This window comes from Salvelinus alpinus, chromosome 27 (genome assembly GCF_045679555.1).
Source record: "Salvelinus alpinus chromosome 27, SLU_Salpinus.1, whole genome shotgun sequence".
In the NCBI taxonomy this organism is placed as follows: Eukaryota; Metazoa; Chordata; class Actinopteri; order Salmoniformes; family Salmonidae; genus Salvelinus; species Salvelinus alpinus.
This window is the reverse complement of record NC_092112.1, coordinates 42664073-42808251: the sequence shown is the minus strand read 5'-3', so window position 1 is coordinate 42808251 and position 144179 is coordinate 42664073. Positions and strand designations below refer to the sequence as shown.

Sequence of the window (144179 nt, the reverse complement as noted above, 5' to 3'; positions counted from 1 at the left end):
GACTGACGAGACAAGAGCACTAGCGCCCATGACAACCTAGCTTGGTTGCTAACCATAAGAGCCACTGTAATCATCACTTCTAGGAACCATTACCTATTTACAAAACAGACACACACACACGTACGCACGCACAGACACACACACACACAAACAGACACACACACTCACACAAATGCGGTCGGTCCACTTATGCAGATGGTAAATTACAAAGCAGTACGTGGTGACACATATATCAGGAAAGGGGAAATGAGGTGGCTCACAGGGATAATAGGAAGACATAGTAATAAGCCTCCACAGTGGAATCATTCAAAACACTGCATATTACAACACACACACACACAGACACAGACGGCCTTTTTTCATAATGCACTGCAGACCTGGGTTCAAATACTATTTGAAATCTTTCCATACTTTTAGTGTTTGGTTTAGTCAGACGGACGTGCCAGACGGGTGGGTTTTGCAGCTTTGCGGCTGTTCTATTGGTTCCACTGCGCCAGGCGAGCTCAATCAAGCCCAGCTAAAGTGAGTGAAATGATTTCAAATAGTATTTGAACCCAGATCATGTATGCTTATGGGGTTTCATATCGGTTATTGGGGGATTGCAAACAGGAATGGAAGTGTTCCTCAGCATCAGAGTTATATTCTGGGTTATCCATGGCAATAGATATGACTATTGGGAGATCTGAGTGCAGATCGAATTCACTCTTCTTACCAGTCATGGTTTTTGTTGACATGACTACACCACTGTGTTAGACTCATTTGCCGGTGCTAACGTTTGTAGAACAGTAGCGTTTTTGGTAGACAACCTTTCCTACCTCTCGATATGTTGGGTTCTACAATCTTAAAGGCCTCTTGAAGAGGGTAGAACATGGGATGCGCAGAGGAAGGCGCTGAGTACCCGTCAAACGTTTGGACACACCTATTCAGTCAAGGGTTTTTCTTTATTTTGACTATTTTCTACATTGTAGAATAATAGTGAAGACATCAAAACTATGAAATAACACATGTGGAATCATGTAGTAACCAAACAAGTGTTAAACGAATCAAAATATATTTTATAGTTGAGATACTTCAAAGTAGCCACCCTTTGCCTTGATGGCAGGTTTGTACACTCTTGGCATTCTGTCAACCAGCTTCATGAGGTAGTCACCTGGAATGCATTTCAATTAACAGGTGTGCCTGGTTAAAAGTTAATTTGTGGAATTTCTTTCCTTCCATATTATGGCAAGAACAGCTCAAATAAGCAAAGAACAAAGAAAAATTACAGTCTATCATTACCTTAAGACATGAAGGTCAGTCAATCCGGGAACTTTCAAAGTTTCTTCAAGTGCAGTCACTAATACCATCAAGCGCTATTATGAAACTGGCTCTCATGAGGACCGCCACAGGAAAGGAAGACCCAGAGTTACCTCTGCTGCAGAGGATGAGTTCATTACAGTTAACTACACCACAGAGTTCAGCTCAAATAAATGCTTCACAGAGTTCAAGTAACAGACACATCTCAACATTAACTGTTCAGAGGAGACTGTGTGAATCAGGCCTTCATGGTCTAATTTCTGCAAAGAAACCACTACTAAAGGACACCAATAAGAATAAGATACATGCTTGGGCCAAAAAACACGAGCAATGGACATTAGACCGGTGGAAATATGTCCTTCGGTCTGATGAGTCCAAATTTGAGATTTTTGTTCCAACCGCCGTGTCTATGGGAGACGCAGAGTAGGTGAATGGATGATCTCCGCATGTGTGGTTCCCACCGTGAAGCATGGAGGAGGATTCTGCAGCGATACACCATCCCATCTGGTTTGCTCTTAGTGGGACTATCATTTGTTTTTCAACAGGACAATGACCCAACACACCTCCAGGCTGTGTTGGGCTGTTTCACCAACAAGGAGAGTGATGGAGTGCTGCATCAGATGACCTGGCCTCCAAAATCACCCGACCTCAACCGAATTGAGATGGTTTGGGATGAGTTGGACCGCAGAGTGAAGGAAAAGCAACCAACAAGTGCTCAGCATATGTGGGAACTCCTTCAAGACTGTTGGAAAAGCATTCCAGGTGAAGCTGGTTGAGAGAATGCCAAGAGTGTGCAAAGCTGTCATCAAGGCAAAGGGTGGCTACTTTGAAGAATCTAAAATAAAAACATATTTTGATTTATTTAACACTTTTTTGGTTACTACATGATTCCATATGTGTTATTTCATAGTTTTGATGTCTTCACTATTATTCTACAATGTAGACAATAGTAAAAATAAAGAAAAACCCTTGAATGAGTAGGTGTGTTCAAACTTTTGACTAGTACTGTATATTCAAACATCCGAAATCGACGGCTGTTTCTAGTGACCAGGCTGAGAAAAATAGTGCACCAGAAATATGCTTCCTGATCCTGCAGGAAAACGAATAAAGTGATTATGTATTTTGTTTCTTAAAACAATAGAGCTTACTGTGTATAACAAGCCCAAAAGATTATTGCCTTTATCAAAAGGATTACAATTTTATGCCACATAACGTTTCTGTACATGAAAATCCACCATTTTGTTTTGCCATTTGTCATTGCTTTCACAACAAAGGAAGCATTCACAATGCACATCCATATTTTAGCATCCTCCTGTTTTCCATAGCACTGTAGGATGTTGCCTTTAATCCTACACACACTCACACACACACACTCACACACACACACACACACACACACACACACACACACACACACACACACACACACACACACACACACACACACACACACACACACACACACACACACACACACACACACACACACACACACACACACATACACACACACGGAGAGAAGTGCGCGCACACAGAGACGCACACTCACACACCTACAGGTTAAATTAGCTTTAATTAGGACTGTGGAGCTGTATACTCTCAGTCCTGTGGATTCTGCTACTGCATATAGCTGAGAGAGAGACAGACAGAGAGAGAGGGAGAGAGAGAGAGAGAGGCTGGAGGTTTGGAGCCCCTCCAAAAATACCCTAACCCTACATCACTATACCAGTGGTATACATACAGCAAGGCAATCTATATGCAAAACATTTAGCGCGGCTAAGAGTTAAGTCTATAGAGCAGCCGAGATTCATAGGTTGCACAGTGATATAGAGACGGAGCAACTTATAACATTACTTTATAAACACGTTATAGAGCACAATACATTATGGTGGGGAGAAGGGAAGGATTAGCATCTAGTGGCAACTTCCCCTGAAATAGTGGCATCATCAACTAGGGACATTAGGTCTGAATTACAGCATCGATCTACAGTAACAAGGCAGATGACAGTGTACTCTGGTCTGGAGGTCCGGAGCAACAGGGAACCTGACATGATTTGTGGCATGGCCGTCCCATCCCCATCCATCCCTTCACACCAGGCAGCCATGGCAATAAAAGCGCTGCATTTACAGCACTACTCTAATAACCAATTGCTTTGGCCTTTGGCAAATAGCTGCGAAGTAAATTTGAACACACTGCTCTGTGGCTGTGGGTTCATGCCTTGCTTTACACATGCATCGGTAAGTCCAAGTCCTCTGCACAGCAGTCGCATTGTAAGCAAAAGTGGGATAAAGTAACACACACACACACATGCGCACGCGCATGCACGCACATGCACACACACACACACACATGCGCACGTGCACACACACACACACACACACTCTAAAGACTCACTCTAAAGACTCAGCTTCCCTCTTTCGTAGTAATTTCATGCAGGTTCATGACTTTGCTTCAAAGAGTGCACAGCTGTGTCATTGGATGAAGTCTTTAATCTATTCAGTCAGCGCATCTGTACTCTCAGCCATACACCACGTCATTAGAGGCCTGCCAGTGTGTGTGTGTGTGTGTGTGTGGGTGTGTGTGTGTGTGTGTGTGTGTGTGTGTGTGTGCGTGCGTGCGTGCGTGCGTGTGTGTTTCTGAGCAGCTCAGAATAAACTGACTTACTGGCACGTACAGTGGGGAGAACAAGTATTTGATACACTGCCGATTTTGCAGGTTTTCCTACTTACAAAGCATGTAGAGGTCTGTAATTTTTATCATAGGTACACTTCAACTATGAGAGACGGAATCTAAAACAAAAATCCAGAAAATCACATTGTATGATTTTTAAGTAATTAATTTGCATTTTATTGCATGACATAAGTATTTGATACATCAGAAAAGCAGAACTTAATATTTGGTACAGAAACCTTTGTTTGCAATTACAGAGATCATACGTTTCCTGTAGTTCTTGACTAGGTTTGCACACACTGCAGCAGGGATTTTGGCCCACTCCTCCCTACAGATCTTCTCCAGATCCTTCAGGTTTCGGGGCTGTCGCTGGGCAATACGGAGTTTCAGCTCCCTCCAAAGATTTTCTATTGGGTTCAGGTCTGGAGACTGGCTAGGCCACTCCAGGACCTTGAGATGCTTCTTACGGAGCCACTCCTTAGTTGCCATGGCTGTGTGCTTTGTGTCGTTGTCATGCTGGAAGACCCAGCCACGACCCATCTTCAATGCTCTTACTGAGGGAAGGAGGTTGTTGGCCAAGATCTCGCGATACATGGCCCCATCCATCCTCCCCTCAATACGGTGCAGTCGTCCTGTCCCCTTTGCAGAAAAGCATCCCCAAAGAATGATGTTTCCACCTCCATGCTTCACGGTTGGGATGGTGTTCTTGGGGTTGTACTCATACTTCTTCTTCCTCCAAACACGGCGAGTGGAGTTAGACCAAAAAGCTCTATTTTTGTCTCATCAGACCACATGACCTTCTCCCATTCCTCCTCTGGATCATCCAGATGGTCATTGGCAAACTTCAGACAGGCCTGGACATGCACTGGCTTAAGCAGGGGGACCTTGCGTGCGCTGCAGGATTTTAATCCATGACGGCGTAGTGTGTTACTAATGGTTTTCTTTGAGACTGTGGTCCCAGCTCTCTTCAGGTCATTGACCAGGTCCTGCCGTGTAGTTCTGGGCTGATCCCTCACCTTCCTCATGATCATTGATGCCCCACGAGGTGAAATCTTGCATGGAGCCCCAGACCGAGGGTGATTGACCGTCATCTTGAACTTCTTCCATTTTCTAATAATTGCGCCAACAGTTGTTTCCTTCTCACCAAGCTGCTTGCCTATTGTCCTGTAGCCCATCCCAGCCTTGTGCAGGTCTACAATTTTATCCCTGATGTCCTTACACAGCTCTCTGGTCTTGGCCATTGTGGAGAGGTTGGAATCTGTTTGATTGAGTGTGTGGACAGGTGTCTTTTATACAGGTAACGAGTTCAAACAGGTGCAGTTAATACAGGTAATGAGTGGAGAACAGGAGGGCTTCTTAAAGAAAAACTAACAGGTCTGTGAGAGCCGGAATTCTTACTGGTTGGTAGGTGATCAAATACTTATGTCATGCAATAAAATGCAAATTAATTATTTAAAAATCATACAATGTGATTTTCTGGATTTTTGTTTTAGATTCCGTCTCTCACAGTTGAAGTGTACCTATGATAAAAATTACAGACCTCTACATGCTTTGTAAGTAGGAAAACTTGCAAAATCGGCAGTGTATCAAATACTTGTTCTCCCCACTGTATGCACAGTAGTGGTGCTTGTTTTGCAAAATCGACTGTTTTGCTCGTACATGCATCTCTAGAGTACCAGGGTGGATGTATCTCTGTGTGTGCTAGGCAAATAAATATGTTAGCTACAGTACAGCTCCCTTCCCATGTGTCTTCAGTAGCTATTGACTGCATTTTAAATGTCCATCATTAACTAATTAACCATCTTCTCTCCTGTCCATCTAAAGACCCCCGTCCACACACACACACACACACACACACACACACACACACACACACACACACACACACACACACACACACACACACACACACACACACACACACACACACACACACACACACACACGCAAACACAGAAGGTCATGTATGTGATGGTTAGGAGGACAGAACACCCTACATTTAGACTAGCTAGAGCTCCATGTGAGGGATGCTGTAGCTGAAACAGAGGATGCAGCATCTCTCATACCCTCAGAGCACAGAGAGAGAGGGGAGAGAGGGAGGGAGAGAGAGAGAGGGAGGGGAGAGAGAGAGGGAGAGAGAGAGAGGGAGGGGAGAGAGAGAGAGGGAGGGGAGAGAGAGAGAGAGAGAGAGGGGAGAAAGAGAGGGAGAGAGAGAGAGGGAGGGGAGAGAGAGAGAGAGAGGGAGGGGAGAGAGAGAGGGAGAGAGAGAGAGAGAGGGAGAGGAGAGAGAGAGGGAGAGCGAGCGACAGCGAGAGAGCGCACGGGAAGAGGAGAGACAAAAGGATAGAGGGCAGAGAGCGAGCAGCGGAAGGAGAAAGAGGAAAGAGAGAGCAGGGAGTGTTTATAGGGGAAGAATTCCTTGGTCTCAATGAAGTGTTGTGAGAGACAGTGTCATTGGTATGCTAACAAATGCAAGTCATCCTATCTTCATGCCTTGAGTCCACTGACACTAGTAGCGACATACTTGGAGTGATAACCTTCAGCTAACCTAATGCTATGATGACACAGCTAGCACTAAACACTGATGTCTCCAAACATCACCAGCGACTAAGCCTAAATAGGACCCTATAAACCAGCGGTCTACAAATCTTAGGATATATATCAGGAGACCCACAAGAACAGTAGCCAATGACCTGAAACCAGAGAGGCCAGATAGAGGGACCCAAACCTTTCTCATAACCAGGAGATCCCAACACCAGACACCAAACCTAGAACTAAGAGATCCCAACACCAGCCAATTTCATTTAAAAAATCTGCCAAACAACCAGTAGGCTTACATGAAGGAAAACCAATGAATTAAACATTTTGACACGGCGGCCAGGGCCATAAAGGTTGTAGCTTACCAGTTAGACGAGTTGCAGCCTCCTCCATGCTGTGTTGAACCTCATGAGAAGTTTATTTTCTCATTCTCCTTCCTGGCTAAATTTACTTGTCAGGTCCCTCTCAAATGCCAGCTGGACAAGCTGGGCTTTTTGTTGATGTAACATGCTGCGTCTGTGGTCACTGAATACGTGGAGAAGGAATTTTCGCCCATTGCTGTAGATGTCCCAAATGTTAATCCAAATCAATTTTTTCAGCAGAGTTGGCATTGCTGACAAAGGCCCGCCATATCTTTAAGACCACTGAGTGGAAGTCCATTTGTTGTTGCTGGCTGTGGTTGCGATTTCATTTAGCAAGAACCAATCAACTCTGCTTCCACTGATTCAGTTTTGGTTAGATCCAACAGGTCATCAGGTGCTAGTTACTGGGGTAACGAAGGTGCAGGTGCTTGTTGTGATATTGCCCTTGTGCTTCTCGATCTTGTTGATCAGCAGGCAGTATGGGGATGGGTGGGTATTACATTTGGTGCTAGGCTCCTCAACCTTGGTGGTCGAGACAACAGGCTACTCGGTGAGCCCGGCGTCGCACCAAACATGGTGGTCTGCCATTTTTTTGCTCTTGGCAGTGCCCAGACATTTTCGGATATCCATGCTGATTAGCCAGCTATAATTATTCAGCTCGTCGCTATCAAAATGTAACGATGCTAGTAGCTACTAGCTAGCTCATAATTAGCTCTAGCTGTTTGGAAAAGGGAATAACTTTTTTCCCTCTCTGTGAGAAAAAGAATTGTCAATTTGGGATCCTATGAGCTTTTCTAACCAAGGTAATGAAGGCGGTACCTTATGACACTGCATGGCTAGGTGCCAAATCAGAATGCATTTTAGGATTGTAACTACTAAATATTACATTATTACATCCCCCCTTCCTCCCCCTCCTCAGATCATGAGTGCACACCTGGCATAGCCTCTGTCCCAGTCTGCGCCACTGGCAGGCCAGACAATGCTACATTGGCAAAACCGGGCATTGTAATTCATATACCATTTATTATGGGGAAACAAAGCTGGGGGGGCACAAATTATATCTGGGGGGTCCATGTCCCATAGAGCTGTCTCTGACACTCCATAGAGCTGTCTCTGGATCCCAACACCAGCCAACAACAACCCCAAACCTAGAACCAAGAGATCCCAACACCAGACAACAACAGATCCAAACCTAGAACCAAGAGATCAGACAACACCAGACCCCAAACCTAGAACCAAGAGATCCCAACACCACCAAAACCAAACCTCATACCTAGAACCAAGAGACCCCAACACCACCAACACCAGACCTCCTACCTAGAACCAAGAGATCCCAACACCACCAACACCAGACCTCATACCTAGAACCAAGAGACCCCAACACCACCAACACCAGACTCCAAACCTAGAACCAAGAGATCCCAACACCACCAACACCAGACCTCATACCTAGAACCAATAGATCCCAACATCAGTCAAAACCAGACCTCAAACCTAGAACAATTTTCAGAAGTTGCTTTCATTTCAGCTAATCTAATTTTTAAACATTTCAACTGTATTAAAATATTAATTTTGTCAACAACAAAAAATAAACACCATCCCAAAAAAATGGGCTTTCTTTTTTTTCTTGTAATGTACAGTACAAGTCAAAAGTTTGGACACACCTACTCATTCAAGGGTTTTTCTTTATTTTTACTATTTTCTACATTGTAGAATAAAAGTGAAGACATCACAACTATGAAATAACATATATGGAATCATGTAGTAACCAAAAAAGAGTTAAACAAATATTTTAGATATTAGATTCTTCAAAGTAGCCACCCTTTGCCTTGATGACAGATTTGCACACTCTTGGCATTCTCTCAACCAGTTTCACCTGCAATGCTTTTCCAACAGTCTTGAAGGAGTTCCCACATATGCTGAGCACTTGTTGGCTGCTTTTCCTTCACTCTGCGGTCCAACTCATCCCTAACCATCTCAATTGGGTTGAGGTCGGGTGATTATGGAGGCCAGGTCATCTGATGCAGCACTCCATCACTCTCCCTCTTGGTCAAATAGCCCATACACAGCCTGAAGGTGTGTTGCGTCATTGTCCTGTTGAAAAATCAATGATAGTCCCACATGCGCAAACCAGATGGGATGGCGTATCGCTGCAGAATGCTGTGGTAGCCATGCTGGTTAAGTGTACCTTGAATTCTAAATAAATCACTGACAGTGTCACCGGCAAAACACACCCCACACCATCACACCTCCTCCTCCATGCTTCAACGTTGGGAACCACACATACAGAGATCATCCGTTCGCCAACTCTGTATCTCACAAAGACACGGCGGTTGGAACCAAAAATCTCAAATTTGGACTGGTCTAATGTCCCACTGGTCTAATGTCATTAGACCCACTGGTCTAATGTCCATTGCTCGTGTTTCTTGTCCCAAGCAATTCTCTTATTCTTATTGGTGTCATTTAGTAGTGGTTTCTTTGCAGCAATTCGACCATGAAGCCCTGATTCACACAGTCTCCTCTGAACAGTTGATGTTGAGATGTGTCAGTTACTTGAACTCTGTGAAGCATTTATTTGGGCTGCAATCTAGCTTTAATGGACTCATGCCCTGCAGCAGAGGTAACTCTGGGTCTTCCTTTCCTGTGGAGGTCCTCATGAGAGCCAGTTTCATCATAGTGCTTGATGGTTATTGTGACTGCATTTGAAGAAACTTTGAAAATTCTTGAAATTCTCCAGGATTGACTGACCTACATGACTTAAAGTAATAATTGACTGTAGTTTCTCTTTGCTTATTTGAGTTGTTATTGCCATAATATGGACTTATAATATGGACAAATAGGGCTATCTGCTGTATACCACCCCTACCTTGTCCCAACACAACTGATTGGCTCAAATGCATTAAGAAGGAAAGAAATTCCACAAATTAACTTTTAACAAGGCACACCTGTTAATTGAAATGTATTCCAGGTGACTACCTCATGAAGCTGGTTGAGAGAATTCCAAGAGTGTGCAAAGCTGTCGTCAAGGCAAAGGGTGGCTACTTTGAAGAATCTCAAATATAAAATATATTTTGATTTGTTTTACATGATTCCATATGTGTTATTTCATAGTTTTGATGTGTTCACTATTATTCTACAATGTATAACTTTTAAATAAAGAAAACCCCTGTAATGAGTAGGTGTGTCCATACTTTTGACTGGTACTGTAAGTGTTGAGATGATGCGTTAAATCCCAAAGCTACTAGCTAGCTTGTATTCCTTTGAGCCCATTTCAGCCATTACCGAGGTGTGTTTGACAGGTCATTTCAAACACTTCCGGAAAAAACGTCAGGCAAAAGCAAGAGTATGAAATTGTTGCTGGAGTCAAATGAAAGCAATCGATTCAGCCAGATTTAAATGACAAGTTGATTTTGAACCCTTCAAACACAGGAAATAAATGGCTCAATAAGACAGATCCTCAGGTGGGCGGGGCATGCGAGTTGCTAAATCCACAGCAAACTGTCGTCAAGGTTGACGTGGGAAGGATCTCTAGGATTGTCATGCTGGCTCCTGGTATCAGGGTCTGTCTGCTAAAGCCTCTCTAATCTCTGTGTATTGTTCTTTGTTAACAATCGTCGTTTGTGATCGCATGTCAGCTGACATTTGAACAGCATCCCTGTTTTGCTGGTGATTGCAGAATGATTATAGAAGAGAATACCATCTATTCCATTCAGACTCGGAATTAAGACCCTGTTGAAAATAACATATTGCATGTTAATCGTAGCATGCATGAATCAACGTATGTAACATTGTATAACTAACTATATCAAACCAGAAAGCCATCCATTCCATTCAGTATAATTAGCTTAGCATGCTGAAGGCTATCTGTCTTGTGTCATGCTGACCAGATCGATTTTTAACTAATGAATGACTCATATATGACTGGAATTCTAGACTCTTGCATATGTCGGCCGACACGTAGCCAACTAGCCTGTCCTTTTGAGATGCCGCCAATGTTTGGGATGCTATTTTGAACAAATGTGTGGCTTTTCATGAAGCCTCGTGTTTCCGTAAACATTAGCACCAAACCAGATGTTTCCTAAGAGGATGAGTGCAGTGTGACAGGGGCTGTGGGGTTGTCAGTGAGGTCAGGGTAAGGGATATGGTTGGCTTTGAATACTACTGTCACAGCCTGGGTCATATAAGGTCAGTATCCACTGGGCACGTTGGTTGACTCAACATTGTCTTCACGTAATTTCAATGAAATGATGTTGAGCCAACGTGGAATAGATGTCGAATTAACGACTGTGCCCACTGCTTAGTAGTGCGTAGTAGGTTTGTTGCAAAGCCCACATCCTCATTTGGACCATGGTGTAAAGATGAGGCATTGGTGACGTTACGGTATTACAGAGTGGTAGTAGACTGCATCTTCAGCCTCTTCCAAGTATCTCTTCATGTCAAGAACAGGGAGAGATCAACACAACTGAGCTGTAGGGACACAACAAATATTTCACTTCGCTGGCCTCAAATTGGATCTCAGATCAGTGTAAAATACAACACAAGACTTTATTGACCAGACAAGCCAACTGTGTGCCTGCCGCGTGTATACTGATCGGAGAGTTTTAGACCTTTTTATCCTACAATGTTCTCTATCATGGTATGGGGAGAGGAGGAGAGGATGGAGGAGGAGGAGGAAGAGGAGGAGGAGGAGGAGGAGGAGAAGGGGATGACTGAATGTTCTAGGGCGCTGATGTCAACCTCCGTCTCTCCAGAGAATTGCATGCTGCTTTTCAGTCCAACTCATTTCCCCTACTTAATTGGCCGATTGGGCTATTTATTCCATTTCTCCAATATACACCATTATTTGGGGATTTTTCTTGGAACTAGTACAATGTGAAACGGAACATAAAATGTTTGTTCAAATGTATTCGCTTTGAGTTAAGCTGACTCAATGATGGCATTGCAACGATACAAGTGGTCACCCATGCCATACGTCACTTCTCTAATTCATGAGTCACTTTAACTCTTCAAGATCGCAGGACATTTTTGTTTTATTTTGTTGTAAAACGCTCATGGAGTTCAGTTTGTACAGACAGCTATGTGGGTGTAATACATCTTGACCTGGAATTGTTCTGATGTTACAGGCAATATTATATAAAATAGCTGTTTGTCTTTAGAGCTTACTCTGCTATGTTCAGACACGATACATTGTGTGAAACAGGTAGGCCCAGACAAGTAACAGGGTGCAAAACGGGATTGTGCATCGCAACAACCTGCATTTGTTATGCACGACCTTGTTGCATCTTGTAAAACATTATCGGAACTTCTATTCCGTAAGCAGGGCCTACAACACAGTGCATATCAAACAACAACATCGCACTGTATTAAACTAGACTAGGTGATAATTCACTCAGTGTTAATGTATTCATTAAAAAAATCTATGGAGAAAGAGAGAGAGAGAAAAAGAGAGAGAGAGACAGAGCGAGAGAGAGAAAGAGGTGGGTAAAAGAGAGATAGACGGGGAGAAAGAATGAGAGAGAATAAGAGAGACGTGTTCTGTGGCAAAGCAATATCGCCATCATGGAACGCTAAATATTACAGCTATTCACCCAGGATGGTGTTTAGCGGCAGCAGATATAGCATGTCAAGAAGTCAATGGTACCATCTGCTTGCCTGAGGTATATTAGGTATGGAGAGGAAAGGTAGAAAAGTCTCCCAGAGGTGAACAATAGAAACCTCTAATTACGCAGTCAGAATGCCCAGGCATATCTTACAATAGCCTTGTGCAGACCTCCTGGCATTGAGATGTGCATAAGGCTCGGCGTACGATCCTATAGGATCCCTAATCTAATGCTACGCGAGGAGTACGCTCGAAGCTAATTTAAAGAACAGACTTAAATGGGAAATGTATCATATGTATAATAAGGCCTTTATGACCAGAGTGTAGTCAAGATGTGCCTTGACTGTGTAGCGAAGTTGGTTCAGGGATCTATTGTACGCTTGTGCATGGCCGGTTCCAGGCATAAGCGACACAATCGGTCGCTTAGGGCACCCGGACACTAGGGGGCTCCCGACAAAAAGTAATATATATATATTATACTGTATATACAGTACCAGTTAAAAGTTGACACATCTATTCAGTCAAGGGTTTATCTTTAATTTTGACTATTTTCTACATTGTAGAATAATAGTGAAGACATCAATAATATGAAATAACACATATGGAATCATGTAGTAACCAAAAAAGAGTTAAACAAATCAAAATATATTTTAGATTCTTGAAAGTAGCCATTCTTTGCCTTGATGACAGCTTTACACACTCTTGGTATTCTCTCAACCAGCTTCATGAGGTAGTCACCTGGAATGCTTCTCCAACAGTCTTGAAGGAGTTCCCACATACGCTGAGCACTTGTTGGCTGCTTTTTTCTCTCTGCGGTCCAACTCATCCCAAACCATCTCAACTGGGTTGAGATTGGGTGATTGCGGAGGCCAGGTCATCTGATGCAGCACTCCATCACTCTCCTTCTTGGTCAAACAGAACTTACACAGCCTGGAGGTCTGTTTGGGTTCATTGTTCTGTTGAAAAACAAATGATAGTCCCACTAAGCGCAAACCAGGTGGGATACCGTATCACTACAGAATGCTGTGATGCTGGGTGTGCCTTGAATTCTAAATAAATCACAGACAGTGTCACCAGCAAAGCACACCCACACCATCACACGTCCTCCTCCATGCTTCACGGTGGGAACCACACATGCTGAGATCATCCATTCACCTACTCTGCATCTCACAAAGACACGGCGGTTGGAAACAAAAATCTCAAATTTGGACTCATCAGACCAAAGGACATATTTCCACCGGTCTACTGCCTATTGCTCGTGTTTCTTGGCCCAAGCAAGTCTCTTCTTATTATTGGTGTCCTTAGTAGTGGTTTCCTTGCAGCAATTAAACCATGACAGGCTGATTCATGCTGTCCCCTCTGAACAGTTGATGTTGAGATGTGTCTGTTGCTTGAACTCTGTGAAATATTTATTTGGGCTAGATTCTGAGGTGCAGTTAATGGCAGATTTCTGAGGCTGGTAACTCTAATGAACTTATCCTCTGCAGCAGATGTAACTCTGTGTCTTCCTTTCCTGTGGCGGTCCTCATTAGAGTTAGTTTCATCATAGCGCTTGATGGGTTTTCCCGACTACACTTGAAGAAACTTTAAAAGTTCTTGAAATGTTCCGGATTGACTGACCTTCATGTCTTAAAGTAATGATGGACTGCTGTTTCTCTTTGCTTATTTGAGTTGTTCTTGCCATAATATGGACTTGGTCTTTTACCAAATAGGGTTATCTTCTGTATACCACCCCTACCTTGTCACAACACAACTGATTGACTCAAACGCATTAAGATGGAAAGAAATTCTACAAATGAACTTTTAACAAGGCACACCTGTTAATTGAAATGCATTCCAGGTGACTACCTCATGAAGCTGGTTGAGAGAATGTCAAGAATGTGCAAAGCTGTCATCAAGGCAAAGGGTGGCTACTTTGAAGAATCTCAACTATAAAATATATTTTGATTTGTTTAACACTTTTTTGGTTACTACATGATTCCATATGTGTTATTTCATAGTTTTGATGTGTTCACTACTATTTTACAATGTATAAAATAGTTAAAATAAAGAAAAACCCTTGAATGAGTAGGTGTGTCCAAACTTTTGACTGGTACTGTATATACATATATACACACACACACACACTACATGACCAAAAGTATGTGGACACCTGCTCGTCAAACATCTCAACTCAAAATCATGGGCATTAATATGGAGTTGGTCCCCCCTTTGCTCCTATAACAGCCTCCACTCTTCTGGGAAGGCTTTCCACTAAATGTTGGAACATTGATGCCGGGACTTGCTTCTATTCAGCCACAAGAGCATTAATGAGGTTGGGTACTGATGTTAGGTGATTAGGCCTGGCTCGCAGTCGGTGTTCGAATTCATCCCAAAGGTGTTTGATGGGGTTGAGGTCAGGGCTCTGTGCACGCCAGTTATGTTCTACTTTGAAGAATCTAAACTATATAACATATATTTTGATTTGTTTCACACTTTTTTCTACAATGTAGAAAATAGTAAAAATAAAGAAAAACTCATGAATCAGTAGGTGTGTCCAAACTTTTGACTGGTACTCTATATATATATATATATATATATATATATATATATATATATATATATATATATATATATATATATACACTGAGTATACAAAACATTAAGGACACCTGCCCATTCCATAACAAAGATTGACCAGGTGAATCCAGGTGAAAGCAATGTTGCCTTATTGATGTCACTTGTTAAATCCACTTCAATCAGTGTAGATGAAGGGGAGGAGACAGGTTAAAGAAGGATTTTGAAGCCTTGAGACAATTAAGACATGGATTGTGTATGTGTGCCATTCAGAGGATGAATGGAAAGGCAAAATGTTTAAGTGCCTTTGAACAGGGTATTGTATTAGGCGCTGGTTTGTGTCAAGAACTGCAGCGCTGCTGGGTTTTTCATACTCAATAGTTTCCTGTCTGTATCAAGAATGTTCCACCACCCAAAGGACATCCAGTCAACTTCACACAACTGTGGGAAGCATTGGAGTCAACACGGGCCAGCATCCCTGTGGAACACTTTTGACACCTTGTAAAGTCCATGCCCTGATGAATTAAGGCTGTTCTGAGGGCAAAAGGGGGGGGGGGTTCCTAATGTTTGGTGTATATATTAACCTTTTTTGTTAACGCTTTACTTGACACCACTAACATGTTATGACAGGGTTATAACCATGTCATAATATGTCATAACAGCTGGCATAAATTGTCATAACCTGGAATAATATAGTCATAATCATGTCATGACCCATGTATTTACACCTGTATATTGAGTTATGTTTTATCAAAACCCTCATTTATTCCCAAGAAGTTGATTTTTGTTTGAAAGTTTGTTTCTTTAGTCCTTTGTTGTTGAAATGAATTATGTTTACAGTCATGTTTCTGTTTTCTCATCATATTTTAGATAACTTGCAGAACATACACTTTACGACACTGTCATGAAGCGTTATGACATCATAGTCAAATAAGCCAGGCCTATCACGTACATGCCCTTATGTCAGTCATCAGTCAAAAAAAGGGTATCTTGTCCTGCTCCTGAAATCTGCTCCTGCATTCATCCCAGTCATCAGCAACAGAGCATTGGGGCAGGTGCATGTCTGACATCAATTTGTGTATAATTACAATGACAATTGAATATGGTCAATTTCAGAAAATGTTATATAACATAAACATACTGGTGACATGTAGGCTATGGTGTAATAATGGAATGTTTTGCCTTGTGTGGTAGGTTTTGTGAATACGCTTTGTGAATACGCTACTCCTACGCTTTGTGAATACTGGCCTGGACTTTTTTAAATCCTCTGGTTGGCTTTCCCACCCTGTTCTTACTGTAGATGGCAAAAAAAAAAGGTGTTTTGATTGATGAAAACACGAGGCGGCGGTCAGTTTAGTTCTTCACTGGATTTCCTATGTAACTGCTATGGAGTACTGCAGAGGCGAGACACAACATCCAGACCAATTGTCTTTTTAAACCTGCCCCTTCTAATCGGCTATCGCTTTAATAGCGATTACACTGGAATTACGCTCACACTTACTCACTCGCACGTTACCAGACGGTTTAGTGATTGAGTAGACTTGAGTGAGGCCTACACCACACATACAAACACATGTACACGCAAACACACTCTATCGCTCTCTTTCTCCCTCTCTCTCTCTCACACGCACGCACACACGCACACACACACACAGTCACACACACACACACACACACTCTGAAACAGTAATTCCCTAGGACAGGGAGTGAGTGGCAGAGCAGTAATGCCAGTTCAGGGCAGCAGCAGCATAGCCTGAGGGCATCGCTTGGTATTCAGGCTCCAATAGCCCTCTCATCACTGCCCTCTGATGCTAAGCCCCCAACGCCCAGCCCACTGGCACACACACACACACACACACACACACACACACACACACACACACACACACACACACACACACACACACACACACACACACACACACACACACACACACACACACACACACACACACACACACACACACACACACTTTCTCTTTCTCTCTCCAGCTTTTATCTTGCTCTCAAACACATAAACACACACACTTCCCCTCATCAGTGCACTCTGATCCCAATACAACCCCCCCACGACTGAATCATTGGAGCTACAAAGACAGTAGTCTTCTCTGCCACAAATACAGTAGTGTTGAATCAAAGTAGAAGTTGTCTGTCTGCACAGATATAGGATCAGTTTACCCTCCCCCAATTATAATCTTACCCGTGGGGGGGTGCAAATTTGACCGTAAATTGATGTCTAGAGGGAGAGGGAATAACTAGGTTATTGTTAAGTGGAGCTCTCCTCCGGCTGGCTGGCTGGGTAGACAGACATGGTCCAACCCCACGTGACATTTGCATTGCGACAGCCCCCTGAGTCATGCAGAACACACACACCGAGTCATGGCACACACACAGAGTCATGCAACACACCCACACACCGAATCATGCCATGCACCCACATACCGAGTCATGACACACACACACACACACACACACACACACACACACACACACACACACACACACACACACACACACACACACACACACACACACACACACACACTCACAGAGGGTCATGCTGAAAAAGCACAAGCACAGTGAAACACAGATATGCAAATCTGTGACCTATGAAGACGTGTCTGTCGCACTCACTCTGTCCTCTCTCATCACCAGACAGGCCTCTCTGCTCATCTTCTCATCCTTCTGTCCTCCTCCTCTCTACTCCTCGGTGTTACCCTTGTCTCCTCTCTTCTTCCTCTCTCTCCCTCTCCTTTCCGCCTCCTCTCCTCTATCTGGGTCTAGTTCATTTACATGCACCTCCAATCTTTCCCTCCATCATCAGAATCGATCTCTGTAAGTCTCCCAGACACACTGGGTTCAAACTTCCAGTCTTACAGAGGCGTACACACACACACACACACACACACACACACACACACACACACACACACATTTAACCATTCAAACAATATTCCCACGATTACTACATATGAAACAACACTGTATCAACAGTGATAGAGATGCTACAGACACACAAAGTCATTGTGAAAGAAGCGACTAGATGAGTGGTCTTTCACAACGTGAAGTCCATGAATATATCAGAGACACATCCTGAAGGCATGCATACACCATGATAGCCTAGTATAGCCACAGGGCAAACGTAGCAATTAATGTGTCATGCGTTCCTTACCAATGTCATTCATCCTCCAAGCCCCTATACTACCACTGCAATACACACATAAACAGGTCTATACTATCGGCCTCTGCCTACTCTATTGTAGTATTAGAGTGTAATATTAGTGGAATGAATGTTCTGATAGCTTCAAAGGTTATTATTAGGGCTACTGCATGCGGAGCACCCTCTAGCTTTGATCATTATGCAAAGCTGTTGTGCTCGCTGCTGAATACATTAGCGACCGGATAACCAGCGACTGTGCGCGTGTTTGTGTGTACGTTATATTACACTACATGGGCAAAAGTGCTTATCGAACATCCCATTTCAAAATCATGGGCATTAATATGGAGTTGCTGCTATAACAGCCTCTGCTCTTCTGGGAAGGCTTTCCACTAGATGTTGGAACATTGCTGTGGGCTCTGATGTTGGGCGATTAGGCCTGGCTCGCAGTCGGCGTTGCATTTCATCCCAAAAGTGCTCGATGGGGTTGAAGTCAGGCCTCTGTGCAGGCTAGTCAAGTTCTTCCACACCGATCTCGACAAACCATTTCGGTATGGACCCCGCTTTGTGCACGTGGGCATTGTCATGCTGAAACAGGAAAGGGCCTTCCCCAAACTGTTGCCAAAAAGTTGGAAGCACAGAATCGTCTAGAATATCATTGTATGCTGTAGCGTTAAGTTTTCCTTTACTGGAACTAAGGGGCCCGAACCATGAAAAACAGCCCCAGACCATTATTCCTCCTCCACCAAACTTTATAGTTTGCACTATGAATTTGGGCAGGTAGCGTTCTCCTGGAATCCAACAAACCAAGATTTGTCCAACGGACTGCAAGATGGTGAAGTAGGATTCATCACTCCAGAGAACATGTTTCCACTGCTCCAGAGTCTAATGACACTCCAGCCGACGCTTGGCATTGCGCGTGGTGATCTTAGGCTTGTGTGCGGCTGCTCGGCCATGGAAACCCATTTCATGAAGCTTCCGGCGAACAGTTCTTGTACTGACGTTGCTTCCAGAGGCCCTTTGGAACTCGGTAGTGAGAGTTGCAACCAAAGAAGGACCATTTTTACGCGTTATGCACTTCAGCAGTCGACGGTCCTGTTCTGTGAGCTTATGTGGCCTACCACTTCGCGGCTGAGCCGTTGTTGCTCCTAGACATTTCCACTTCACAATAACAGCACTTACTGTTGACCGGGTCAGCTCTAGCAGGGCAGAAAAGTGATGAACTGACTTGTTGGAAAGGTGGCATCCTATGATGGTGGCACGTTGAAAGTCACTGAGCTCTTCAGTAAGGCAATTATTTTATTTATTTATTTTTGTGTTTTACCCCCGCTTGTCTCATCGCTGCAGCTCCCCAACGGACTCGGGAGAGGCGAAGGTCGAGTCATGCTTTCTCCGAAACATGACACGCCAAACCGCGCTTCTTAACACCCGCCTGCTTAACCCGTAAGCCAGCTGCACCAATGTGTCGGAGGAAACACAGTTCAACTGATGACCGAAGTCAGCCTGCAAGCACCCGGCCCACCACAAGGAGTCGCTTCAGCGCCCTCCCCTTCCCTAACCCGGACGACGCGGGGCCAACTTTGCGCCGCCCTATGGGACTCCCCGTCACGGCCGGTTGTGACACAGCCTGGGATCGAACCCAGGTCTGTAGCGATGCAGTGCCTTAGACCGCTGGCCCACTCGGGGGGCCCTCAGTAAGGCCATTCTACTGCCAATGTTTGTCTATGGAGATTGCATGGCTGTGTGCTCGATTTTACACACCTGTCAGCAACGGGTGTGGCAGAAATAGCCGAATCCACTAACTTGAAGGGTTGTCAACATATTTTTGTATATATAGTGTATTACCGCGAGGCGCGAGTGGCCTAGCCTGGGGTCTCTGCTCCAGCTAATCTGAAGGCGAAAGAAACGCACACCTGTTCAGGCGAGGTGCTGGCTAACGGAGTAGAACACTTGAAAAATAAAGGAGAGACGCACACTCTAGGAGCTCAGATGCTTCTGCCACCGGCTTGCCATAGGGATCCTTGTCTGAGTGTTGGGGACAGTTGGACAGGGACAGGGATGGGTACAGAGAGAGAGAATGGTGCCACTGTGGTAGTAGTGTTATTGAATCAAGGCCTTCTCCTGAAGATGAGCACATGACATCCGTTTAAAACAGTCACACCAAAATAGCTGCATGAACACATAAATATCTACACACTAAAACGCAAGAGGTAAAATATATAAAAAGGACTATTACAATGTAAGTATATTATTATTATTTAGACCTACCTGTCAATGATTTGCAACATTACTATGTGCCAATGACACTCAAGAGGAATAGGCTACATTCTGTTCCTATGTAAATTAGCCTTCTATCCAGTTCTTTATAGCAGGATTAGGCTAAGAGCTAGACCCCAGCAGCATACCACTTTTAATTCCCCTCTATTCACCTTCTAATCCTGGAGAAACATTGAACTCACCATCTGTTCAATCAAACCGCCTACTGTAGCCTACTGTACTAGCCTACTGAACTCTCATCTCCATCACCACAATCATCATACATAGCCTACACGGTCCGTCTGGTGAAATAACATCCTTAATGGCACCAAGGATAAGGTCGAACGCTGCTTATGAATATGACCCCCTGACAACAAACAAACATCCGTGTTCTTAAGACTCCATTGGTTGAATGCTTCACCACAAATGCAGCCACTGACTATCGTCTTATTTAGGCTACAAAATGCAGAGAGCATTTCGCAGCGAGGTACGCACCCCGTTTCAACACCAAGGACAGCGGTTGTAGCACGTATTCAACCCCACAGACTGTAGCCATGATACAGTAACATACGCTCGCTCCCAACGACATACGTAGACTATTCCCGACTGGCTTGTAGAGAAGAACAAACGGCTATCAGTGCCCGTGGTGTTTAACTGTAGAACTATCAGCCTAGGTTACTAAATGGGAGGGACGGAGCTAACCCATATTTCGCTATTACAGAGAGCGGTTTTCTGCATACCATATTTCACAAAATGGCACGCCGCAGAGCGTTTATCGAATACTAGAACTGCACTTACCTGCTGTCTTGAGGTTGACCCGCTCACATGTCCCGCCGCTGTATTTGGTCTGGTTATTATGATTATTATGGTGGGTACCGTTATGTGGCTGTCAGCGCCATGTTAATGTCTCTCGGTGGTGCTACTGAGCTGCGCCGTACAATACTGTATGGAGCAACCGCTGTGTGCAAGCTTACATCCGGGGTGTTGTGGAGAGGAGAGGAGTGGGGCTTGGAGCGATCGTCAGAAATTAGAGCACCTGTATTTCTAGAGTGGCCCGCGGTTGAACGTTGGAAGAGGATTCGGCAGGGAAGTATTATGGGGGTGGTACAAATTGAATTTAAAATAAATAATGTCGCCTAGGTAATTATTTCGTTTTCAGTGTAACAGTAAGACGTGGTCGCAATATAGTCAATGCAACGCCCTCTTTGAGATTTGAGATGATTGAATGACAGTGAAGGGCTGTAGGTGAAACGTGCAGCAACAGTGACACAGATTATTATAGGCCTCTAGGCTAACGAAGCCGACGTTTTTGTTTGTTTATTTATTGAGAGCTATAATCGGTAACATGATTATGCAACGTTGCAGCTGTGCATGGCATTCACGTGCAATTCCAAAAGACTTCTATGATAAATAGGCTCAAATGGGAATAAGCGACAGCCAGTGAGTGGGATAATCAAAATGTGCAACATCACCGGAAATAAAATAGAAAAAATGATGACGTATGTGGGTTTGAGCGTGAACAGTGACGACACTAATGGGGTTTGGCTTTGATGTGGCGCGGCTGGCAACGTGCACGCTCGCGCATCACTGGGGCAACGCCAGCGATGTTCAAGGAGTTGGCTTTACATCGAGATGTTATAAATCTGAGGATGAGCACAAAATATATGATATAACCTGATATAACCCTTGCTGAATAACAGGACTGGATGAAATAATTCTTATGTCAAGATAGTATGATGATAGGGACTTTGGAAGTCGTCAACAGTGGTCACATTATAAATATGTTTATAACTCAACTTGTTATCATAATATCAGTGAGGTGGAGGGATTTTAGGACTCAATTTTAGCCAGTTGTCTGTCATTGGAGGTCTGTTTGAGTGATTGATTATTTGTCCAGATAGGCACTGCTTAACCGGACTGATAATTGGGCTATATATAATATATATTGATCATATTCTAACTGTGGGACTCAGTAAGCTGAACAATTCCTCCTATGTTCACTCCGCTACTTTAAAGTATGAAATCCCTGCTAGTTGACAGTGTCAGGCCCCACATTGATCTCAGCCTGTGTTGGCATGCAGTTAGGGGCTGTCCCAGTGTCTGAGGGGACAAGTGTAGGCCACCCACTTTGGAGGCACCTCAGGCCTTTGACTGGGGGAGGGGGGGGGGGGGGTTGTGCATGCAGGTGTGCGTGTGTGAGACAGCATCATCCTCCCACTTTCCTCCAAATTAGCCAAATTGATTCTTCAAAGTAGCCACCCTTTGCCTTGATGACAGCTTTGCACACTCTTGGCATTCTCTCAACCAGCTCCATGAGGTAGTCACCTGGAATGCATTTAAATTAACAGGTGTGCCTTGTTAAAAGTCAATTTGTGGAATTCTTTCCTTAATGCGTTTGAGCCAATCAGTTATGTTGTGACAAGGTAGGGGTGTTATACAGAAGATAGTCCTATTTGGTAAAATACCAATTCCATTTTATGGCAAGAGCAGCTCAAATAAGCAAAGAGAAATGACAGTCCATCATTACTTTAAGACATGTAGGTCAGTCAATCCTGGAGAATTTCAAGAACTTTCAAAGTTTCTTCAAGTGCAGTCACAAAAACCATCAAGCGCTATGATGAAACTGACTCTCGTGAGGACCTCCACAGGAAAGGAAGACACAGAGTTACCTCTGGTACAGAGGATAAGTTCATTAGAGTTACCAGCCTCAGAAATTGCAGTACAAAATAAATGCTTCACAGATTTCAAGTAACTGACACATCTCAACATCAACTGTTCAGAGGAGACTGTTTGAATCAGGCCTTCATGGTCGAATTGCTGCAAAGAAACCACTAGTAAAGGACACCAATAAGAAGAAGAGACTTGCTTGGGCCAAGAAACACAAGCAATAGACATTAGACCGGTGTAAATTTGTCCTTTGGTCTGAGATTTTTGGTACCAACCACCGTGCCTTTGTGAGATGCAGAGTAGGTGAACAGATGATCTGTGCATGTGTGGTTCCCACCGTGAAGCATGGAGGAGGAGGTGTGATGGTGTGGGGGTGTTTTGCTGGTGACACTGTCTGTGGTTTATTTACAATTCAAGGCACACTTAACCAGTATGGCTACCATAGCATTCTGCAGCGATACCTCATCCCATCTGGTTTGCGCTTAGTGGGACTATCATTTGTTTTTCAGCAGGACAATGACCCAACCCACCTCCAGGCTGTGCAAGGGCTGTTTGACCAAGAAGGAGAGTGATGGAGTACTGCATCAGATGACCTGGCATCCACAATCACCCAACCTCAACCCAATTGAGATGGTTTGGGATTAGTTGAACCACAGAGTGAAGGAAAAGCAGCCAACAAAGTGCTCAACATATGTGGGAACTCCTTCAAGACTGGGAGGCTACTTTGAAGAATCTCAAATATAAAATACACTTTGTTGGTTACTACATGATTCCATATGTGTTATTTCATAGTTTTGATGTCTTCATTATTATTCTACAATGTAGAAAATAGTAAAAATAAAGAAAAACCCATGAATGTGTAGGTGTGTCCAAACCTTTGACTGGTACTAAATATACTGTATCCCTGGAAGGCCAATACAGGTTCTTTCAACAATAGAAGTTCGTTTCAAAGTTGTCCTTTCATTCAAAGGGACATATGTAAATAAAGAGGCTTAAGAGAGAAAGAACAGTACATTTCATGGCCACCAGGGGGCCAGCCACACATATGAAATAGAGACTACATATTGCATATCGAAACTGGACAGGTGAATCCAACATTACTTCTTGTAATAAAGTTTGGATTAAAATAGTTCATTTAGTCATGAATTGGCAAAGAAGCGTGGAATTATATACAGTCTCATTTAGCATCTCTTTATGGAGGAAAAGTATGCTTTGTCGAAAAAAGACGAGAAATGTCATCAAATCCTCTGATTGAGCTCTTGATCATTTCTATGTAAGTAATGAGTCAGTAAGTGGATCAGAGGCTAATGCACATCAACTAAATCCAACATAAACTTAGCAAGCATGTTTCAAATAACTCTTTCCATGTCAGTAAAAGAAACAGAGTCCATCAAAGGGGTCTTAAAATCCCCAGGTCAGTGTGCCTGGCTTGCTTCCTGTCCCTATGGCAACCGCAGACAGTCCTTCTATCCCCTCTCTCTCCAAGTTAAACCATCTCTCTCTGGGAGAGCTCTGGGCAGAATCTGCCTGGGTTGTAGGCACAGATTTAGGATCAATTTACCCACCCCTAATCCTAACCCTAATCATTAGGAGTAAAAAAGCAAAACCGACCCACATTCACGGCAGTAACAGTACATGCAGCTACAATTTGATTGATTTATTGATTGATTGATTGATTTAGGTTTTCAGATTAGCTTTCCCTGCAATGATTTTCTTTCACTAATCTAGTCATGTCTGACGAGGGTCGAGGGATTACGTCTAGGGAGGATGAAGGCAGAATGAAATTGAGGAGGGCGTATGCAGTTTAAGAGTATTAGAACAAGGCCCAGGGCTTATCAGGGCGTAATGCCGCCGCAGCCGCTTTGGAGTTGACACACACAATATAGACACACACATACACAAACATACAACCCTTTGGAGCTGGCAGACCCCGGATGCTCTCTTCTGCCTAACAGCCTCACGCTACCTTTTTTTTAGCCCTGTCATGGGTTGACATCACAGGTCACAGGATCCCTCTTTAATGGCCATTTAGGTACACTAAACACTTGCATACACGCACACACACACACACACACACCATACAGTTGCAAGATGGACCAAGGACATTGTTCTGAGCCTTGATATTTGGGGAGGCTGTTTTATTCTGTTTTATTCTGCCCTGCTAAACAATATCCCATGATCACGCAGGGCCTTGGCTCTCCATCCTCTGGCTGGCCATAACAAGGTCACCACCATCGAGAACACAACACAACGTCTCTACACCACACACGTGCAACCTCACACTATGGGATAGGATAGGAAAGAATAGGATTGGGATATGATAAGATAGAGACATCGGGAGATGCCTTCAATACCGTCCACTAGGGGCAACGTGAGCACATATTACGCTCAATTAGGCTCAATGCTTGCTAGGACATTGTGGATGGGGATAGACAAAGTGCTTAAACCATGTGCTTCAGATCCAAGGATTGCAAGTTTGAACCCAGTGCTAGGCACTTGTTTAATTTTTCTCCTTATCCCAAACCTTAACCCTTTACCTTAACAAGTCATAATCAATGCCTAAACTTAACAGTCAAGTCTTTTCTGTTTTACCAATCTTAACCCTTGCCTACACTGTCAAGGAGTTGATGTGAATTTGACATTAGCTTAAATGCAGTTCATGGCAAGTACATTTCTCTATTTCATATAGTAGTACAACTACTGTAATATAAATACAGTATCAAAGCAAAGTACTGTGTTATGAAGCACAGTACAATACCGTAAAAGGTGATTCTATTATACTGTAAAAAGTTAATGCTACCGTAATCGTGATGAATAAATGAATGAATGAATGAATGGATGGAAGAATCAAAATCATTGAGGAGTGATGTTTGTATTTTACAGTATTCACAAGGGATTGGTGCAAGCAGGTTGGCTGTTAGTGTCACGATTCTCTAAAGTAGAACCCAGAAGCAGACCAGGACAAGGAGAGTAAGACGAAGGTGAGTATTTATTTACAAGTGTAAATGTAGTGATAGAAAATTCCAAGTAGCGGAGCGGGCAGCGGAGGTGAGTTGATGGAATTGAGTAAGCAGATCCAAGGAAGTAACTGAAGTCACCGACGACCAGGTAGGGATGGGATGAGTGTTCCGGGTGAATGACTGTAGACAGAAAAAACGAAGGTAAGTTCAAGGCAAGCAAGACGTACAAAACAAACTCTATCAAACTGGAGGCTGATACGCTGGCACAACATACTGTTCATGGCTAAGGATCCGGCAGGGAATGGATGTCAGGTCAGAGCTTATGAAGTGAAGGGGTGATGATCAGGACCAGGTGTGCAGATAGCTGATGGGATACAGGTGCGGTTAATCAGAGATCTCCCAACTAGCTACGTCGCCCGGCAACCAGACAGGGTGCGTTCCAGGACACCGGAAAAACACTCCAGGACAGAACACAGGCAAAAACAGACTCAGGAAGCGGGATTCGTGACAGTACCCCCCCCTCCGACGAACGCCACCGGGCGGACTACCCGGAGCGCCAGGGTGGAGGCGGTAGAAGTCACGAAGCAGGTCTGCATCAAGGATCTGACGCAGAGGAATCCAACTCCTCTCCTCTGGGCCATATCCTTCCCAATCCACGAGATACTGGAACCCTCGACCCCGCCGTCTGGAGTCCATGATTTGGCGCACCGTGTAGGCAGGACCACCTCCGATCATCCGAGGAGGAGGAGGACGAGGAGGAGGGGGCAACAGAGGACTGAGGAGAACCGGCTTGAGGCAGGAGACATGAAAGGTGGGGTGTACTCTAAGCGTTGCAGGCAACTTGAGTCGGACCACAACAGGATTAATGATTCTCTCCACCACAAACGGACCAATGAACCTCTGTGACAGTTTCCTCGACTCAGTCCGTAGAGGAAGATCCCGTGTAGCCAACCAAACCTTATCTCCGACGGTATAAGCGGGGGCAGGAATACGGCGACGATTCGCCTGGATCTGATACCGGTCAGAAACTCTAAGGAGGGCCTTCCTGGCCCGATGCCAGGTCCGGTGGCAACGACGAATGTGGGCCTGGACAGAGGGAACCGAGAGATCCCTCTCCTGAGAAGGAAACAAGGGAGGTTGGTAACCGTACAGGCACTGGAAGGGAGACATCCCAGTGGCAGATGAAGGGAGAGTATTATGGGCATACTCGACCCAGGGTAACTGAGAGGACCAAGAGGTGGGATCAGAGGAGACAAGGCAGCGCAGCGTGGACTCCATCTTCTGGTTGGCTCTCTCCGCCTGACCATTAGATTAGGGGTGAAATCCAGATGTGAGACTGACTGTAGCTCCAATGGCCAAACAGAAGGATCTCCAGACAGCAGAGGTAAACTGAGGACCACGGTCAGAAACAATGTCACTGGGCAACCCGTGGACCCTGAAAACCTCCCTAACAAGGATCTCGGACGTCTCAGTGGCAGATGGAAGCTTGGAGATGGTGACAAAGTGAGCAAACTTGCTGAATCTGTCCACAATGGTCAGAATGACCGTGTTCCCAACAGAAGAGGGCAACCCCGTGACAAAGTCCAGGGCCAGATGCGACCAAGGTCGCCGGGGAATAGGTAGGGGGTGAAGAAGCCCAGAACTGGGCCGATTGGTACTCTTATTCTGCGCACAAACAGGACAAGCGGCAACAAACCTCCGGGTATCTTCTCCCATGGCAGGCCACCAAAATCGTCTGCGCAGTAGCGCCATAGTCCGAGCAACGCCAGGGTGACAAGCTATCTTGCTGGCGTGGGACCACTGAAGGACAGCAGAACGGACCGACTCAGGCACGAACAACCGACCGGGTGGACCGTTACCGGGGCCGGGCTGCGTCCGAAGGGCCGCCATCACATCCTCCTCAATCCTCCATGTAACGGCTCCCACGACAAAGTTCTGGGGAAGAATCGTCTCAGTCTTGACCCCACTCTCCTCCGTCTTGGAGAACATCCGGGACAAGGCGTCCGCCTTGCCGTTCTTCGACCCAGGTCGGAACGTCAGGGAAAAATTGAAGCGTCCAAAAAACAAAGCCCACCTGGCCTGACGGGAGTTGAGACGTTTAGCCGATTGCACGTAAGCCAGATTCTTGTGGTCAGTCCAGACCACAAACGGTTGCTCCGCTCCCTCCAACCAGTGGCGCCACTCCTCCAAGGCAAGCTTCACAGCGAGAAGCTCCCGGTTACCCACATCGTAGTTTCTCTCTGCTGGTGAAAGACGACAAGAGTAGAAGGCGCAGGGATGGAGTTTACCGTCAGTGGAGCTACGCTGGGACAGGATGGCGCCCACCCCCACATCAGACGCGTCCACCTCAACAACAAACTGACGGGAAGTGTCAGGTTGAGAGAGAATCGGGGCGTTGGTGAATCGGCTCTTCAAGTCCAGAAATGCTCGGTCTGCCTCAGGAGTCCAACAGAAATTTCTGGTGCAAGACGTCAGGGCAGTTAAAGGGGCGGCCACCCTGCTGTAATCACGGATAAACCTCCGATAGAAGTTCGCAAACCCCAGGAATCTCTGGAGCTGCAATCTCGTACCGGGCTGGGCCCAATCCCGAACCACCCGAACCTTCTCTTGGTCCATCTTGATCTCTCCCCTGGAGATGATGTACCCGAGGAAGGACGTAGTGTGGACGTGAAAATCACACTTTTCAGCCTTCACGAACAGGCGGTTCTCCAATAACCGCTGCAGGACCTGCTTGACATGCTGGACGTGGCTAGAAAGCTCCCTCGAGAAGATGAGGATATCATCCAGGTAAACGAACACAAAAATACCAATCATATCTCTCAGCACGTCATTCACCATACTTTGGAACACAGCAGGAGCGTTGGTCAGTCCAAACGGCATCACCTGGTACTCGAAATGTCCCATAGGTGTATTGAACCCAGTCAACCACTCGTCTCCCTCTCTGATCCGAACCAAATGATAAGCATTGCGTAGGTCAAGCTTCGTAAACACCGTAGCACCCTGTAAAGAGTCGAAAGCAGAGCTCATCAAGGGCAGGGGATACTTGTTTTTGACCGTAATATCATTCAACCCCCGATAATCAATACACGGTCGAAGAGAGCCATCCTTCTTGCTCACAAAAAAGAATCCTGCTCCCAGGGGTGATGACGAGGGGCGAATGAGACCTGCAGCTAGAGACTCCTTGATGTAGGTCTCCAAGGCTTCACGCTCAGGTCGAGAGATACTGTATAACCGTCCCTTGGGAAAGGCAGCTCCAGGGAACAGATTAATCGCACAGTCATAAGGTCGGTGGGGAAGATGTGACAGAGCCTTCTGCTTACTGAATACTTCACCCAAATCGTGATATGTTTCTGGAACCAGGGACAAATCAGGGGGAGCAGACTCACTGACCTGACTGGGAACAGCATGAGAACAGGCAGTCCTAAGGCAGTTAGCATGACACTCAATGCTCCAACTAGTTACCTTACCCATCACCCAATCAAACGAGGGATTGTGTTCTCTCAGCCAGGGGTAACCAAGAACCAGAGGAACATGGGGCGAAGGCAGAATGAAGAAAGAGATAACCTCTGAATGATTCCCTGACAACAACGTCTTAACAGGTTGAGTCCTCATAGTGATCCGTGCCAGACTACTGCCGTTCAGAGTGGTTGCTTCAATGGCTTCCGGCAATTGCTCCTTGGAAAGCCCCAGCTGTTCCACCAAGTCGGCATCAATAAAGCTGCCATCGGCACCTGAATCGATAAAAGCGTTCATCGCTAAACTCTGATTCTTATTCATGAGGGTCGCAGGAAAACGGGGTCTGACAGGGTTCTTGGGAGGTTGAAACTGGCTCGCTAAAAGTCCTCCCAAAACTAGCGAGCCGGGCAGTTTAACGGGCGCTGAGGACAAGCGGAGATGTAATGTCCCGAGCTACCACAGTAGAGGCAGCTGTTGGTCTCACGTCTACGTTGGCGCTCCTCCTTAGTTAACCCGTGTCGCCCCACTTGCATGGGTTCAGGATCTGGTGACAAGACACCTCCACTAATCCCGTGTGGGGAATAATGATCAACACGTTCTGGTCCACTTCCTGACCCGAATGGTAACCGAGTTGCTGATTGATTGGACGGGCCCCACTGCTTCTCCCTCCTTCTCTCTCGGACTCTATTATCCACCCGAATAGATAATGTGACCAAACTGTCTAGGTCACTAGGCTCTGGATAGGAGATCAGCTCGTCCTTGAGTTGCTCCGACAACCCCTGGTAAAAAGCCGCTTGTAGTGACTCCTCATTCCAACCACTCTCCACAGCCAATGTCCTGAATTCGATCACAAAGTCTGCCACACTGCGAGCTCCTTGGCGAAGAGAGAACAAACGTTTAGCTGCGTCCTTACCTCGGACTGGATGGTCAAAAAGCTTTCTCATCTCTGCCGTGAACTCCTGGTATGACGCCATGCAGGTGTCCTGTCGTTCCCAAACGGCTGAAGCCCATTCCAGAGCTCTACCACGCAGCAGTTCAATAACAAAAGCTATCCTAGTCTTCTCTGTGGCGTAAGAGTATGGCTGCAGATCAAAAACTAAACCACACTGCATAAGAAATGAACGGCATCTTCCCAAATCCCCTTCGTACTTATCAGGCGTACTCACGGAAGGAAACCGCTCCAGAAGCGGCAGGTGAGAGGGGTGAAACAGGTAGTGGATGACCCGCCGGCAAACTGAGCTGATCCTGGATACTCGTCAAGCTAGCAGAGAAGTTCCGGACTGAAAACGCTATCTCCTGTAGCGCCGTGTTGTGTTGTCCCAATATCTTCTCCTGCTGGGTAATGGCATGGCAAACGGAGTCCAGGTCCGCTGGGTTCAACCTTGGCCGGATCGTTCTGTCACGATTCTCCAAAGTAGAACCCAGAAGCAGACCAGGACAAGGAGAGTAAGACGAAGGTGAGTATTTATTTACAAGTGTAAATGTAGTGATAGAAAATTCCAAGTAGCGGAGCGGGCAGCGGAGGTGAGTTGATGGAATTGAGTAAGCAGATCCAAGGAAGTAACTGAAGTCACCGACGACCAGGTAGGGATGGGATGAGTGTTCCGGGTGAATGACTGTAGACAGAAAAAACGAAGGTAAGTTCAAGGCAAGCAAGACGTACAAAACAAACTCTATCAAACTGGAGGCTGATACGCTGGCACAACATACTGTTCATGGCTAAGGATCCGGCAGGGAATGGATGTCAGGTCAGAGCTTATGAAGTGGAGGGGTGATGATCAGGACCAGTTGTGCAGATAGCTGATGGGATACAGGTGCGGGTAATCAGAGATCTCCCAACTAGCTACGTCGCCCGGCAACCAGACAGGGTGCGGTCCAGGACACCGGAAAAACACTCCAGGACAGAACACAGGCAAAAACAGACTCAGGAAGCGGGATTCGTGACAGTTAGGTCATGTGTTTACACATTACAGCATATGAATAAATATTTGGTGTTTTAAATCACTTACAAAGGCTTCCAAACTAGCAGCGACTACTGGGCAAAACAGACAGGCAAATACTCAACCATTTAAGGTTCAAGACTTGCTGCCACTCAAATGTATCCCCAATATGTTTTAAATTGATGGAGCACTACTACTACATAGGAGATAAATAGGTACAGCATTCTCACTCACGGGTGCAACAAATATAGCCTCTTTACAAGGCATGCCTCAAAATATGTTAATGAGCCTCTACCAAAAATACCATCCACCCTCTAGTGGTCAAAAGGTTTTTGGTACTCCAAAAATACAATACGGATACTGTATTCTGCGGGGTGGAATTATAGTGCCATTCAAAATACCACAATTCTTTCCACGCCCACAAACTTTTGCCACAATGCACCATACTTTACAGTATGCTGCAGTAAAATGTTTCACAGTATTTTACTGTTGACAATACCCAAAATAACCATATAAATGAGTTTTTTGTTACAGTGTACTTTCAAGCCATCCATAGACGTTTATCCTACCCTGGACAAACGTTGAATACTGAAGTGAGACCGTGAGATCTTGTTGTGTCTTCTTACCTCCAGGTACACCCAGCAGGGTGGCCGGGGGCTTGAGGAGGGTGAGAAGGATAGAGAGCTGGGGGGAAATAGGGGGTGAGATAGGGAGCGATGGTTGCTTGAGAGGCTTTGAGGGGTTGGGGCTGATGAGGTTGGTGATGTGTGCTGAGGCAGAGAAGGACAGGAATAGAGCCTCTCCTCTTTCAGCTGCTTGAACTCAATATCACTCAGTCACAGCTTACGACCATCTATGGGTCATCATGCCTGGCTTTGTGTCATCATTCTCATTGTGACATCAGAACTGTTCTGATAATGACACTATTCTCATTGACATGAGATCCCTTATCATTATGACATGGGAACGCTTCTCATTATGACATCAGAAGCTTTATCATTATGATATCAGAAACCTTATCATTGTGACATCAGACACCTTTTCATTTTGTTATCAGAACAACTGATTGTAATAGAATCCATACTCCGAGTCCATATTCACGTCATAAGAAATAATTCCCCTCGACCACGCCCACAAATTGGGGAGAGCAAACATTCTTTCCCATTGACCCCCACGGGGCCAACTTCGTTGTTGATTTTAAGAATGAACTAAATACGCTGATTAGCTGCTTTGTTGTTCAATTAATGTATACTGTATGTACCCAGGTCAAAAATCCCAACCTAAAGTTCGCAATGCTCCCACGTAGGGAAATAGAGCCTGCAAGAAGAGCTCTGTGGCTTCAGGCTATTCGCCATGGGAGAGTGGGAAATGTGGGGACCCAATGTCCAAGTAATTCAGGAAAGTCTTATTTCTGGTCTAAATGCTGGCGAGTTACCGTCACTCTAATATCCAAAAGTTATTTCCGGCTGTATGTAATAATGCCAAAGGTGTTCTGAGCTAATAATGTCAGAAATATCACAAAAATATATATATACTGTAAAGCTGCTTAGGAGCCATGAAGAGGGTGACCATGTCTATTGGCACCGTCTTGCTACAGGTAGCTATGTGTGTGAAAATTATTTCAACACAGGCAAGACATCTAACTTGTTTAGTATAGTCAGTTTGTAACTATTTGTAACTGTATAGTCCGTTTGTTTTTGGTCTTGGCTAGCTTCATGTTCTGGTTGGTAGCTAGCTAGCACTCACTCATGTGGTTGCTAGCACCGTCATGACAAAGGGCATGAGGGAATACAATATGACATTTTTCTAAGTAGTGAGGAACGCTAGCGAGCAGGCAATGTTGAAATGTAATCTTTAGACATGTTGTACTTTTCTTAAATGTAGTTTTGTAATGAATTAAAACAAGCAGACAACAAGAAAATTGTGTTTGAAAAAGATGATGTTTTTGTTGTGAGCCAAGGGGATAAACTAGGAAACCACAGTTTTTTTTGGGGGGGGGGGGGGGGCTGCGACCTTCTATCTAATACCAACTGAGACTATAGAATGGGCCTCCCCATTCGGGTGGCATAATGGATGGACTGGCAGTCATTTTGAGTGTACCCATAGGAAGTACAAGCAGGGCGTAAAAGCAGGACGTGTACCATTCAATCTGTTCTGTGATTTGGTAAGTCAAAGCACCTTTGGCAGCGATTACAGCCTTGAGTCTTCTTGGGTGTGATGCTACAAGCTTGGCACATCTGTATTTGGGGAGATTCTCCCATTTTTCTCTGTAGATCCTCTCAAGCTCTGTCAGGTTGGATGGGGAGCGTCGCTGCACAGCTATTTTCAGGTCTCTCTAGAGATGTTCGATCGGGTTCAAGTCCGGTCTCTGGCTGGGCCACTCAGAGACTTGTCCCAAAGCCACTCCTGCGTTGTCTTGGCTGTGTGCTTAGGGTCGTTGTCCTGTTGGAAGGTAAACCTTCATCCCAGTCTGAGGTCCTGAGCTCTCTGAAGCAGGTTTTCATCAAGGATCTCTCTGTACTTTGTTCTGTTAATTTTTCCCTCGATCCTGACAAGTCTCCCAGTCCATGCCGCTGAAACACATCCCCACAGCATGAAGCTGTGACCACCATGCTTCACCTACGGGATGATGCCAGGTTTCCTCCAGGTGTGACACTTGGCATTCAGGCCAAATATTTCAATATTGGTTTCATCAGACAAGATAATCTTGTTTCTCATGGTCTGAGAGTCCTTTAGTTGCCTTTTACTGAGGAGTGGCTTCCGTCTGGCCACTCTACCATAAAGGCCTGGTTGGTGGAATGCTGCAGAGATGGTTGTCTTTCTGGAAGGTTCTCCTCCCCCTCCCTGAACAAGGTACTTCCCCACCGATTGCTCAGTTTGGCCTGGAGGCCAGCTCTAAGATGCGTTGATGGTTCCAAACTTCTTCAATTTAAAAATGATGGAGGCCACTGTGTTCTTGGGGACCTTCAACGCTGCAGAAATGTTTTCTGTTTTTAATAAATTAGCAAACATTTCTAAATACCCTTGTCATTATGGGGTATTTTGTGAAGATTGATGAAGAAATTATTTTAATTAAACCATTTGTAACGATGTACGCTGAGAGTCGGGAAGCAAGTTCAGGGAGTGAAAACATTGAATTAATAAATGAAACCAACACGTAACACAAACAGCGCACTGACATGAAACAGAGACAGAAACAATGACGACTGGGGAAGGAACCAAAGGGAGTGACATATATAGGGCAGGTAAACAAGGAGGTGATGGAGTCCAGGTGAATGTCATTATGCGCCTAATGCTGGTGACAGGTGCGCCCTAACGAGCAGCCTGGTGACCTAGAGGCCGAAGAGGGAGCACACGTGACACCATTTTAGAATAAGGCTGTATCATATCAAAATGTTTAAAAATAGAAGGGGTCTGAATACTTTTTGAATGCACTGTAACCCTTCTTATCGTGACATCACAACTCTCCTCGTTATGATATCGCAACCCTTCTCATCATAACATCACAACCCTTCCCGTTATGATATCATGACCTCACATCCCTTCTCATTATGACATCACAACCCTTCTGTTTATGGCATCAGAAGCTTTCTCTGACTCCAGAATGTAACTGTGATGAACCAGATGGTTCTGTATAGTACAAAGTCTTACTTCAAGTTTCACTGCTCACAGTTTGAGTCCCAGTCCGGGGGCTCATGGGAAAGTGAGTCATCATGGCAACATCAGATGCTACACTTAGCACACACACACAACGCCTGTGGCCCTCAAATGCCCTGCAACCCTCAGCCACCCAATGCACGGCATTGTGGGTCACAGCTGGCGAGTTGAGGTCCTCCTGCGGGGTGTTCTCTTGCGTTCACGCAGCCATGCTGGATGTGTGTGTCGTGTGTGTGTGTGTGTGTGTGTGTGTGTCTATATGTTATCATGTTGAGCCTTGACGGCCGATGATTACACTTGAGAGGATGGAACATCGCCTGCCAGACGCAGGTTGACATGAAGTGTATTCAACTTTGTTCTACTGTATTATCAAACCATTGAAAGGCAAGCTGCGTAATGGTTGTCCACGCGTTCCAATGATATCCTGACTCTGAGTCGTGAGTCATATCAGTCCAATGTACATGGAAATAGACAGTAATGTGGGCAACGTAACACCAAGGAGTGAGCTGGGTAAGCTGATCCTAGATCTGTGCCTAAGGGCAACTTAAACCCAAAACGCAACTACAGTATATGCTGTGAATGTGCCAGTGTCATCAAGTGGTTTAGTGGATGTACTACAAGCTCTCTTCCATGCAGAAACGTTGCTATTGCTTAATTCATGAAGATCGCCTAAGCGGATGTGAGTTATCCATTCCATGCTTGAATGTCTTGACCCAGTTTGCCACAGGCTCACTGTGCAGTCAGTCAGGATTCCAGGGGCTAGCAGAGCCGTGTCAATAGTGTGACTATAACAGAATGACTTCTGTCTACTGATCAAAGCACAGGTGAAACAGCATACATAGGAGTTGAGGTAGCCATAGAAATAAAAACAATACAGCTAGAAAGACCAAGTCCATGGCTCTTCCAATTCCCAGTCTGTCTACTCATACCCCATTTAAATGTCCTACATTTCTCAACTCAAATTACAGCTAGTCTAATGAAAGAGAACTGACACAGTGAGTGTGCCATGTTGGGAATGTTTGTTTGTTGTGTTGTTGTTACCGTGGACACCATTGATCTGTTTACCACAGAGTTCGTTTGACCATGACTCTCCACCTCAGCGCCATACTACCTACAGAATTAGGAATGTAATTAGAAAGGCACATTTTAGTTGCCAGAGGTTAGGTGCATGGGGATTCATGGGGATTTCCATGAGCCTGATTCCAGATCTGTTTGTGATGTCTTTACAAGGCCTATGGTCATTGTTGGGTGTGACTACATACGAGTGGCAAGACAGCATGACCAGTTCTAATACTGGCTGAATTTTTACATACCTACAGACCGATTACAGGGATCATAATCTGATCATGGATGGAGAGAGGGATTAGGGTTGACAATCTGGGAGATTATAAAATTCCTTTGACATTGTTTATGCTTCAGTTATCACTTTCCTCCAGCTTTACTGCTCTCTGGGAGGGTTAGGCTACACTTTACTCTAACAATATGTCATACGGGCTTCATAACACTGTCATAACGACGACATAGCTTTTCCTTTGAGAGCTACATACACAGAGTTGATTATGTTCATCACCGTTACCAGCTGTTAGACTGGCCACTCTTCTGTTGAGATACAGGGAGTGTCCCAAATGGCACCCTATTCCCTATGGGCCCTGGTCAAAAGTAGTGGACTATAAAGGGAATTTGGATGCAGCCACAGACTCAATGCAGTGAGACATACTTTCCACCAGCACAGGGAACCAACCAGAGGCCTGACTTCACTCTAAAGCTCCTCTCAGGTTTGCAACACAGTGGAGGTATCTGTCTGTTGTAATGCCATTACTGTCCCTGGCACAGAGACCATGTCAGGGCATGTCAGGGAGTTGGTTAGTGTCTGTGAGACATAGTCTCATGACTGGCTGCTGAGCAATGAAGTCAACCATGTTACCCACAGCAGACTCAGAGCCCATCAGTGTGTTTGTGAGATTCCTTTCCTGTGGCAGTCCTCATGAGAACCACTTTCATCATAGCGCTTAATGGTTTTTTCGACTGCACTTGAAGAGACATGACTGACCTTCATGTCTTAAAGTAATGATGGACTGTCATTTCTCTTCGCTTATTTGAGCTGTTCTTGCCATAATATGGACTTGGTCTTTTACCAAATAGGGCTATCTTCTTTATACTACCACTAACTTGTCACAACACAACTGGCTGGCTCAAACACATTAAGAGGAAATTCCAAAAAACCTTGTGTCATGTGTTGTTTGCACTCTCCCCCTCTCTCTCTAAATGTGTTCTGGTGTCTCTGTTGATTGTTTCATTCCAGCCACCCCATCATTAGTTAAATTATGTCAATTTAAATGCATTAATCAACCAACAGTTCGACAAAAGTGCGTCAGTCCACTGCACTACCACATTATTTAGCGAAAGCACATTTCCAAAACTAGTCACCAGTCACGCCTTATATCCTACCTCCGATTGATGGATTTTCACGAGACCCAAGCATTTTTTGCTAATCTGCTTTTGCAGCACTTTACAAAAGTACATCTTCCTCTGGAATGTTTGTTTGTCAAGAGAAAAATGTATACATAATCACCACGCCTTAGAGAAGACAGGACACACAACAAATGCTACTGAAAGATACATCTTAGTCTATGGACATTTACTACGTGGTGTTTGACATGAGTTTAGGACCTGTTGCAGTTTTACAACCCGGGGGCTTCACAGGGCTAAGACAGCCTACTTCATCATAAAGAAATGCATAGATCTACTCTTGATATTGTGCACCGTATTTTGATAAGGTGAAAGTTGTGACCGGGAATCTTTCCCCCTGGGTGTTTCTCCCAGAAAAGTTGGGAATGAAGGAGTGACCTAATGAAAAAGGGGAGGTATAAAGGAGGTCATAAATATGCGTGGATTCCTGCTATAGCTGTCTAGCTGTCACCTCAACAACCCAGCAACAACCTGGTTCTACCGTGTTACACCTGAGGAGCGCAGTGAATAACAGGTAACTAAGATTTGACTGATTATCCAGGTTAGTCACCTTTGAGACTGAGATCCAGAAAAGCTGTATTGTCCCATTGGTGACATCTGACCAGGCAGCTCTTACCTTATTTCATCGATTTAGTATGAAGTGTGATGCAATTTTAAATGAACTTTTATTTGATTTGATTTACTTATTCAAGCTCAAGCTGTGTGAAATCCTATTTGATGAGACATACAGTAGAAGTGATGGCTGACCTCTGTGATGGGCTTGTCCCCCCCAAAAAGTTGGCGATAACGTTTATATTTAAACTTGACGAAGAAATATACAGAGCCAAAGACTGATTTGTTGCTTCTTATAGTAGCTGCTGAGAAAAGGTAATCAACTTATTTGGGCATGACTGCAGTTACGGTTTGGAGGTCTATTATGGGATGGTAGCCCCTTATACTACGCATCCATATCATAATTGCGGTCATGTTATAGTCTATAAGACAATGCACAGCAAATACTAGACTAGTCTGAGGGCGGGTAATCAGGTTATGATGTAATTGGTGAGTAGCTATCTGTGGAATCTGCTGTGCTAAGAGGGTAGGATAACAGCAGGCTTGTGAGACTGGTGCAGAATGATTACAGTCTAAGACACTGCATCTCAGTGCAAGAGGCGTCACTGCAGTGCCTGGTTCGAATCCATGCTGCATCACATCCAGCCGTGATTGGGAGTCCCATAGGGCGGCGCACAATTGGCCCAGCGTCGTCCGGGTTTGGCCGGGGTAGGCCGTCATTGTAAATAAGAATTTGTTCTTAACTGACTTTCCTGGTGAAATAAAGGTGAAATTAAAAAAATGAAAATTACAGACAACATTTCCACTGTTTCGTATACATTCTTCACTGAGGACTTTATGGTGCATCATGTGCCAAATGAGGATTTGCTCCAAGTGTTACAATTGACTTCATACTCAGTGTATGAGTAGTGTATGAGTAGTGTGGGACTTGGTCTTCGATATACCCGAGGCAATGAGTTTATGCGCCTATTTGAATTTACTAACGAGTGTTTCCAAAACGCCTGCACATTTGTGTTGTCAGTTGGTACTTCAGGGACTGGTGACTGGGGCCATCTAGTGGTCATATATATATAGAATAGCTGTCCCTCTATGTAATGTCAATTATTGATCAGGTTTGAACATGTGGCAAATGTGTAAGATCTCAAGTGGGAGTTTTGTCATATCAATACTTTATTGGAACTTAATGACTGGTTATCCGACAGTGGTGAGTTCCTAGTGATTATGTTCAATTATAGCCTTATCTACATGTACATACTACCTCAATCAGCCCGACTAACCGGTGCCTGTATATAGCCTCGCTGCCGTATATAGCCTCGCTACTTTTATAGCCTCGCTACTGTTATTTTTCACTGTCTTTTTACTGTTGTTTTTATTTCTTTACTTACCTATTGTTCACCTAATACCTTTTTTGCACTGTTGGTTAGAGCCTGTAAGTAAGCATTTCACTGTATGGTCTACACCTGTTGTATTCGGCGCACGTAACAAATAAACTTTGATTTGATTCGATTTGAATAATGCTTCCATTTGTGATGGAGAGGAAAAGTGGTAGTGATGCTGTTCTCTCTTTACTTACAGATACTATGGAAGTAGGTACCTCACCTCCTCCAACCTCTACACTGACAACTAACGACTGAGAACACAGCTCTCACTGTCTCAGTGTTCTTGAAGTATTCAACCGTTGTTATTCAAGTATTCTGAGATATTTCTTGAATTCTTGAATGTCATGTCTGAATAGGCCTCTCTATCTGTGCGCACTGTATGTGTGCATGAGTGTGTGTGTGTGTGTGTGTGCATGCATGAGGATTTTAGCGTGCATGTGTGCATGTCTGCATGTGTGTGTGTCTCTGACTGTGTATGTGTGTACCCTTCTTGTCCCACCAGCTCTCTGATGCTCTGTGTGGCTGTCCGTCCTCTGGTTCTACCCCCCAGGGAAGCAACAGCATCTGGCCCAGCCAGAACCAAACAGGGGGTCCTGCCTGGCCCGGCCAACAGCCCACCCAGCCCCCATCTTGCTGGCCTGGGCAACCCAACACCCCCTGCTGGCCTGGGCCACAACCATCCCAACCAGCCCCAGCTTCAGCCCAAAACTGGCCTGGTCCCCAACCACAACCACCCCAACCAACCCCATCCCATCCCTGCCAGCCATGCTGGCCTGGATCCCAGCCTCCCCAATTCCAGCCCCACACTCCCCAACCGCAGCCCCAACCTCAGCCTGCACCCCAGCCTTTTGAACCTACAGCTTCAGCCCCGGCTTCATCCCAAGTCCCCAGCCAGCCTAGTGCCCCAAGGTGGCCGGTTACCCAAGGCCTTATCCCAGGCGTTAACCCAGGGTCTGGATGGCCTTTCAGCCCTGGTCAGTCTGGTTGGCCTGGTCAGAATCCAGGTGGCTTTACACCTGCTCCACAGTGGACTCCAACGCCAGCTGGACATCTGGTGAGAGACAAGAAGTAGGATCTAGAGAAGCTGTAATGTAGCTTTAGTTGAGGGAAGGAGAGAGCTGGGGATGGAGGGAGGGAGGGAACTGGCAAAGACATTGTGTTGGTGTGAAGACAGAGCCATATCCTAAATGTCAGTGTGTTGTGTTGGTGTGTAGAGCGTTCCCTACAACCAGAACCTACAAAGAGGCATCTACGACAAGATGATGATCACCATCATGGGCCGGGTCAAACCAAATGCTAAGCAGTGAGTTCATCAACTTCCATAGTCTACTATGGTCTTTGTTGTTTACTAGGATTATTACGATCCCTGACTTATCCCTTAGATGTACACAACATACCAGTATGTTATTTGAACACAACTGATGGAATAAGTCAATCTGTACTGTTGACTGTCCTGGAAGAGTGGGCCTATCAACCTGATGACTGTGGCTTGTTTTCACTATCTAATGTCTTGGCCCATGCTTTTATCAATCTGATCAATAAAACTGTTTTAATTTATCGTATCCCCCTCCAGGTTCACAGTGAACTTTGTGCGAGGTAATGACATCGCCTTCCACCTCAACCCTCGGTTCAACGACGGGGGCAAGCAGGCAGTGGTGAGGAACACCATGGTGGGAGAGCACTGGGGGAAGGAGGAGAGGCACACACAGGGAGGCTTCCCCTTCATGGCAGGACAGTCCTTCGAGGTCAGTGGGAACTTCCACGGAAGCAGTGCTCCTGTAGTCTGTACTGTACTGACGAACAAATCAACTGAGTTCCACTTTCGATAATGTCTGCGGCTAAATGACACTATATTTAACTCCTCTCTCCCTTTCTCCACCTGTGTTTCAGATGAAGATTCTGGTTACGTTTGAGGAGTTCAAGGTGGCTGTGAACGGAGCTCAGCTGTTTGAGTTCAAACACCGCGTCAGAGAACTCAACCAGATCGATCGCATCAACATCCTCCATGATGTCACCCTCACCTACGTCACCGTAGACACAATACCATGACACCCACACCCATGACATCACCATACAGCATATAACACCCAGCATGTGCTAAATACAATAAATTATTTGCACCTGTTTCATGATGATGATGATGATGACGATGATGAGCTGTGTTCATTCTGTGGCGCACACACAGTACTGCATTAATGCCCACTAACTCTGTCCATGTGCAAATATACTTGATCTTATGACAAAAAAAACTTCTGCAATGTTCTTTACTGTAACACATTGCTTTCATCAAGAGAAAAGTGAACTGTTTCCAGCAATCAGCAAATATAAGCGCACAAAATTGTAAACGCCTCCATCTGTTCCAAATCATGCACAATATAAGGAAAGAGCTAAGCAATGGGGACCGTCTATTTTAAAATGTTTTTTTTAACTCATCATCTCCAACGTTGTGAGCATCCATTACAGAGCTTTGCTTTGGTGTAGTGTGAGGCCTGTCCATTCACATCAGTTGTGTTCTTCTACCGAATTCCCTTTTCCTGATGTCTGCTGGGGATTCTTTTTCCGCTTGCCAATGCAAAGTCAACAAACCTACCGTGTAAGAGCAGACCAACTGCATGGAAAGATTCCTGCACAACGTGCACATTTCACATTTCATTTTTGATCATGAACAAGTATTTGATTTGATGTGTATGAAAATGATTGGTGACATATGCATAAAAGGTGAGTCATTTACCATAATTTGTCACCTTTTGATAGTTGATTTTCCAATTTTGATAGTTTAGTGGCCGCAAAGACGTTCATGAAATTATTAAGTGGGATTTCTTTCAAGGCATACCTCTAGTCAGCTTGACTCTAGAGATATCCATGTATGTTTTTTACTCTTTATGCAGGCAGTTACTGTTCTTTTGATTTATTTGATGTTTTGAGAAGGCAACTACATTTTCAAAATGCATTTACTGTTTTGAAAAAGGCCACAGAGTTCTGAGTCTTGTGTACACTGAATATTTTCCCGATAAAATACAGCTGGCAATATATAGTTTTTCTCAATTTCTGGAACAATGTTGTCAATTTTTGAGATATATGGCCATACATAAAAAGGACATTTAATTGATCAGCAATTTCAGCCACTTATTTTGTACACTGTACGGTACTTCAGTGACTTTTTCACTTTGAACATCTCTTCTCTGTTTCATATTTGAAATTAGTTTCAATATTACTGGATGTTGTTTTTGCAGAGGCCCAATCATACTTTAGGAGGGCTTTGTCAGCAAAGTATATTATTGCAGACAGTACCCAATAGGCCTTACTATCTATGCTTGGTTTGTAATACCATAACTACCTGCTTGGTTCTGAGTACTTTTGATGGACTTGATTTGATTTAATTAATGCTGTATTATAAACATTTTAAATATACAGCATGGAGCATGTTAGCAATTCCAAACACTATCAAATGTCATTTTTCACACCTTCCTGCTTTAGCATTTGATCCTATAAAATGTATCATTACCATCTCATACCATTTACTATTTTTCATAGAAAAGGATGGTCTACTTAAGCAATAAGGCCTGAGTGTCGCACTTCCGCATCTACGGTGAAAGGTGGCGGAGCTAGAGCGGTGTTTGTCAGACCATGAGACATCCCGAAAATAGGTCTTCCCATGAAAACGTCTGTAGCATCCAAAGTATCATGACCACTCTATGGAAAGGGGAGACACTCATGGTGTACACGTGGTGTATGGCCAATACCACATATTCATACACTACAAAAAAGGCAGTCAAAAAATGTATCATAAGAAACAAGGTTTTGAAGTGTCTTTCCTAAATCTAGGAGATATTTTTTTTTTTAAGAAGAAAATATTTTGGTTTTTTAACACATATTTTGGTTTTTTAACACATGTTTAACCCCTTTTTTCATACTTCCATTAGTTTTTAAAAACCTGTACCGGTTACCTTCAGACGAGTCCCGTGAAACTTGTGGGGGATGTCGAGCAAAACCGAGAACACCATCGTGTTTGTGAGAATATCCCCTTTCCACAGCGGGGTCCCATTAGTTTGTAGCCCAAACGGTTCGGACGCTACCAAACAGAGGTTGGCTCATCGACGGTACTGACTTCAAACAAGTCTCCTGACACTTATGTAGGTCATAGTCAAACACCATCGTGTTTGTGAGTGTCTCCCCTTTCCATAGAGTGGTCATGATACTTTGGATGCTACAGACGTTTTCATGGGAAGACCTATTTTCGGGATGTCTCATGGTCTGACAAACACCGCTCTAGCTCCGCCACCTTTCACCGTAGATGCGGAAGTGCGACACTGGCACTTCCAGTGCGACACTGGCACTTCCAGTTAGGGTTAAGCACTTGATAATAAAACATAAAAACAAAGAAGAAGAACATCTATCTCATCATTGCAGTTACATCATAGAGGTTATTCATATGGGCACAGAAGACATCAAACATATTTTTACTTTATTTTTAAAGCTGCCCAGAGAGGAAGTCGTTTTTATGGGCAGACTCATTCTGGGCATACTCATTCCATTTTGAGTTCTCCAGTATACAAGTAAGTACCTTTCCCAGCATTACTCCTGAACCTGTATAAGCACACATCAGCAACACCTGATCTGGTGCTGTGATTGTGTGCATCCCTAACATGGGGAAAGTAATTAGTTAGATATCTGGGTGCAGAACCATAAATACTCCTGTAAACCAAACCTAGTCTAATCTGGGACAGCCTAGCCTCAACAGGCAGAACCATAAATACTCCTGTAAACCAAACCTAGTCTAATCTGGGACAGCCTAGCCTCAACAGGCAGAACCATAAATACTCCTGTAAACCAAACCCAGTCTAATCTGGGACAGCCTAGCCTCAACAGGCAGAACCATAAATACTCCTGTAAACCAAACCTAGTCTAATCTGGGACAGCCTAGCCTCAACAGGCAGAACCATAAATACTCCTGTAAACCAAACCCAGTCTAATCTGGGACAGCCTAGCCTCAACAGGCAGAACCATAAATACTCCTGTAAACCAAACCCAGTCTAATCTGGGACAGCCTAGCCTCAACAGGCAGAACCATAAATACTCCTGTAAACCAAACCCAGTCTAATCTGGGACAGCCTAGCCTCAACAGGCAGAACCATAAATACTCCTGTAAACCAAACCCAGTCTAATCTGGGACAGCCTAGCCTCAACAGGCAGAACCATAAATACTCCTGTAAACCAAACCCAGTCTAATCTGGGACAGCCTAGCCTCAACAGCCAGAACCATAAATACTCCTGTAAACCAAACCCAGTCTAATCTGGGACAGCCTAGCCTCAACAGGCAGAACCATAAATACTCCTGTAAACCAAACCCAGTCTAATCTGGGACAGCCTAGCCTCAACAGGCAGAACCATAAATACTCCTGTAAACCAAACCCAGTCTAATCTGGGACAGCCTAGCCTCAACAGGCAGAACCATAAATACTCCTGTAAACCAAACCCAGTCTAATCTGGGACAGCCTAGCCTCAACAGGCAGAACCATACATACTCCTGTAAACCAAACCCAGTCTAATCTGGGACAGCCTAGCCTCAACAGGCAGAACCATAAATACTCCTGTAAACCAAACCCAGTCTAATCTGGGACAGCCTAGCCTCAACAGGCAGAACCATAAATACTCCTGTAAACAAAACCTAGTCTAATCTGGGACAGCCTAGCCTCAACAGGCAGAACCATAAATACTCCTGTAAACCAAACCTAGTCTAATCTGGGACAGCCTAGCCTCAACAGGCAGAACCATAAATACTCCTGTAAACCAAACCTAGTCTAATCTGGGACAGCCTAGCCTCAACAGGCAGAACCATAAATACTCCTGTAAACCAAACCCAGTCTAATCTGGGACAGCCTAGCCTCAACAGGCAGAACCATAAATACTCCTGTAAACCAAACCCAGTCTAATCTGGGACAGCCTCAACAGGCAGAACCATAAATACTCCTGTAAACCAAACCCAGTCTAATCTGGGACAGCCTAGCCTCAACAGGCAGAACCATAAATACTCCTGTAAACCAAACCTAGTCTAATCTGGGACAGCCTAGCCTCAACAGGCAGAACCATAAATACTCCTGTAAACCAAACCTAGTCTAATCTGGGACAGCCTCAACAGGCAGAACCATAAATACTCCTGTAAACCAAACCTAGTCTAATCTGGGACAGCCTAGCCTCAACAGGCAGAACCATAAATACTCCTGTAAACCAAACCCAGTCTAATCTGGGACAGCCTAGCCTCAACAGGCAGAACCATAAATACTCCTGTAAACCAAACCCAGTCTAATCTGGGACAGCCTAGCCTCAACAGGCAGAACCATAAATACTCCTGTAAACCAAACCTAGTCTAATCTGGGACAGCGTAGCCTCAACAGGCAGAACCATAAATACTCCTGTAAACAAAACCTAGTCTAATCTGGGACAGCCTAGCCTCAACAGGCAGAACCATAAATACTCCTGTAAACCAAACCTAGTCTAATCTGGGACAGCCTAGCCTCAACAGGCAGAACCATAAATACTCCTGTAAACCAAACCTAGTCTAATCTGGGACACCCTAGCCTCAACAGGCAGCCAGTTTAGTTCCTGAAAGCAGCTCCTGCCTATGTGAGTACGTGGACTCACCTTCAATACTACCCTGATCAGCTTATTCTGGGCTATCTGGAGCTTCCCTTTCATAAACTTAGATAAGCCCCCAAACCAAAAAGTACTAGCGTAGTCAAAATGGCATTGAATGAGGGCAGTAGCTAGCACTTTCATGGAGTCCTTATCAAGCAGCTTGGACTTTCTTGCCAAAAACTTAGTCCTGGCATTAACCTTCCCTAGCACTTTATTGGCCATGCTCACACCTCCCAAGCTTCCATCAAAGATACATCCCAGGTGGCTAACAGAGGTAAGGATTTGTTGTTTTACTGTTGTTACCGCGGACACCGTTAATTTAGCTGTGAGTTAGTTTGACCATGAATCTCCACTCTCCACCATAATGATCTACAGGAATTAGGGATAAAACTGGATTAGATAAACAAATATTAGCGTCACAGAGTAGGGCTGTGGCGGGCACAAAATATTTGGGTAGAATTCTGTGGCATTATTTTAAATTATTTCATAGAATGAAGAATACAACTGAACAAAGCTGAATAAAATATAAATATTTTCTTCAAACGATTTGAGGGAGTGCGCACATGCGGCTATTCTGTAATAAAGCGGTTAAGAAAGAAATTAGTCTCTCATTCACAATTTGACAAGCTCTTGATAATGCCTCGAATTTCACGGCGACATCCCTTTTGTGGGTGTAATGCACCATAAAAGAATCCATGCCTTTAGCGGCCAGTGGCCGTTGTGCCCTTGTCCCGGAGTGCTGCGTTGAGCCCTTCTCCCTGAGTGCTGCGCACTCCTAAGCACCTCTCACCCACCTGGCTCTCCATCACGGGATCGGGTCTTTCTCACAGGTTACAAGTGAAGCCAGACACATTGGGGACGCAACTGTGAATATTGAAGATATTGGAAGAACTGCTCACATTGACTTTTCATCAGCCAGCAAGATGAGTAGGCCAAACAAACAGCAAAAGCACTAGCCTATGTCAATCTACTATCCCGCATAGTACAAAAGTTGACCTATTCTATTCTGTGCAAGAAATAAATATTCCAAACATAGTCTTGGACAGTTGTGGGATGCAGTAGATCCCAAATTAATACAACCACTAGCATCAAAAAACCTTTTTTACGCAATGTGGCTGACGCAACAGATTAGAACATTTACCTTAAAATGTTGATAAACTATAAGGCTATTTCTTCACATTATAAGCACAGCAATGCGCACATGGTAGTAGGCTATAAGTGCGAATGTTCCATTAGCGGAAAACATCATTATCAAAAGTGACCGCAAATGCGATTATGCATGTAATGCTTTTATTATAAAGGTGCATTTTTATGGTGAAAATGATGAAGAGATTATAAAAATCATTCAACATTGTTTATATTTTTTAGCTATCGATTTCATTCAGGTATTAAAATGAACATCTCCAAGAATAGCTTTTCTATGGGAGGGTTAACACTGTCATAACAATGAAATAACAATGAAATAACGATGACATAACTTTTACTTTGAGAGATGGATCAACAGAGTTGATTATGTTCATCACCGTTACCAGGAAACTGTTAGACTGGGCCCTCTTAGGATGCGTTGCAGACTCAATGTAATGACACAGACTTTTCACCCTAGCTGCGCAGGGAACCAAGCCCAGCTCTGACACAGTGGAGGTATCTGTCTGTTGTAATGCCATTACTGTCCCTGGCACAGAGACCATGGCAGGGCATGTCAGGGAGTTGGTTAGTGTCTGTGAGACATAGTCTCATGACTGGCTGCTGAGCAATGAAGTCAACCATGTTACCCACAGCAGAGTCAGAACCCCTCCCTGTGTTCGTTGCGTTTGGAAACGGGGGTATGCGCGACAATGGGCGCTGTCGTGCTAATTAATTGGTTACCAATTAAGTGGTAACCAGGGTTACCACTTCGCACTGCTAACACCCACACAGGCACGCGCGCGCACACACACGTATACATAAAACACATACAACATAACCATACACAGACAAAATTCCCTGGTTTCTATGGCAACATTTCAATGTTGTGTAAGTGTTGTGCTCTCTCTCTCTCTCTCTCTGTCTCTCTCTCTCTCTCTCTCTCTCTCTCTCTCTCTCTCTCTCTCTCTCTCTCTCTCTCTCTCTCTCTCTCTCTCTCTCTCTCTCTCTCTCTCTCTCTCTCTCTCTCTCTCTCTCTCTCTCTCTCTCTCTCTCTCTCTCTCTCTCTCTCTCTCTCTCTCTCTCTCACTCTCTCTCGAAAAAGGGTTGTTGCATTCCAGCCACACCCATGACAATTTAAGAGCATCAACACCATGGAAGTGAAGTGCTTTTTTGATATTATAGGCACGTTTTTATATAACCTATTTTGTTGTTGTAGTGGGGACAGTTACATTAGAACTTTAAAAAAATATATACTTTAAGGAAAACGTTTACATATAATTGTCGTATTTATTTGTATATTTATTTGTAATTTAAAAGTATGCATTAGGTGTCTGTAATAGCGTAAACATGGCAAAAACAAATGTAGACCTTAATAAATGCATTTTTATATTGGTGGGGGGCTGCCAACATTGAGGCACGGTTGCTTCGAAACTGCGCCCCCTGTCAGTTATTGAGTGTGTATATACAGTGCTGTCAGAAAGTACTCACACATGACTTTTTCCACATTTTGTTGTGTTATAAAGTGGTATGAATGAAATAGATTTAATTGTCATTTTTTTGTCAACGATCTACACAAAATACCAAATTCACCTTTGACCTCGATTACAGCTGTGAGTCTTTCTAGGTAAGTCTGTAAGAGCGTTGCATACCTGGATTATACAATATTTTCACATTCTTCTTTAAATAATTCTTCAAGCTCTGTCAAGTTGGTTGTTGATCATTGCTAGAAAGCCATTTTCAAGTCTTGCCAAATATTTTCTAGCCGATTTAAGTCAAAACTGTTACTAGGCCACTCAGGAGCATCCAATGTCGTCTTGGTAAGCAACTCCCGTGTATATTTGGCCTTGTGTTTTAGATTATTGTCTTGTTGAAAGGTGAATTTGTCTCCCAGTGTCTGTTGGAAAGCAGAACAGGGTTTTCCTTTAGGATTTCGCCTGTGCTTAGCTCTATTCCATTTCATTTTATAGTAAAATTGTTCAAGTCCATGCCGAAGACAAGCATACACATAACATGATGCAGACACCACCATGCTTGAAAATATGAATAGTGGTACTCAGTGATGTGTCGTGATGGATTTGCCACAAACACTTTGTATTCAGGACATAAAGTTAATTTCATTGCCAATTTCATTGCCTTTTTGCAAACAGGATGCATGTTTTGGAATATTTTTATTCTGTACAGGCTTCCTTCTTTTCATTCTGTCAATTAGGTTAGTATTGTGGAGTAACTACAATGTTGTTGATCCATCCTCAGTTTTCTCCTATCACAACCATTAAACTCTCTAACTGTTTTAAAGTCACCATTGGCCTCAAAGGTGAAATCACTGAGCGGTTTCCTTCCTCTCCGGCAACTGAGTTAAGGACGCCTGTATTTTTGAAGTGACTGGGTGTATTGATACACCACCCAAAGTGTAATTCATAACTTCACCATGCTCAAAGGGTGGAGCAGAGGTCTAAGGCACTGCATGTCAGTGCTAGGGCCATCACTATTAGACCATGGTTTGATCCCGGGCTGTATCACAACTGGTTGTGACCGGGAGTCCCATAGGGTGGCGCACAATTGGCCCAGTGTCGTCCGGGTTAGGGGAGGGCTTGGCTGGTGTAGGCCGTCATTGTAAATAAGAATTTGTTCTTAACTGAATTGCCTAGTTAAAAAAAGGGATATTCAATGTCTGCTTTTTATATTTTTACCCATCTGCCAATAGGTGCCCTTCTTTGCAAGGCATTGGAAAACCTCCCTGGTCTTTGTGGTTGAATCTGTGTTAGAAATTCCCTGCTCGACTGAGGGATCTTACAGATAATTGTATGTGTGGGCTACAGAGATGAGGTGGTCATAAAAAAATCATGTTAAACACTATTATTATACAACTCATTATCTGACTTATTAAGCACATTTTTACTACTGAAGCTATTTACGCTTGCCATAACACACGGGTTGAATACTTATTCACTCAAGACATTTCAGCTTTTCATTTTTAATGTACAACATTTGAAAAACATAATTCCACGTTATGGGATATTGTGCGTAGGTCAGTGACAAAACATCTAAATCCATTTTAAATTCAGTCTGCAACACAACAACATTTGGAAAAAGTCAAGGGGTGTGGATACTTTCTGAAGGCGCTGTAAATTATTGCTTATATCCTACGTATATCCCCCCCCAAAAAATTATAACCAACATTTTTATGTAAACTCAGCAAAAAAAGAAACGTCCTCTCACTGTCAACTGCGTTTATTGTCAGCAAACTTAACATGCGTAAATATTTGTATGAACATAACAAGATTCAACAACTGAGACATAAACTGAACAAGTTCCACAGACATGTGACTAACAGAAATAGAATAATGTGTGCCTGAACAAACGGCGGTCAAAATCAAAAGTAACAGTCAGTATCTGGTGTGGCCACCAGCTGCATTAAGTACTGCAGTGCATCTCCTCCTCATGGACTGCACCATATTTGCCAGTTCTTGCTGTGAGATGTTACCCCACTCTTCCACCGGGGCACCTGCAAGTTCCCGGACATTTCTGGGGGGAATGGCCCTAGCTGGCATTGTCATGCTGGAGGGTCATGTCAGGATGAGCCTGCAGGAAGGGTACCACATGAGGGAGGAGGAGGTCTTCCCTGTAAACCACAGCGTTGAGATTGCCTGCAATGACAACAAGCTCAGTCCGATGATGCTGTGACACACCGCCCTAGACCATGATGGACCCTCCACCTCCAAATCGATCCCGCTCCAGAGTACAGAGTATGCAGGTGTGAGGTAACGCTCATTCCTTCGACGATAAACGCGAATCCGACCATCACCCCTGGTGAGACAAAACCGCGACAAGTCAGTGAAGAGCACTTTTTTCCAGTCCTGTCTGGTCCAGCGACGGTGGGTTTGTGCCCATAGACAACGTTGTTGCTGGTGATGTCTGGTGAGGACCTGCCTTACAACAGGCCTACAAGCCCTCAGTCCAGCTTCTCTCAGCCTATTGCGGACAGTCTGAGCACTGATGGAGGGATTGTGCGTTCCTGGTGTAACTCGGGCAGTTGTTGTTGCAATCCTGTAACTGTCCCGCAGGTGTGATGTTCGGATGTACCGATCCTGTCCGTCCTGTCTCCCTGTAGCGCTGTCTTAGCTGTCTCACAGTACGGACATTGCAATTTATTGCCCTGGCCACATCTGCAGTCCTCATGCCTCCTTGCAGCATGCCTAATGCACGTTCACGCAGATGAGCAGGGACCCTGGGCATCTTTTTTTTGGTGTTTTTCAGAGTCAGTAGATAGGCCTCTCTAGTGTCCTAAGTTTTCATAACTGTGACCTTAGTTGCCTACCGTCTGTAAGCTGTTAGTGTCTTAACGACCGTTCCACAGGTGCATGTTCATTAATTGTTTATGGTTCATTGAACAAGCATGGTAAACAGTGTTTAAACCCTTTACAATGAAGAGCTGTGTAGTTATTTGGATTTTTACAAATTATCTTTGAAAGACAGGGTCCTGAAAAAGGGACGTTTCTATTTTTCTGAGTTTAGTTATCCGCTTTTAGTAAGATGGAAGAACATAGTTTGATAAGGGAGATGTTATGACCGTGAATCTTTCCCCCTGGGCGTGGTTCTGCCAGAAGAGTTGGGAATGAAGGAGTGGCCAAATGAAAAAGGGAAGATATAAAGGAGTCCATAAATATGTGTGTGTGTGGATTCCTGCTATAGCTGTCTAGCTGTCACCTCAACAACCCAGCAACAACCTGGTTCTACCGTGTTACACCTGAGGAGCGCAGTGAATAACAGGTAACGTAACGTTGCATTCATTTATGTCTTGAGACTGAGTTTGAGATTGTATTGTCCCATTGGTTTAGAGCTCTTATCGTGTTTTTATTGTTTTACTGTACAGTGTTTCAATTTTAAATGCACTTTAAATTCAAGTTTAGCTCCAGCTGTGTAGAATCATATTTCATGATACATAGACGGGGAAAAGGGGATAATGTTTTTTCCACATTTAACCCAACGCCTCTGAATCAGAGAGGTGCGGGAGGCTGCCTTAATCGACGTCCATGTCATCAGCGCCCAGGGAGCAGTTGTTGTGGGGGGTTAACTGCATTGCTCAAGGGCAGAACGGCAGATTTTTCCACCTTGCCGGCTCAAAGATTCAAACCAGCGACCTTTCAGTTACTGGCCAATGTGCTTAACCGCTAGGCTAGTGAGGGAATATTCCAATTATGTTTTGGCTGATTGGTTAGCCCTCCCCAAAAGTTGGTGCTTGCTCTGCTCTGCAGCCGAGCCAATTTAGTCCTGGGCTAAAGGTTGGTGTTATCCGACTTTAGAGTGTGCTATGCTGCAGTCCAAAAGTTCTCCTTTGGCAAACCAACCATTTGCAGTGTGAAAAGTCCTGGCATATAGCGTGAAACTAACCTCAATTTTGGCTGAATCGAAAAATTAATTGTCCAACATTTTCTATGAGAGAGATTAGACGTGTTCAGCATGCTGTTTGAAAACATGTTTTAAGTCTTGTAACGAAATATTTGTGCTGATCTATGGAATGTTCAGAAGTAGCTTCTGAGCAAAATAAGACTAAGAACTCTTAAGACGGTATGGCTTGAATGTCCCGTTCTGAATGACAAAGAAATACACAAAGCAAATGTGTTAGACTGAAATGTTGCTTCTTATAGTAGCTGCTGAGAAAAGGTAATCAACTTATTTGGGCATGACTGCAGTTACGGTTTGGAGGCCTATTATGGGATGGGAGCCCCTTATACTACGCATCCATATCATAATTGCGGTCATGTTATAGTCTATAAGACAATGCACAGCAAATGCAAGACTAGTCTGAGGGCAGGTAATCAGGTTATGATGTAATTGGTGAGTAGCTGTCTGTGGAATCTGACGTGCCAGGAGGAGAGGACAGTCACTTGTGTGACTGTGGCAGAATTATTACAGACAACAGATTCACAGTTCCATACACATTCCTTACAAAGGGCTTTAATTATGCATTAGATGCCATATTATGTCAATTTCCTCCAAGTATTACAATGGTCTTTAGGGTGGCCTTCTACCTTCATACTCTGTCTATGAGTAGGAACTTGGTCTACAATAATACAGCGATGTTGTGAGCCAATTTGAATTCACTAATGAATGTTTCCAAGCTCCTGCTTATTTGTTCTGAGCTGTCAGTTGGTACTTTAGAGAGAGGGGGATGTGACTGTCCCTCTCTAATGTCCCTTAGGATAAGCTGGTATAATCAGGGATGAAACTGGGGGAAACAATTCACTTGGAACTGAATGCCCGATGATCTGACAGTGGTGATTTGCTAGAGGGATTTTCTTTCTGCTGTTAGGGGACCATGGCTGCAACACTGCTTCCGTTTCTGATGAAGATAAAAAATCGTAGTGATGCTGTTCTCTCTTTACTTACAGATACTATGGAAGTAAGTACCTCACCTCCTCCAACCTCTACACTGACAACTAACGACTGAGAACTATCCCTGAAAGGAACTGTCTCAGTATTCTTGAAGTATTGTGTGGAAATAGTCTGTCTGTGTGTCTGTGTCTGTATGTATGGGAGTGTGTGCATAAGTGTTGGTGCCAGTATGCATGTGTGTATCTTTGACGGTGTGTGTGTGTATTAATCTTGACCCCCCCCCCAGCTCTCTGATGCTCTGTGTGGCTGTCCGTCCTCTGGTTATACCCCCCAGGGAAGCAATGGTATCTGGCCCAGTCAGAAGCAACCAGGGGGTCTTGTCTGGTCGACACAGCCTGGCCAACAGCCCACCCAACCCCAGGCCATGCCCTGCTTTCCTGGGCAGCCCAGCACCCCCTGCTGGCCTGGTCTACAACCATCCCAACCAGCCCCAGCTCCGGCTCAACCTCAGCCAATGCCCTGTTTTCCTGGGCAGCCCAACACCCCCTGCTGGCCTGGGCAACAGCCATCCCAACCAGCCCCAGCTCAAACCCAAAACTGGAACTGGCCTGGTCCGCAACCATCCCAACCAGCCCCAGCTCCATCCCTAAACTGGCCTGGTCCCCAACCACAACCACCCCAACCAGCCCCAGCTCCATCCCTAAACTGGCCTGGTCCCCAACCACAACCACCCCAACCAGCCCCAGCCCATCCCTGCCAGCCATGCTGGCCTGGACCCCATCCCCAGCCTCCCCAATTCCAGCCTCAGCCTGCTCTGATTCAAGCCCAGGCCCAGGGCCCCAGTCAGCCTAGTGTCCCAGGGTGGCCAGTCCCAGGCCTTAGCCCAAGCGTTAACCCAGGGTCTGGATGGCCATTAGGCCCTGGTCAGGACACAGATGGCTTCACACCTGCTCCACAGTGGAATCCGACACCAGCTGGACTGGTGAGAGACAAGGAGGGAGGGAAGGATGTTTCCAAATAAAATAAAATAAAATGTTATTGGTCACATACACATGGTTAGCAGATGTTAATGCGAGTGTAGCGAAATGCTTGTGCTTCTAGTTCCGACCATGCGGTAATATCTAACAAGTAATCTAACAATTTCACAACAGTAGATGTGGATTGGAAGGAGGAAATTTGCAATAAATTGTGTTGGTGTAAAGATAGAGCCATATCCTAAATGTCAGTGTGTTGTGTTGGTGTGTAGAGCGTTCCCTACAACCAGAACCTACAAAGAGGCATCTACGACAAGATGATGATCACCATCATGGGCCGGGTCAAACCAAATGCTAAGCAGTGAGTTCATCAACTTCCATAGTCTACTATGGTCTTTGTTGTTTACTAGGATTAATAAGATCCCTGAGAGACCCAGTGTGAGCATTGGATGTTAACATACGTGTCATTTTGTAAAGTTGATTGTTCTGAGCATGTCAGCTGCCTTCGTCTGATGACAGTGGCTTGTTTTCACTGTCTAATGTCTTGACCGATCCTATTATCAATCTGATCAATTAAACAATGATTTTTGATTTGTTTTTTTGGTCGTATCCCCCTCCAGGTTCACAGTCAACTTCCTGCGAGGTAAAGACATCGCCTTCCACTTCAACTCTCGGTTCAATGAGGGGGGCAAGCAGGCAGTGGTGAGGAACACCAAGGTGGGAGAGCACTGGGGGAAGGAGGAGAGGCACACACAGGGAAGTTTCCCCTTCATGGCCGGACAGTCCTTCGAGGTCAGTGGGAATATTCATTACAGCAGTGCAACTGTAGCCCCTACTGTACTAACTAATAAAAGGAATATAAAAAGTGTGTTTGCTATCATTATTAAGCATAGAACGATGGTTCGTTGTTTTTATTGATCTCTACTAGTTAAGGTTAGTACAGGGATAAAGTACTGTAACTAAAGTAGGTTGTAGATCAGCACTGTGGGATATCCTCTCTCTGAAGCACTGTCTGGTGAAAGCTTTGGTTGAATGCAGAGTCTATGTACTGTTGAGTGTCCGGGAGGTAGTCAGATGTACCTTTCAGGGATATTTATCGAACCAGGCTATTTTGCAAAGACAATCTGGCTTAAAGCTGCAATATGTCACTCTGGCGGCAACCCGACCAAATTCACATACAAATGTGTTATAGATCTGTCATTCTCATTGAAAGCAAGTCTCAGAAGCGGTAGATCTATGCACTATTTCTATGCTTTTGGTTCTAAAGTTGAGTTTTTTCGTATTTTGGCCTACTTTTGGTTTTGTATAGCAGCTTCAAACAGCTGAAAATACAATATTTTAGCTTTTTGAAAATATATTTCACAGTGGTTTAGATGCAGAGTTGGTCAGTGGCACCTTAATTGGGGAGAACGGCTCATAGTAATGAATGGAACAGAGTGAATGGAAGGGTGTCGAACGCATCAAACACATGGTTTTCATGTTTGATACCATTCCATTAGTTCCATTCCAGCCATTATAATGAGCCGTGCTCTTCTCAGCTGCCTCCTGTGTTAAGATGGTACAATGATTCTCTACACTATACTTGCTTGTTTTGTCACATAAACTGAAATTAGGCAAACTATTAGAATTTTAGCAACCAGGAAGTGACGGAGTGATTTCTGCACAGTGCACCTTTAAGAGTGTTCGTCTTTCCTTTCAGATGAAGATTCTGGTTACGTCTGGGGAGTTCAAGGTGGCTGTGAACGGAGCTCAGCTGTTTGAGTTTAAACACCGCGTCAGAGAACTCAACCAGATCGATCGCATCAACATCCTCTATGATGTCATCCTCATCTCCATCAACGTAGACACAATACCATGACACCCACACCCATGACATCAATATACCGTATATAACACCCAGCATAGGCTACATGCATAACATGGCATCAATCTGCATTTGTCTTTGCACCTGTTTTATGATGATGATAACGAGCTGTACACTTAAACCACATTAATTCCCACTAACAAACACTCCGTCTGCAAATGTGTGTAATGTTAAAGGCCTAAGAATTCAACAATGCCATTTAATTTTAATTCTTATTTCATATAACTATTTTCTGTTGAATGTCTATACAAATAAACATACTTTATGACTTTGAACTGACTAAATATATCAGTAGTTACAGAAGGTCTCTATATGAGAGGATTCAGCGTCCTCAGCTGATTCAGCGTTTTCAGAATCTAACCAGGTTAACTTCTGCCACTCTAAATAAGAAAAAACTGTTGGTTGAGTGTGGCACCTCCAACGCCAGGGTTGTGGGTTCGATTCCCACGGGGGAACAGTATGAAAATGTATGCGCTCACTACTGTAAGTCGCTCTGGATAAGAGCGCCTGCTAAATGACTAAAATGTAAATGTAAAATTGTGTGAAATAAAACCATTAAACTGAATGAAGTTATGTTTGAAATATTTTATTGTATCAGACCTCCCATACAACATCAAGACAGGTTTGACAGTCAACTCAATGCTCACAAACAAATCACAGTCAGACATAACACTCACAATAAAACCAGGGGAAATAGAGACAGTAAGCATAGATTCCAGAACATGTAGAGTAAGACAAACAGTACCCTCATTGAGAAAAGTCACGGTGCCATTGCACAATTACAGTGAATGTAAACAAGTCTACCCTTGCCGTGCAAGCTAAAACATTTTAGAGAATTCACAGTTAAAAGGATAAAACAGGCATAAATTATTTATGGCCACTCCATTTGCTTAGGGAAAACCCATGTCATTTTCTCCCCTCAACAGTGGATAGGACATGACATTTGCCCACATTGCAGTCCCAGAATTCATTCATTTTTCCTTCCTTCATTAATCCCTACAGCCGTTCAAAATCAAACAAAAATCTAATCAGAGTTTATTTGTCACGTGCAAGGATAAAGCAGGTGTAAAAAGTACAGTGAAACGATTGCTGGCAAGTTCTTCCTCAACGTCGCAGTAGTACGGAGTCATATAAAATAAATACACACAAGACATTTTTAAAAGTACACATGAGAATCTTAAATGCTATTCATTCTTAACAACTCATTTGTCCATCTTCACTCTATTTAATGTTTTTGTTTGCAATTTTATTAAACTTTTCTATGAGGAAGTGTCCGGTTCTCATTGTCCTTATGATTTGTTGATTACCGAGCGATTCCTGTCTGTGTGTATTTTCATATGTGTAATATGCATTTAATTCATATGCATGTCTGCTTGTATGCATCTTCTGTGTATGTCTCCTTTTTAGATCTTGTTGTCCAGCCTCTTCTCCACTGACTTTAGTAAGAGCTCAGAATACTGCTGCAGGAGAGCCAATGTCCTGTCCCCCTCACCTTTGACCCCTAACTCCCCTCTCATTGCTACCTCCCCCCTGAGCCCTTTACTTCTATGTACAAGGTGAGGTAGGGAGTCTAGCTCAGTCTTCACTGTTCCCAGAGCCTCAACCAGAACTGTCTCCATCTCCTGCTGCTCTGCATTGACCTCTGACCCACTGCTCAGCACCTGGGGAGAAACATGACATACTTTACTGTCTATACACAAGGTATAAACACACACAGATGCACACCCACACGCGTGCGCCGAATACAACAGGTGTAGACTTTAACGTGAAATGCTTACTTACAAGCCCTTAACCAACAATGCAGTTTTAAGAAAAATAAGAGTTAAGAAAAATATTTACTAAATAAATAAAAGTAAAAAATAAAAAAGCAACAATAAAGAGGCTATATACAGGGGGCACCGGTACCGAGTCAATGTGCGTGGGTACAGGTTAGTCGAGGTAATATGTACATGTAGGTAGGGGTAAAGTAACTATGCATAGATAATAACCAGAGAGTAGCAGCAGCGTAAAAGTGGGGGTGGGGGGGACAATGCACAAAGTCTGGGTAGCCATTTGATTAGCTGTTCGGGAGTCTTATGGCTTAGGGGTAGAAGCTGTTAAGAAGCCTTTTGGACCTAGACTTGGTGCTCCGGTACCGCTTGCCGTGCGGTAGTAGAGAAAACAGTCTATGACTAGGGTGAATGGCGTCTTTGGCAATTTTTAGGGCCTTCCCCTGACACTGCTTGGTATAGAGGTCCTGGATGGCAGAAAGCTTGGCCCCAGTGATGTACTGGGCCGTACGCACTACCCTCTGTAGCACCTTGCGGTCGGAGTCCGAGCAGTTGCCGTACCAGGCAGTGATGCAACCAGTCAGGATGCTCTCGATGGTGCAGCTGTAGAACTTTTTGAAGATCTGAGGACCCATGCCAATTCTTTTCTCCTAAGGAGAAATAGGCTTTGTTGTGCCCTCTTCACGACTGTCTTGGTGTGTTTGGACCATGATAGTTTGTTAGTGATGTGGAGAATGGGGGCGTGCTCGGTCCTCCTTTTCCTGTCGTCCACAATCATCTCTTTTGTCCTGATCATGTTGAGGGAAAGGTTGTTGTCCTGGCACCAGACTTCCAGGTCATTGACCTCCTCCATATAGGCTCTCATCGTCGTTGATGATCAAGCCTACCACCGTTGTGTTGACGGCAAACTTAATGAGGGTGTTGGAGTCGTGCTAGGCCACGCAGTCATGGGTGAACAGGGAGTACAGGAGGGGACTAAGCACGCACCCCTGAGGGGCCCCCGCATTGAGGATCAGCATGGCAGATGTGTTGTTCCCTACCCTTACCACCTGGGGGAGGCCCGTCAGGAAGTCCAGGATCCAGTTGCAGAGGGATGTGTTTAGTCCCAGAGTCCTTAGCTTAGTGATGAGCTTTGAGAGCATATGGTGTTGAATGCTGAGCTGTAGTCAATGAACAGCATTCTGACGTAAGTGTTCCTTTGTCCAGGTGGGAAAGGGCAGTGTTGAGTGCAATAGAGATTGCGTCATCTGTGGATCTGTTGGAGCAAATTGGAGTGGGTCTAGGGTTTCTGGGATGATGGTGTTGATGTGAGCCATGACCAGCCTTTCAAAGCACTTCAGGCTACAGACGTGAAGGTCGGTAGTCATTTAGGCAGGTTACCTTGGTGTTCTTGGGCACAGGGACTATGGTGGTCTGCTTGAAACATATAGGTATAACAGACTCGGCCAGGGAGAGGTTGAAAATGTCAGTGAAGACACTTGCAAGATTGTCAGCGAATGCTCGGAGTACACTTGCTGGTAATCCGTCTGGACCTGCGGCCTTGTGAATGTTGACCTGTTTAAAGGTCTAACTCACATCTGCTATGGCGAGCATGATCACACAGTCGTCTGGAACAGCTGGTGCTCTCATGCATGCTTCAGTGTTGCTTGCCTCGAAGCGCGCATATAATTAATTTAGCTTGTCTGTTAGGCTTGTGTCCCAACGCAGCTCGCAGCTGGGCTTCCCTTTGTAGACCGTAATAGTTTGCAAGCCCTGCCACATCCGACGAGCATTGGAGCAGGTGTAGTACGATTCAATCTTAGTCCTGTATTTATGCTTTGCCTGTTTCATGGTTCATCTGAGGGCATAGCGGGATAACTTATAAGCTTCCGGGTTAGAGTCCGCTCCTTGAAAGCGGCAGCTCAACCCTTTAGCTCAGTGCAGATGTTGCCTGTAATCCATGGCTTCTGGTTGGGGAATGTACGTACGGTCACTGTGGGGACAACGTCATCGATGCACTTATTGATGAAGCCAGTGACTGATGTGGTATACTCCTCAATGCCATCGGATGAGTCCCTCAACATTTTCCAGTCTGTGCTAGCAAAACAGTCCTGTAGCTTAGCATCTGCGTCATCTGACCCCTTCCGTATTGAGCGAGTCACTGGTACTTCCTGCTTTAGTTTTTGCTTGTAAGCAGGAATCAGGCCATATAATTATGTTCAGATTTGGCGAATGGAGGGTGAGGGAGAACTTTGTATGCGTCTCTGTGTGTGGAGTAAAGGTTGTCTAGAGCAGTGATTCTCAACTGGGGGTATCGCAACTGACTTTACACAACGTTACCGCTATACACAGGCGTGCGTGCACTGCATGGCTTATTGTTGCTGACTTTACACGTGCAGCGCGTCCGCAGTGATGAAATGGCTAGCTACGTTGGGACTCAAGAGGGTTTTCACGCTGAACACACTCACTGACAAATACAATGACGTTCTCACCCCACAAGCACACACTGATACAATAAAAATGTCATTCTGCAACATTGTTTTGTTTTAAATGTGACACGTCCAATCAGATAATACAGATCTTTTTGGACAGCTAGCTTGGTTGACAGCTAACAATGCAGATGTGTTCTGCAGGCATTGCACATGTGGATAGTTGGCTGTCACTTATGTCATGTAGGCTAGCTGTCGGAGTAAAATCATGGACAAGTTTTTTTAAACATGCAGCTCCCACTTCATCTACTGCTGCTTCCAATGTCAACAACCAGGCCCCTTTCAAGAAGAGAAAATACCACCCCCGACTTCAAATGGGGTTTTACATATATAGAAGACAGGCAGGGTGAGTGTAGACCGCTGTGTGTTCTATGCAACGAGCTGTTAGCTAATGAGAGCATGAAACCCTCCAAAATGAAAAGGCATATGGACACCAAACATCCAAGCCACAAAGACAGCGGCCTTAAAAAAAAAAAAAGTCAATATATGGAGGCCTCACAAGATTCATTGAAGAACGTATGCAAGGTACAAGAAAAGGTACTTCGCGCCTCATACCTTGTGGCCCAGCGCATTGCTAAGTGCAAAAAAAGCCCACACCAGCGCAGAGGATCTCATACTCCCTGCTGAGAATGATACGTGCACTGAAATCTTGGGAGAGTCAGTCGCCAACAAACTTAAAACCACACCCCTATCCAATGACACGGTGAGGAGGAGAATCCAGGACATATGAGGACATAACGCCAGACATCAGAGCGCATCAGTGCAAATGGTCATTACACACTGCAGCTTGTTGAATCAACAGGTGTGGTGGCTAACCATGCAATTCTAATGGTCTATGTCAGACATGTCTGGGATAATAACTTCGAGGAGCAGTTCCTTTTTAGTGCTGATCTGCACAACACCACCACTGCAGAGTCTGTCTTTAACACAGTGGATATGTAGCTGGGCTCCGTGGGACTGGCCTGGGATGGGTGCGTAAGTGTGACCACTGATGGGGCAGCTACCATGAAGGGAAAGCACTCCGGAGTAGTAAAGCAGATCTTGGAAAGAGCACCAAGTGCAATGTGGAACCACTGCTTCCTACACAGGAGGCATTGGCAGCGAAGGACATGGTGCCTGAGCTCCACGCCACTCTCCAGGATGTGATCAAGTGTGCCAACTATATCAAAAAGAGTTCCAGGAAAAGCAGGCGTTTCCAGGCCTTCTAAAGGGATATGGGGAGCGAGCACGAGCAGGTGCTTTATCATGCATGGGTCCGCTGCCTACCTGCCGGATATGTTTGAATTCGCACAATGTGTCAAAGAAAGGGACGGGGGCACAATCGTTTTGAACAGAGGGACAAAGTGGATGCCTTCAAGATGAAGCTCACCGTTTGGGCAAATCATAGTTCTAAAGGAAGGATTGACATGTTTCCCAATGCTGATTTTGAGATTCAGAATCTGATCAACAAAGCGCACGGCGACACACTGAAAAAACCTGTTAAACAGCGTCTTGTTAAACTGCAGGGAAAGTTTTGTGACTACTTCCCGGAGGAGAACAGAAGACAAGACGACTGGATACCGGACCCCTTTCAAGTGATGGGAAGCGTCACATTGCCAAGCAACGACGATGATCAGCTGCTGGAGCTGTCATTTTATAAACAGACTGAGCATGCACTTCCCGGAAATGACACTGCCAAAGTTCGGGTGCAGCGTGTTGGGAGAGTGTCCTGCTCTCACCTGTCATGCAATCAGAATCATGCTATCGTTCAGCACTACCTATCTGTGTGAAAGGGGCTTCGCTGCTATGGCCGTGCTGAAAACTAAAAGCAGAAATAAACTGGACAGCCAGCATGACCTCCAAGTTTCCCTGTCAACCATCACCCCAGACTTCAATAAACTTATCAAACTGAAGAAACATCCCCCGTTTCCCCACTGATAAGCCACACACACACGCACACAATAAATAAATAAACTGGTAAATTAGTTATTGTTCAGTATGTTAATTATTATTGTTAATTAATTCTGACATTCATATTACATTTTATTGAACTGGTTAAAAACTTACACCTATAAAAAAAATGGTTGTGAAACTATTCATACAGTCCATTATATTGGGTAGCGACTCAATTGTAATTGTCAATTTTGGGTCCCCAAGCAAAACCAGTTGAGAACCACTGGTCTAGAGTTTTTCTTCCTCTTGTTGCACATGTAACATGCTGGTAGAAATTAGGTGAAACAGATTTAAGTTTCCCTGCATTAAAGTGCCCAGCAACTAGGAGTACAGCCTCTGGATGAGCATTTTCTTGATTGCTTATGGCTTTATACAGCTCGTTGAGTGCGGTCTTAGTTCCAGCATCGGTTTGTGATGGTAAACAGGCAGCTACGAAAAATATAGATGAAAACTCTCTTGGTATATAGTGTGGTTTACAGCTTATCATGAGATACTCTACCTCAGGCGAGCAAAACCTTGAGACTTCCTTAATATTTGATTTTGCGCACCAGCTGTTATTTACAAATAGACACATACCGCCACCCCTTGTCTTACCGGAGGCAGCTGTTCTGTCTTGCCGATGCACGGAAATCCCAGCCAGTTGTATATTATCCATGTTGTCGTTCAGCCACGACCCGGTGACATTTTTAATGTCCAGTTGGTAGGATAGTCTTGAACGGAGCTCATCCAGTTTATTCTCCAATGATTGCACATTGGCCAATAGGACGGATGGTAGAGGCGGGTTACCCACTCGCCGACAAATTATCACAAGGCACCCGGACCTGCGTCCCTTGTATCGCCGTCTTCTCTTCCTGCGAATAACGGGGATTTGGGCCTGGTCGGGTATCTGGAGTAAATCCTTCGCGTCCGACTCGTTAATGAAAAAATCTTCGTACAATCCGAGGTAAGTAATCACTGTTCTGATATCCAAAAGCTCTTTTCGGTCATAAGAAATGGTGGCAGAAATATTATGTACAAAATAAGTTACAAAAAACACACAAAATAGCACAATTGGTTAGGAGCCTGTAAAACGGCAGCCATCTCCTCTGGCGCCATTCTTCCAGGACACGGATACGGACGCACACATTTGTCTTACTATCCTTGTGGGGACCAAACAATTGATTCCTATTCAAAATCCCATTTTCCCTAACCACTAACCCATAACCCAACCCTGAACTTAACCCTAACCTTAACCCTAACCCTAAATATAACCCTTACCTAACCCTAATCCTAATTGTAAACCTAGCCCTAATTGTAACCCTAACCCTAACACCTACGCCTAAAATAGCATTTATCCTGGTGGGGACCGGCTAAATGTCTCCACTTGTTTGAAGGACTTCTGGTCCCCACAAGGATAGTAAAACCAAACACACACACCAGACTGACCGTAGTATAGAGCTGGGTGGCTCTCCTCACACTGTTGTGCAGCTCTGCTATAGCCTGTCTACAGATTTCCACAGTGACAGCGGGATCTGTGGTAGAAGACATACATTCTGGTGTCTCATAATCATTGAGGAGATGAGAGTAGTAAACACAAAGAAAAACATGCTACAGTACAACACACACACATCATGGGTAGGTACAGAGCTAATACAACACACAAATGGTAACATGTTATGGATGCATTGGTATATGCTTTAGTCTGTGAACAATGTGAGTTAGTAAATTCGAGACAAACAGCACATGCAAATAGGCAAAGGGAAGGGTTGAATGCTGAAGGCATTAAGCTGACTCACCATTCAGGCAGCAGTGTTGACAGCAGGAAGGGACAGAAACAGATGGACAAACAGGCCAGAAAGCACACAGACACGTATGATGAAGAGAAGGATGAAGCGGAGGTAGAGAGATGGAGTGATGGAGAGGAAGAGTGGCGGTGAGGATGATAGAGGAGCGTCTGCGTTGATTCAGACCTGGCTGGGGGTCGGAGGTCAAGGTGTTGGCCTGGACCGACACTAGAAGGGGCTCTCTACACACCGCCTCCTCCAAGTCTGGAGCACTGAGAATGGAAAGGTTTCACGGGGAAACTTTGAGTGTTTGCAATGTATTGTTGTATTAGGGGGCTCCGTCTCAAACGACACCTTAGTCACCAAATATTTTAATACTTTGTTTTCTAGCCAAACATACTGCACTATGAAGAATTTATAAGGGTGCCATTTGAGTGTATCCTAAGTAAATAGACTACAGTTTACCTCTCTGAGTGCTTTATAGGAAGTGAGGTAGGTGAGACGGACACCAGCTGGACGTTACCCAGAAGCCCTTGCATCTGGGCCGTAGTCAGGGAGAGGCGTTTACCGAAGGCTGTAGAGACAGACAGCCCCAGGTTGATTAGTATCAATGCCTTTACATGAAGTTTACTAAACATTCCTTTAATCAACACTTTTCAGTATCTATAACATCCTCAATACAACATGTAAAAAATATCTAATTTCATACTTGCTTTGTGATGATGTCCTCTAATAACCTTGAAACTTTACAAAATTAATTCTGGCTTACTTTGGTGTTGTTTCCCGAGGGCAAGGTCTCTCATCGGGGAAACAGTCCAATCAGGTTGAGGTTTGGTCTCCGGGCAGAGGCTGCACCGAGGGCTGAGTGGCTGTTTGCTGGGCAGGGGAATGCGGGAGGGCTGGGTGCTCAGGGGCAACGCCAAGCTGGGATTGGGCGAGACTGTCGCACATGGAGGAGAAGGGGAGGGGCCAGGGAGAAGACAGGGAGAAGGGGAAGAGAGAGAAGAGGAGCGGGAACAGAGAGAGTGGGAAGAGGGGAAACAAGGAGAGGAGGAAGTGAGGCGAGGTGGTTCAGCCTCCAGTAGCCCACAAAAAGGCTTCCTGCTCTTGGGGCTGTTAGGTGTGTTTCTACTCCCTCCACTACCATCCTCCAGGCCTTGTGGTGTTAGGGAAGCATGGCAAGGCAGTAAGCCCAGATGGAGGCCCTCTGCCAGGGATGCAGAGTGGCTGGTCTTGGCCATGGAGCTGGTGGTGGGACTCATGTAGTCGCAGGGGGATCTGAGCTTGGGGATTTCCGAGGGCAGGCAGGAGACAAGAGGTGGGGTAGAAGAGGTAGAGGAGGGAGAAGGGAGGCAGGAGTGGGCTTTGGAAGGGTGTATATCGAAGGGGAGGTGCTGGGGGCGAGGGCACATCTCTCCTCTACCACTGGAGGGGTTTAGGGAGCGGGGGACTACGGGGGGTTGGGGGGGGGGGGGGGGGGGGGCAGGTCCAGGGTCATGGGAAGGGTCATGAGACAGTAGAGAGGATAGAAGAAAAAAAATAATGCTGCTTACTGTCAATTAGACAACCAATGTAATGTAAACTATTTTTTAAATGTCACATGTATATACTTAGACAGGTGTTTACTGATAAGCCATTAATCTTGTTTTGAGATCATGTGGCTTGTGCTGTACTCCCCCTCTGAGGTTAGATTATTAATATGTGCAGTATTATAATGTATGTGCCGTCCTGAACATCAGTGGCACTCAGCAACTCACCCTCTGTGGCCAGGTTCTGTACAGTCTGGGTCTTGTGTAGTCCAGCTGCTCTGTCCAGCAGGGCTGGAGCTCTGGCCAGAGGGCTTGACATCCTCCACAGATGAGCCCCAAGAGGCCTCTTCTTCTGGGGATGGGAACGCAGCACGGTGCCCCTTTCTGGAGCACACACATCCAGTCTGACACAGGGAGGGAAGCTTCATCAATCAATCAACCAATCAAATCACATTTTTCACAAATACATGATAAAAAACATATTTTGACTTGCAAATATTTCTCACAAATTACTTAGTCCCCCCCCTCTCTAAAGCTACTCACTTTGTCCCCTCCTGCCCTCTCGCAGGGGTCATGGGCCTCTCCCTGTCTTCGTGGCCCTTCCCCTGGCCCCCCTCCATCAGTGGCCTCACCTTGGACACCAAGGGCCCCTGCTCCCTCTCATGGGCCTTGGAAAACAGAGGGGTTCTCCTGTAGAGAGGACATCACCTGGTTACAGTGTACAGTCCTGTACTAGACAGGGTGAAAGCAACTCTAGACAATTTTTTAAAAACTTTGTTGGTGTCGCGTACATGTGAAAGTAGAAATGGGCTTCCATATGTATGTGTGTAAAAGTCTTTAGGATCCCTGGTAGGGATCACAGACTTAGGAGATCGTATACGTTTTGTTCTATGATCTAAATCAGTTAATATCCCTTTTTGAGCATTTTGAAGCATTTTTGGAATCAAAACAAGCACATCAAACACATAAAGGTTTCATAATTCATGAAGGTCATGTTGACTGACTGATATTACCGTATAAAATCTCCGCAGACCTCATTTTCGCCATTTATCCCAAAACCCCATTCTTTCCCCATTCATTTACCCCATAGGTATGGCCAACGAACCAGAGGTAGAAAATGCTAACTCATTTAGGTTTTTTATGACTACAAGCTAGCGAGCTCTATTACCTGTTGTAGGAGCCTCTGGCCAGGAATCGCGCTGACATACTGATGCTGGGAGCTGTCCTGCGCTCTTCTGGGGAGGCGGATAATTACAGTCAAATAATTGTAATTTGTACCTGTACAACAGTTTATGGGTATAATGTCACCTCCATGTGCAAAGTTGGAATGTGTCCTCTCTTACCCATATTGCTGGGCTCAGCCAGTGTTTCAAAGTGGTGTCTGAGGAAGGCCTGATGGTGACTGTCTTCTAGCGGGTCAGAGACTTTCCTCATCGCCTCATCCATACTAGACACTTCCATCTTCCTCTCCGCCTCCTCATCCTCTTCCTCCTCCAGGTCAGAACTGTCCTCGTCTGAGCTTAGAGGCTCTGCTGTGCCCTCAGAGTCTGGGAGGAGAGGTCAAAGTTCAAAAGTCAAAGGATGTGTGTGTGTGTGTGTGTGTGTGTGTGTGTGTGTGTGTGTGTGTGTGTGTGTGTGTGTGTGTGTGTGTGTGTGTGTGTGTGTGTGTGTGTGTGTGTGTGTGTGTGTGTGTGTATGTATGTATGTATGTATGTGTGTGTGTGTGTGTATGTATGTGTGTGTGTATGTGTGTGTGTATGTGTGTGTGTGTGTGTGTGTTCTTACCTCCATGATCCGGGTCAGGAGTAAGCTCTCTACTCCCATAGCCCACAGAACAGGCACTGTCTGGGCTCTGGCTGTCCTGGCTCTCCGGCCCACGGTTCCCCCTACTCAGGCTGCGGGGCGACTCCTTCACCAGGTAATCACTGAGAGGGGGGATGTTAGGGGATAGGGGAGAAAGAAGGAATGAACAGTGAGAAGACAAAAAGAAGAGATAGTCAAAAGAAGAGAGAGACAGAGACCGCAAGTTGATAGAAAAAGAGAAACATGAAAGGAAAAATTGAAGGTCGAAGTGGTGTGTGTGTGTGTGTGTGTGTGTGTGTGTGTGTGTGTGTGTGTGTGTGTGTGTGTGTGTGTGTATCTAAACATAGTGTACCTGCCCCGTCGTCTGGCAGCGTAAACGCTACCCTCGGGGTACAGCACACGTCCATCAGACCCCTGGGAGCCCAGGTCAGAGTCAGGGTTGGGGTTAGGGGTCAGCCAGGCAGCATAGTGACGTCTCTTAACCCGCTCCTCCAAGTCCTGCTTATACCACAGAACAGAGGAGCATTAGGGTTGGAGAAAACCAAATTCAAGTCCATCTACATACCTGTCTATAATCTTTTACTAATCTATTAGCTATCGATCAGGCATGGGCAACTTTGATGGGGGTGGGGGCCACCAAATATCTGCCTGCCCACCCACGTCCATACCCCCCCAACCCCCTTATAGCGAGCAAAACATTTTAGTGGCCCCACTCTTGACAGCAATTCTACACATTTTGCCATGGGGCGGAGAGAAGATTTTAAAATGTTATAACTCCTTTCCTGAAATTCTACTCATTTTGCCATGGGGTGTAGAGGAAAACGAGCTGTTTTACAGCTAACTTCCTGCAATTCTACACATTTTACCATAGGTTGGAGAGAAATGTTTGCAGTTTTTAATATGATATCTGAGCGAGGAAAACTAAACTTCCGGAGGACCTATCATCCTTTTACTCCCTCCGCTCTACCTTCTCTTCCTCTGATCTGCTGCTAAAGCCACTTTCTACCACTTTAAATGTCAAGCGTCTGCTTCTAACCCTAGGAAACTATTTTCCACCTTCTCCTCCCTCCTTCATCTTCCACCCCTCCCCCTCCCTGTGGAAGACTTTGTTAACCACACTGAAAAAAAGGTTGAAAACATCCGCTACTCATTCACTCAGCCTATTGAGTCCACTTGTCTCACTCACACAGAACTACCCTACGGCTGGACCTCTTTCTCCCCTCTCTATCCAGTCGACTAGTGAGGTCTGGCTGCCCAACAACCTGCAGGCTCGAACCCATCCCCTCCTCCCTTCTCCAGACCATCTCTGGAGACCTTCTCCCATTCCTCACTTCCTCATCAACTCATCCCTGACCACTGACTGCATCACCTCTGACTTCAAAATGGCCCGAGTTGCTCCCCTCCTCAAGAAACCAACACGACTCAATTAACATCAAAAACCATAGACCTGTATACCTTCTTTCTTGTCTTTCCAAAACACTTGAGCGTTCTGTCTCTGATTAACTTCCTCATTGTCTCTCTCAGAATAATCTTCTTGACCCTAACCAGTAAGGCTTCAAGATGGGTCACTCAACCGAGACTGCTCTTCTCTGTGTCACGGAGGCTCTCCACACTGCCAAATCTGACTCTCTCCTCTGCTCTCATCCTCCTAGATCTATCCACTGCCTTTGACACCGTGAACCATCAGATCCTCCTCTCCACCCTCTCAGGGCTGGACGTCACACTCTTGGATTGCATCCTACCTGGCAGGCCGCTCCTACCAGGTAACGTGGAGAGGATCTGTGTCTGCACCTCACTACTGGTGTCCCCCCGGGCTCAGTTCTAGGCCCTCTCCTCTTCTCTCTATAAACCAAGTCACTCGGCTCTGTCGTATCCTCACATGGTCTCTCCTATCATTGCTATGCGGATGACACTCAACTACTTTTCTCCTTCCCCCTTATGACACCCAGGTGGCGACACGCATCTCTGCGTGCCTGGCAGATATCTCAACTTGGATGGCGACCCATCACCTCAAGCTCAACCTCGACAAGACGGAACTGCTCTTCCTCCTGGGGGAGGCCTGCCCGCTCAAAGACCAATCCATAACGGTTGACAACTCCACAGTGTCACCCTCCCAGAGTGCAAAGAACCCTGGTGTGACCCTGGACAACACCCTGTCGTTCTCTGTAAACATCCAAGCAGTGACTCGCTCCTGCAGGTTCATGCTCTACAACATCTGTAGAGTACGACCCTACCTCACACAGGAAGCGGAACAGGTCCTAATCCAGGCACTTGTCATCTCCCATCTGGACTACTGCAACTTGCTGTTGGCTATGCTCAAACACTCTTCTCTATCCTGGCACCCCAATGGTGGAACCAGCTTACCCCTGAAGCTAGTACAGCAGAGTCCATGCCCATCTTCCGAAAACATCTGAAACCCTACTTCTTCAAACAGCCCCCCCCAAAAATTAAAACAAATAAACATTTACCAGCACTTGCACTTGAACCCCCCCCCCCTCCCCCCACCCTCCACCACACCCGAACCCACCCCTCCTTCTAGCTCTCACTCTACTGATAACGTACTGATAGCTACGTTATCGAGGAAAAATGTACTTTCTATGCTCTGGATAAGAGCGTCTGCTAAATTACGTCAATGTAAATCTGAGTGAGACTGCCTAACAAACTCAGACCATGATAAGAAATAGCTGGCCATGAAACTAACTTCTGCTGACATGGGCTAATTGACTGACTATCAGTGACTAACATAACAACTGAGAAACCGCTGATGCAAAAACAAATTTCAAAATTGCACCTTGTTTATTCTAACTCGCAACAGTAAGCTTATACCCCGACTGAGTCCATCAGAGGGCCTGCCAGTTGCGGCCTGCCAGTTGCCCATCCCTGCTATAGATAACCACTCTTCCCCCCCATCTCACTCTCCCTCCTCCCTCTCTCCCAGTCTCTCTCCCTCCTCCCTCTCTCCCAGTCTCTCTCCCTCCTCCCTCTCTCCCAGTCTCTCTCCCTCCTCCCTCTCTCCCAGTCTCTCTCCCTCTGCTTACCGAGGCCCCTTGCAGGCTGGAGGTGCTTCCTGCGTCGCTCGCTTTGAGCCGGGAGGCAGGGCCTTTCTTGTGAGAGGAGCCGGTGATGGAGAAGGCCTCTAGCTGTCTCAGGTCCAGCATAGACTTGACCATGAGTTCCAGAGAACCAATACGACAGGACCAGCGACGCCGGGGCCGACAGGAGGGCTCAGGGGCCAGAGGGCTGTCTAGGGCCTGGAGAGGAGAGTGGAAGACAGAGAGAAAGCGAGAGAGAGAGCGAGAGAGAGAGACAGAGCGAGAGTGAGAACGAGAGAGAGAGAGAGGAGGAAGGAAAGAAAGAAAGTACACTACGTATTTATTTGGTCAGTGAAGCTAAAATGTTGAATATGGCTCAGTACTCCAGCATTTTGGATTCGAGATCAGATTTCTTTGAGGGTATTTTCATACATATCTGTTTTACCGTTTACTTTATGTATCTACCCCCACCATTTGAAGTTGTATTTGAACTGAGTAAGTATTTGAACTGAAAATGTATTTAGTCAAATGTTTAGTATTTGGTCCCATAATCCAAGCACACACATAATCAAGCACGCACATAATCAAGCTCTACAAACTTGTTGGATGCATTTGCAGTTTGTTTTGGTTGTGTTTTGATTTTTGGTTTTCCATTAGTTCTGGGAATTACGTTTCCTGATCGGTGAAACTGAAAGTTTTTTAAACATTCTGAGTCAGAAGCGATTTGTTTTTTACTATGGTTCCTTAGAAGTTTGGGAGGTTTTATTAACGCTCTGAGAAAATAAATGATAGGTTATTTGGAGGTTTATGAATAACTTCCTAAAAACCTCCACTGAATGTTTCAATAAGACTTTTAATAACATTGCTAGCTTGTTTTGGGTTACCATTTTTTTAAACTCCAAACACATGGAAATTATATTCCTTAATCATGCATTCAAAATGTTATGTGACACGGCATCAGTCAGATTCAAACCTATAATCTTCTGTTCTCTGTCCATGGAATTAGTCCACTGCACCACCAGGATGGAGCTAGCACGCCATGTTTTTTAACTCATACAATGCTGATCATCTATTCAAACAGACCCCATTTAAAAGGAAACAAGCCCTCATTAAGATCAGGTGTGGTCAATTAGTGGGCGTGGCCAAAACACCTGCACATACTTAAGATAGAGGATAGGGAGAGTTTTGTTGACGCTGAGAACGGAATGTATATGTTTTTACACAACGGGTGGGTCTAATCCTGAATGCTGGTTAAAACTGCATTCCAGCCGGTGTCTATTCCACAAGTTACCACCAGCTAAATCTATGACATTAAAATGCCTATTTACTCTGTTCCATCTGACTGCACTGTCTCATCAGCCCAGCCAGGCAATTTATAAACTTGATCTCCAGTATAAAAAGCATCTAGACATTATCTCACATTTCTTCTCGACCAACATTTAGTTTTCAACAGAGGAGATTTGTATAAACCTTGCTGTCTGTCTCTCCAACATTTGCAACATTGTTTCAATATTCAAATTCTATCTCGAGCTGTCCCATTGTAATGAACGAGTCGGGACGAGAGACAGGCAGGGAGCGTTTCTCAGCCAGTCGAACTCATCAATCAGCTTGCATACTTTTTATGGATATATAGGTTAAAGGTCAAACTAAACGAAGTGCAGCTACTGTAGATTGCAGTCTTTCCAGATTCCATTTGAAGTGATTGTGTTAGCTGTGTTATTGGCTTGCTCCTCTGAACAGATGTCCATTAGCTCATTGTTATGGATGTATCCAAATAAATGTCACTAGAAAACAGCATAAACAAATGCAAATACAACTACTGTGGTTATTCTGGCTGCACTGTTTGGCGGGATTGTAAATTAGCTGTAGTTGGCTAGCAATGGAACGAACGACTGGGTCGCGTCCATAGATACAGAACAAAAAGACTGAACGACTTGGGTGCATCTCTGGCCACCGAACCAATAGAACGAACGACCAGCCGGCTTGGGTAGCAACACTAGACTTGTGTCGGGACTATATCTTGTGGAAGGATGAAATGGTATGAATATATTAATAAAAATAGCGTTATTAATTAAAATGTCAATCACTATTTGAATATGTTGGTAACCCGTTGTATAAAAGTGATAATGCCCTCGAAGCAGGTGAGTTGAGGATAAATCGGCACGGTTTGCTTCTCGGGCATTATCAATAAATTAAATAACATTGTTAGAACGTTCTCCGAAAGTTAACGTTTTCTTGTGGTTTTTATGGAAAGTTTTCTTAATGTTCCTGGAACAATTTGAGAACATTACTTCAAATAAAACCACGAGGAAACCTTAAGCAAACCAGTTGGAGAACGTTCCTAGAACATTACTAAAACTGAAATTAAATGCAACTATGTTTGAACGTTTAGGAAACGTTCTGTTAAAGTAATGACATACCAAGAAAATTATGTTTTTTGTCAAGTTCCTTAAATGTGCTGAGAATGTTCCAAAGCCAAGGAACTATCCTGCACCATTCCCAGAAAGTTGTGGGAAGGTTGTATGAAAAAGAACCATAGTACAACCACGCGCTCACCAAGCTCTGAGAAACATATGGTTCTCAGAACGTTATGTGCTAGCTGGGTAGGTACATAAAGTGTTTTTATGTGTTTTTTTATAAACTATAAAACAGATATGTATGAAAGTGTGCTCAAATAAAATATTACATTCTGTACTGTTGCCTCATAATATGAATTATAAAACATTTGATCTCAAATGCTGGAGTATAGAGCAAAAATAAGGAAATTAGTGTCACTGTCCAAAAAAATATGTAGGGGAGTGTAAGAAAGAGAGTAGCATGACCAGCAGAGGGCAGAATGGAGCAACCTCCGTGTGTGTGTGTGTGTGTGTGTGTGTGTGTGTGTGTGTGTGTGTGTGTGTGTGTGTGTGTGTGTGTGTGTGTGTGTGTGTGTGTGTGTGTGTGTGTGTGTGTGTGTGTGTGTGTGTGTGTGTGTGTGTGTGTGTGTGTGTAACTACAACAGTTCAACAAACCTTAGATTCCCAGTCCTGTCCTTCATCCGAGGCACCTATAATAGACAAGAATGCAGTATTTAATGTAGAGACACTATAGGTAGAAGTTGCCCAAATGTTACATCCAGATATGACGACTCTGTTCTGTACCTGCGTCGTCGTCATGGCTACTCCCTGATGAGGTGTTACTGTTTACTGTGAGCTGTTCCAGGTCACAGGGATCGTCCCTCTCCTCTGGCTCCTCCACCTCACGGTCACTCTCTGATGACATCAGACCAAGAGCCGGTGCACTGTACACCTCACGCCTATACCACACAACAACAACGAGACAGTAGGACTGGGCGATATGGCCAAAATATAATATGATATTTTAATATTTTGGGATGGTATGACGGTATATGATGTTTTTGAATAACAAAAGTAAAAAATGTGCTTCGTGAGTAGTGGGTGACCTTAGTGTGGCAACACATACGTTCTAAGATATTTCAAGAAATGTTAATGGGGCATTCTCCATTCTGATTGTTTGATTACTGATCAGGCAAACTTCAACCCCAATTAGTTTTTTTGCATTTTCATCAATTTATGCATTTCCTGCACTCATTTGAGATCATTTCCACACTTCCACGTATGGCTGCATGATATGGACAAAAAAATATAGGCCTTATTTTTTGACCAAATATTGCAATTACGATTTGACTTGCGATTTAGATCAAAACACTTGGGTGAACTGTTGGAATCATGGGAATAGAAAGACTATTCTAATTCTATAGATAGAATATAATAGTGGGCACTTTGTGTACAGTTTTGTTTGACATGACAACAAATAAAAAAGCCAGGGAGGAGTTATTGTGACAGGGTAGGAACCAAAGGGTTGGTCAGTGTTTAGCAACTTTACTTTAGCAACTGGGCCTCTAGGTCATCTGGCTGCTGATTATCCCTCACACCTGTCTCCATCATCAAGCACCCCAGCGCCTCATAACACTCACTCCCTGTACTTGCTTCCCAACTCTCAGCGCACTCATTACAGAATAACACCTCACCTAAGGAAAGCGTCAGGGAGTGTTTTTTGTTTTTTTGTGCCAGTATAAATGACGTCGGGTCCGGGAGCCAGTACAGGCCAGGCTCCCCTGCCTCCGCCGGCTAGTCAGTCTCTCATGCCTCAGCCGGATCGCTAGGCTCCCCTGCCTTAGCCGGCTCGTCGGGGCTTTCATGCCTCAGCCGGATCGCCAGACTCCCCTGCCTCAGCCGGCTCGTTGGGCTTTCATGCCTCTGCCGGATCGCCAGGCTCCCTGCTTCCACGTGCCCGTCAGGCTCTCATGCCTCAGCCGGACTGTCAGTTTCCAGCGCCTCAGCCGGCGTGACAGGTTCCCGCGCCTCAGCCGGCGTGACCGGTTCCCGCGCCTCAGCCGGCGTGACCGGTTCCCGCGCCTCAGCCGGCGTGACAGGTTCCCGTTTTCATGCGCCGCTGGACATGGCGTCAAATTCAAGATACAATAACAATGTGAACAGTCTGCTACCACACCGGATGAAGAAGCGGAAAGAGCGCGGAGATGTGGAAATGGACAGCGAGGAAGAAGGAAAGGAGCTGAGTGTAGAGGGAAGCAGTGTGGCGAGGAAGAGTGGCATCAAGTACAAAAATAAATGTAACCTGACGAGAGGAGAGTGAAGATGAATTACCTGCGGTGGCTCCTTGAGTGACAGGGAGCGGGGCTCAGTCTGTGAGGAAATCGGAATGGAGAGAGGGAGACGACTCAAGTAGCGGGCTAAACTATCAAAACGGACGCTACACGTGGCGTGGTAGCGTATCACATTTAACAAACCAAACATTGAAATACCGTCTTAGAAGGTAAAACCCAAACCGGTCCGTGCATCAATACCGGTATATAGTCAGTGGTATGGTATACCACCCAGCCCTAGGAGACTGTGAAATGTCTGTCCAGTCCTCTAGCCCATACTCCTTAGTTTCTTGTGGAAACTGTTACCCTACTGCTTACACCCATCCAATCCTTTACCTGAGTGTGGAGGTGTTGCAGGGGGGTGTGAGGGGGGTTCGTCTGAGTTGGGAAAGACGTTCTCTCATACTCATGGTCAGCTCTGGAGCCAGACGCCACATGAAGATACAGCTGGAATAGACAACAGGCCATCAGACAAACACAGACACAGACAGACAGACTCTCACACACACACACACACACACACACTAGGGCAGGGGTCATACCTGTCCCCAGACACAGAGATCAGATGTTTACAGTCGTTGGTGAACTTTATCCCAGTCACTATCTCTGAGAACAGGAGAAGAATCAATCAGCTGGCTGGTAGGTTGTTTTGATACTCTGTGTGTGTGTGTGTGTGTGTGTGTGTCATGGTCTGTTACCAGAGTGTCCAAACATGGTAGCCACACACACTCCAGAGCGGAAGTCAAAGATGCTGATGTTCTTATCGGAGCAGCTGGTGGCAACGTACTGACCAGACGGATCAGTCTGCACCTGCATGGGGAAAAACAGAACAAAAAAGGTAGAAACTAGTGGTGGGCACCAATATCGACAATTCAAATGATATCGATATCGTTTGATATCAATACGGAGCCAGGCATATCGTGATATCGGTTTATCCTTGCTGTATATTACTATGTAAAGGAGCATACGTGACTGTTCCTGCAGGCACAAAATCATCTCACCGGCTCTCAATTTAGCATAGTTAACTGCCTGCTGATGGGCCATCAACAGCCTTCCCATTGTACTCAAACTGGGTGGTAGGTTAAACCCCCAGAACATTCACACCTGTGACCTGGCCCAATGGGCAAGCATGTTGTCTGAACGTCACAAATCCGTGGACGTGAAGTCCACACAGTTGCAATGTTATTTAGTCAAACCAAAATGATATCGACACATCTCTAGTTGAAACGTAACCATCGCAAGCTTCAAAAAGACCTTCTTTGGGGAGCGGCAACAGGGAGATGAGATTTTGTATCTGTTTTTGACAGAGTTTTAGAGTTGAATGATACTAAACCTTAAGCAGGCTGCCGTCCTCAGTCTGTGAACCCTTGTAGAATGTCTTCTGTTTCCCATTGCTGATGTTGAAGATCCTGATGCATCGGTCCTGGCAGCCCACAGCAGCGTACTTACAGCTGGGCTCTACATCCATGTCGTACAGAGTGGTCTTCCTCACCACGTGGTGGGAGCGCCTGAACTCTGTACCTCCGTCTGTCTGGGGGGGGGGGATAACAACAACAACCTCTGTACCTCCGTCTGTCTGAGGGGGGGGGGGGGGGGAGAACAACAACAACCTCTGTACCTCCGTCTGTCTGAGGGGGGGGATAACAACAACAACCTCTGTACCTCCGTCTGTCTGAGGGGGGGGATAACAACAACAACCTCTGTACCTCCGTCTGTCTGAGGGGGGGGATAACAACAACAACCTCTGTACCTCCGTCTGTCTGAGGGGGGGGGAGGGGGGGGGGAGAGAACAACAACCTCTGTACCTCCGTCTGTCTGAGGGGGGGGATAACAACAACAACCTCTGTACCTCCGTCTGTCTGAGGGGGGGGGGGGGGGGAGAGAACAACAACCTCTGTACCTCCGTCTGTCTGAGGGGGGGGGGGGGGGGGAGAACAACAACCTCTGTACCTCTGTCTGTCTGAGGGGAGGGGGGGGGGGGGGAGAACAACAAACCTCTGTACCTCCGTCTGTCTGAGGGGGGATAACAACAAAACCTCTGTACCTCCGTCTGTCTGAGGGGGGGGGGGAGAACAACAACCTCTGTACCTCCGTCTGTCTGGGGGGGGGAAAACAACAACAACCTCTGTACCTCTGTCTGTCTGGGGGGGGGGAGAACAGCAACCTCTGTACCTCCGTCTGTCTGGGGGGGGGGGGAGAACAACAAAACCTCTGTACCTCCGTCTGTCTTGGGGGGGGGGGGGGGGAGAACAACAAAACCTCTGTACCTCCGTCTGTCTGGGGGGGAGAACAACAAAACCTCTGTACCTCTGTCTGTCTGAGGGGGGGGGGGAGAACAACAACAACCTCTGTACCTCTGTCTGTCTGGGGGGGGGAAAACAACAACAACCTCTGTACCTCTGTCTGTCTGGGGGGGGGGGAAACAACAACAACCTCTGTACCTCTGTCTGTCTGGGGGGGGGGAGAACAGCAACCTCTGTACCTCCGTCTGTCTGGGGGGGGGGAGAACAACAAAACCTCTGTACCTCCGTCTGTCTTGGGGGGGGGGGGGGAGAACAACAAAACCTCTGTACCTCCGTCTGTCTGGGGGGGAGAACAACAAAACCTCTGTACCTCCGTCTGTCTGGGGGGGACGAGAACAACAACCTCTGTACCTCTGTCTGTCTGAGGGGGGGGGGGGGGAGAGAACAACAACAACCTCTGTACCTCTGTCTGTCTGGGGGGGGAAAACAACAACAACCTCTGTACCTCTGTCTGTCTGAGGGGGGGGGGGGGGAGAGAACAACAACAACCTCTGTACCTCCGTCTGTCTGGGGGGGGGGAAAACAACAACAACCTCTGTACCTCTGTCTGTCTGGGGGGGGGGAAAACAACAACAACCTCTGTACCTCTGTCTGTCTGGGGGGGGGGGGGGGGGAGAACAGCAACCTCTGTACCTCCGTCTGTCTGGGGGGGGGGAGAACAACAAAACCTCTGTACCTCCGTCTGTCTTGGGGGGGGGGGGGGGGGAGAGAACAACAAAACCTCTGTACCTCCGTCTGTCTGGGGGGGGGATAACAACAACAACCTCTGTACCTCTGTCTGTTTGGGGGGGGGGGGGAGAACAGCAACCTCTGTACCTCCGTCTGTCTGGGGGGGGGGGGAAAACAACAAAACCTCTGTACCTCCGTCTGTCTTGGGGGGGGGGGGGGGGAGAACAACAAAACCTCTGTACCTCCGTCTGTCTGGGGGGGAGAACAACAAAACCTCTGTACCTCCGTCTGTCTGGGGGGGATGAGAACAACAACCTCTGTTGGAGTTATCTAGCTTACTCTTGAACAATAATGTTCACATCATCTTAAGGTATTCTACTCTCTATGCTCAGTGTCTGCAGTTCATGTACAAGCAGAGCTACATTCCCTTATAGACGGTAACGGATGTTTTTAAAACCAGATGGGGCCGTGTGCAATTTCTCTAAGTTAAATACCGACAGGCAGCCACTTGGTAAAAACAAAGAGCATGATAATAGATGGAACAGAGAGCACTGCCAGAGAAGATCAGATTGAGAGCGAGAGAGAGCGAGAGCGAGAGCGAGAGCGATCTATGTCAGTGTTTGTTTCCTAAACTGCCACTCGAATAATGTCTATTTACACTGGGAAAGATGCTAGCAGGAAGTTAACAAGACATTTTTGGATCTGGAAGTGGAACCCTGTCCCTGCGATGGACTCATGTTCCAGAACTTAACAGTGGTCCCAGCCCTCTATCCATTATCCTAACAGGGACAGTTGAAAGGGAAGGAGGAACGTATGAAGAGTGGATGATGATGATGACTGTTGTCTCTTATGGAAATGCTGAGATACTGAGAAGCCAGTTAGTGACAAAACGTTGCATTTACAACAACTCAAATTTTGGACTTCTGTAATTGCAACGTGACACCCGAACGTGTTCCTTACCCTGTGTTTCCTGACTGGGTGTTGAGTGCCTTACCCTGTGAGCCGTACGGAAGTAGATGCTCTTGTCTGCTCCACAGCTGATCATCCTCACCTTGTTGTCATTGGCTGAGGGAGGAGAGGCAAAGTAACCCTAGCCATGAAAACAACCCCAGAGCTTTGACCATGACAAAGACCCATCTCCTACTGTCAAAACCTACTACATAGACTGTGTCTGTTCTACATATGTTGACGTCCTGATAACGTCTCTCTCTCTGATGCCGGGAGGTTAAAGGTCGCTCACCAGCGAATCGGACAGCGGTGATGGATGAGGAGTGTTCGTCCAGGGTCTGGACCAGGCCGTAGTCTTTCTCAGCATCCAGGACGTGGATCAGACGGTCGCGGCTAGCGGTGGCTAACAGCTTCAGACCCGTCTCTGGTTTAGAGTATTCCAGACACAGGATCTCTGAGTCATGGGCCTCCACCTTCTGAATCTCTGTCATACTGCTGAGGTCATGAACCCTGCAGAAGACACGCACGCGCATACGCACACACACACACATCAAACACACACCCTGCACAGACATAACCAGCCTCCACTCCTATCCCATCCCCATTGCATTCTCTTCCCGTTCTGTACCTCAGCATCCCGTTGCGGTCTCCAGACGCCAGGTGTTTCCCATCGGGGCTGACACAGATGGTCCTAATGCCTGTCCTGGTCTCTGCTGTCTGACCGTCTGTCTTCTCTGTGCTAGCAGACACACTTCCCTCTGTTTCCACCAGGGCGGTGGTGTTTTCATCCATATAGATCACCTTCAACAAGTCCTGTGGGGTAGAGAGGTGGATGAAAAGGATGGCTGGAGTCCAACGGGGGTGAGGGAGAAAGATGACTCCCAGGAGCCAATACAGCAAGAGGGTTAACAGTTTATCTCAACACAACGCAGCTTTTTACATGCAGAGACGGGTCGGTATCTATTAGAGTACACTGTTAAGTATTGGACACATACCTTACTGAGAACATTCTGCGTATGTGTGTGTCCCTGCCTCTCTGTACTCCACAGTCTGACAGTGTTGTCTGCTGAACAGCTGAGGAACTCTCCAGAAGACAGGCCAGACTCTGGGACCTCTGGGACCATCTGGAGAACAGAGAGGGGAGGAAGAACACATGGAGAAGGATGCGATGGTATTGTAAAGGAACACTCGCTCTGCATCGTACTGAAGTACTTCCATATAGCCTCGACTACAGAGACACTTAATCATCTCTACAGCCCTCAAATATTACTCTGATATCTTGACATTTTACCTGTAGGTCCCAGACACAGGCGGCGTGGTAGAGGGCAGAATGCACCTTGCCTACCCTGTGGAGGTCCCTGACATCCCACACATACAGGCTGTGGTCGTTATACACACAGCTCAACCAATGACTGGCCGGGTCATAGGTCACCGCCACAGAGTCAGGGTAGCGGGCGGACATCTTGTTGGAGAACAGGTGGCTGATGGGAGAAAATAAGTCATGTGTGACTTATGTTAATGCATGGTGTACCAGGAGTAACCTGCTTCAGCTCCTAATATTGGTTGTAAAACAGGGTTGTGAAGATGCCCCTAGAAACTGATCTAAGGTTAGTTTCGTATTCCCCCACCTTAATAGTTAAGGTTAGCATTGGGAAGGGTCAGCTGATCCTAGATCTATACCAGGGTAACTTCTACCCAGAGGTGTGTGTGTGTGTCACACCTGGCCTGTGTGATGCTGGACACGTCAGTGCCAAGGTGGTGTGGTCTTGGCAGGGTACAGATGAACCCCAGGTCAGCAGGGCTGAAGGCTCGCACCATCCCATTAGCACAGCCACAGAAGATCAGCTCCTCTGACACACACAGAGACCTGGCCACACTGGTCTACGGGGGCAGGAAGAGATCAATCAACCAATCAGTCGACCAATGAATCAATCGATAACATTAAAGAGTGACTTGGAGGTGCTTCTCAGACACAGAGATTGACATTGCTACGCATGGTCTACAGAGGACAGGAAGTCATGCAACAGAGAAAATCGAGTGTCAAGGACCCAAGGATCCAGTCAGTAATGATCTAGGTTACATATCCACGCTCAATTTCCTGGCCTCACTCCTGGATGGACTTGGATGGACAAAGGTGTTCCCATTGAAAGTATCTCAAACGCATCCCTTCCCCGTCCCCAACCCTAATCTCTCTGTGATCCCCTTACTGCTGGCAGGACACAGGGGACACACAGACCTCAACAGAGCCTTCAGTTGGACAGAATCCATACCAAACACAGACATGAACTCCTTTCCCTCCACAGACACACGCCGGCCGTTTCCTAGCACGGGGCCATCTGTTAACAGTCCAAAGGCACCTTCACACTCCTATGTCAGTCACTCGCCCATAGGCCCACCCATTTGTCAGTGGCTCACCCATAGGCCCATCCATCTGTCAGTGACTCACCCGTAAGTCCACCCACTTGTCCAGCATCCTCTTGGGGTTGAACTCACAGAGCAGGCCGGAGGAGGTGATACAGAAGGTGCTTTCGGCCTTAGAGCCCCGCCCACACGCCACATCACAAAAAAAGTTGTTCCTCAGCTCCCCCAGGAGCCCAGAGCGCCCCAGCAGAGGTACAGGTGTACTGGCCTGCACAGACACAACATAAACACTAGTGTTATTAGTATTAGACTTAGTTTCAGGAGCCCAGAGCCCCCCAGCAGAGGAACAGGTGTACTGGCCTGTAGAGAGAAATGCAGTGAGTTAGTTATGTAAAATGCAATGAGTAACAAGAGTTAGCCATTCTGTTATTCTGCTCACAATCAGTAGCATTAGCCTGCACAGAAACCCAAGAAACAGAGATGAAAGTACCTTGATAGATTTGGAGTGGTCCAGGTACCAGAACTTGACGTGTCTGTTCCCTGCCGTCACAAAGTAGGAGCTATCCTCAGAGAAGGACACTGCTGTCACCTTACTGGACACCTTGTTAGCAGCAATTATTGTGTTCTTCTGCAACCACAACAAAAACACAAAATGTATGAGGGCAGTAACTATAGGAGTATAGACCCTGTGGCAGTTACACAAGCAGGAGGGCAGATAATAGTGATGTTGCTGTCTCTGGGGCAGTGGCTATAGCAGAAGGGTAGATAATAGTGATGTTGCTGTCTCTGGGGCAGTGGCTATAGCAGAAGGGTAGATAATAGTGATGTTGCTGTTTTTGGGGCAGTGGCTATAGCAGGAGGGCAGATAATAGTGATGTTGCTGTCTCTGGGGCAGTGGCTATAGCAGAAGGGTAGATAATAGTGATGTTGCTGTCTCTGGGGCAGTGGCTATAGCAGAAGGGCAGATAATAGTGATGTTGCTGTCTCTGGGGCAGTGGCTATAGCAGAAGGGTAGATAATAGTGATGTTGCTGTCTCTGGGGCAGTGGCTATAGCAGAAGGGTAGATAATAGTGATGTTGCTGTCTCTGGGGCAGTGGCTATAGCAGAAGGGCAGATAATAGTGATGTTGCTGTCTCTGGGGCAGTGGCTATAGCAGAAGGGTAGATAATAGTGATGTTGCTGTCTCTGGGGCAGTGGCTATAGCAGAAGGGTAGATAATAGTGATGTTGCTGTCTCTGGGGCAGTGGCTATAGCAGAAGGGTAGATAATAGTGATGTTGCTGTCTCTGGGGCAGTGGCTATAGCAGAAGGGCAGATAATAGTGATGTTGCTGTCTCTGGGGCAGTGGCTATAGCAGAAGGGCAGATAATAGTGATGTTGCTGTCTCTGGGGCAGTGGCTATAGCAGAAGGGCAGATAATAGTGATGTTGCTGTCTCTGGGGCAGTGGCTATAGCAGGAGGGCAGATAATAGTGATGTTGCTGTCTCTGGGGCAGTGGCTATAGCAGAAGGGCAGATAATAGTGATGTTGCTGTCTCTGGGGCAGTGGCTATAGCAGAAGGGTAGATAATAGTGATGTTGCTGTCTCTGGGGCAGTGGCTATAGCAGAAGGGTAGATAATAGTGATGTTGCTGTCTCTGGGGCAGTGGCTATAGCAGAAGGGTAGATAATAGTGTTGTTGCTGTCTCTGGGGCAGTGGCTATAGCAGAAGGGTAGATAATAGTGATGTTGCTGTCTCTGGGGCAGTGGCTATAGCAGAAGGGCAGATAATAGTGATGTTGCTGTCTCTGGGGCAGTGGCTATAGCAGAAGGGCAGATAATAGTGATGTTGCTGTCTCTGGGGCAGTGGCTATAGCAGGAGAGCAGATAATAGTGATGTTGCTGTCTCTGGGGCAGTGGCTATAGCAGGAGGGCAGATAATAGTGATGTTGCTGTCTCTGGGGCAGTGGCTATAGCAGAAGGGTAGATAATAGTGATGTTGCTGTCTCTGGGGCAGTGGCTATAGCAGAAGGGTAGATAATAGTGATGTTGCTGTCTCTGGGGCAGTGGCTATAGCAGAAGGGTAGATAATAGTGATGTTGCTGTCTCTGGGGCAGTGGTTATAGCAGGAGGGCAGATAATAGTGATGTTGCTGTCTCTGGGGCAGTGGCTATAGCAGGAGAGTAGATAATAGTGATGTTGCTGTCTCTGGGGCAGTGGCTATAGCAGAAGGGTAGATAATAGTGATGTTGCTGTCTCTGGGGCAGTGGCTATAGCAGGAGGGCAGATAATAGTGATGTTGCTGTCTCTGGGGCAGTGGCTATAGCAGGAGAGCAGATAATAGTGATGTTGCTGTCTCTGGGGCAGTGGCTATAGCAGAAGGGTAGATAATAGTGATGTTGCTGTCTCTGGGGCAGTGGCTATAGCAGGAGGGCAGATAATAGTGATGTTGCTGTCTCTGGGGCAGTGGCTATAGCAGGAGGGCAGATAATAGTGATGTTGCTGTCTCTGGGGCAGTGGCTATAGCAGAAGGGTAGATAATAGTGATGTTGCTGTCTCTGGGGCAGTGGCTATAGCAGAAGGGTAGATAATAGTGATGTTGCTGTCTCTGGGGCAGTGGCTATAGCAGAAGGGTAGATAATAGTGATGTTGCTGTCTCTGGGGCAGTGGCTATAGCAGAAGGGTAGATAATAGTGATGTTGCTGTCTCTGGGGCAGTGGCTATAGCAGAAGGGCAGATAATAGTGATGTTGCTGTCTCTGGGGCAGTGGCTATAGCAGAAGGGCAGATAATAGTGATGTTGCTGTCTCTGGGGCAGTGGCTATAGCAGAAGGGTAGATAATAGTGATGTTGCTGTCTCTGGGGCAGTGGCTATAGCAGAAGGGTAGATAATAGTGATGTTGCTGTCTCTGGGGCAGTGGCTATAGCAGAAGGGTAGATAATAGTGATGTTGCTGTCTCTGGGGCAGTGGTTATAGCAGGAGGGCAGATAATAGTGATGTTGCTGTCTCTGGGGCAGTGGCTATAGCAGGTGAGCAGATAATAGTGATGTTGCTGTCTCTGGGGCAGTGGCTATAGCAGGTGAGCAGATAATAGTGATGTTGCTGTCTCTGGGGCAGTGGCTATAGCAGAAGGGCAGATAATAGTGATGTTGCTGTCTCTGGGGCAGTGGCTATAGCAGAAGGGCAGATAATAGTGATGTTGCTGTCTCTGGGGCAGTGGCTATAGCAGGAGAGCAGATAATAGTGATGTTGCTGTCTCTGGGGCAGTGGCTATAGCAGAAGGGCAGATAATAGTGATGTTGCTGTCTCTGGGGCAGTGGCAATAGCAGAAGGGCAGATAATAGTGATGTTGCTGTCTCTGGGGCAGTGGCTATAGCAGAAGGGTAGATAATAGTGATGTTGCTGTCTCTGGGGCAGTGGCTATAGCAGAAGGGCAGAATATATTGATGTTGCTGTCTCTGGGGCAGTGGCTATAGCAGGAGGGCAGATAATAGTGATGTTGCTGTCTCTGGGGCAGTGGCTATAGCAGAAGGGCAGATAATAGTGATGTTGCTGTCTCTGGGGCAGTGGCTATAGCAGAAGGGTAGATAATAGTGATGTTGCTGTCTCTGGGGCAGTGGCTATAGCAGAAGGGCAGATAATAGTTATGTTGCTGTCTCTGGGGCAGTGGCTATAGCAGAAGGGTATATAATAGTGATGTTGCTGTCTCTGGGGCAGTGGCTATAGCAGAAGGCCAGATAATAGTGATGTTGCTGTCTCTGGGGCAGTGGCTATAGCAGAAGGGTAGATAATAGTGATGTTGCTGTCTCTGGGGCAGTGGCTATAGCAGGAGGGCAGATAATAGTGATGTTGCTGTCTCTGGGGCAGTGGCTATAGCAGAAGGGTAGATAATAGTGATGTTGCTGTTTTTGGGGTAGTGGCTATAGCAGAAGGGCAGATAATAGTGATGTTGCTGTCTCTGGGGCAGTGGCTATAGCAGAAGGGCAGATAATAGTGATGTTGCTGTCTCTGGGGCAGTGGCTATAGCAGAAGGGCAGATAATAGTGATGTTGCTGTCTCTGGGGCAGTGGCTATAGCAGAAGGGCAGACAATATTGGCTCATAGAAAGGTCACACGGGGCAGATGAGAATTTCCTTTGTTGACAGAAAGGTGACATTGGGCAACTTAAGTAAGATGCCTATTGGCCAGAGGCTGCTGGCGTACCTTCCATCCCCAGACGTGGACCATCATGTCGTGCTGGTAACCCACGCTAACGATGTATTTACTGTTGGGAGAGAAGGCCACACAGGATACGCCATACTTATGTTCCTGCAGCTCTGCCACCTGCCGAAACTCACAAACCTCCCAAACACGCACCGCAGGCAGGTGACCCGACTGGGAGGGGGAGGGAGTGCGAGAACGAGAGAAGGGGAGATAGATGGAGAGAAGGGGAGAGAGAGATAAAGTCACAGTGAGATTACACATGCTGTGTCCGCCACAATCCACTCAGTCTGAACCATTTCACACACTATCAAAAGGGTCAAAAGGTTGTTACTTGAATGTGACTGTGCCCAGGTCAGAGTTCAGGACATGGTCGACTGAGGATACAGGGACTCTATGAAAAACACTGTCTGTGGATCAGCTCCTCTCTGTGTGTGTGTGTGTGTGTGTGTGTGTGTGTGTGTGTGTGTGTGTGTGTGTGTGTGTGTGTGTGTGTGTGTGTGTGTGTGTGTGTGTGTGTGTGTGTGTGTGTGTGTGTGTGTGTGTGTGTGTGTGTGTGTGTGTGTGTGTGTGTGTGTGTGTGTGTGTGTGTGTGTGTGTGTGTGTGTGTGTGTGTTATCAGATCGTCCTCTCAGAGATACAGGGATATCCACATTTTTACCGCTAGTTTTTATCCTACTGATTGTTCTGCTTCTGTAACAGATTCATCATTGCTTCCATAGTAAGGGACTCAAATCAATATAATGACAGAGTCGATCAGTGATATTCTAGTCTTTAACCATGACCCAAAAGAAAAGGAAATGTAGGAAGGATTCAAATGAGATACCTTCCTCAATAACCAATAATAACGTATTCCCCCACCCTAATGGTTAAGGTTAGCATTGGGAAGGGTAAACTGATCCTAGATCTATACCTAAGGGTAACTTCTACCCAGAGAGGGGTGTGTGTGTGTGTGTGTGTGTGTGTGTGTGTGTGTGTGTGTGTGTGTGTCTGTGTGTGTGTGTGTGCGTGCGTGTGTAACCAACAGCAGACTTATGAGCACGGTACTTGGTACTTTGACCCCTGCTGCTATGGCAACTCTGAAGGGATCACCTATTTACAGCGAGAGGGATTTATTTCGGCTCTGATTGGCTAGCTGGGATTAGGCTAAAGCGCCACATCAACGTCGAGCCACATGAGCTAATCTGGAGTTAGAACATTACCACACCTACGGTACAACCGCACTACAACACAGGGAGATATTCAATCAAACCCACTGGCCAGCTTTTGAGGATTAAAATCAGAGAGAGAGAGAGAGAGAGAGAAAGAACTCACCTCTCCTGTGACCAAGTATTTGCCATCTGGAGAGAAGGACAGAGCTGTGATAGTTTTCCTGTTAAAAGAGAGAAGAGTATTCTGTGGTTACAGTCATACATGTATCAGTGGGTGTTTAGGGGATGATTAGCGGATGAATAGGTAATGAGTAGGATGGTGATCAGGGGTTGGTAGTGTGAGTGAGTAATGTCTCACCTGGATGTATTCAGGATGTGGTGCTGTCTGTTCTTCTTGGGGTTCAGCAGGACCACCACACAGCTACAGAGCAGGAGAAAAACACCAGGGTTACACATCAGGAATCACTACTGTAACTACAGTGTAATTACACTGTATCCTCTCATTGAAGTCGACCATCGTCTTCTGCACTTTATCGGCCGCTGAGTAATATGTGGCTGCAGAATAATAATTACGTGATATAAGGGCAATTTGCATTTCCAAAAAGGCAGTGAGGAATATGGCATTCACTGTGAATACTTATGTAAATAACATATTTCTGTATTTCATTCTCCAAGAAATTTGCAACCATTTCTAAAAACATGTTTTCACTTTGCCATTATGGGGTATTGTGAGAGGATAGATTTGGGGAAAAAATCTATTTCATAAATGTTTTATTCAGGCTGTAACACAACAAAATGTGGAATAAGTCAAGGGGTATGAATACTTTCTGAAGGCACTGTATGTGACAGTAGTGACCCAACAGGGGTGTTAGTTACCTAACAGGCTTTCGAAGGGCTGTTTGTTCCGTGTTCTGCAACAACGCTTCTCTTAATCCTGAATATATAATATGTAAAGCAGTGTTACCACTGTTAAAGCTTCCACTGATCCTAAACAGAATCTCTAAGCCTGTCCTGATAATCGTGTGAACCTCTATGAGCTTCTACCGGACTGCCATTCAAATCAGATACCGGAGTCCCTGTCATAATGTGTGCCTATCACTTCCTGCTATCATCACTTCCTGGTCACAGAGAATGTGGGGTTGTAAATTATGACAGGACACCCTGGCCGCTAATTAAGACAGGACACGCTGGCAGCTATGTGAAACAGCTATGTGTGAACCACGTCCCTGGCCTATTAAGTGTGCCAGGAGTTTAAAATAGAGGAGCGCAGGAGGATTGGCAAAGGTATGAACAATGGCACACACACACACAGTCCTTGGCGCAGAGCTAGTCCAAGGACCTAATTCTCTTGTTGTTCCAGACATTGGCCTAATTAATACGGTTATGACCGAGGCTTTTAGGAAGCATGACCTACTTACTGCATTTCTGCTTCTGTTTACTGTTTCTGCTTACAGGCAGACAGAGTCCGCAGCAACTCTGAGAAATGCTGATCGTCCACTAAATACTCCATTCGTTCATCCCTCGAGCCCCATCCCATCTTAGCTTGGACGTATTCAGCACTGCTAATGTTGAACAAGGACCTTACATAGTCTGCATGATGGAACAGCGACTCTGTGTACAGCACAGTTAAAGCACCACGTAGGGAATGAGAATAGAGTATTACAGAGCAATCTTGATGAGCTTTAAAAAGGGCATTGTAGTCCAAAAAGTGATTTGAATTATTTTGTAATTATATTTTGACACTATGAGGTTGAAATAACACTCTGAAGTTGTGAAAATTATGATAATGCCCTTTAGGTGCAAGAGCTTTTTTTTTTTTTTTTTGACTGAAATTTCAGCCTGTATGACATCACAATCTGATCTGATTATTCTGACCAATCATCTTTTATTTGCATAGAGTCTAGATGATCCTATCCTCCAATCAGGGCTGTGTATGTAAATATATTTAATTTGTATTGACACGCCCACACAATCAGACTGAGCATTTCAATGGCAAAAGGAGGCTCAGGGAAATAAATGATAAAAAGACATATTTGGAGTTATTTTCATGAAATAAACACACACAATGATTTAAGACATACATTGATGATTAAAAAAACACATTAAAAAGAATGCATGGGGGCTTTAACATTAATTGTTGAGCACCGTCAGATCAGAGAAGAAAAAAAAACACACAGATACCACAAACAGTGCTTAATAAGCTTTCGGGTTTCATTGTAGTGTGACAACAATCTCTCTCCGAATCTCTTTTATTCACAAGTAGTCACGCACGCATGCACCAGACCTGGGTTCAAATGTATGTGTTTTGAGTAAATACTTGAGTATTTCAATGGTTATTTGTAAAAAAAAAAAAAAGAATAGTCTACCAAATTGTACTTTTAAATGTAAATACTTATTTTAAATACTATAATGAACAAAAATAGGAAACGCAACATGCAACAATTCTACTGAGTTACAGTTCATATAAGGTAATCAGTCCATCAAAATAAATAAATTAGGCCCTAATCTATGGATTTCACATGAATGGGCAGGGGAGCAGCCATGGATGGGCATAGGCCCACTGGGGAGCCAGGCCCAGCCAGTCAGAATTAGTTTTTCCACACAAAAGGGATTTATTACAGACAGAAATACTCCACAGGTTCATCAGCTGTCTGGGTGTCTGGTGTCAGATGATGCCGCACGTGAAGAAGCCAGATGTGGAGGGAGCGTATATGTGTGTATGTAAACTCCCTCAAAACATCTGTGGCATTGTGTTGTGTAACAAAACGGCACATTTTAGAGTGTCCTTTTATTGTCCCCAGCACAAGGTGCACCTCTGTAATGATCATGCTGTTTAATCAGCTTCTTGATATGCCACATCTGTCAGATGGATGGATTATCTTGGCAAAAGAGAAATGCTCACTAACAGAGATGGAAACAAATTTGTGCACAACATTTGAGAGAAATAATCTTTTTGTGCATATTTAAAATTTCTGGGATCTTTTATTTCAGCTCTTGAAACATGGGACCAAAACTTTACATGTTGCATTTATATTTTTCTTCAGTAAAAATACCTGAGTTAAATTAATGGGAATGTATTTGAGTATTTTCAAAAACATGACTACTCATCTTTTCAAATACAATATATCTGAATACTTAATTTGAATGTATGTGAAAGTAATTGAGACATTTGAAATAGTATTTGAATCCAGGTATGGCATGCACACACTCACACCTGTCTCTCTCTTTCTCTCCCCCTTGACTCACCCAGCAGGATAGGCAACAAGACCAGAGTGGGGGTCACAGGCCAGACCACTGTTGCCAGAGGCTGTGATTCCCAGGACCCTCTCCAAAGTCACCTACAGAGGGAGACAGACAATTGTAGAGTTTTAACAAGCCAATCCCAAATCCTGCCCTAGTCCCTAGCCCACAATCACTATGCATTAGTGGAGATCTGAGAGGATTTTATAAAAAGGGATAATCAACTCGGGGGTCTATGCGTTCTCTGGAAAATAATGCAACGTTGTTCATTATTATGCATAGAACGCATAGCCCCTCGTTGATGATCCCTTATGTATTGCATGTCTGTTTATGAACCCTGGAAGATTAGCCCTGATGGACCACCCAGCTAGCAAATAACGTTCTAAGAACCATATGTTTCTTAGAGCGTGGTTATACTATGGTTATTTTGAATACAACCTTCAAACAATTTTCTGGGAATGGTGCAGTATAGTTGCTTGGCTTTGGAAGATTCTCAGCACATTTTAAGGATCATGGCAAAAAAACATTATTTTCTTGGTATTTCATTGCTTTAACAGAACGTTTCCTAAAAGTTCAAACATGTTTACATTTAATGTCAATTTTGGTAATGTTCTAGAAACGTTCTCCAACTTGGTTTGACATTGGGGATGTTCTGAAATAGTTTAGAGAACATTAAGAAACAATGTTCTTCTGTGGGAATTTCACTACTTCAGCATAATGTTTCCTACAGGCTTTCATCTTGTTCTACAGTTGAAGTCTGAAGTTTCCATACACCTCAGCCAAATACATTTAAAAACTCAGTTCTTCACAATTCCTGACATTTAATCAGGGAAAAATTCCCTGTTTTAGGTCAGTTAGGATCACCACTTTATTTTAAGAATGTCAAATGTCAGAATAATAGTAGAGAGAATGATTTATTTCAGCTTTTATTTATTTCATAACATTCCCAGTGGGTCAGAAGTATACATACACTCAATTAATATTTGGTAGCATTGCCTTTAAATTGTTTAACTTGGGTCAAATGTTTTGGGTAGCCTTCCACAAGCTTCCCACAATAAGTTGGGTGAATTTTGGCCCATTCCTCCTGACAGAGCTGGTGTAACTGAGTCAGGTTTGTAGGCCTCCTTGCTCGCACACAGTTTTTCAGTTCTGCCCACAAATTTTCTGTAGGATTGAGGTCAGGGCTTTGTGATGGCCACTCCAATACCTTGACTTTGTTGTTATTAAGCCATTTTGCCACAACTTTGGAAGTATGCTTTGGGTCATTGTCCATTTGGAAGACCCATTCAATATATCCACATAATTTTCTACCCTCATTTTCCACCCTCACCATCATCTATTTTGTGAAGTGCACCAGTTCCTCCTGCAGCAAAACACCCCCACAACATGATGCTGCCACCCCCGTGGATCACGGTTGGGAGGGTGTTCTTCGGCTTGCAAGCGTCCCCCATTTTCCTCCAAACATAACAATAGTCATTATGGCCAAACAGTTCTATTTTTGTTTCATCAGACCAGAGGACATTTCTCCAAAAAGTATGATCTTTGTCCCCATGTGCAGTTGCAAGCTGTAGTCTGGCTTTTTTATGGCAGTTTTGGAGCAGTAGCTTCTTTCTTGCTGAGCGATATAGGACTCGTTTTACTGTGGATATAGATACTTTTGTACGTGTTTCCTGCAGCATCTTCACAAGGTCCTTTGCTGTTGTTCTGGGATTGATTTGCACTTTTCGCACCAAAGTACGTTCATCTCCAGGAGACAGAACGTGTCTCCTTCCTGAGCGGTAGGACTGCTGCGTGGTCCCATGGTGTTTATACTTGCGTACTATTGTTTGTACAGATGAACGTGGTACCTTCAGGCGTTTGGAAATTGCTCCCAAGGATGAACCAGACTTGTGGAGGTCTACAATTATTTTTCTGAGGTCTTGGCTGATTCTTTTGATTTTCCCATGATGTCAAGCAAAGAGGCACTGAGTTTGAAGGTAGGCCTTGAAAGACATCCACAGGTACACCTCCAATTGACTCAAATGATGTCAATTAGACTATCAGAAGCTTCTAAAGCCATGACACCATTTTCTGGAATTTTCCAAGCTGTTTAAAGGCACAGTCAACTTAGTGTATGTAAACCTTTGACCCACACGAATTGTGATACAGTGAATTATAAGTGAAATAATCTGTCTGTAAACAATTGTTGAAAAATTACTTGTGTCATGCGCAAAGTAGATGTCCTAACCGACTTGCCAAAACTATAGTTTGTTACCAGGAAATGTGTGAAGTGGTATGTGAAGTGGTATGTAAACTTCCGACTTCAACTGTAGGTCTCAATGTCGTCATCCTCCGTTAGCTTGATTAAAAACGGATTTGGATGCGATTCGGCCTGCGTTTCTCCTTGCAGCTTCTTGACTTCCTCAAGCAGGCGGACATTCTGTAGATGCTGTTCTTCCAGCGTTCGTTCCTGAATGTCTTGTTGCGCTTGTTGGGCCCAGACGAACTGAGCTATCAACTTGTCGATGCTGATACTGCGTAAACGTCAACCCTGGTCTGACCACGTTGTCAGATTGCCTGCATTCTCCAACACGACTCATCCCCCTATCCACATCGACGAGACAGCAATGGAGAAGGTGGACAAACTGAAATGGTCCACCCACACAGACAGTGTGGTGAAGAAGGCACAACAGCGCCTCTTCAACCTCAGGAGGCTGAAGAAATGTGGCTTGTCACCTAAAACCCACAGACTTTTACAGATGCACAATTGAGAGCATCCTGTCGGGCTGTATCATTGCCTGGTACGGCAACTGCACCGTCCACAACCGCAGGGCTCTCCAGAGGGTGGTGCGGTCTGCACAATCATCACCTGGGGCAAACTACCTGCACTCCAGGACACCTACAGCACCTGATGTCACAGGAAGGCCAAAAAGATCATCAAGGACTGTCAGGTTTTGGCCAGGACTGTTCTGTTTTTTTGTCACTAGATGTCCCCATTGCACCTTTTTTTGTACCTTTTGTTTTTCCCTTGCTCTAATTATTGTTTGCACCTGTATGTCGTTCCCTTGTTAGTATTTAATCCCTGTGTTCCTCAGTTCCTTGCTCAGTGTTTGTATGTTAGCACCCAGCCCCAGCCCAAGCCTTGTTGTGAACATATATTTTTCTCTTGTTGGATTTTCCAGAGGTTCTCTGGTTTTGTTCTTTTGTATTTTGTATTAGTCTTTTGAGGTTTGTTTTTCCCTTGCTGTTTTTACCACTTTGTGGATTTTCTTTGTATTTTGGAAGATATCTATTTTTTATTAAACCACCATCTCTAGTACTGCTGTGTCTGCCTCATCTTCTGGGTTCTGCCGATTTAGTGACTGTTTCTCGCACCGGGTCTTGACAGAAACACTGAGCCATTAAAATGAACCCAGAGGCAGCCAGTACCCAGGACTTTTTTCCCATGCTGTCCCACCACGAGGGGACTGTCCAACGTCACGAAGCTGCTCTGGTTCAGCAAGAGGCCTTAATGGCTGGACATTCTCAACTTCTGTCGGAGATGATGACTTCCATAAAGCAGATTTCTGATCAACTTTCTCCTGCAACCGCTTCTGCTCCAGTTCATCAGATTCAAGTGCCCGTGGCAGTTAACCCCCTGGCTGAACCTCGTCTGCCGCCTCCCCAACGGTTCTCAGGTGATCCGAGTGGTTGTAAGGGGTTTTTCACCCAATGTTCTCTCTCCTTCGAGCTGCAACCCTCGTCATTTCCCACCGACCGGTCCAAGATAGCATATATCATCACCCTGCTGTCGGAAAAAGCCCTAGCCTGGGCTACTGCTGTGTGGGATGCCCAAAGTCCCTGCTGTGCCAGCTACTCTACCTTTGCTGAAGAATTCAAGCGAGTGTTTCAAGGTCCTACCAGCGGTCCTGACTCAGCCAAACAGCTCCTGACTCTCCGCCAAGGTCGGCGCAGCGTGACGGACTATGCCATCCAGTTCCGCACGGTGGCAGCAGCGAGTGGCTGGAATGACGAGGCGCTCACAGTGTGCTTTTTGAAGGGTCTTTCCGACACCATCCAAGATGAACTGGTCACTCGGGAACCACCGGACAACCTCGAGTCCCTGATCAAGTTGGCTTCACGCATAGACCAGCGTCTGAGAGAGAGAGAGCTCAACCGTAGATCTCTCACCCTAGCTCCTATCGGTCCCAGCTCCGAGTCTCCACCTTTATCCCCGCTGACTCCACCGGAACCCATGCAGGTTGGACGCATCTCCCAGGCTGAGAGAGACCGCCGGATGAGGGAGCGATGCTGTCTATATTGCGGCAAACCGGGCCATTTCCTCTCCACGTGTCCCGGGCTCCAGGGAAAACGCACTCTCCCGTGCAGGCCTGGGAGGACGGTAACGGGAAACATAACCTCCTCTCATCCATCCAACTCCCGCCTGCTCATTCCAGTTACCCTTTCCTGGGACAACCACGAGCTTCCCCTTCAAGCCTTGGTAGACTCTGGAGCCGCAGGTAACTTCATGGATGGTGTCTGGGCGAAGGAGAATGGCGTTCCCTCTGAACCTCTAAGTGACCCCATAAGGGTTACTACGTTGGATGGAAGCCCTTTGGGATCTGGACTTGTCACTCGTGTCACTACCCCCTTGCGTCTTTCAGTTTCCCAACACCAGGAAGTGATGAACTTTCATCTGACCTCGTGTTCCGAGTTCCCTCTCGTCCTTGGATACCCCTGGCTTCACAGCCATAACCCTCACATCGACTGGTCTGTGGGCACTATCAAGCAGTGGGGTCCTACGTGCCAAGCCACTTGTATCTTCCCAAGTTCCCCGAGTTCCCCTCCCGAGTCTCTAGAATCCATCGACCTGTCCCGAGTTCCCGAGTGTTACCATGACCTCAAACCGGTATTTAGCAAACAGAGGGCCACCAAACTACCACCTCATAGACCTTACGATTGCCCCATCGACCTGTTTCCGGGCACCTGCCCCCCCAGGGGTCGGATCTTTTCCCTATCTCCTCCCGAACGAGCTGCTATGGATACCTACATCAAGGACGCTCTGGCAGCAGGCCTCATGCGTCCATCCACCTCGCCGGCGGGAGCAGGGTTTTTCTTTGTGGCCAAAAAAGACGGGGGATTACGTCCTTGCATCGACTACCGGGGACTTAATGCCATAACCGTCCGTAACCGCTACCCGCTACCCCTTATGGCCACAGCCTTTGAGCTGCTCCAGGAAGCAGTGGTCTTCACTAAGCTTGACCTGCGGAACGCATACCATCTTGTGCGGATCAAACCCGGTGACGAGTGGAAGACCACTTTCAACACGCCTACTGGTCACTACGAATACTTGGTGATGCCCTTCGGCCTGACCAACGCCCCGGCTGTGTTCCAAGCGCTCATAAACGATGTGCTTAGGGATATGCTTAACATTTTCGTGTTTGTTTACTTGGATGACATCCTCATCTTTTCGAGCTCCCTTCAAGAACACACTAAGCATGTCAGACAAGTGCTCAAACGCCTCCTAGACAGCCATTTGTACGTTAAGCCGGAAAAGTGTGAATTCCATTCCTCTCGAGTACAGTTCCTGGGATTTGTAGTGGAACCCGGTCGAGTCCAGATGGACCCCAAGAAGGTAGGGGCGGTAGCAGATTGGCCCACCCCCAAGTCCGTTAAGGAAGTTCAGCGTTTCCTGGGCTTCACTAACTTCTACCGCAAGTTCATCAAGAACTTCAGCTCGGTGGCAGCCCCTCTCTCAGCTTTAACCAAGGGTGGCAACACAAGGTTTCTGTGGGGAAGAGAAGCTGAGACGGCCTTCCAAGGACTCAAGCAGCGCATCCTCTCTGCTCCCATCCTGACACTACCGACGGCGGATGAACCTTTTGTGGTGGAGGTAGACGCATCAGAGGTTGGTGTTGGAGCTGTCCTGTCTCAGAGGGGTGAAGACAAGAGGCTTCATCCTTGCGCCTTCTTCTCTCACCGGCTTACCCCGGCCGAGAGGAATTACGATGTGGGGGATCGTGAACTCCTAGCGGTTAAGATGGCATTGAAGGAATGGAGACACTGGCTCGAGGGGGCTTCTCAACCGTTTCAAGTGCTTACGGACCACAAAAATCTGGAGTATATCCAGCAGGCGAAGCGGTTGAACTCCAGACAAGCTCGATGGTCTCTTTTCTTCAGCCGATTCCAGTTTATTCTCACCTATAGACCCGGGTCGAAGAATCTCAAACCGGATGCCTTGTCACGAGTCTACTCTCCTGCCATTCGAGAAGATACTGACATGACTGTTCTTCCTGCCGCTAAGATCGTGGCTCCGATCTCGTGGCAAGTGGAGGATACCGTCAAACAAGCTCAAGCCATCGAACCGGGCCCTGGAGGAGGTCCTGCTAATCGGTTGTTTGTTCCCAAGGCAGCAAGGTCCCAAGTCCTTCTGTGGGGGCACTCCTCTCGCCTCACCTGTCACCCGGGCGTAGGTCGCACCTTGGAGTTCATCCAGCGTAAGTTCTGGTGGCCCACCATAAAAGAAGACGTTGCCACTTTCGTCAAGGCCTGTTCCGTGTGCTGCCAGGGCAAATCTTCTCACCTCCGCCCTCAAGGACTCCTTCACCCTTTATCTATTCCCCACCGACCCTGGTCCCATATCTCGCTGGACTTTATTACTGGCCTTCCTCCGTCCCATGGTAATACTACGATCCTAGTCATCATCGACAGGTTTTCTAAGGCGACCAGGTTTGTTCCCTTGACCAAATTACCTTCTGCCAAGGAAACAGCTGAGTTGGTGATTAACCATGTGTTCCGAGTCTTTGGCATCCCGCAAGATATGGTTTCCGACAGAGGTCCCCAGTTCGCCTCAAGGTTTTGGAAGGCCTTCTGCCAACTCATAGGGGCCACGGCCAGTTTATCTTCAGGGTACCATCCGGAGTCCAACGGCCAAACTGAGAGGATGAATCAGGAGCTGGAAACCACCCTCAGATGTATGGTTTCCAACAACCCATCCACATGGTCATCCTTCATTGTTTGGGCTGAGTACGCGCACAACACCTTGTGCTCCTCCTCCACTGGTATATCCCCGCACGAGTGTCAGTTTGGCTATGCTCCTCTATTGTTCCCGGACCAGGAGGCAGAAGTCAGAGTGCCTTCAGCCTCGAGGTTCATCAGACGCTGTCGGCTTACGTGGAAGAAGGCCCGTCTTAATCTTCTGCGTTCCTCACAGCAGTACCAACGACAAGCCAACAGACGTCGCCGTCCCGGTCCTACCCTGTACCCCGGCCAGAGAGTATGGCTCTCAACAAAAAACTTACCGCTACGGGTGGAGTCTCGCAAGCTGTCCCAGAGATTCATCGGACCCTTTAAGATTGCCAGGAGAGTCAATCCCGTTACTTTTCGCCTGCACTTACCCAGATCCCTTAAAATCAATCCCACATTTCACATTTCTTTATTAAAACCTGTTGTTTTTTCTCCCCTTATTCCGGCAGGCAGATCTCCCCCTCCGCCCCGTGTCATCGGAGGCCAGTCGGCTTATACCGTCCACCGGATACTGGACTCCCGCCGGGTGCAGCGGTCCTGGCAGTATCTGGTGGACTGGGAAGGCTACGGTCCCGAGGAGCGCTCCTGGGTTCCTGCCAAGGACATACTGGACCCTGACCTCATTCGTCAGTTCAGGGCCCTCCACCCTGAGAAGGCTGGTAGGAACGTCAGGAGCCGTTCCTAGGAGGGGGATTCTGTCAGGTTTTGGCCAGGACTGTTCTGTTTTTTTGTCACTAGATGTCCCCATTGCACCTTTTTTGTACCTTTTTGTTTTTCCCTTGCTCTAATTATTGTTTGCACCTGTATGTCGTTCCCTTGTTAGTATTTAATCCCTGTGTTCCTCAGTTCCTTGCTCAGTGTTTGTATGTTAGCACCCAGCCCCAGCCCAAGCCTTGTTGTGAACATATATTTTTCTCTTGTTGGATTTTCCAGAGGTTCTCTGGTTTTGTTCTTTTGTATTTTGTATTAGTCTTTTGAGGTTTGTTTTTCCCTTGCTGTTTTTACCACTTTGTGGATTTTCTTTGTATTTTGGAAGATATCTATTTTTTATTAAACCACCATCTCTAGTACTGCTGTGTCTGCCTCATCTTCTGGGTTCTGCCGATTTAGTGACTGTTTCTCGCACCGGGTCTTGACAAGGACAACAACCACCCGAGCCACTGCCAGAAGGCGAGGTCAGTACAGGTGCAAAGGTGGGACCGGGAGACTGAAAAATAGCTTATATCTCAAGGCCATCAGACTGTTAAACAGCCATCACTAACACAGAGAGACTGCTGCCTATATACAGACTTGAAATCATTGGCCACAAACAAATAGATCACTAGTCACTCTATTAATTTCATTTTAATAATGATGTTTACATACCTTGCATTACTCATCCAATATGTACGTATATACTGTATTTTATACCATCTATTGTATCTTGCCTATGCCGCTCGGTCATTCCTCATCCATATATTTATATGTACATATTCTTATTCCATCCCTTTACTTAGATTTGTGTGTATTAGGTAGTTGTTGTGGAATTGTTAGTGTCATGACGTGCCCCTATCTCTCTCTCTCTCTCTCTCTCCACAGTGTTATGACGGTCATAAATACTCTACTTCTGAGGCTGTAGTATTGGGATTGGAATGTGTGTCTTTGGGACACAGAGAGAGACTTGGCCAAACTTTAACCTCAAAAGGTTGAATGATGAAACAGTATCTCTGTAAATCCGGACAGTTTGAATGGTCGGTGGGAAATCAAGGAATGACCATGTCGAATTTGTTTCATTTGGTGACCTCATGAGTGACAGGAGATCCACATTATTGTGTCTTTGTTTGTAAACACTTCTCAATTATGGGGTTTGCATCCGAATGTTGTATAAAATAAATGATTAAGTATGAGAATACTTTTGGAAAGACAACAATGTGATTTAGTCTTCTAAATGAGAATAGTTTTTCATAGTAACTTATGATCAGTCAGTGGAACACCCCTTCTCTACTCCAGTATAAAACCAACTTCTGATGAAATTTACATTTAGACCAAAACATGCCGGGTTGCTGCCGGTGTGTGAAGTGGTTCTAGCTGTGACCTGAATAATCAACAATAGAGACCAATAGATTGCTACAGAAGGAGCAAATCCTAGACGCCACTTTACCAGTCTGCAGCTGGATATGTGTTTAAGTCTAGGATGAGGATACCGACAACAGCGGAAGCATCTATTCTAACAGATCAACTCTAAGAACTATGGTACTCTGAAAGCTCCATCTCAAGAACATTTCCCTATGCAACGACCATTAGTACGCTTGACGTATCCATTACAACAGAGCTACAAAGGACATGGCGACAAGACTTAAACAACCAGAGACTCTGACTGATCAAGTGTTTTCAATGGAGAGACAGCAATGACATACAAGCTTAAATATGTACATTGCATTTCTAAAATCCAAATGAGCGGTTGTTAAGGTGCTAAATATCCATATTTATGATGAACGTATACAACTGTATGTATGTACTGTAGAGGGTCCATTCTGTTCTTCCGCTCTTTATCTGTCCCCACCCCTTTCCTTTGTCTACGAAGCCGTCATATCGGTTTAGTCCACTAGGGACTTTTCAGTGTATCATGTGAGTAACCAATGTGTGTGTTTATGTAATTCTGTGTGATTATTTAGTGAGTTAGTAAATAAATAATTAAGCCAATTTGTATTTCACTGATTCATAATTTATGCTAGGGTTCGTGCAGATATCCAAGGGTTTGCGACATTCAGAATATGACTGGTGAGGTAATAATACATTAATAGGTGACAGTAATCGATAAGATATGAAAATATCTGAAGAGAGTTACATTCGGGAAATTGTAACTCTTTAAAAACAACATTTTCCTTTGTTTCCCCGACTTCCAAGTTAATTACTATTCCGTGATTAGTTTAATCATGGAATAATTACAAAGAGAATTGATTTGATAATATAACAGTCTTCACATTAATAAATAGTCAACGTTACGACATTAGATTACTTGTTGATATTGATGCACTGTCGGCAATAGAAGCACAAGCATTTCGCTACACTCGCAATAACATCTGCTAACCATGTGTATGTGACTAATAACATTTGATTTGACTACGTCTGTCACCAGAACTCGACGAGTCTCCCCCTGTTTTTTTTCTCTACATTACATTTTTTCCCTCAATCTACACACAAGACCCCATAATGACAAAATGAAAACAGGTTAAGATTTTTTGCTAATTTATTAAAAATAAAAAACAGAAATACCTTATTTACCTAAGTATTCAGACCCGTTGCTATGACACTCAAAATTGAGCTCAGGTGAATTCTGTTTCCATTGACCATACTTGGGATGTTTCTACAACTTGACTAGAGTCCACCTGTGGTTAATTCAATTGATTGGAAATTATTTGGAAAGGCACACACCTGTCTATTTAAGGTCCCCCAGTTGACAGTGGATGTCAGAGCAAAAACCAAGCCATGAGGTCGAAGGAATTGTTCGTAGAGCTCCGAGACAGGATTGTGTCGAGGCAAAGATCTGGGGAAGGATACCAAAACATTTCTGCTGCATTGAAAGCCCCAAGAACACAGTGGCCTCCCTCATTCCTAAATGGAAGAAGTTTAGAACCACCAAGACTCTTCCTAGAGCTGGCCGTCAGGCCAAACTGAGCAATCGGTATAGAAGGGCCTTGGTCAGGGAGGTGACCAAGAATCCGATGGTCACTCTGACAGAGCTCCAGAGTCCCTCTGTGGAGATGGAAGAACCTTCCAGAAGGAAAATCATCTCTGCAGCACTTCACCAATCAGGCCTTTACGGTAGAGTGGGAAGACGGAAGCCACTCCTCACTAAAATGCAAATGGCAGCCCGCTTGGAGTTTGCCCAAAGACACCTAAAGGACTCTCAGACCATGAGAAATAAGATTCTCTGGTCTGATGAAACCAAGATTGAACTCTTTGGCCTGAATGCCAAGCGTCACATCTGGAGGAAACCTGGCACCGTCCCTAGGGTGAAGCATGGTGGTGGCAGCATCATGCTGTGGGGATGTTAGTCAGCGGCAGGGACTGGGAGACTAGTCAGGATCGAGGGAAAGATGAACGGAGTAAAGTACAGAGAGATCCCTGATGAAAACCCTCTCCAGAATGCTCAGGACCTCAGACTGGGGCAAAGTTTCACCTTCCAACAAGACAATGACCCTAAGCACACAGCCAAGACAACGCAGGAGTGGTTTCGGGACAAGTCTCTGAATATTCTTGAGTGGCCCCGCCAGAGCCCGGACTTGAACCCGATCGAACATCTCTGGATAGACCTGAAAATAGCTGTACAGCGACGCTCCCCATCCAACCTGGCAGAGCTTGAGAGGATCTGCAGAGAAAAATCTGGGGGAAAAAATCGCCCAAATACAGATGTGCCAAGCTTGTAGCGTCATACCCAAGAAGACACAAGGCTATGATTATGTAAATTATATATTTATTTAGTTTTTTAAATAAATTTGCAAAAATTTCTAAAAACCTGTTTTTGCTTTGTCATCATGGGGTATTGTGTGTAGATTGATGAGGTGATTTTGTTTTTGTCAATTTTGGAATAAGGTGTAACAAAACAAAATGTGGAAAAAGTGAAGGCTTCTGAATACTTTCCGAATGCACTGTATATACAGTATAAGTCAAACGTTTGGATACACGTACTCATGTAAGGGTTTTTCTTGATTTTTACTATTTTCTACATTGCAGAAAAATAGTTTAGACAACAAAACTATGAAATAACACATATGGAACCATAAAGTAACCAAAAAAGTGTTAAACAAATCAAAATATATTTTAGATTCTTCAAAGTAGCCACCCTTTGCCTTGATGACAGCTTTGTACACTCTTGGCATTCTCTCAACCAGCTTCACCTGGAATGCTTTTCCAACAGTCTTGAATGAGTTCCCACATATGCTGAGCACGTTGGCTGCTTTTCCTTCACTCTGTGGTCCAACTCATCCCAACCCATCTCAATTGGGTTGAGGTCGGGTGATTGAGGAGGCCAGGTCATATGATGCAGCACTCCATCACTCTCCTTCTTGGTCAAATAGCCCTTACACAGCCTGGAGGTGTGTTGGGTCATTGTCCTGTTGAAAAACAAATGATAGTCCAACTAAGCGCAAACCAGGTTGGATGGCGTATCGGTGCAGAATGCTGTGGTAGCCATGCTGGTTAAGTGTGCCTTGAATTCTAAATAAAACACTGACAGTGTCACCAGCAAAGCACCACCACACCATCACACATCCTCCTCCATGCTTCACGGTGGGAACCACACATGCGGAGATCATCCGTTCACCACCTCTGCGTCTCAAAAAGACAAGGTGGTTGAAACCAAAAATCTCAAATTTGGACTCATCAGACCAAAGCACAGATTTCCACCGGTCTAATGTCCATTGCTCATGTTTGTTAGCCCAAGGAAGTATCTTCTTATTGGTGTCCCTTTAGTAGTGGTTTCTTTGCAGCAATTCGACCATTCACACAGTCAAGATTCACGCAGTCTCCTCCGAAGAGTTGATGTTGAGATGTGTCTGTTCCTTGAACTCGGTGGAGCATTTATTTGGGCTGCAATTTCTGAGGCTGGTAACTAATAAACTTATCCTCTGCAGCAGAGGTAACTCTGGGTCTTCCTTTCCTGTGGCTGTCCTCATGAGATCCAGTTTCATCATAGCCCTTGATGGTTTTTGCGACTGCACTTGAAGAAACGTTCAAAGTTCTTGAAATTGTCCGGATTGACTGACCTTCATGTCTTAAAGTAATGATGGACTGTCATTTCTCTTTGCTTATTTGAGCTGTTCTTGCAATAATATGGACTTGGTCAATTACCAAATAGGACTATCTTTTGTATACCACCCATACCTTGTCACAACACAACTGATTGGCTCAAACGCGTTAAGAAGGAAAGAAATTCCACAAATTAACTTTTCACAAGGCACACCTGTTAATTGAAATTGTATTCCAGGTGACTACCTCATGGAGCTGGTCGAGAGAATGCCAAGAGTGTGCAAAGCTGTCATCAAGTCAAAGGGTGGCTACTTTGAAGAATCTAAAATATATTTTGATTTGTTTAACACTTTTTTGGTTACTACATGAGTCCATATGTGTTATTTCATAGTTTTGATGTGTTCACTATTATTCTACAATGTAGAAAATAGTCAAAATAGGGAAAAACCCTTGAATGACTAGGTGTGTCCAAACTTTTGACTGGTACTGTATATACATATATACACACACACACACTACATGACCAAAAGTATGTGGACACCGCGTCAAACATCTCAGTCCAAAAACATGGGCAGTAATATGGAGTTGGTCCCCCCTTTGATCCTATAACAGCCTCCACTCTTCTGGGAAGGCTTTCCAATAATTGTTGGAACATTATTGCGGGGACTTGCTTCAATTCATCCACAAGAGCATTAGTGAGGTCGGGCATTGATGTTAGGTGATTAGGCCTGGCTTGCAGTTGGTGTTCCAATTCATCCCAAAGGTTTTCGATGGGGTTGAGGTCCGGGCTTTGTGCAGGCCAGTCACGTTCTTTCACACTGATATCGACAAACCATTTCTGTATGGACCTCGCTTTGCGCATGGGGGCATTGTCACACGGAAACAGGAAAAGGCCTTTCCCAAACTGTTGCCACAAAGTTGGAAGCACAGAATCATTCAGAATGTCATTGTATGCTGTAGCGTTAAGATTTCCCTTCAATGGAACTAAGGGGCCTAGCCCGAACCATGAAAAACAGCACCAGACCATTATTCCTCTCCCACCAAACTTTACAGTTGGCACTATGCATTGGGGCAGGTAGCGTTCTACTGACATCTGCCAAACCCAGATTCATCCATCGGATTGCCAGATGGTGAAGTGTGAATCGTCACTCCAGAGAACGCGTTTTCACTGCTCCAGAGTCCAATATCGGCGAGCTTTACACCACTCCAGCTGACGCTTGGGATTGCGCAAGGTGATCTTAGACCTGTATGCAGCTGCTCTACTATGGAAACCCATTTCATGAATCTCCCACCGAACAGTTCTTGTGCTGACGTTGCTTCCAGAGGCAGTTTGGAACTCGGTAGTGAGTTTTGCAACCGAGGATAAATATTTTTTCCAGCACTCAGTGGTCCCATTCTGTGAGCTTGAGTGGCCTACCATTTTGCAGCTGAGCCATTGTTGTTCCTAGACATTTCCACTTCACAATAACAGCACTTACAGTTGATTGGGTTAGCTCTTAGCAGAGCAGAAATTTGACAAACTGACTTGTTGCAAAGGTGGCATTCTATGACGGTGCCCTGTTGAAAGTCACTGAGCTCTTCAGTAAGGCCATTCTACTGCCAATGTTCATCTATGGAGTTTGCATGGCTGGCTGTGTGCTCGATTTTATACACCTGTCAGCAAGGGGTGTGGCTGAAATAGCTGAATCCACTATTTTCAAGGTGTGTCCACATACTTTTGTATATATAGTGTTAACGTGATGGGATGTATAGGCAATATGGACAGTATATGGATAGAATATGTATACTGAACAAAAATATAAAACACAACATGACACAATTTTAAAGATTTTACTGAATTAAAATGCAATTGTGTTCCTTTTCCGTAGCTTATGCCTGCCCATACCATAACCCCACCATGGAGCACTCTGTTCACAACGTTGACATCAGCAAACCGCTCGTCCACACGACACCATACACGTGGTCTGCGGTTGTGAGGCCTATTGGACGTACTGAAAAACTATTTAAAAACAACGTTGGTAGAGAAATAATCATTCCATTCTCTGGCAACAGCTCTGGTGGACATTCCTGCAGTCAGCATGCCAATTACACACCCCCTCAAAATATGAGACATCTGTGGCATTGTGTTGGTTGACAAAACTGTACATTTTAGAGTGGCCTTTTATTGTCCCCCAGCACAAGGTGCACCTGTGTAATGATCATCCTGTTTAATCAGTTTCTTGACTTTACATGTTGCGTTTATATTTTTGCTCAGTGTAGTATATCTGAATAATAGTATATGTAGTTAAATAGGTTTGGCCTTACCTATAATACAGTATATACATAATGTATGAAATGAGTAAAACAGTATGTAAACATTATTTAAAGTGATCAGTGTTCCATTATTAAAGTGACCAGTGTTCCATTACTATGTACATCCTGTAGCTTGTTAAGTGTGTTCCAGTGTTGGTCACACCCACTAATTGGCCAGACATGATCTTAATGTGCACTGTGGTCTGTTATAATATATAACATCAAGGAACCAGAGTAAAACGTTTTCAGAACCTCCCTGCAAACTAAAAATAAATGTTCTCAGAACAGGCGAAATTTTCACTTCTGTTCTCAGAAAGTAAAAAATATTAAGTTCAGTATTACTGGTTAGGAAATGTGTGGCTTCGTTTCCACAAGCTATGGCAAACTAAAAACAAGTTCCCACAACGTCCAAGGAACCAAATGTACTAGTTGGGTAATATCGACCTGAAACTGAAAGAAGCTGAATTGGTCTGGACAGAGAGCTAAACAAACACTTCAATACCTCCCTGGCATTTTCTGACACTGAATTGTGTCTATTATCATCAATACAACGTGAGAGGAGGTTGATTGATTAGTTTGCACGCTGTTCTGTACTTGATTTTCTCAACAATAACCCGATTAGATGGATCCACCGACTCAACCTCATGCATTGGAAGTGTCAAAATAGACTATCTTTTTTTTTTTTTACCTGGTTCTCAGGTGTTTACAGACCTATGACTATTTTATTGGGAATATGAAGTTTTACATTTGAACATTTTAATCTAAGGCATTTCTTGAGAGTGATATACCCACAATATGGCAAAATGTTGTTTCATTATTTTCCCCAAATGACACAAATAGAAATATAATTTGAATGCAATGACACTATAAATTACTCTAGTTAACCTATCATTCGGGCATAAATCTATGAAAAGCAAAACGGCAGTCACTCACCTTGTCGGCAAGGTTTTCCTTCCGATTCTTCCGCAGCATGTTCTTTATCCGACTTTTTATTGTTGACCCGTGCCCGTCTACTGTCATCTTGATGGTAAAATATCCCGATAAATGTCTTACTTTAAAAGTTATGCGATGTTTGAACCGTGAAATCCTTCTTTAGGATACAAACGCGCTTGCATCCTCAACTAATATTTTTTTGTAGCCGAGTAAACTTTAAGGGCATAGGCTTGTGTACAACTTTAATCTCTTGAGTAGGTTAGAGCAGCGGTAAACTCCGGTGACGGGTGTACTGTAGTCGGCTTAGCTCATGTTTAGCGACTCAACTAGTTATCTCCTCTAGTGCAGAGGTTCACAAACTGTGGGGCGCGGACCCTAGGGCGCAAAGGACTGCGGAAAAACGTTTTTATTGACTTTTTTTTAAGGAACTCAGTCTGGCTTTAATCTTACTCTTGAAAGTTGTAATAGTAGAATGAAATTGGTTAGTGCATCATCAGTAACTATTGTCATGGTATTCATTGCATACCTTAGAGAGCTATTTATAACTTGTCAGAAATGTCCAGTACAACTAGCCCATGACAGCTAAAGTTTCTTTATTTTTTTTAGCCCATTGTCATTTTTTGGTCACTCAAATATCACATGAATACACGTTAGAAAATTAGCTTTAAAACGGCAAAATGTTCTTTGCAACCCATGACATGTGTAGAATTGCAGGAAATAAGCTTTAAACCTGCAAAATTCTCTACACCAACAAGAGGGGTGTGAACAGTTTGTGTTATGAACAGTGCTTATGCCCAAAGAAATAGAACCCTATGGGTTCCCCAATGCTGGAAGAGGGGCCCCGAGTGAAAAAGTTTGCAAACCCTGCTCTAGTGCAGTAGGAGGCCCATATAGATGTAGATCTAAGGTCAGTTTTGTTCCCCCGCCTACCGATGGGCTGTGGAGATGGCAGCGGAATATGCAGATCGTAGATTAGTCCGTGTGTGTGTGTCAGTCATTCATCCCTACTTCTCGTGGCACGTTCCTTTGTTAAATTAGCACAGAGAGGGAAAAAAATGGATGTTATTTATCTAATACATGATATTGGTATTAGTAGGCACTCTACTAGCCCTATAAATGCAATCATTACCCCGTATCCGCCAGTGTAATAGAGACGCGAGTGTGTAAAACCCAGATAAAATATACATTTAAGCTGTGTCCTAAGTAGACCATTAGAACGCTGCAATAATTAATGTCTATAAGTACAAGTCAAATTATGATTCTGATATTTACAAATTGTTTAATTCTTGTGTTCTACTTTATTATTCCACATTCGATACTGTTCTACCACCTCGTGGCGTTTCGTGCAGGTTACAACAACTGCCACACCAAAGAAATGTATACGGTTGAATTCATTTTCAAGGCCACAGTATCGTGCCAGCACATCTCAGTGACTGACATAGCAGTCATTTCTTTACAAACAAATGCATCGAGGAGCATTATTCAACACTCAAGTCAGACAAACATTTACAAAGAGTATTTGTATATACACACACACACACACGCAGACTCACAGTAGGCTTTAATCGTGATTGTTTGACACACAAGATTGAAACAAATGTCTTTTGACTACAAGTAAAATAACAAAAATGTTGACATGTTATGCATAAATTCCTCAAAAATCAGACATGAGAATCATTGAACGAGGAAGTCCATTGTAAAACAGACAGGGAAGCAATTCATAAGGCAAATTCAAATATTTAACTTTTAAAAGTTTAATATTTATGGTTGTGACTGTGTAGAAATAATAAAAGGAATAGTAGAAATTCTATTCGCTAAAGACTTAAAAGTACTAATTATGAGAAAATTTCATTACCAGGCTTTTGGGAGTTAAGAGTGTATTTAAAAGGACTGGACACAACAATCGCAGCTATAATACATCGTCTTTACGGTGGCATAGAAATAACATTTACAGTGTTTTGGCCATTTACAAGAACACAGTGGCCATTTACACATGAATGTTGTATCTGAAATCAATGATTTTCAGCTGCAAAGATTAGGGCCGATTGGTAACTTTAAAATGGACCAGAAAGTAATTGACCTGTTTTGTGGTCCTGCAAGTTCATAATTTTTGTACAGACCTTCCCTAGAACTTATCTTCAACAATTACTTTGATGATTAAATAACAGAAGTAATCAACTTTCTACAACATAATAACAATATTGACTTCACCAAAAAAGTAGGACATCCCACATTCACCCCAACATGGGGCTAATGTCCCATGTACAACTACTGAAACAGCAGCCAAACCTTCAATACATGCATACAGTTCATTCATTTAACGTTTCGCTCAATGACTAGAGATGTTCTGAAAACTGACTGTCCTGTAGGTGTAAATTATTGTCTGCTTTGTTGTGTATTCACGAGTAGGCAGGCAGGCAGGCAGGCAAATGAGTACTAAAGCTGAGACGGGGTTAACTCACACAAACAACTGTCCAGGGTCCTTTGTATTTGTGAACAGGCACATGTGGCGGTCTCAATGGGATTACTGGACCTGAGTGCAGCCTTTAATGACAGTTAGTTAATGACACATCTGTTGACGTGACGTGTTGAGTATGATTCCCTTGTTCCTCTGGTTGGAACTAGGCTGAAATGTATCCTCCTTGGAGTGAAGGGAGAGGAAACGAGGTAGACAACTACTGTACGTTTGAGTCATTTAGCAGACACTCTTATCCAGAGCGACTTACAGTAGACTTGCTCTACCAACTGAGCCACACTGCATCGAGATGCACCAATGGAGGCAGTGTGGAAATGCAGCCTTCGTCTCAGCTCCACTAGGCCTTGTCAGACCTCATTGTCCTCTTCCCCCCGACAGAGCGGGTCACAGGCTGTGTTCCAGGCCGACCCATAGCCTGTGGTGTTTTACCCGGGCTTCCTTTAGTCATTGCTGCAGAGCTATTAACCCCAGCTCGGGTTGTCCTGGCCGGGCTATCTCCCCGTGTTGGTTTGGCTGCGCTGACATCAGTCTTCACCACAGGGCTTAACCCAGCCCGAGTCCCAGGGGCCGGGCTAGGGCTATCTCCAGCTTTCCGTACTTTAGGAGGCCTACCCCGAGTGGCAGGGCTACTGGCAGCTCTCTTCACAGGGTTACCCCCAGCTGGAGTCACTTTGGCAGAGTTACCTCCAGGCCCAGTCATCACCACAGGACTAGTAGTAACCCCAACCCGTCGTACTTTAGGAGTCCTACCCTGCCTCGTAGGTTCCCTTGGGGTTAGTTGGTTTTCACCATCCCCGGTGTCAGTCACAAGAATACCCCCAGGTCGAGACACTGGGGTACGGGCACTACCCGTGGCTTGTGTAACGTTGGCCGGGCCACCCCCAGTCGTTGCCACAGGGGTAGTAGTGATATGTTCAGTTGGTGGGGATTTAATGTCCAAGCGCGGTGGTCGTCGTGTTCTCTTCACAGTTGGAGCCTCCAAGCCATCTGCCAAGCCTCCCCCTCCCTTCTGTGTCAGCCAGCAATCCTTTTCCTTTAATGTCACCAAGCCGTCCTTTGCTTTCTGAGTGATCAAGCTATAATCTTCCTTCGGTGGGCCCGAGCTATCCTCTCCTTTTTGTGGGACCAAGTTGTTCGTTTCTTTCTGAGACGTTGTGCTATCCTGTTCTTTTTGTAGTTCTGAGCTATCCTTTCTTTTCTGTGTGACTGAGCTACCCTTGCCCTTCAGTGTCACAGAGCTCTTCTTTCCATTGTGTTGGACCAGGTTATCCTTGCGCTTCGGTGTGACCACACTATCCTTTCCCTTCCGCCCCACTTCTATGCCCTCGTGTTCAGAGAGAGCCTTCACCAGTACGGCTGCCTCTCCCTTGGTCAGAGACAGGCCCCAGCCTCCTGGATCGCGCTCACCCACCGCCCGCGGTTTCTCCAATGGCCTCCAGATGACACTGTTTAGGGGAGCGCTGTCCGCGAGGGGATACTTCATAACAGAAAGCCTATTGATCAAGTTTCTATTGATAAGGGACTTCTTCTCTGTAGGAGTTGATATGTTGTCTTTCTCTGTGGACGTCTCTTCTTCCATGGATCCATTACAGACAGGGGCCTGTGGTTCCTCCTTACCTACCTCTGGCCTCTCCTCTGCTGGGCTGTCTGAGGACTGCTCAGCCTCCCCAGACACTCTACCCTGGTCCTTCTTCTCGGGGTCAGTGGCAGACGCAGAGCACTGTGGGCTAGGGGTCTGCGAGAGGGGCTGAGAGGGGTGGATAATCCGGGGTGTACACTCCTTCTCCACAGCCTCCTTGGCTGCTGAGGTGGTGGTGGTGGAGAGGGAGGTGACCGTTGATGGTCTCTTCATAACCTTCACTGGGCAGACCACTCCTCCTGCTGTGGATAAAGGAAATACGCCACAGTTAGAATGACAGACTTACAACAACATATTCTAGTCAGAGTGGCAGTCTAACGATCATAACCCGTGCCACATTTTACCCATATAGTCTGCCAATGGACTTTAAAACAGAGTTATCACGCTCTTCCAATTCATCATAGTTTATATATATATCTTTTTTTTTTAGATATAGAACTTACATAACCTTCGAGACAAGAGTGAGAGACCGAATGTGGGTATCCTGTTCCTGTATGCGCTCACCTGGTATGGAAGCAGGAAGTATGATCTTGCCGCTTTCGGTGCGTAGAACAGCAGCCACTGGTTTCACAGAGCCCCTAGCTGCACCTGCCTGACCCAGAGAGCTAGCCCGAGACAACTGGGACACTGGGATACACAGAGAAAAATACATGAATAAATAAGAGCTATATTTAAATGGTTTATCAAAGTTATCTGGCTAACTCTATGATCCTGCTTAGTGCTCATACTCTCGTCGGACATTGGGAGAGGGAGTGAGAAACAGGTGATTAGCGACCCTTTGACTTGGCTGCGCAAGTTAAATGTTTCATTGGTCGCATCAGTGCGAGCAGCACATTCTACATGGTTACCTAAGGCTAAAACCATGATTTAGTCAAACAGTAAAGTACGTTATAACCTCATGATTCCTGTAATGAAAGTGTCTCCCCTCCCCTGTACCTGTTTCACTGGGGCCCTTCTACGGTGTCGAGTGAGCCACTCTCTCTCTCCTTTCAAAGGAAAAATAACGCTCCAGGAGAAAGTGTTCTGATTGTATAACATTTTTAAATCATATTGCGGGTAAAACACAGCTTTCCTGTTATCACAGTCGAAGAAAGGAGGTTATCAGCTTTCTGTAGGTATGATTTGTATTTCTTTTATAACCGAGATATCTGATAGGTTGGACATTAAACTATTTTGAATCAATACAGGAAAAGATGATGAAACAAGGTATTTCTTCAACACCATCTCAGTAGTACATTACACTTTTTCATAAAGCACTGTGAATGACTAAGATTACATTTCCCCCCTATTGCTTGCAAAGCTGTCATCAAGGCAAAGGGTGGCTTCTTTGAAGAAACCTAAATATAAAATATATTTGGATTTGTTTAACACTTTTTTGATTACTACATGATTCCATATGTGTTATTTCATAGTTTTGATGTCTTCACTATTATTCTACAATGTAGAAAATAGTAAAAAGAAAATAAAAACCCTGTAATGAGTAGGTGCGTCCAAACTTTTGACCGGTAATGTAGCTTTATCTGAATGTTTGCTAATTCATTGATCCAGCTTAATGCCATTCCTGCTGTTGTCAGACATACAGGAAACAGGTTATTATTACCTGTCAGGGTGTTGGGACTAGGGGTGAAGGCGGTGGATGAGAGCTGGCAGGTAGAGGAGACATAGACAGAGGTAGAGGGCACATCTGCTCTTCTCTGGGCAGCCAGAGCTCTCTTCTTCTCCCAGATCTCCTTCAGCTTGGCCTTGATCAGCTCCTCTGGCTTCCCTACGATGGAAGGAGATATGGGTTTATAACAACATGTCTTGGTTCTCAGGATGGAATGCCGCTAGTATCTTAGTTTTCTTCTGTTTTCTGGCTTTTCTTAACCATTGTGAGTTCACACACACACACACACACCACTGTTTTTGCTTTATAAACCATCTTTGAAAATAAGGAGTCTGAAACAACATAATATTCAAGTAGATTGTGAGTGAGTAATTTCAGTCAGACGTACCAGAAATGTACGTAATCTCCTTGACATAGACAGACTGGATCTCAGTCAGCATCCTTTTCTTCTCCTCCAGAGACTCAGAGTCCACCGACAGGGTACGAATCTCCTTCAGAGCCTGATGGAAGACACAGTTTAAATATATCTTTTGTATTCGATAATTATCAGGCTGCAAACCAATGGGAAAATCAGAGGTCACAATTGAACCATGAAAAAGTATGTGTCTACCACAGTACAGAATAGGATAAAATGAACCAAAACAAATGGCCAGCTACACAGCCACATAACAGACTGTTCCTTACTTGTGAAAGGAGGTGAAGCTTAGAGACCTTGGGGTCCAGTTTTTCCATGAACAGCACCTGTTTGAGTCTGGTGAAGAGTTCCTGATGCTCGCCGCGACGCAACCTTTCCGTCAGGGTACGGTTCTTACGACCCCCTCCCTCGCCAGACCCCTCCTCCTCTCTCTTTTCCCTCTGACGCTGCATGGCACAGGGGTCAAAGGTTAAGGGCCACTGAGCATTCTATTGGGTATGCCGAGACCTCTAAAGCAATTTTTTTTGCCATACATGACAGCTATGAATGAGTAGGCAAAACATCTCCGGAAAAGAGGGCCTAAGATTACTACAAAACAAGATGGCTCTGCAGTTATAATGGACAGATGGGAGAAGCCTTACCGTTTCATTTGGTGCTGTTTCCTCATCCTGACTGTTTTGTCTGTGGAGAATTTTTTATTTTATTTCATAAAAACATGTAATAAACTTAACTTGAACCCCAGCTTCCTTGAGACAGTCTCACGCAAATCATACTGCTAAATGTAAATAGCCAAACACACACGCACCCACACACTCTAGTCTTACTGTGTGTGTTTGACAGCGGCCCTCATCTGAGGGATGGTGATGCCCCGTCTCCTCTCCTCCACCGTCTCAATGTCAACCGCTTCCTCCTCTTCTTCCTGGGGAGAGAGAGAACACAACACACTCTGGCTTTACAAAACACTACAACAGAACTCATTCAAGTGCAACTGCAGCAAACAAGTTTCCAAATTAAACATAGTATTTAAAAAAAAAAGAGACTTAAATCAAACCATAAAAAATGATGCTCTCTTACCTCGGCATATTTATCACTGTCGGAATCCGAGTCATCCGACGAGTCGCCCGGATCCGAATCCGAGTCCTCAACATTAAAATCAGGATGCCCGTTCTCATGCATTCTCAGAGTCGTAAACTGACTGAACTTTGTGTCTTTCTGATATGATTCTGGGCTCCACGGTCGCGAGCCCTCCCCCACATCACCCCTCTCCCCCACCTCACAGGTCAGCTCTGTGGGACTAGAGTAGTTGACTTTGGCTGATCTAAGGTCAGATTTAAGGCCCTTTGACTGAGTCAGACTCTGTTTCTTCTGGGCTAGAGCTAATCTGGAGTCAGGTGTATTGGTATTTAACTCTGGGGTGTAGGAGAATTTTGCAGATTGCACAGTCTCCGTTTGAACTTCTATCAAGGCTCGAGGTGAGGGAGAAGAGGTTCCTTTCTGGTTCTTCTGGGCCTTTCCACCTGCAGGTCCAGAGGAAGATTTGGTCTCCAGATGAGGCACTCCTTGCTGCAAAGTTCTGGCTGCTACCGCTTCACCCACAGCTGTGGTTCTGATTAGTTTGGGTAGGCTGGGAGAACCACCAGTACCTCCAGGTTTAGGGAGCTGGATGAGGGTGAAGCCCCAAGGCAGGGCCACTCCGGCTGGGCCTTCCATGGTGCCCTGGCCTGGGCCCCTTGTGCCCTGGTCCCCTGCAATAGGTGAACATATCCTGAAGGAGTAGGTCCCAATCTGGCCCAGGAAGCTGGGGGTCTTCAGGGAGGAGGAGATAGTCAGAGAGACGGGGGAAGACGATGAGGTCTGGGATGGGGTGAAGGCACCTGACTGGCCTGTGATGAATTCGATGTGGGGGGAGTGGGGAGGGTTGTGGATGGAGGTGAGATGGGGGGGAGGGGGGAGTGTTTTGCGGGTAGATGGCTTGATAGCAGAACCTGTGGGGACAACACAAGATATCAGAGGGCGTTGAGGCAGTGTGTGTGTGTGTGTGTGTGTGTGTGTGTGTGTGTGTGTGTGTGTGTGTGTGTGTGTGTGTGTGTGTGTGTGTGTGTATACACACATGCATGAGTACATGAACTCACCAGGGGTATTTTTTTTATTCTTGGCCTCTATGTGACATATCTGATTCAGAGGTACCGGTTTTATCAGGTGTCCGTTGGTCTGATGATACGTTTTACAGCCCTGGGAGGAAGCGACTGTCTGTAGTAGCATCTTCTTCCCTGCAGGGGGCACCACACCAGGACGAGAGCCTGGGGCAGGAGGAGGGGCCATGGGGATCAGCAGCAGGTGAGAGCCGGCTGGGTCTTTAGGGTCTGTGGTGGTGGTGGTTTGACTAGTGGAGGTTTTTCCTTTAGATTTGGTGACACCTAGGGACCATGGTGGTTTGTAGGGAGGAAGCGTGTTCTTCCCTGGAGAAGAACATCAATGACAGTGTTAGAAAGATAACTTTTATGAGAGAATACATGCAGAACTTTAGCCGTCCTTGAACAATCAGACTTTGGTTCCTCAACTGACTAATTACATCACATTTAACACAATAAAACATTTACAAATGTTGAAGTAAGGTTAAGGTTAAAACTTCTACCTCAAGCCTCTATTCCCTCTTACCTGCTGGTGTCTGGAATACTTTCTGGGCCATAGACATAGATGTCACACTACTACTGCCTAAAGGAGTAACAGCTGTGCCTGCTGTCTTGAAGCGCCCAGCACCCCCAGGTGTTTTCTTCAACCTGGGTGAGCAGGAGAGAGGCTTCTGAGGGGCCTTCGCTACAGAGCTCAACCTTCCGGTGACGAACGCGGCCAGCCGATTGGTCGGGTGCAGAGCTCCCATCTGCCCCAGCAGCAGCCGGGCCTGAGAGTATGATTTACCGTTCACCTGGGGAGGAAGAAAGAAAGATAAACAAAGAAATGTGGAGGATTGAGCTTTTCACAAAACGTAGCCAAAATGTTGAATGTCCTCAATGACAATAAAACCACTACAAACTACACTTAATGCTAGGTCATTATTATTTTTATTATGTCTAGCTACAAGACTAAAATCAATGTAAAGTGAGCATAACAAGCCCACCTGGATGAGTCCTACAGCAGGGCAGGCTGGTTGTTTCTTCCTGGCTCTCAGTCTGCCTGCTGGCACCACTCCAGTCAGAAAGCAAGTCACGCCGACTTGCACCTCCGGCTTCTCAGGCTCTGGCTTAGGGAAGCCCTCTTCCTCCTTCTCATCTTCATCACTGTCATCTGTGACTTCACTATCGGATTGGTCAACATCATCGGTAGTGCCGTCTTCAGCCTTACTGATGCACACCTTGAAGTAAGGAAGTGGGTGATGATAACTCAAACACTCATGAGCATTGAATCGTCACTGATTGAGATTCTAAGCAGTGATGGAGCTATGTATTTTTAAAAACCGAAACATGGAGGAATTCTGAACGTTATCTGTACGGCAACATGAGTTGGTCCAAGTAACTGCGTCTTTAAGACAGAAACAGAAACTACATGTTTCTAAAATACTTTATTCGAATGTATATTATCCACCTACCTTGAATATGATGATGTTGCCCTCGGCCTTGCATGTGTGTGTGTTGGAGAGGAGGCGGACGTGGTAGCGGCCGATGTTGAAGGGTTCGGACAGACGGTTCTGGGCCATGCGTCGACACAGAACCCCCAGGACCAGTTTCTGATGCTGGTACCAGTTACACTCTGACTGGATCTCCAGCTCTATGGTGGGCTCAGGAGGACCTTCAGGCTTCTTGGCCTGGGTGGGAGGACTCTTCATTGGTACAACTACAGGGGAAAGGTCAGAGGTTACAGGTTGAGGGTTAGGAGTCAACCAGAATGTAACATTGTATGCTGGCACGCCTGGCAGAAGGGGTTTCGGGCAGTGTGTGGAATATACTGTAGGGAAGCCTCTATTGGGTGCACGTGCTCAAAAAGTAGGCTACCTGCGGCTGCGCACGTTCGTCCAATCCAAAATAATTCCAGCATCCAGTGCACTGTGCATGCGCCATTTGATGAATGTAAAGAACTCAAGCGTAATATCATTCAGCGATTGTCATTAGGCCCATGGCTCCACACTGCGAACATTTAGTCACCCTTTGACTTGGCTGCGCAAGTTTAATGTTTCATTGGTCGCATCAGTGCGAGCAGCACATTCCACATGGTCACCTCACTCAAAAACGTCCTATTTTATGTTGGAAAGGACGCTCAGCAAGGAAGAAGCCACTGCTCCAAAACCGCTGCTCCAAAACCGCCATAAAAAAAGCCAGACTATGGTCTCAGTCTTGACGCCGTCTCAGACCCCTTGTCCCCGTCTTGACTCGGTCCCCGCCCCCATGGTCTTGACTCGGACTCGATTTGCTCCGGTCTTGGAACGGTCTCGCTTTAGGTGGTCTTGAACAAAATGCTTCCCCAAAAATGTGAACAATAAATACAAAAATGTAATTGAAAACATTGTTTTATGCTTAGTTATAGTGAAGCACATCAATTCTGGTCTTCATTTTGACAGTTTGTTGCAAAAGTGATATATTTTGGTCTTTTAGTAGCAAATCTAGCTCTTTTTGCCCCTAGTCGTTCAAGTCTACCATTGAATTCGTGATGTAGAGGCACCTTTAGAAGATGGCTCTCTCATCTCAAGGGAGATGTGCTGGGTGGTACCACCTCAAGGCTTACTTTAAAAGCAAGTGACAGCGTGCCTTAATTGGCAATCGTCTTGGTAAGTGGAGTGTGCCAAAATATTTTGCATGATGCATCCAAATTCAACATTTTACTGGTTACTTCATACCCATCTGTGCTTTTACAAAGACAAAAAACATGTAGGTGTCACGTTGGCATGAAGGATCGGGAGACAGACGCAGGAATGCTTAATAGGGGTTTTTATTCAGCCCAAATTACGGCGTGCCGTGTAAAGGCACAGGGACGAAGACCAAACAAACACGTAACAAAAACACAGGGTTGAAACCCAAACAAAAGAGTGAAGAGTACCTTGAATAAATAACGCACGTGCACGATGATTAACACACGGGACGAGACACGTAATCATCTGCGCAATCCACAACGGCACGAAAGCCCAAAACACACAGCACAGGTACTCACACGCACCAACGGACATAGTAACAATAAATCGACAGCACCATGGTGAACAAAGGTACACATGCAATCAGTGGGAATAGGAGCCAGGTGTGCGCAATGAAAGTTCCAGAGGGATCTGTGACAGTAGGCTATGAGAATTATACGGTTTATATTCGTAACTACATCCATCGTAACAAGAAATAGATGAATATGGTGGTCATGTCAACATGTTGTATTTTTCCCCCAACCACTAAAACAGTTCAGCAGGCTCATAGTTCAGTAGCTGCCAGTTCTAATCCCACATGGGGCAGATGTTTATATACAGTACTGAAGACCAATCTGTGAGTTCATTTGACCATTGGAAAAAGAGCTACTTAGTAAATCCTGCAATGCGGGGTGGATTGAATTGAGCCCCTAATCTTCATTTTCAAGGTGATGATTGCACTTTTCTTCCCAACACAATACCGAAATAAATGTGAGTCCACATTAAAGATTTTTTTCTGCGTCCCATGGGGGATTCCAATTTACACCGCAAGTGGCAATAGATGTCAGGAACTCCACGCCTTACCACTGATCTAACTGTCCAGAGCCGTACATCATTTTATTATCAGAGCGTGCCAGTGGACTTCTGGTAAGTATGCTTTAGTGAGAACATTTTGGGATCAGGTACAACTACGTTCACACCCAAAAAGAGTATGACATGTTATATTATTTTTGGCCATACCTCATCAGATACATTGTTCTACACATACTGAGTATCTACACATACTGAGGGACTCTGTTTTGCTCACTCAGATGCTTTCTCCGATGAGATTGATGTGTCTTGATGTCGGTGCGCGTCTCAAAGTTGTACTTTTGTTGCCTTTAAAAAGGAGCTCATGTCTTATTCAGGGGAGCTTAGCTCTCCCTGGCTCCCCCGTAATTCGCACTCTGCTTTCAGGTACCCGCTTACCTGGTTTAGTTGGAGGTGAGAGGATGGCAGCAATCTTCTTCTGCAAAGACAGGAAAATCAATAAGTTATACATTAAAAAAGAGAGGGGCTAACTCTTATAAATGACCAGAATAGTCATCTTCCAAATACTTATTTCGATATCTCGCGATGGGATTCGCTCTGAATCACTAAGTCTCGGAAGAACCAATGACACCCGTCTGTTGGAGACAAACGGGTTGAGTGGTGAACGAGGTGAGCCTCTCACCTCCTTATAAAGGAGTCACTCGCCCACCCCTCTGGTCATTCTCACCTCTCTTCCTTGCAAAGAGAGTCAGTAGTGTTGGGTTCGACATTTTGAACATTGAGATATTAAATAAATGATAGATAGAATCAAGGGAGAAAGTTAAGGGTTCTCTGGAGAAGGACAGATAGCTGTGGAATGTGTTGGGGGACAGGAGCAGAGCACCGTGTTGATACAGGGGAGACAGATGGACATCTGTGGATTAGGTGAAGGAGGGGTTGAGGTCAGGTGAGGTCAGTTCCCCTTAAGGGAGTAATCAGAGTTAGTATCTGGTTACCTTCTTTCTCTTGGGCATAAACTAAGGACTGGAGAGAAGGAGTGTCTTAAGTAGGATGTATATAACCCAATGGAGAGTAATGTTTTGCTGTCTGATTACAGCTGTACAGAACCTTTGGGAAGAATTAAACTTGGTTAAAGCTTCTCTAGTGTCCGTGGGTCATTTACTCTGAAAAATAACAACCTAACAGTAGAAAGGCCTCTTTAGTGTCCTAAGTTTTCATAACTGTGACCTTAATTGACTACCGTCTGTCTGTAAGCTGATAGTGTCTTAACGACCGTTCCACAGGTGCATGTTCATTATTGTTTATGGTTCATTGAACAAGCATGGGAAACAGTGTTAAAACCCTTTACAATGAAGATCTGTGAAGTTATTTGGATTTTTACGAATTATCTTTGAAAGACAGGGTCCTGAAAAAGGTTTCTTATTAATATTGATTTGTTTAACACTTTGGTTACTACGTAATTCCATATGTGTTATTTCATAGTTTTGATGTCTTCACTATTATACTACAATGTAGAAAATAGTGAAAATAAAGAAAAACCCTTGAGTGAGTACATGTGTCCAAACTTTTGACTGGTACTGTACTTCCATACATTTTTTTAGCGGGCACCGGGTGACCTTCAGATGAGTGTTGTGAGGCCTGTGGGCGTCCTCGTGCAAAACTTGTACATGTTCGTGAGAGTCCCACCTTTCCACAGAGAGGTCATATTAGTGTGTAGGCCAACTGTTCGGACGCTACAGACAGAAGTTGGCAGATCGGCTGTACCAACTTCAGACGAGTCCCAAGACACGTGTGGAGCAAAACGGAGAACACCATCGTGTTCGCGAGAGTCTCATCTTTCCGTAGAGGGGTCATAATAGTTTGTAGGCCAAATCGTTCGGACGCAACAGAAGATTTCTGTTCGAAGCCCGATTTTAGCGATGTCTCATGGCCTGATAAACACAGCTCTAGCTCTGTCACCTTTCACTGCAGATGCAGATGCAGATGGATTAAGACGCATCCAATGCAAAGAAAAAAATACATCTCTCGTTTAAACTGACAGATTTTTATGGGGATTGTTTTATTATGCTAATTCGATTTCCGTGGGGGGCGAAGACATCGACCTTAGTGGGTTAAACGGTGTATAAAAAGTTGCCGCATCTACTCCGACAATAACTATTTAGTGTGTGTATGCGTGTTCAGCCTTACCTTTCCGCTGCTGGGGATGATGAAACCGTTACTGTCGTTGAATAGGTGCACCTGTGGTGGCAGCACCTGGGGAGTGGGTTTGGTGTTGAACTCTCTGACGCTGGCACACGTCATCACACTCTCAACGTACTTGTGGACTGGGTCCTTGTCCTCCTCTTGCAGCTGCAGACACACACATACAAGCCGTCATATCTTTTTCCTATACATCTTTTCTGAAATCAACATTTTCACCATTTGCTCCAGTCCTGTGACTTTTCAGGGTGGTAGTTTGACACTATGGGCTGTATCCCAAATTTGACCCTGTTTCCTATATAGTGCACTACTTTTGTTCAGGGCCCATATGGCTTTGGTCAAAAGTAGTGCACTATAAAGGGAAAAGGGTGCCATTTATGAGCATAGAATGACAGTGGCATTTACCTTAGGGGTGAGACGAGGGTGGTAGATCCTGGTTAGAGGCTTGATGGGTATGTTGGCAGCAGTTTTGGGGATGAAGAGGGGCTCTGGGTCCACCCCTGAGGTGAGGTCCCACAGGGTAAAGACGCGGATGCCTCGATTGGGGTGGACCTCATGGTCCACCTTAGACATAGCTGGACAGGGAGAGAAGGAGGAAACGTTCATTAGCGTGTTCCAAGTTGATGTGCAATGTTTCATTCATTTGGTCAATAAGAGAATAGAATGCAACATTGTTGTACATTCTGAGACAGACATTTGCCTTTGGCGCCGTCTCACAAGTCCCCAAATCCAGTCACCCTGGATATGAACTTACTGTAAACGGGAAGCATCTGGTTCTGGTGATTCTCTGCTGCTGTGGTCTGTTTGGTGATCTTGCATTTGAAGCAGGAGCAGCCCAACATACAGTCTGGCCTGTAGCAGTGGAGTGGACCCCTGGACACCCGGGCCAGGCTGGAACACACACACCCCAGCCTGCAGAACTCAGAACCACACTCTGGACCGTCCACTGGGCTGGCATTGGGGGCTCTAATCTTAGAAAGACCCTGAAGGGAACAGACAGAGAGACCATCAGACGGTGTGTGTGTGTGTGTGTGTGTGTGTGTGTGTGTGTGTGTGTGTGTGTGTGTGTGTGTGTCAGACCTACCTGTGCAGTGAGCAGGGCCATCAGGGCCGTCTCCACCCTCTCAGTAGTGATGTGTGTTCTGTCGTGTCCCTGGTAGAAGGTGGCATCCTCCATCTCCATCATTTTCAGCTGGATCTTAGAAAGGCCACTCAACCCGCTGGAGAGGCTTCCTCCTGGGCTGGTGTCCCTCCTCACTGCCCCCTTACCTGGAAGTAACCTATTGATACAAGGATAATGTATAATCAAAAGCTTTATTGTCCATTGTAGGGTAAAAAAAAAAAGGAGACTTGCTCAATCCCAAACACAAATATCTACAGAACATGAAAAATGTCAGACTCATTTCATATTGCTTTGGGTCAACATGAAATATAGAGAGATGTCTATACTGTATGATTTGGCATGGGTATAACGTGTCTGTAGTAGCACGCCCTTACCTTTGTGCATTAGGGCTGGTGACTTTCACCTCAGCTGTAGCTTCTGCAGCAGTTGTTTTGTTACTGTTGGAGTCCTGAATGGGCCGTAGTACAGAGGCGAATCTGCCTTTGCCCTGTTCTGGTGTTATATGGTGCTGTTTGCCTTGTGGCGGTGCATGTTTTGGTTTGGGCTTGGCTGCTTTAGGAGGGGTCACGTGGTCTTTGATAGGTGGAGGGGGCTTCTTTAGAGCAGCGTACAGAAGAGGTTTCTGGGAGAGAGGGCAGGGTCTACAGAAGGCAGGTGGGTGAGGCGGAGGGGCGTGCATCTTCAAAACGCTCTCCTGGGTCCGCACGTAGCTGGTCACAGGTAGCTGATAGGCCACGGAGGCCACGGAGCCCAGGGGGTTGTGGGAGAAGGCGTCGGTGCAGGCTCTGATTCGCTGGGTCTCTCTCTCCAGGTACTGGTCGAGCATGTCGCTGCAGAAGGCAGAGCGGTTGGGGTTCGGAGAGGACACTCTGGTCCTGATGAACTTGTCCCTCCAACCCTTGATTTTGGTCAGGTCACTGGTCTTCCCTGTCCTGGAGACAAAGGACCTGCTTCCATCTGCACAGAGAGGCGACAAGGTCATTAGAGAGAGAGACACGGGCCCGATTTAAAATCAACAACTAGACCCTTCACCTAGCCTCTACCCCCTTAGTGTTTGTAGGAGACAAGGTCATTAGAGAAGAGATACAGGCCCAATTCTAAATCAACCACTAGACCCTTCGCCATGCCACTACCTCTTCGGGGTTTGGAGACTAAGTATATTGCAACTATCCAGTCCCTTCAGATCTGCAAACACTGACGAGGTTGGGGCTTGGGGGTTATTATTGGACCAAACAATAACCTCAACCATTAACACTCCCCCATTCTACCACAGTAATAGCTGTGGAGGGAGACACTTTCGATCAGTCTGCATGGTCAATGCAGCACATGCAACAATGTTGATGACAACAATGTTGTTTCCACTTTGATCTTAATATAAATCCACAAGCGTTCTACAATATTAGCTTCTGTTTCTTACATCTGCAAACAGAGGCTTCTAAACAGCTTCTACCCCCAAGCCATAAGACTCCTGGACATCTAGTCAAATGGCTATCCAGACTATTTGCATTGTCCCCCCCCCCTCCACACCACTGCCACTCTCTGTTGTCATCTATGCATAGTCACTTTAATTAACTCTACCTACATGTACATACTACCTCAACTAACCAATGCTCCCGCACATTGACTCTGTACCGGCACCCCCCTGTTTACATTATGGTTTTTTACTGTTTCTCTTTAATTACTTGTTACTTTTATCTCTTATTCTTATCCGTATTTTTTTAAACTGCACTCTCGGTTAGGGGCTTGTAAGTAAGCATTTCACTGTAAGGTCTACACCTGTTATATTCGGCGCATGTGACTAATAACATTTGATTTGAGCTAGTTTGTTTTTTCTTAGCAAGTTAAGCTAAATCGTGTTAGCCACTAACTCTAATCGCTAGATAGATAGCTGGCTAGCTAACTAGCTAATAAAAGTAACGAGTCAGAGCAAACGTAGCTAGCTAATACAGCCTGATACCAGTGCTGGTGGAGGCATGTTGTTTGTGCAACAGTATCTTCTAAATCAAAGAGGAATAGGCAAAGCATGTACACTGCTCAAAAAACTCCAAGTCAATCACACTTCTGTGAAATCAAACTGTCCACTTAGGAAGCAACACTGATTGACAATAAATTTCACATGCTGTTGTGCAAATGGAATAGACAACAGGTGGAAATTATAGGCAATTAGCAAGACACCCCCAATAAAGGAGTGGTTCTGCAGGTGGTGACCACAGACCACTTCTCAGTTCCTATGCTTCCTGGCTGATGTTTTGGTCACTTTTGAATGCTGGCGGTGCTTTCACTCTAGTGGTAGCATGAGACGGAGTCACACAAGTGGCTCAGGTAGTGCAGCTCATCCAGGATGGCACATCAATGCGAGCTGTGGCAAGAAGGTTTGCTGTGTCTGTCAGCGTAGTGTCCAGAGCATGGAGGCACTACCAGGAGACAGGCCAGTACATCAGGAGACGTGGAGGAGGCCGTAGGAGGGCAACACCCCAGCAGCAGGACCGCTACCTCCGCCTTTGTGCAAGGAGGAGCAGGAGGAGCACTGCCAGAGCCCTGCAAAATGACCTCCAGCAGGCCACAAATGTGCATGTGTCTGCTCAAACGGTCAGAAACAGACTCCATGAGGGTGGTATGAGGGCCCGACGTCCACAGGTGGGGGTTGTGCTTACAGCCCAACACCGTGCAGGACGTTTGGCATTTGCCAGAGGACACCAAGATTGGCAAATTCGCCACTGGCGCCCTGTGCTCTTCACAGATGAAAGCAGGTTCACACTGAGCACTGTGACAGACGTGACAGAGTCTGGAGACGCCGTGGAGAACGTTCTGCTACCTGCAACATCCTCCAGCATGACCGGTTTGGCGGTGGGTCAGTCATGGTGTGGGGTGGCATTTCTTTGGGGGGGCCGCACAGCCCTCCATGTGGTAGCCTGACTGCCATTAGGTACCGAGATGAGATCCTCAGACACCTTGTGAGACCATATGCTGGTGCGGTTGGCCCTGGGTTCCTCCTAATGCAAGACAATGCTAGACCTCATGTGGCTGGAGTGTGTCAGCAGTTCCTGCAAGAGGAAGGCATTGATGCTATGGACTGGCCCGCCCGTTCCCCAGACCTGAATCCAATTGAGCACATCTGGGACATCATGTCTCGCTCCATCCACCAACGCCACGTTGCACCACAGACTGTCCAGGAGTTGGCGGATGCTTTAGTCCAGGTCTGGGAGGAGATCCCTCAGGAGACCATCCGCCACCTCATCAGGAGCATGCCCAGGCGTTGTAGGGAGGTCATACAGGCACGTGGAGGCCACACACACTACTGAGCCTCATTTTGACTTGTTTTAAGGACATTACATCAAAGTTGGATCAGCCTGTAGTGTGGTTTTCCACTTTAATTTTGAGTGTGACTCCAAATCCAGACCTCCATGGGTTGATAAATTTGATTTCCATTGATAATTTGTGTGATTTTGTTGTCAGGACATTCAACTATGTCAAGAAAAAAGTATTTAATAACAATATTTCATTCATTCAGATCTAGGATGTGTTATTTTAGTGTTCCCATTATTTTTTTAAGCAGTGTATATGTTGGCTACATGAATAAAGATTTAATGTAGCCAAAGATTATAGGGTCCTCTAGGAAACACTGAACATCACTTTGGTTCCGACCCTGTCACAATAACTCGTCCATGGCATTTTCATTCGTTGTCATGTCAAACAACACTGTATTTAAAGTGCCCACTATTATTTATATTTTAACTATAGAATTAGAATAAAACATTCTATTTCCCATGATTCCAAAAGTTCACCCAAGTGTTTTGATCTAAATCGCAATTGCAACATTTGGTTAAAAATTAGGTCTAGTATTTTTGCCCATATCGTGGCAGTGTGGAAATGATCTCAAATGAGTGCAGGAAATGCAGGAAATGATTTTAGGTTGAAGTTGAACAGTATAAAACAATCAGAATGGAGAAAGACCCATTGAAATCATTGAGAATATATGTGGCCACCCTAGGGTCACGCACTCGTCATAAAGCAAATGTAGAACTTTTATTAATCAAAAACATAAAATACCGTCAAATAGTGTCCAACATTTGAAAAATACCATATATGATATGATATTTTGGCTATATCGCCCAGCCCTACTTTCAAGTGTAATTAATTTACTACTAGGCTAGGCGTTAACAATTCTCAATTAGCGAATAATACTATGTCTATTAATACGTTCCCTTGTTGGTAACTATGACAAAATCCCTGGGCCTGCTAATAGTGTCTCTACTCAAATGAGAATGAATAATAACCCAGTGAAAGCAGCAAGTAAGTCTTGTGTTGACATCCCATATCATACTGTATTGTGAATGGCAATCAGTGAAAAAGACAGTTGGCGTTGATGTTCTATTTTGCAGCCTTACCAGTTTTCTCTGGGTGTTCCTGCACGACTGGTGACGTGTTACTTGGTGGCATATCCTCCACATGGACACCAAGAGCTTCCTGTGACACAGAGGAAGAGATTACATTTTCAATACCATCTGCACCTTCAGCAAATATACACAACGTTTCCCAATTATATTTTCGACTCAGGGGATCTAAATGAACAGTTGTCTGAAACTCTTTTTTTCCCCATAACTCTCAGAGCACGAGTGTTGTGTTTTACCTTGGAAGTAAAGGACACAAAAAGTAGACCCTCCACGTCGTCCAGTTGAGGCTGCATAGCGAGAGTTACCGGGCTGCTTGTTAACGTGACAGCCGCTTTCGCCACCTTAGTCCCCTTACTGACTTTTCCTGCATTGCTCCAACGATTGCCCCCTGATTTCCGCCCCTTCTTCCATGGCTTTGGGACGGCAAAGGGTGAGGTGGTTGGGGTTGGAAGTGAAGGTGAGGGGTTAGGTTTGGGAGCGATCTTCTGTAATTTGGATCTTTTAGGGGTTAAGCTGGCAGCCTTGCCCTCTTGAGGTTCGGCAACCAAAATGGGCGAGGTCATGGTGGGTTCTACAAGCGTAACCTTCTTTGAGGACGGAACCTCAGACTTCATTGGTTCTACAGTGGAAGGTTCTGAAGGCTTTGAACAGCTGTTGGTGTGTAACACAGCATACTGTGTAGCATTATGAGTGTTTGCAGTCAGGCTGGCCTGTATGAAGGGGTCCGTCCCAGCCCCACCTTGTCTCTCCTCCCCAGACCCCTGTCTCTCCCCAGGCCTGGAGGCTCCTGAAGACAGGGCTAGCTGGGCTTGGAGGTACCGTCTGTGGAAGACGTGGTCACCGTCACTATCGTCAAGATCTATCCCCTCCTCACTGGCAGACACATCAGTCTGGCTGGCATCGGAGTCTGCTGTAGGGGCTGTACCAGGGGCAACTCTCCTCAGCTTCGCTGAGACTTCAGCCTCCACAGGGTGAGTAGTAGAGAGATAATCTTTCTTCATGCTACAACACAATGAGCGATTTGTTCTAAATATGAAAAAATAAATTAAATTGGATCGGTGTATCAAAAATGTATGTCAAAATTAATAACATTGAGTGAACACACATCCAGGAAAACGTACAGTTATTACTATAACTACTGTTCCCTAAAGGAGGAAAACGAGGTACAACACAGCTGTGGGGAGATCGGGTGCTAGTTCCCTCTACTGAAGAACATTAGAATCACATCCGACAAGGCCAATGAACACTGTGCCTCACCGGAAGATAAACCCCATGCACGGATAAATATCTTAAATTCAGTACCGCTCTTCACCGACCCCAGAACTGGGCAGCGCGGGCCGAACAGTTGTTCTACCTCATTTCCCTCCTTCAGGGAACCGTAGTTATAGTCATAACCTAATTAAATAAGTTTCCTTTTAGTCGGTCAACTCGGTACAACACAGCTACGGGGACATGAAATCACACCCCAAGCCAACCCCAGCAGACACCAAATGAAATGGCCAATGGCAGACCACCCAGAGTTCCAACCTGACAGGAAAACCTGCGGTCCCAGGTACTGCGCAATCTGCGCACTGCCTAATGACCTTCTCCTGGCCTAGCCATAAGGGCAGTGAAATCCAAGCGATAAAACCTCACAAAAAAGTGTGTGGCGATGCCCAACTTGACACAGCACAAATATCTCCTACAGGCAACCCTTTAAAACAACGCCCAACACGCAGACAGACCCCTGGCGGAGTGAGCACATACATTGTTAGGCAATTCCTGCGTTTTGCTGTCATATGCCAGAAAAATTGCCTCCACAATCCAGTGCTTTTCCAAAATGCTGTTTGGAAAGCACTCTACCACGAGCCGGATTATCAAACCAGACAGACAGTTGGTCACACAAACGTACACCCTTGGTCCGCTCAAAGACACAGGGAATGTAAGCTAGAGACCTGTAGGATAGTCATGACTAGGGTTGCAAAGCGGCGGAAACTTTCCTGTAAATTTTGGGGAATTTTTCTTAAATGAACTTTAATTCATTATGTGGGATACACAAGGCAATTCTAGGTCTTGTGGCATATTTTGGTTAAACTATCCCCAATTCGGGCCTCCCGGGTGGCGCAGTGGTCTAGGGCACTGCATCGCAGCGCTAGCTGCGCCACCAGAGTCTCTGGGTTCGCGCCCAGGCTCTGTCGCAGCCGGCCGTGACCGGGAGGTCCGTGGGGCAACGCACAATTGGCCTAGCGTCGTCCGGGTTAGGGAGGGTTTGGCCGGTAGGGATATCCTTGTCTCATCGCGCTCCAGCGACTCCTGTGGCGGGCCAGGCGCAGTGCGCGCTAACCGAGGGGGCCAGGTGCACGGTGTTTCCTCCGACACATTGGTGCGGCTGGCTTCTGGGTTGGAGGCGCGCTGTGTTAAGAAGCAGTGCGGCTTGGTTGGGTTGTGCTTCGGAGGACGCGTGGCTTTCGACCTTCGTCTCTCCCGAGCCCGTACGGGTGTTGTATCGATGAGACAAGATAGTAATTACTAGCGATTGGATACCACGAAAAAAAATTGGGGAGAAAAGGGGGTAAAAGAAAAATGAAAAGAAAAAATGAAAAAAACTATCCCCAATTCAATGGAATTGCAACCCTCTGCATGCACAGTGCATTCTTCCATCACATGTGCAGTGCACTCTTCCACTACATGTGCAGCTGATTCTCAAGACCTTGCACACTAATGAGATGCTATTGAGGCCACACTACTACACTGTCTGAGCCAAGGACTACATGCTTTCTGGTTTTGATTGCAATACTGGGTGGGGTGAATATATTTTATATGACATACATGATTTTTTGTTAACTAGTAAATAGTAGTCTAGAGCAAAGTGTGTTTAAATCATTTCTAACTTGTTAACAATTTCTGCTAGTTAGTTTTTGCTACCATGTGGGTTTTAGTTTGCTTGAGCCTGCTAATTGAGGAGTGTTAATTCACCTGTTTCCATACATGTTTCATTTAAAAACATGTAACTTACAAAAGGAGTTGTTTAATCTAACTGCTTAACTATTTATCTGAACATTGAATTGTATTTGGGATTTTTTACAATATTTTTCCTAATCTTTAAAGGAAAATGCCACGGGCACTGTCTGATGTGTGGAGACATTTCACTGCAGCTAATGTAGAAGGAAAAGCTGTGTACATTTGCAAATACTGTGCCAAATCATATTTGAAGAATCAACAAAGATGCAGAATCATCTGGCTAAGTGCATAAAGTTCCCTCAGCGCTCACAACAAGCAACCTCTAACAAAGTCCCTCTACTTCTATTTGAGGTGAAAATTATGAATCAGACACCTTATCGATAGAAACAGCTCATGATCCTCCTGGAATCAAAAGTTTTTTTGACTCAATGGAGGAACGTAGTCAGAGAAATGCTGATGAATGTCTTGCTCGAGCTGTGTATGCAACTTGTTCACCTCTGATGCTCACAGGCAATGTGTTTTGGAAGAGCTTTCTGAATGTTCTTCGCCCAGCATACACCCCTCCAACCAGACATGCTTTATCTACTCATTTGCTGGATGCAGAGTTCAACAGAGTTCAGGTAAAGGTCAAACAAATCATAAAGAAAGCTAACTGTATTGCAATCATCTCTGATGGGTGGTCGAATGTTCGTGGGCAAGGAATAATTAACTACATCATCTCCACCCCTCAACCAGCATTCTACAAGAGCGCAGACAAAGGACAACAGACACACCGGTCTCTACATTGCAGATGAGCTGAAGGCAGTCATCAATGACCTTGGACAACAGAAGGTATTCGCACTGATGACAGACAATGCTGCAAACATGAAGGCTGCTTGGTCTAAAGTGGAGGAGTCCTACCGTCACATCACACCCTTTGGCTGTGCTGCTCATGCATTAAATCTGCTCCTCAAGTACATCATGGCACTGAAAACAATGGATACACTCTACAAGAGAACCAAGGAAATGGTTAGGTATGTGAAGGGTCATCAAGTTATAGCAGCAATCTACCTCATCAAGCAAAGTGAGAAGAATAAGAGCACCACATTGAAGCTGCCTAGCAACACCCGTTGGGGTGGTGTTGTCATCATGTTTGACAGTCTCCTGGAGGGGAAGGAGTCTCTCCAAGAAATGGCCATATCACAGTCTGCCAATATGGACAGCCCCATCAAGAGGATCCTCCTGGATGATGTATTTTGGGAGAGTGGTAAGCAGCCTGAAAACTATAGCAGTAGCCATAGCACGGATTGAGGGAGACAATGCCATCCTGTCTGATGTTCAGACTCTGCTTGCAGATGTAAAAGAAATCCATACTGCCTTGCCCACTTCACTGTTACTCCAAGCAGAGGACACTGCAGTTCTGAAATAAATCAAAAAGCGTGAAAACTGCCTGAAACCCATACACGCCGCAGCGTACTTGGGGTCCAAGTCTGGCAAGAGCGTCCTGTCTGGTGCAGAGATCAACAAGGCCTATCGTGTCATCACTACTGTCTCGCCACCTTGGCCTGGATGAGGGCAAGGTTCTTGGCAGTCTGGCGAAGTACACTTCCAAGCAAGGGCTTTGGGAAGGGCTTTGGGATGGAGATGTAATATGGCAGTCATGCCAACATATCTCAGCCACCAGCACATTCTGGCCTGCCAACAACGGGAGAAAATGCCTGAGCACTATGTACACCACCAACAGCTCCAGGTAATTGATGTGCAGCGTGCTCTGCGACACTGTCCACAACTCCGGATTGAGCTGCCCTCGCACAGTGCATCCCACCCTCGGGGTGATACGTCTGTCGTGATCACCTATTAGGATATAACTGGAACCATGGGGTCCCCAGCAACCAAAGCCGCGGGTCCCTCCACCGAGCCAGAGCCCATAAGCATGACTGGGATATCCGGAGTGACCAGTTTAGGTGGCACGACACGTCCATGCGAGTGTATCACACTGAAAAAACACGGTGGGCCGTCAGATTTTACGAAAACATTGTGTGATTTACTCAAACATGTTTTGTTTCTCCTCTCAATATGATTTCTTTGCTTGTAATCAATGCAACACGAAGCAAAATCAGATGTACTAGTTTGAATCATGTAGGGGGAGTGTGAACCAATAAAGTTAATTCATGCGGAGTAACAATTCAAACCGCGCGGGAGAAGAATCTTCCAGAAAGAACGCTGGCGGGTTAGCGGAGAAGACAGTACCTAGAATCTTGGTCAAGGTAAGCATGGTGGTTGATTTTATTCAATGTTTGTCTGTGTTGTTGTAGTCAGAATTGTAAGCAGTAACGTTATTAGTGGTTGCTCGATATCATCATTTTGTGCTCGTGTCTGAAACATATCGGCACGGCAGCTAAAGGTAAAAGACGATGTTGCTAGCTAGCTTCTATGAACAGTAAAACAAGACTAGGTCAAGATTTACATTTTGTAAGGAGGTAGTTGGCGAAACACCATGATAGTTACCTATTGTTCAAGAACTTCGAATTTACCAAGCCAAGAACTAATTAAGGTTTGCTGAGGAGTGCACATTGCTTGAGCTAGCTAACATGCTAGCTAACTTGCTACCTAACTAATGCTTTGGTGCTTGTGGACGACATCGTCTGCAATCACTTTGCAGCAGCATTTAGTGTGCCAATTTTTTTTTCTTGTGAGGTAAATGTATTAAAAAAATTAAGTAAAAAAAATATTTTTCATTACATATTTGAGATCTAATGATTATACACCTAATCCTTTGAGATAGGTGCTTTCATGCATTTTAACAGTTTGCCCATGGCTGCCTGCATGTTGTAAAATGTGGTGCAAAGGTGACATAGACTTATTGAAATGGGATGTGGAGTTCATTTTAGCAGTTGAACAGTATTACTTTATATTATGGGTGTCCATTTATCAATACATTTAAAATGATAAAATATTTCAACATATGTGCATATGAGTGGATGCATGCATAAATCAATAGAAAATTGAATCAAACATTTCATAATGAAAAAAGGTATTTAATGGATAAAATGTATATTTACAGGTCCATGATGTTTGCCTCCTACATTTGAGCTGCTTTGTCTACCCATTCAAAGGCTATATAGTGTTGGTGAGAACTTTTATCAGTGGTTGTTTTAGGTTGTGGAAATGTAAGGGGTGTTCAGAATTGGTGTCAAGTAGGTCCCAAAGTTAAAGCACCCACATTATGGCCGTACTGTCCGTTACCCATGTACATACATTGACTGTCCATGTGCATTTAAGACCTGGGATGCCTTAATTGTGCACCAAAGTAAAGTCCACTCAACAGAGGTTACTAAAAATCTTACTGAGAAGTGTTCTTTCACTGTATGTGGAGGATGGAGAACCAGTTTGAAATACAAACTGGCAAACTACCGCACTCGCCCTGAGAAGACTGGGATGTCCAGAGGTGAAGATTAAGTCCTTGAAGCACAAACCTGCAGGGAAGTCAAGTACAGCCTATGGTGTTAAAAAGACAAAGAGAGCAGAAGTGAACTTTTGCCCCACATATCCCTCAGGAGAAACAGAAGAGAGCCTCGGGGACATGCGGAAAGCTCTACTGTCCAATGTGAAGAAAGGGAACAACAGAGAGACAGTGAAGTTCAAAATGGAGAAGACATGAAGTTATCCGTGACGCACCCATGGTAGAGGACTTCATGGCAAGATGGCCTGCGCTCTTTAATGTCATTGAGATAAATTAGCCATGCCAAGTTATTTCTCTCCCTAGAGAGAACCCTCCAGTTTGCTGATGGTGTGATCATCTCCAGTCTATTCTCCTTTCTGCAGTTTTTAATCAAATTTGTTTAACTACTATTTTCAGGTCAATGCTGAGTTTAAGAGAATCACCACAACCCCACTCCAGTCCAAATGTATTTCTCAACTTGATATACACTCAGATAAACTGCTGAAGTTGTTCCAAAGAAGAGGAGGACAGCTGGGCAGAAGACTCATATCAATCATGGCACCTATGGCTGATGTAAGAATTAATTATGCTTCAAAAGACACATTCATATGTGGTTCTACACCAAAAGTTGACTTCAAAATAAAACATACATTTAAAAAAATCCTTCTCTTTTGTTAGAATAGCAACATAGATGTCAGACGAGAGTGCATCCTAAAAGGGAGTGTGTGTGTGTATATGGGTGAAGACCCAGAAAAGCTTGTTCAGGAATGTGGTATGCGTTTCCTTCTTCCTTCTCTTCCTCTCCTGTTCCGTGCCACCATCATATTCCATCACTAGCTATTCTATTACTGTGTCATCTCCTCGGTCTTCCATCTTATTTCATTAGCTGCGGTTAGATGCACCATTTTTTTCTTCCAGAATTGTATCATTCAGATGAGACTCAATGTCTTTTTTTGGTTTGCATGAATGCTGAATACAGCGATCGAAATTGGCTGTGTCTCAAATGTAATCTGAATAGAATGGAAATCTTGGTTAGAATTACTTCATTTTTGCCTTGTAAAATGCAGGTTTCAAATATTGCCAGCAGTTCTTGATTTAGTTGACACTTAAAAGGACTCTAGTCTTGATTTATTTCGGTCTGTATCATGCTCTTGTGCTTCATGAGCTATACTTTTTGCAACCTAGAGTCCCTGACTGTAAACACTTCATTGATGAATGATTCATGTTGTATGACTGACCAGTTTTGCCTTTGTGTCTTGTTCAGGGCATGGATGAAGAGTCCACCAAGGCAGCCATTGAGGACACTACTGTGGGGATCTACATGATCAAAGACCATGTGAGTGAGGAACCAGAGGACACTGGGATTATCCTTGAAGGCGTCAAGGTGCTGCAGGATCTGGGCAACGTAGCATTTGCTGTTGCGATGCTGTTCGGCCTCATGTATGCCATGAACCTCAGTTACCCTACCGAGCTCCGCTACACTAAGTCTTTCAGAAGGTTTTAATGGAACTGAATGGGGGAAACTTTCTAACAAAGCTGTTGCATTTAAAAACAGGCTGTTTCAGTGAGCCGTTTTGTGGTGCGTTTCACATTGTATGTTCGATTTACGTTGAACTTGTTAGATTGTTCACAAAAACCCAAAACAGAATGAGCATGTTTAAAGACGGAGCTATCGTGATTTTGTTAGACATTTTGTATGGTGTTTTGAGTAGATGCCCTTAATTTTCTTTGCGGCTTATGGAAAAAGTTCAGTTTCACTTTGTACTGACTTTTAGTCAATAGAATTAACATGCACCAATATGTACACATACCTACCTCATTCTTTGTCTGTTACTCCTTATGAAAAATAACTACCTCATTTTGTAACAAAATGCATTAGAGTGTGACCAATCGTTGTTAGGACAAGTCTTTTTTATACAGATATATAGCCTACATTACTGTGATTTAGACCTGTGCAATTCATTGAAACGAAATGCGCTGAAATGGAGTGAAACAGCTCTTCTCTTGACTCATTATGAAACCCAGAGACTGAACATGGGAAACCAGCATGAGTGTGTAACGCCACCTGCTCCCTCAACTCTGCTACCACTAGCCAATCATCCAAGTAGTCCAATATCCTGAACCCCAGACACCACATAGGTGCCAAACCCACCTCCACAACTTTGGTGAAAGTGCAAGGCCAGAGGGAAAGCCCGAAACTCATAGGCTACAGCCTCGAAATGGAACCTCGGGAACTTTCTATGAGGGGCATATATGGTCACATTAACCGACGCATTCTTCAGGTCGATGGAGGTGAACCAATCGCCCTGGCGCACTGACTGTAACAACCAGCTGTTTGTGAGAATTCTGTATTTGTAGACCCCGAGGTGCTTGTTCAGGGCACACAGGTCTAAAAATGGGACACAAAGTCCCGCCCCGTTTTGGAACCAGGAAATACCGTCTGTACCAACAATACTGGGCCTCTGACATAGGAACCACTCATATTGCCTTGTTCTGGAGAAGGGAAGAAAACTCCTCTCTCAAAACGGGCGCTGAGGCTTCCAGAACAGTCGATGTAATGACGTCATAAAAACGAGGGGGACGCACAACGAATTGTAGCCTTTACCCCAATGTCACCGTTTGCATAATCCAGGGCGACACTGCGCATGCGCGTCGTTGGTCGACACAGACAGTGAGTCTCCCGTAAAGTGCCATCTGAAGGTGGACTGGGAGAATTTGGTTATTATTTCCACCACTTTTGAGAACTGAGTGTCTGACTGTAAGCTCACGTGGAGGACACAACACTCTTGACACCTGTGAAGACCGTGGAACTTGGTGTAGAAACAATGTGTTTAAGTGCCGACATTTGCCTGAAGCCCGGTCCACTCTGGGTTGGCCGTGCCACTTGGGGATACTGTTGTCACAGCAAACTTCTGGGGAGGGGACCATGTCACATCCCTCTCATCTCGCTAGGTGCGCGGGGGCTGCTGATCTATGGGCAGACTCCGCTGGGAAGGCAGAGTTTGTACCTTCACGCCAACAGCGTGAGACTAAAATATTTAATGATAATAGGACCGAAATGTTTGGCTAATGGCTAGGAATGCCTTGGAGATCGACCAGTCAATCGCGATCGACCAGATAGTAAGAGAAGGTACACCTTGTCAAGCTGCGCCCCCACTCCACTGACAATCACGCAGCTGCTCGACATAGATCAATGAACGGCGCACTAGCAGCCAGGGCTTGTCCCGCTGCCCCGAAGCCAAGTCCTCCATCTCGATCTCAGAAAAAAACCTGGAACTAGCCAGAGACAACATGTCGTCATCCGAATGTGAGTCCTGTGTAACACCGAAAGAGACCGAGATATCAGCTCGCTCTGATTATACAAAACATTAAGAACAACTGCTCTGCCATGACATAGACTGACCAGGTGAAAGCTAAGATCCCTTATTGATGTCACTTGTTATATCCACTTCAATCAGTGTAGATGAAGGGGAGGAGACAGGTTAAAGAAGGATTTTTAAGCCTTGAAACAATTGAGACATGGATTGTGTAGGTGTGCCATTCAGAGGGTGAATGGGCAAGACAAAATATTTAGGTGCCTTTGAATGGGGTATGATAGTAGGTGCCAGTAACACCGGATTGTGTCAAGAACTGCAACGCTTACGGGTTTTTCACGCTCAACAGTTTCCCGTGAGAATGGTCCACCACCCAAAGGACATCCATCCAACTTGACACAACTGTGGGAAGCATTGGAGTCAACATGGGCCAATATCCCTGTGGAAATGCCTTTTATGCTCGCTTCAAGGCAAGCAACACTGAAGCATGCACGAGAGCACCAGCTGTTCTGGATGACTGTGTGATAATGCTCTCGGTAGCCGATGTGAGCAAGAACTTTAAACAGGTCAACATTCACAAAATCGCGGGGCCAGATTGATTACCAGGACGTGTACTCGAAGCATGCGAGGACCAACTGGCAAGTGTCTTCACTGACATTTTCAACCTCTCCCTGACCGAGTCTGTAATACCTACATGTATCAAGCAGACCGCCATAGTCCCTGTGCCCAAGGAAGCGAAAGTAACCTGCCTAAACGATTATCGCCCCGTAGCACTCACATCAGTAGCCATTAAGTGCTTTGAAAGGCTGGTCATGGCTCAAATCAACAGCATCCTCCCGGACACCCTAGACCCACTCCAATTCACATACCGCCCCAACAGATCCACAGATGACGCAATCTCAATCGCACTCCACACTGCCCTTTCCCACCTGGAAAAAAGGAACACATATGTGTAAACACCTCCCTCTGCAACTGGATCCTGGACTTCCTGACAGGCCGCCCCCAGGTGGTAAGGGTAGGCAACAACACGTCTGCCATGCTGATCTTCAACACTGAGGCCCCTCAGGGGTGGGTACTTAGTCCCCTCCTGTACTCCCTGTTCCCCCACGACTGCGTGGCCAAACACGACTCCAACACCATCATGACGTTTGCTGATGACACAACAGTGGTAGGCCTGATCACCGACAACGATGAGACAGCCTATAGCTAGGAGGTCAGAGAACTGGCAGTGTTGTGTCAGGACAACAACCTCTCCCTCAATGTGAGCGAGACAAAGGAGCTGATCGTGGACTACAGGAAAAGGCGGGGTCGAACAGGCCCATGTTAACATCAACGGAGCTGTAGTGGGTGTAATTGGTGTCCACATCACCAATGAACTATCATTGTCTAAACACACCAAGACAGTCGTAAAGACGGCAACACCCTTTCCCCCTCAGGAGACTGAAAAGATTTGGCATGTTTCCTCAGATCCTCAAAAAGTTCTACAGCTGCACCATCGAGAGCATCCTGACCGGTTGCATCACCGCCTGGTATGGCAACTGCTCGGCATCTGACCGTAAGCAGAGGGTAGTGCGTACTGACCCTACAGAGGGTAGTGCGTACGGCCCAGTGGCCAAGCTTCCTGCCATCCAGGACCTATATAATAGGCAGTGTCAGAGGAAAGCCCATAAAATTGTCAGAGACTCCAGTCACCCAAGTCATAGACTGTTTTCTCTGCTACCGCACGGCAAGCGGTACCAGAGCGTCCAGGACCAAAAGGCTCCTTAACAGCTTCTACCCCCAAGCCATAAGACTGCTGAACAATTAATCAATTGGCCACCGGACTATTTACATTGACACCCCCCCCCCCCCCCCCCCATTTGTTTTGTACACTGCTGCTACTCGCTGTTTATTATCTATGCAGTCACTTCACCCCTACCTACATGTACAAATTACCTCGACTAACCTGTACCCCCTGTAGATAGCCTCGTTATTGTTATTTTATTGTGTTACTTTTTATAATTTTTTTACTTTAGTTTATTTGGTAAATATGTTCTTAACTCTTCTTGAACTGCACTGTTGGTTAAGGGCTTGTAAGTAAGCATTTCACGGTAAGGTCTACACTTGTTGTATTCGGCGCATGTGACAAATAAAGTTTGATTTGGTCGCACGAGCTGGTTTGATCCAGGGCAGCCAGAGCATGCACCCAGCTGAGACATACACGACAACACTTATGAATATCATTCAAAGACATGGTGAAACCTCATGACTGTGGGCAAGGTTGTGAATTCGAACCCAGCTTAAAAGCCTTAGTTGACTCGTTCGTGCTAGTCATCTTACTTACAACCAGTTACCGAGGCTAAACCGCCATAAGAAAAACCTGTGGATGGTGAGGCTTCCGGTGAGGCATGGTGTTCGTTCACTGGCCTTGTCAGATGTGATTCTAATGTTCTTCAGTAGAGGGTGCTAGCGCGCAAACTCCCCATTGCTGTGTCGTACTGAGTTGACCGACTGAAATGGAACAGCTGAATTACAGTACAACGTGATAACAAAAAGCTTCACTAACCTGAGATCAGCCACGCCACTCACAATCTGCTCAGTCCCCTCACGACCATCGGGCCTAGCGGAGCTCAGACCAGGGGAGCGGGTATCTCCCTTCCCCGCCTGAGACTGCTCTGGCCTGGGCTTGGTGAGGCGCGGGCTGCCGCTGTCCTCCCGGAAGCCCTTAGCAAAGGGATTATAGTCTATCTTCAGCTGGGTGATCCTGGTGTTCTGGTACGACGTCACAGCATAGAACTCTGTCTGCGGAAACGTGAAGGTCATGACCTTCGGACTGAAAAGCTGGAGGTAGAGCATCTTAGGGTCAAAGCCAAGGTCTTCTCCATCTGCGACGGGGATCACGTGTAAACTGGGCCTGTAGCGGTGCATGGAGTGCAACATCACATGCCCCTCCTGGTCCAGGCAGTGGTTAGTCAGTTTGAGTTTATAGAAGGAGACCAGGCTGGCCATCCAGACCTTCCCCAGGGCTGATGAGTCCTGGTGGGGGAAGACTCTGCGTGAGGCCTGGCTGAGTGGTTCGCCAGGACCACTGGGTTCCCATTCCAGGTTCCAGCGATGGCGGTATGTGTCGATGGGGGTGATTGACAGGACAAGAGCATAACGGCGTGTTGGTTCCAGACCCGTCAGGCGGTAGCGGCAGTAGGGGAACATGCGCCGGCCCTGCTTTGTCAGGATCATCTCGGTTCCACAGCGATGGAACTCCTTCCAGACACTGCTGTTCTCCAGAGTGACCCCCACACCGCCGCATGACCTCACCGCTGAGAGGCCTCCCTCCTCGGGCTGCAGGCCTCCGGGGGCTGGGCTACTGGCAGCGGGTGATGAAAACGGTGAGGGGAGGGCTAGTTTGGCATCACTGTTTGTCATGGTGGCAGCTGGTGATGGAGATGCTGATGCTATGGGTGGGATGGCTGCCTTAGCATCAGTGTTTGCCTTACTATACATGGGTAAGGCTATAGTTCCACTCGCTTCTTTGTTTGTAATGGCGTCAGTGGATAAAGCTATGCCTAAGTTAGCTTCACTGTGTGTGGATGATGCCACAGCCAGGTTGACTTCAGTGTTTGTTATGGCATCGGTGGATGAAGCCATGGTTACGCTGGTTAAGCTCGCATCCTTGCCTGTCATGGTTACAGATTGGTCCTCCACCCCATCCTTGTAGGCCAGGCTTGGCTTACAGGTGACGCTGTCAGGTGAAATTGATGTGGTAATAGCCAAGTCCTCTACCCACTCCTCCATTACAGTAGGGTCCTCCGTAGTAAATTATTTTTGTTTAAAGCACATCAAGTTGAACTATGGTTATTTTCAGTTGACATCCTGGAAGAATCCAAAATATGTTGTTATGTTAGAATAATGGCTCATGTCAGTGACCAGATACTAGAGAACTAACATGTCAGGATGTCTACATGAATTATTATGGCATCAAAAATAACATTTAGCTGTCCAAATTGTATGTAAGAAATAATGTGTTGTAACATGATGAGATAGATTTTTTTTAAATGCATTGTTTTCATATTTGTGACAGACATGTCATATTCACTGTCTGCTATAGAGTGAAGAAGTGTAGATTCATCCAAAAACTGTAGGCCATTCCCAAAAGCTTGGACTAAATGTGGCTTACACCACACTTTACATCCATTTCCTGTTGTTTATCAGCTTCTAGTGTTTGGGAATTTGATCGAACAAGGGCATTGTATTCATGCAATGTGTCCTTCAAGTGTAGCGAGAGAAATTGCTCACTATGCTCTCTTCATTTGGTAACTTGCTCCAAAGCTCGGGCAGAGAACACAGTCTTCCGTCAGCTCCTAAACCAGAGACTAGCTACTCACCTGCACAATTAATGCAAGACCCTCTGGGGAGAATCTAAGTTGATTAATTAGTCTACTAGCCTACATTAGCCTACAAAACATTAAAAAATAGTTACAAAATATTACAAAAGTATTAGACTAAATGTTTAACAATTGTACGCACTGGTAACCAGGGTTGGGGAGTAGCCTGTTACATGCAATCTGATTACAAAAAAATTAACCACATACATTACCAACAAAAATATTGTAATCAGATTAGATACTTTTGAAAAACTAGATTACTTCTTGGATTCATTTTAAATTCAGAAAGGATGTTTGCCAATACACTGACACCTTTGTTTTCTCAACGACATTCAATTCAGCATTGAAAAAAGGCACAGATTTAAAGAGTCTGACCACAAGTCAGAGACCACTATGACAACACACCAAAGGCATTTGATGGATCCTTTTTGTCTTCTTCTAATGCATTTTTCTAATGTGAAAGTAATCAGATTACATTACTGAGATTGGGTAATCCAAAAACTACAGATTACAGTTTTGGATAGGTATCTAGCTACTTGCTGATTGCACTTAGAAAGTAACATACCCAACCCTGCTAGTAGCCTAGCCAAAAGGTCCATTCAAATTCACATTTTCATTCATCAAAATGTATGTTAGAGGCTAAAATTCAATTAATTACATTTCCCATTGGAGTCTTCTTGTCAATTTCAGTTCAGAAAAAATGCAAACGGTCCTTTCATGTATAGACGTGCGTAGGATATTGGAGGTTTTATCACTAATGTTTGTTAAATATGGTTATTCCAAATCATATTTCTTCTCACTTATCAAACAAACCATTGTTTTCCATGAACTTTAAATGAACTATTTCTTAAAAAACACAGGCCAGTGGAGTAGCCCTTAAAAGTTGTTTGACACCACCCTTCGTCCTGTCCTCACCAAGCCATGTTGTAAGCCTCCATGTATTTAGTCAGCAAGTTAAAAAGTTGGCCATTCACTGACGCCTACCTTTCACAACCGTAACGTTAGTTTGTGTTGCGCTGTTTGGAGAGCAATTACTACAGCGCAAACTCCAACTGTTGCGTGCCGTCATCGAAACAAAACGCCTCAAAATAATCTTCGAGTATGCACATTAACTCACAAATGGAGGCCGCCGAAGCCACGCAACGTAGCATCGACCATGCACACCGTCGACCAAGGCGCATGCACAACATCAACCCGCAATGGCGCGTGATTTACCACGCCAGCGCGAGGGAAAGCGGGAGTCCATCCCGTGGATATCTGCCACCTCGAGCCCAATTCTTGGCCTCGGACATGTCTGTGCAATATCCAACAAATACACAAATTGACTCTACCTTTGTGAATCGTGTAGGAATCGGATAGTGTTGTGACTCTCTTCAAATCGTGTGCATGTCCTTCCACTTCTTGGCTACCTCTCACTCCTTTCGAACATCTATTCTATTTAAATGCTCACTCCACGGAGGCACACACACACACATCCGTGCTCGGGGTGTGACGTAAGAGTCACCATGGCGGCACACACACTTGGGTTCGGTTGGTATGTGTTTCGCAGGCTCCCTCCAGAGGTTTAGCGGGCTGTTTCTAAGGTGCAACGGCCACACAAAGGCATGAAAGACTACCGACTCAATCTTTAGTCCAACTGATAATGCGATTAAAAAAAACGCGCAGCAGCTCTGTTTTGAACACCTATATTGGGGAAAAGGAAACATTTAGCCTATATTACTGCTGTGTGTGTGTCTGTTTGGTTGTTGGGCATCTGTTTGCCTGTCTGTCTCATATTTGGTCTGTCTGTCTGTCTGTATGACGATAGTCGGTCTGTCTTAGGTCTACCTGTCTGTATAATATGTTTCTGTATGTCTGTCTGTCTGGTGATAGTCTGTCTTTTTTATGTCTGTCTGTCTGCTGATGGTCTGTTTGTCTGTCAACAGAATGAATGGGGCGGCTGCTAGCCTAGTGGTTTGAGCGTTGGGCCAGTAACGGAAAGGTTGCTCGATCGAATCCCGGAGCTGACATGGTAAACATCTGTTGTTCAGCCCCTGAACAAGGCAGTTAACCCACTGTCCCTGGGGGTTGTAAATAAGAGTTTGTTCTTAACTGATTTGCCTAGTTAAATAAAGGTTTTTAAAAAACTGTGAAAAGTTAAACATTTACTAGCCATAGTAGGCATAACATGCTAGGCCCTTACCATATGCCATCAATACACTGAATAATAGGAGTTTATTTATTGTCTGGGACTGGAGCTTATAGCCCTACCATATAATTTCCCAATGTCAAAGTGTGCAAGTTGTTACATTGTAGCCAGACTGCAATGTCAGAAAGTAAAAAATGTAGCCTAATACAATGTTACAGTAGGCTGTGTGTGAAAGAAATGATACACTTTAAAAAGTATTCTTAAAAGTCAATATTGACCATCCAGGCTACTGTTGTGAAATATAAAAGCTCAGAGTACAAAATGTTACATTGTAAAGTAGCCAAACTGTTAGCAATAATAATAGCCAAAATTTTTACTTTTGCTGAGTTCATAGCAAAGTGGGAAGGGGGAATTTACCGCCATAGAGTTAGACAGAGGGCTCTAGATGGATAAAACCTATTTTGGCATAGACATTTTAAAGCAGTCAACTGGGTGGAACTTTCTATGGGGGAAGGATCACATGATTCCATCCGGGTCATCAGGAGGGATCAGCCAATGAATTAAAGTGTTGAGCAAACATTCCATAACTGTAGGTGTCAGTAAATCGCCATCCTTGGCTTCATACCTGTTCAAACTACACACTCTAGTTGGCAATATGCACCCTTTCAGTTTATTTGTCAACTCATAGAAGTAGTAGAAGAAAAAACTACTTCAAAATGGAGATGACTCAATGGCGCTGCCCGTGTGCTAACTAACACCATAATGGAACATATATAAACATATAAAGATATCTCTTTCATTCTCTATGTTTACCACATACGACTGGGAAAAATCTATTTTAACGGCCCTCCGACTGGTAATTACTGGTGGTAAACTAGTCTATCATTCTTGCGCTCCAAGTGGGAGGTGGAAATTTACCAGTTGTGAAGTTGTAAATACCAGTTGGATGTATTCATGTTCTTTGAACTCGTTGGCTAATTGCCAACAAGTTGTGTCAACAAACTAAAGGTATAGCTATCAGGCTTGTAAACCAATTATAGTGTTCAAAAACATTATGAATAGATTGCTTTAAAAAAAAAATTGTAGTTGCATGTGTAACAGTTTAACTTTATGGCGTCCCCTCGCGCGAACCAGGGACCCTCTGCACACATCAACAACTGACACCCACGAAGCGTCGTTACCCATCGCTCCACAAAAGCCACAGCCCTTGCAGAGCAAGGGGAACCACTACTTCAAGGTGTCAGAGCAAGTGACGTCACCGACTGAAAGGCTGCTAACGCGCACCACCGCTAACTAGCTAGCCATTTCACATCGGTTACACATGTAACTGCTGAAAATGCTGTAGGTGAGGTCAGAGGTCACCATATGGGAGAAGTCAGAGCTCAAGGATAATAGACACATTTCCCACTAGTAAATACCAGTTGGAGGGCCGTTCAAATGTATTTTTCCCAGTCATGTGTTAAATATATATAAAGATGAAATCTCTATCATTCTCTATGTCCCATTATGGTGTCTGGTTATGAACTGAGCTATAGCACGTGGGCCTGTATGGTTTATGCCCAGTATTTTTATATCAGTAGGCCGTGTTCAATTTCTCATTTACAGCATACCATAAATGGACAAATGTAAATTGCCCATATAGACTACTATTATATGCACCATTGTTCTAATTTTTCGCACTTTAATAACATCAACAACATGACTGCTGACTCAGCCCACGACAGTGGGAGGGAGGGGTGAAGGACAAGGAGACCAGATACAAGACTCCAGGGCCAGCCGAGTATTGCAGCCTATTGCCGTCTTCGACAGGCTGTGTGTGAGGGCGGGAGGTCCTGTCTGAACTCTTCACTTTGACAGCTTCGTTCATAACAGCTCCGCGCTGGTTGTAAAGTGCAAGAAGTATGAATGACCTGACTTCTGCATGAGGTGGTATCACCGAAAATGCTGCACGCAGTTTCTACCCAGCAGCCAGGAGACTCACATTCAGGTGTGATGAGTGTTTTAAAAGATCAAATTGACATTTCCGATCAATGAAATAACTCAATAATAAGTCATATTTGCATTTAAATTAGGCCTTCATCGGGAGTATGGAATTATGAGACGCAAAAACGAATCTATGATCCTATAAAAGGGACGACTTGTCCTATGCCATGAATCTCACACCAACAGTAATAGCAACAACAACAGCAAGACACACTTGGAAATGAAAATAGGCCCAGGCTAGTCTATTCAATTGTAGTAAGGAACTTAACCAATTTACTATTGAGATCAATTGTTAATGATTATCAATCAATAATCATCATTATTACTGTTGATTGATCACTGATTATTTTA

The 144179-nt window shown here is 45.3% G+C and overlaps 5 protein-coding genes across 6 annotated transcripts in view; 2 read left to right on the top strand and 3 right to left on the bottom strand.

Annotated features, from left to right (window-relative positions):
- The window catches only part of LOC139556606 (serine/threonine-protein kinase PAK 5-like), a 112734-nt gene extending 91276 nt beyond the window's left edge, over positions 1-21458 (bottom strand). The window contains exon 1 of the mRNA XM_071370763.1: positions 21233-21458. The gene's annotated coding sequence lies outside the window, so the exon portion shown is untranslated. The remainder of the gene's footprint in view (positions 1-21232) is intronic.
- Positions 21459-38023: 16565 nt separating this feature from the next.
- Positions 38024-42544, top strand: LOC139555837 (galectin-3-like). 2 transcript variants are annotated; one of them, XM_071369228.1, is made up of 6 exons: positions 38024-38097; positions 39711-39721; positions 40065-40568; positions 40729-40817; positions 41088-41259; positions 41405-42544. In XM_071369228.1, exons 2-6 carry the CDS (start codon positions 39716-39718, stop codon positions 41561-41563), a joined length of 930 nt encoding a protein of 309 aa, XP_071225329.1. In that variant the 5' UTR covers positions 38024-38097; positions 39711-39715; the 3' UTR covers positions 41564-42544. The 2 variants fall into 2 exon arrangements, with proteins under 2 accessions (XP_071225329.1, XP_071225328.1); XM_071369227.1 differs by having other exon boundaries at positions 38034-38097; positions 40017-40568.
- Positions 42545-53672: 11128 nt separating this feature from the next.
- Positions 53673-57035, top strand: LOC139555883 (galectin-3-like). The gene is made up of 5 exons (XM_071369247.1): positions 53673-53678; positions 53898-54593; positions 54858-54946; positions 55206-55377; positions 56285-57035. The coding sequence occupies exons 1-5, from the start codon at positions 53673-53675 to the stop codon at positions 56441-56443; spliced, it is 1122 nt and encodes a 373-aa protein (XP_071225348.1). The 3' UTR covers positions 56444-57035.
- A 7811-nt stretch (positions 57036-64846) lies between these two features.
- On the bottom strand, positions 64847-106519 carry LOC139556605 (mitogen-activated protein kinase-binding protein 1-like). The gene is given in 30 exon segments (XM_071370761.1): positions 64847-64955; positions 65151-65424; positions 65427-65831; positions 66139-66314; positions 66454-66600; positions 67079-67145; positions 67254-67457; positions 67696-67835; positions 68066-68211; positions 70752-70974; positions 71969-71979; positions 73757-73791; positions 73886-74040; positions 75748-75858; positions 75954-76017; positions 76110-76221; positions 76745-76942; positions 79378-79448; positions 79624-79841; positions 79960-80144; positions 80327-80455; positions 80623-80812; positions 81052-81212; positions 81778-81960; positions 82183-82320; positions 85874-86044; positions 87185-87242; positions 87380-87442; positions 90268-90359; positions 106201-106519. Coding segments are annotated over 29 exon segments (4164 nt in total). The 5' UTR covers positions 106288-106519; the 3' UTR covers positions 64847-64955; positions 65151-65200.
- A 1225-nt stretch (positions 106520-107744) lies between these two features.
- LOC139556631 (MAX gene-associated protein-like) lies at positions 107745-141357 on the bottom strand. The gene is made up of 22 exons (XM_071370824.1): positions 141049-141357; positions 137902-139205; positions 125918-126707; positions 125676-125754; positions 121662-122244; positions 121249-121444; positions 120919-121147; positions 120570-120739; positions 120153-120314; positions 118404-118443; positions 115923-116167; positions 115455-115688; positions 114995-115262; positions 114469-114795; positions 113411-114321; positions 113161-113255; positions 112978-113017; positions 112606-112782; positions 112310-112421; positions 111916-112080; positions 110820-110942; positions 107745-110557 (listed from the first exon to the last, which is right to left on the bottom strand). The coding sequence occupies exons 2-22, from the start codon at positions 139125-139127 to the stop codon at positions 109014-109016; spliced, it is 7716 nt and encodes a 2571-aa protein (XP_071226925.1). The 5' UTR covers positions 139128-139205; positions 141049-141357; the 3' UTR covers positions 107745-109013.
- Positions 141358-144179: the final 2822 nt, after the last annotated feature.

Excerpts from the sequence above, each read along its gene's own strand:
- LOC139555837 (XM_071369227.1), top strand. Across the intron at positions 40,569-40,728 it reads CAACGCCAGCTGGACATCTG|AGCGTTCCCTACAACCAGAA; the intron begins GTGAGAGACAAG and ends GTTGGTGTGTAG. Across the intron at positions 41,260-41,404 it reads TGGCAGGACAGTCCTTCGAG|ATGAAGATTCTGGTTACGTT; the intron begins GTCAGTGGGAAC and ends CCTGTGTTTCAG.
- LOC139555883 (XM_071369247.1), top strand. Across the intron at positions 54,594-54,857 it reads ATCCGACACCAGCTGGACTG|AGCGTTCCCTACAACCAGAA; the intron begins GTGAGAGACAAG and ends GTTGGTGTGTAG. Across the intron at positions 55,378-56,284 it reads TGGCCGGACAGTCCTTCGAG|ATGAAGATTCTGGTTACGTC; the intron begins GTCAGTGGGAAT and ends CTTTCCTTTCAG.
- LOC139556631 (XM_071370824.1), bottom strand. The coding sequence starts at position 139,127 with ATGGAGGAGTGGGTAGAGGACTTGGCTATTACCACATCAATTTCACCT. Across the intron at positions 120,740-120,918 it reads CCAGATGCTTCCCGTTTACA|CTATGTCTAAGGTGGACCAT; the intron begins GTAAGTTCATAT and ends CTCCCTGTCCAG. Across the intron at positions 118,444-120,152 it reads TCATCCCCAGCAGCGGAAAG|AAGAAGATTGCTGCCATCCT; the intron begins GTAAGGCTGAAC and ends CTGTCTTTGCAG.